Source organism: Erigeron canadensis, chromosome 3 (assembly GCF_010389155.1).
Source record: "Erigeron canadensis isolate Cc75 chromosome 3, C_canadensis_v1, whole genome shotgun sequence".
Classification (NCBI taxonomy): Eukaryota; Viridiplantae; Streptophyta; class Magnoliopsida; order Asterales; family Asteraceae; genus Erigeron; species Erigeron canadensis.
The window spans coordinates 20275578-20419756 of record NC_057763.1 but is presented as its reverse complement, the minus strand read 5'-3'; the positions used below and the strand labels follow the sequence as shown (position 1 = coordinate 20419756).

Genomic DNA, 144179 nt, shown 5'->3' with positions numbered 1-144179 from the left:
TAGTTGACCGGTCAAAGGACGATTTGTGAACCTTATCCACCTATAAAGGATTGCCAATGAGGTTTTGATAAAGAAAGGACGAAAGGTGATTGCTTTGGCAAACCACAGGGACGATCTGTGTCGTTTAGTCTAAATGAATATAATGTGAATAGTATTTTTTTTCCTTATGTGCGTTTAAAAGATCTATATTAAATTTGGCAGATTTGAAACAAAAGTGGGATTTAGTGTAATGGTTGGTCCTTTAGCCTTCAAGGGTGGTCATGGGCTTGAAATCTCTCCCCATTTTCTCCTCCTTTCTTTTTTTTTTTTAAGTTTATTTTTTATAATATGTTTTTTTTTTCATTTTTACCCATTCCTTTCACTCTTTTTTCATCTATATTTTGCATTTTTTTTTACCTTTTCCTACAATTAATGTTTTGCTCTTTTTGTAACTTATTAAAGTGTTATATATTTCAAATGTTGAATATTTTGTTTTTTATACTATTTATTTTGTTCCCTTATTTTGATTTTTTAGTTGTATTATATATTTCTTTGTATATTTTTAAACATTTGGTTTTTATACCTTTTTCACATGTAACATTTGGTTTGTTTATAACTGTTTTAATTGGTTTTCGTATTCGTTTTTGTTTATTTTTCTCTTTCTGTTTTTTGGTTTCAGACTTTTTTATTTATTTTTTAACATTTGGTTTTGAATACTTTTTGTCGTCTATATATGTGTATTTTTTTAACCCCACCCATGAACACAAACGCTCTAAAAAACCGACGCCGCCCTTGAAATTCCCAATGAACATTATATCTTTACGAGTTTTTATTGGTAACAAATATTTATATCTTACAAATTTTTCATTATAATTTTGAGATTAATTCCTCAATCTTATTTGTATTACTTTTATGTATAACATAAAGAAAATTCATAGCTAAAGTTCCTTACAGAAACATTATTAGTTGAGCTAAAAATAGCAAGGACTTTGGAAGGTTTAGTTAGACTAAGTTATTAGTTAATAAATAAATAAGGGCGTAAATGTGTTTTGGGTAAAAGATTTGAGCAATGGGTAAGAAAGTCAAATAGATAATAAAGTGTTGAAACAAGTAGGACCGTTCAAATCGCGATCTAACAACATCTAAGTGTGCGGAATCCACTCAGATTTGTCTTTGAGGATTCTGAATAAACATGAACATATAAACACGAATTGAACAAAGAATAAGAGATAAGAAACGAAATCCTTTATTATTCAGTTATCTCGATTACAATACAATGATAAATCCGTATAGAAAACATCTCAATGATTACGGATTACAATCAAGGAGATGAAAATAACAAAGAATTACATGGGCGGACACGGTGTATTGATCTCTACACCGATTCTATGAATAGCTTTCTGATTAGTCTAAAACCATTAACCCTAAATTGTAACCTAAGTCTTGTATATATTGGCTGTCGAATGGGCTGGGCTTCTATCATGTTCGTGGGCTTCGAGCTCCTTCACATGAACTGCTGCCTCGTGCTGACATCATCTCGAAAATTTTGATAATTTCCTAAAAATTTTATCCAAAACGTGTCAAAAACGCACAAAACCAGAGGAAAATTTTTCAAATGCTACCAAACTTCAAATCTCCACGAATTTTTTTTTGTGGCTTTTCTACTACCTTGTCTTGTGTGCTTCAATGTATATGTATGCACATAACTTGGAACCTATTTACTCGATCTGCTTCTTGTTATAAGATTCAAACAAGGAAGTAGACATCTTCGTGATAATGCAAACACGAACTTGTTTTAGATCGATATATCATCTTTAGCATGACGTCGGTGCGTAGCAAAGGATACTAAGGCATGACGTAAGCACGAACTTGACTATGATAATATGATTATCTTCGTCATTATGTCAGAACGAGGGAAGGTCCTCTTCGTGGTGACGTATGCACGAACTTAATCATTAATTCGTGATAACTTGTCCATGAACTCGTGTTGATGTCAATGTGAACTTGATCCACTTCGTGCTGATGTAAGCACAAAATCAAACAAAATATCATGCGAATCATAGCCAATTCGTGCTGACGTAAGCACAAGGCTAAATCCTCTTCGTGCTGACGTAAGCACGAAGATGCATGAACTTCTTCATCTTCACGAATTGAACACGAATTTGGCAAAAAAACCTCAATTCAGATCGCAATTGAAAGCAAAATCGCTACACCTGCTCTGATACCACTGTTGAAACAAGTAGGACCGTTCAAATCGCGATCTAACAACAACTAAGTGTACAGAATCCACTCAGATTTGTCTTTGAGGATTCTGAATAAACATGAACATATAAAAATGAATTGAACAAAGAATAAGAGATAAGAAACGAAATCTTTTATTATTCAGTCATCTCGATTACAATACAATGATAAATCCGTATAGAATACATCTCAATGATTACGGATTACAATCAAGGAAATGACAATAATAATGAATTACATGGGCGGACACGGTGTATAGATCTCTACACCGATCCTATGAATAGCTTTCTGATTAGTCTAAAACCATTAACCCTAAATTGTAACCTAAATCTTGTATATATAGGTTGTCGAATGGGCTGGGCTTCTATCATGTTCGTGGGCTTCGAGCTCCTTCACACGAACTGCTGCCTCGTGCTGACGTCATCACGACCTAGATGAAGCCTTCTCTTCATCATAATCAGCCCTTGGAATTGCATTGCAACGGACAATAATCTATACACGAAACGTGCATCTACATAAAGTCATAGTAAAAATGATATTGTCATACTATAAGGGGTGTAAACAAAAAAAATTCCTAATATAAGTTGTCTTCTTTATCAAAACCACCTACAACTGTGGAAAGATTAGATTACAGTCTTTTTTTATTATTATTTCCTTTAGGGGCGTAATAAATATAACTTTTTCTTAACACTAAAAAGGGTGAATCCGTCACTGGTTAACCCCTTCACATGCAAGTCACATGAAGTGCAAGTTTGTCTTTTCATCTATCTTCATCCATGTAGTCTCCCTTCTTCTTCCAACCCAAAAACTTTCATTCTTAATTTAGAACATACACTTACATTTTTTTTATTTTAATTTTTCTAAAAATCCATACAAACACACGCATTCTTAATTCTAACATTATTTTTTTGTTTTCTTATATGGATATTTATTATAATACATCCATTAAACAAATTCAAAATCAACGATAATAACAAATCTAATTAAAAAAAAACATAATCAACAACAACACCCATCGCCTTCAATCATTTACAACAAATAAGTCCTTTTATAACGGATGTATACACGATAAAATGTCATCACATAGATCGTGACAACATTTTAAAATCAATGAGGTGTTGTTCAAACAAAAAAACTAGATGGAGGTTGCTTGCATATCTTACATTCTTCACCAAGATATTGTTGGGATTTTATTAACCAAATAACATAAAATGGGTCGGGTGACCAACCCGGCTTGAGTAACAATTTAAAATTTCATAAAACCTTTTAATAAAACAACCTTATTAAATCAGAGTACGCAGTGGAAGTGTTAATAAACTATTAATCTATTTGATATCCCTTACTTAGAATCACCATGCAATGCAATATAAGTAACTTAAATAGATACAAACTAACCTCATTGCGGTAGACAAGATCCTTCATGATGTGGAAGATTCTGTTAGAATATAGAACTAAATATCTTTAAACACGAGTACGCAACGGAAGCAAATAAAACCATGTAATTAAATAATTAACCTTGAAAGAGGATTAAGGATTACCTCTTAATGTAGATGAATAAAGTGAAGAAACTTTAAAGGATTTGAAGTAAATCCCTCTACGATTGCACACTAGACACCTCTTATATCGTATGCTAGTACCTTGATCACGAATCGAACAACACTTTGTTTAAACCCTTTGCTAGCTAAGAACCGAAAATCCCAAAACCCTTTGGAGAGGGATTTCGGCCGAGAGAAAAGAGAGGGAGAGAAGGAGAGATTATTGTGTGTGAATGAATGCAAAAAACCCTTAGATTTAAGCCTCTATTTATAGGGAGATATTAGCGCATAATGACTTGGTGATCAAGTCAAATTAAGGCCTCTAATGAGCCTTCGAAAAACCGCCCCCTTGTCTAATTAGAGTCCAACCCTAATTATCTTATTTCACAATTAAACCTCATTCTAATTAATTTAAATACAATTAACCCTTTAACGTATTGTGAAGTCCCTCACTTAATGGTTTAACCCACAAATGTAGAATACGACAAGTCAAGTATGCACTAAATTGGACTAGTATTACAATAAATATAAATGCTAGAATATATATAAAGTAATATGTAACTTAAGCAGTATAAAGATAAGCAAGTAAAGTAAATGGTGAGACACAATGTAATTTTCAAGTGTATTTTATTTATTGATGTTAAATAAAATGCAAGGTTGTTGCGGAACTAAGATATTACAAAGTAAATATCTAAACAACCTTATGAATTACAGGTGATCTAATATTTGCTAAATAAACTCTTTTGATGGAAATACTTAAAGTTGTGAATTATAACTTTTTAGATCGAGAGTATTTAAGCAAAGGCACCAAATTGCAAAAGTGTGATTTGGACGAGGGAAATGACTTGGTATTTATAGGCAAAAAGAATGAATATAATATTCTTTTTGCTGTACAAATATGGTTGCATGCATTTAAGGAAACTACTTTAATTCCTTAAATGCATTGGTTAAAGTACAAGAATAAAGTCACTTGATAGTGACTTGTCTTCTAATTAACCAACCACCTTTACACGCGTGTAAGGCTTTTAACAAAGGACAAATGGATTGTCCGGGTAAAGGCATGTAAAGGCATAAAGTCAATTCCTCGTAATCAGTGTTCAGACTTGTAAGGTCTAGAACACTGTCAAGGACTCCAGTCAGAAGATCTGGTAAGTCTGCCAGTGAGCTCCGCTATATGTCAGACTTCTTTCTTCAGACTTCAGTGAGAATGTTCTTCAGTGGAAAGATCTTGACTAGAGTGAAGTCCAGTTAACCAATCTGGTGGAATCCAGATTCCTGTACAAGTAAATGGTTCACTGGTCTTCACATAATTTCTGGACAAATCTTCAGAGGGCTCCAGTAGTCTCGTATGGAGCAAGTCCAGTAAATCTGGACCTAACAATTATTTAAATTAATCATTTAGTGATCAAACTAATTAATATATTACTTTAATATATTAATTAATAATATAGAGTTACCGTGTCATTTCGTGTGACCCCGTAGGCTTTAATTATATCCGGATATACGTTCATTTTACATGATCATATACTAACAGCTCCCACTTGAGCTCGTAATAAATGAAGGTAATAACATTGGTTAGCGTCTAGCAACACGCCAATGCTCCCAGAAATATTGAAGTATAGTTTCTTAAAGTATATTTAAATGGTTGAGGCATTTATGATCCTTTTGTTTAGATACCGTGTTAAACATGAATATGGGTCAATGTCATTTCATGATTTAATGATTTTGTTTCTCATTTAATCACTACTTAAGATTACCAAATATAATCGAGACACATCTGGATTTATTTGGACATGGCCATGTAAACATCTTAAATAGTTCCAATGAGGGGCCTAGTGGTATCATTCTACAACTATCGGTTGGAGTAAAAAATCTTGTATTGACTACACGTGTCAGCCATCATACTTCACCACACTTTCTGAAAATAGCCCTTTATGTACTCCCTTATTCAGGAGAGTTAGAACTATATCAAGTAAGTGCAATTCATACATGCTGACCTGCTTGTATCTCAAGTCAAAGGATCAATAAAGTAACCATTTACGAACTTTACTTAATGACGCTGATTGATAAGTGATAAATTCGTTAGTGGGGTAGTCCGATATGCATCATATGGATACCATGTGAGTTTGGTGGGACCAGCCATTATATATTCAAAGAGTACAACCAATCACTCAGATTTGTCTTAGTTTAATTATATTCCAATATAATTAATCGACAATGGACAATTTAGAATATTAAATAAAATATTCAAGGATTAAACATGCAAATATAGGATACGATTAATATTAAATGAAATCAAACATATCAGGTACTTTATTTCATTATGAAAAATATAAGTTGTTTAACATCCCTTATCCAAATACCGAAACAACAGATTTACATAGCTAACTAATTTAAGTCCTATGCCCTCAGCATGCCTTTCAAGCTTGGGCCTAGCCAAAGCTTTTGTTAAAGGATCAGCTAAGTTAAAATCTGTGTGAACTTTGAGTAACTTGATCTCTCTTAGTTCGATATGCTCACGAACATAGTGATATCTTTTAGCATAATGTCTGACACCTTTCTGAGCTCCGGGCTCCTTGGCAATGATTAATGCACCAGTCTTATCATAGTACATATTAGTGGGTAAGTCACTCGAGGGGATCACGTCTAGCCCGCTAATGAACTTCCTTATCGAGACTGCTTCCATTGCGGCTTCTAAGGCGGCAATGTACTCAGATTCCGTTGCAGACATGGCAACTGTGGTTTGCTTCTTGCTTTTCCAATCCACAGCACCTCTGTTAAGAATGAAGACGAATCCTGACTGAGACTTCGTGTCATCTCTATCAGTTTGAAATCCAGCATCACACTATCCGGTCACTTTGAGCTCTAAGTCTGGATTTCCACCATACACCAACAACATATCTTTAGTTGTCCGTAGGTACTTCTAAATGTTCTTAACAGCAGTCTAGTGGCTTCCTACTGGATTCTATTGATATCGGCTAACGATGTTTTGCGCGAACGCCACATTGGGTCTAATGCATCTAACCGCATACATAATAGATCCCACAGCCGAAGCATAAAGAACTCTTTGCATACGCTCCACCTTATTAGGTGTAGTAGCACCCTGTTTGACAGATAAACTAAGTCCTTCTTGCATAGATGTAAACCCACGCTTAGAATTCTCCATCTTAAATCGCTTCAAGATCTTATCAATATAAGCACTTTGACTTAGTCCAATTAATCGCTTTGATCTATCTCGATAGATCTTGATTCCAAGAATAAATGTCGCTTCTCCTAAATCTTTCATGGAAAAACACTTTCCAAGATGGGATTTAACATCTTGCAATATTGGAATGTGTTTTCCTATGATCAATATGTCATCAACATATAAGACAAGGAAAGTAACATTACTCCCACTAGCTTTGTGATATACACATGGCTCATCGGGATTTTGAACGAAACCAAACCTATTGATTTCTTCATCAAACCGCTTGTTCCAACTTCTTGATGCTTGCTTTAGTCCATAAATGGACATTCCATAAATGGACCTTTGAAGCTTGCATACCTTGTTGGGATGTTTTGGATCAATAATACTTTCAGGTTGATCCATATAGACTTCTTCATTCAAGTAACCATTTAAGAAGGCAATCTTAACATCCATTTGCCATATCTCAAAGGCATAGTACGCAGCTATGGCTAAGAGAATCATAATAGCTCTAATGTCCGGAACTGGAGAAAAGCTCTTATCATAGTCAACACCAAAACGTTGAGTATAACCTTTCGCCACAAGATGAGCTTTATAGGTGTGTACATTTCCATCCATGTCCGTCTTCTTCTTGAAGATCTACTTACACCCAATAGTTTGAGTATTTTGTGGAAGATCAACCAAGCTCCAGACGTGATTGTATTTCATGGATTTCATTTCCACCTTCGTAGCTTCAAGCCATTTGTTAGATTCCGGATCTGATAATGCAGCTTTGAAATTCGGAGGCTCATCGAGATCTCCTAAAACGTTTTCTTCTACCATCAGACATAATCTGTCAGTAGGACGTCTTGTCCTTTCGGACCTACGAAGTGGAATCGCTTCATTATCATCGACTTGAGGTTCATCACTTTGAACATTCCCCCCCCCCCAAGTTGATGATTGCTAGGAGCTACAGAAGGTGACACATCTTCCTCTTGACTCTCATCAAGTTCTACAACCCTCCCACTGTTCTCTTGAGCTAATTTCTTTTCAAAGAATTCGGCATATCGAGCAACGCGAACAGTGTTTTTGACGGGATCATAGAAGTCGTAGCCCATCGTTTCCTTAGGGTATCCGACAAAGATGCACTTAGTAGTTCTAGGTTCAAGTTTGTCAGGCGTATCGCGCTTCACAAGTGCCTCACATCCCCAGGCTCTTAAGTAAGACAGATTAGGGACATCCCCATGCCATAATTCATATGGTGTCTTGTCAACCTTCTTGGTTGGAACCATATTGAGAATGCGTACAACAGTCTCTAGAGTATAATCCCAAAATGAAAATGGGAGAGTCGTAAGGCTCATCATAGATCTCACTATGTCTAGCAAGGTTCGATTTCTCCTTTCAAACACTCCATTATGTTGAGGGGTGTATGGAGGAGTAAGCTGTTGGACAATTCCACAAGCTTTTAGATAATCCTTAAACTCTTGGCTTAAGTATTCACCACCTCGATCCGAAAGAAGAATCTTGATGGTTTTTCCGAGTTGATTTTCTACTTCATTTTTAAACTCTTTGAATGTTTCAAACACTTCATATTTATGTTTAAGCAAGTAAACATAACCATAACGACTGAAATCATCCGTAAAAGTTATGAAGTAGCTAGCTCCTTTTATTGACACAGGTCTAAATGGGCCGCAAACATCGGTATGAATGAGTCCAAGAAGATCTTTAGCCCTTTCCGGTTTATGCAGAAAAGGTTTTCTTGTCATTTTGCTGGAAATACATGACGCGCATTTATCAAATGATTCATCATTTAATTGTAAGATTCCTTCACGTTGAAGTCTTTCAATGCGATTTTTGCCAATGTGTGCAAGACGACAATGCCAGAGATAGGTAGACTCCAAGTTAGTCTTGGCTCTTTTGCTAACATTATATATTGAATTATTTGAATCACAACCACACATATCAATTTCATAAATACCATCATAAGCAATAGCATCAAAATTATGAACATTATTTTTAGAAACTGAAATTCCATTATCATTAAAAACATTAATGAATTCGTTGTTTTTCAACAAAGAAACTGAAACTACACCTCTAGTAATAAATGGTGCATAATGACAATTGTCCAAAACAATAACTAAACCAGAAGGAAGAACTAAATGATATTCTCCAATAGCTTCAACAGGTGCCGGTAGACCATTGCCCACGAACAACTGCAAAGCTCCGGGCTTCAGCTTCCTCCTTTTCCTGAGTGCCTGTAATTCATTACAGATATGAGTTCCACAGCCAGTGTCATAAACCCATGATTTACGCTTAGTAAAGGAAAATAATTCAATAATGAAGATACCAGAAGTACTAGCTCCGCTAGCTTGCTTCTTCTTCACATTCAATTCGGCAAGATACTTGGGACAGTCTCTCTTCCAATGCCCGACTTCATTACAATGATGACAGGTCTGGTCTTTAGCCAGATGCTCTTTCTTAGCCGAAGGAGTTTTCTTTGGTTTGAAGGCATTTTCAACTTGCTTACCCTTGCCTTTACCATCAAACTTGCCTTTAGCTTGTTGCGATTTCTTAGCTTTCTGGATCCGACCCCCTTTTATCATTAGAACATTTGGGTCATTGGCCTTCTTTGGAGTCGTCTTCTCATATTCAATGAGCATAGCATGGAGTTCAGTGACACTCTTTTTCATAGAGTGCATGGTATAGTTTTGCACAAAGCCCTCATATTCCTTAGTAAGGGATTTGAGAATCATGCCAACTTTTACCTCTTTATGATAAGCGTACTCCATTGAATCCAATTTGTTAAAAATGCTCTTCATCTTGAGCACATGACTGCTAACCGATTTACCAGATTCAAGTTTCATGTCATGGAGTTCCACGACTAAGTCGAATAGTTCCACTCAAGCTTGTTTTTCATACAAGGATCTAAGTTCTCTGATCATATCATATAGAGTGTAATGCTAGAATTGTTTCTGAAGCTCGGGAGACATGCTCGCAAGCATCAAACAACAAACTTCATTGAATCTAGTGTATTGAACTCTTTATTCAGTTTTGTCAGCTGCTGTTGATTCAGCAGTTGGTTCGGCTGGCCATTGCCTTTCAATGACATGCATGCGTTCTTCAACTCTCAGAACAATTCGTAGTTGACGATACCAATCATTGAAATTTGATTCATTAAGCTTTTCTCTTTCAAACATTTGACGAAAAGCATTGGTGTTTGTGGAAGGATTCATTGCCATCTATAAAACAGATTAGGTTCAAAAATCAGTATTTTCGATAAGAAATCCTTAAGAAATCAATTACCCAATGTTTATAAAATAAACAATTAATTTCATTAAGGCTAGGATCCAATTGACATACAATCATTTCATCAGTTGATCTGCTAGAAATGATTGCACTCAAAAGGTAAGTGACGAGCAGTAATTGCATTACATGTGCAATTCCTAGTAAGAATGGGACTTACAAATGACACTTGATTCATCAAGTGATTTGTAGTCATGTTTTGTCCCATCTATTGCCACGGGTCAAGGTCTCACCGCTTAACTCGCTTTAAGTCGTTCAACCAAGAACGCGCAATTTTATCCACCACTGTGTATCAGTGAGTGAGATTCACCTTGCAACTGCCATTTCACCACTGTGTATCAATGAGTAAAACAACAACCACAAGTGTCCTTTACGAGTTGGATGACAAATGACTTAAGTTTATTGGGTCAATCAATTTGATGTGTGATCAAAAAGTTATGTTTGAAGATTCATGCATATCTTCTAAACATAATATGTTTATAAAACTCATTTTTATTGCCTTCAAATACAAAAGAGCTCGGTAGCTCCATTTGAACTCACAAAGAAGCGCAAGGGCAAAGGTTTGCGATCGACGCAATTAAAAATCCGCCCTTTTAGAAGGCTAACGCACTCCGACTTATACCTATCTTAATGTTTGTTCAAATGGGTAAGCCGGTGTATCTTTTGATTTTAGGGCACCAATTTTATAAACAAAATCATTATTTCAATATAATTTAGTCAAGTTTAATTTTCAAAAAACAATTTTGCACACAATATTCTTAAAGGGCAAAACTAAACTTACTAAACATAAACACGTAACAATTAGGTATTCATCCTTGGTTAGGCCACTATAGTTTAAGATTGGCTCCTCTTTCTCAAGGAAAAGGACCACATACATCAAGTAAACTTGATTGCGTAAGCCAAAATTTAATAACAAATTTATCACATAAACACATAAGATGCTGATTGGAAAATTCCAGCAGCTTCACGACCTATTTAGCCCTAAAAGATGGCCAAACTGGGATTAACACAGAACTACAAAGTTGTAGCCCTATGAGTCTAGTTTCTACAGTTCAATGTACGACTTCTAACTCCTTACGGATTAAAAGTTATGGTCGTTTTAGTGGACTGGTGTCAATTAGCAACATTAACAAATAATTATCACATTATCAAACAATTAATTATTTTAATTATCCACCTAAATAGACTAGTGATCAAGTAACTTTATCATTATAACTAAATAATAATCATGAATTAATTTCATGTAAAAACTCATGACTATTACTTCTATTTAACAATTAAAATAAAGGTAATCCATAAACGCATGCAATTAACACATTAATAATGTAATAAATCAAAACTTGCAATTAGGGTTTCCAAAAAAAAACAATTTTTTTTTATTTTCCAGATTTCGAAATTAGGGTTTATCAAAAAATTAATTTTTTATATTTTTTATTTCTTTATTTTATTACAATTAAATCAATTAATTAATAAAATAACCAAGATAATTAAATAAAATTCTCGAAAAATATGAAACCCTAACCCCCTTCGTGTTTTGATTTTTAGGTAATTAAAAATCACATGGGTGGCTCGTGAAACCACTGTTAGAATATAGAACTAAATATCTTTAGACACGAGTACGCAACGGAAGCAAATAAAACCATGTAATCAAATAATTAACCTTGGTATAGGATTAAGGATTACCTCTTAATGTAGATGAATAAAGTGAAGAAACTTTAAAGGATTTAAAGTAAATCCCTCTACGATTGCACACTAGACACCTCTTATATCGTATGCTAGTACCTTGATCATGAACCGAACAACACTTTGTTTAAACCCTTTGCTAGCTAAGAACCGAAAATCCCAAAACCCTTTGGAGAGGGATTTCGGCCGAGAGAAAAGAGAAGGAGAGATTATTGTATATAAATGAATGCAAAAACCCTTAGATTTAAGCCTCTATTTATAGGGAGATATTAGGGCATAATGACTTGGTGATCAAGTCAAATTAAGGCCTCTAATGAGCCTTCAAAAAACCGGCCCCCTTGTCTAATTAGAGTCTAACTCTAATTATTTTATTTCACAATTAAACCTCCTTCTAATTAATTTAAATACAATTTACCCTTTAACTTATTTAAATTAAAAATTTAGTGATCAAACTAATTAATATATTACTTTAATATATTAATTAATAATATAGAGTTACCGTGTCATTTCGTGTGACCCCGTTGGCTTAAATCATTTCCGGACATACGTTCATTTTACGTGATCATTTAATAACAGATTCTGGAAACAAGATTCCAAGTGTAGAAACCCTACATAAGTTCGTACAGGAACAATGTCTTAACAAGGAGCTGCTAGGCACCTTTAAGCTTACGACCACAACCAACTGAAACGCTCTAAATATCCCTAAGGTCGAATTCGACCTCTCTACTAGTGAGATAGTTGAATTCGATGTCTCTTCTAAGGGTTCTTCAATTCGTCACCTTCCAAACACAAAAGGCAAAAAACTTTTTGTTGAAACTAATTTAGGATTTAACTAAAACCCTAAATAATTAAACCTAAAACAATTTGGGGTTTTGGTTTATTTGGGAAGTGAAGTTCGACCCTCCTATAACATTCTAGGTTCGGCCCTAGGGGCCTTTGGTGGGTCGGGTCGGGCTTTCCTAACTTTAAATAACCTTTAATTAATTATAGACTATTAACTAATTAATATCCAACCCATCAACTCATTTAATTAATTAAACTCTTTTAATTAATAAGTTATTTTTCAATCAGATAAAACTAACTTTAATCAACTACTATAAATTAACGGTTGTCGGTTTATTCATTTATCCTTAATTAACTAGCGTTAATTTATAAACGAATAATTTAGTTAAAACTATTTAATTAAATGCGTGAATGATCAAATATCATTCCGTAGCTTTATGGTTAAACATTATAGATGTTCTATTGTGTATGAACCTACGGGCTCAAAGATTCAAAGACACATGGTTAGTTGGGTCTACGAAAGTTCACACAATTTCAAAAGATCTGGCTAACCACCATCTGGAACCAAAATAATCGTGGGTAGATTTAAATTAACTCTAATGATTGTCGTCGTCCGCAAACCCAGCCATCGTGGCCACCACTTTTCCATTAGTTTTTTCTAATTATGATTATGGGTTTTGTGTTTAAAGTGTCTTGAGAAGAAAAAAGAAAGAAAATTGAGATGGTTATTGGTTTTTCTAATTGTAATTTTTGTGTGTATATATATATAATATGGGAAAAGTGAGAGTGTGGTTGTCATGTATCTAATCTAAGTATGGAACCATCTCACATAGTAACATTTTAATATTTACAGTATAATAAATAAATTATTGACTTCCCATGTTTTTTATGGATTAAAAAAATTAGAATGTGAGGGGTTTTATATCTAAGTTAGGCACATGACATCCACATATTCCCAACCCTCTATAGAACTTCTAACATCTTAATATCTTAATCCATAAAAAAAAATATGATGCCTAATCATTTATACATTATACAATAAAGTATTAAAAAATTACTATATGAGAGGTTTTCTATCTAAATTTAGGTACGTAACAACCACATATCTATACTATTTATAAAAATTATAATCACATGTTGAAAGTTTAGAAAATATGAAACATGTGAATTGACCAAACTACCCTTACTGAATTAATCAGCACCAACCCTGAATATTAAATTATACCAGTAGTAGTCACTTATATTATAAAATATCTCTACTACCCCCTTTATATTATAAACATTATTACATCAATTAACTACACCATTTGACGCTGGCACCACCATCTGTCGCCGCCATCACACCACTATCATCACCGGCTTGCCACCGCATTGTGTGGGTACCATACTCGTTCACTTTTATTTATATGTGTGTATGTGTGCGTGTTTATTTTTATTTTGAATTGTTCATTTAAAAAACTCCAGCTTGTATAGATTAGGAAACAGGAAGATTGTAAAATTGGAAAAGAAAAGATGAAATGAAATGATATAAATGCCCTTCACGTGACTTTGCACGTAGGGATGGAATGAGTCGAGTCGAGTTTCAGGATATTTAGGCTTCTTTGTTTATTTGAATCGAGCTCGTATAAATATTCAAAATTAAGCTCGAGCTTGACTCGACTCATTAGTGTTCGAGCTCGAGCTCGAAGTTATTGGAATACTTGTAGAATTAACTCAGTTCAAGTTTCGTATAGAGTGATACATGTTACCAATGGAGTTTCAGCCCTCATGTGAAGTTGAGATAAGCGAGTCCAATCCTTAAGGACTCGAGTAAAACTGATGAGCATCTATTTTGTGATTATTTCCCATATCTTTAGGTCGTGTTTTATTGTCTAAATGAGTTTAGAAATGTGAACTTCTGGTACTTAATTGGCTGACATGTTATGATAAGTTCACAAGGCGTGCAAGTGAAGGCAAACGTCTCTACTCAACTTAACATGAAGCCACAAGACATTTGGACGAAGACTGGCAAGCGGAACATGAAGAATTTGAGGCCAACATGAAGCAAATGACCATGTGTTAGTATTTCGGGCATAACTTCTTCATTCAGGCTCCGTTTCTGACGTATAAGCTGTCCACGGAAAAGTGAGAGAAACTTTTGTGTTGATCATGAAGACCGACGCCGCAGGGATAGCCTCCAATGCCGCTCCTTTGCACACCAGCGCCGCTGAAAGTGCCGCCAGCTAGGGTTTTTTGTCTGAAACCTCTAAATACTAACTTAAAACCTCCCAAAAGTGTGTGAACGTACGTGAATGAACAGGAGCCGCCCCTAGGTCAAATTTGGAGCATCTTTAGGGTATTTCAAGCAGATATGAAGGCTCATAACATTAGTTGATCATCCGTGTGATCCTATATCATTTAGTTGATTCTTTCTTTACTTCTCTAGTTTTTTCACATACATTGAACCATGAATTATTCTTATATGTTTTGTGTGGATTTGAACTACTTTATGAGTAGCTAAATACTTTTGCATCTGTTTGGATAATGTGATCATGTCATGATATTTTATATTAGATTGTTGAACTGTTTCCATGCTTATCGCAGATCCATGTTTATTGAGGCAGACAAATGTAATTAGTTTTCAAATACAAAACTAGTTTGTTGACTTGTTTGGGAGGATTTGATTGGGTCTCCTTAGAGTCATTAATCTGTTTTGTGAAACAATAATCGGTTTATAATTAATGTGGTCTTCTGACTTATAACTGAGCAAGGGATGGTTAATTAATAATTTAACTCAACTGAACATGTGTTTTGCTAATTATTTTAGTTGTTCTGGCGAACGGAAGCCAGATCCGGGTGACTAGAATAATTAGTGTCTAGAGAATTTAATTCGGACCTCGACTTACATAAAAGATTAAGTCATAGTTACAAAGCCCAGATTTTAATGCATAATAGTGAATCTAACAAGAACCTGTCTATAGGGTAATGTGAGTCTAACGACAGGTCTACAAAATAGTTTGCTAAATCTAACGAGAATCCAAATGTGAGAAGAGTTGTTCAACAAATCTAAATTATTTTCCAAATGATCATGACATGTGAGCTGTTCCAAACAAATGCAACGTTTTAATTATTATTGCCTTTAATTTTTAGGTTATTATGGGTTTCCTCACTAGACCAAGCGGTTGGAAACTTTGATAGATTAATAGTTTTTCTTATTTTATTTTATATTGTGACAAATCCCCAAATCCTAGAACTACACCTAGCTACCTTCTTAGACATAGTCCTTGTGAACGATCATGTACTTACCACAACACTAGCTACATTCGATTGGGTCCACGGTCTGTTAGTGTGTTTTTAGTTAGAGGTATTTACTTGTATTTTATAAATTTCAAAACATCTTTTTGCAAACCTCAAAAGTTCAAAACGCATCAGAATTTTTGGCACCGTTGCCGGGGACTATCGACTTAGAATATAGTTAGGTTAGGGTAATTTGACTTTTTCGTGTGCGTTTACACGGAAGAGTTAGTCTTAGTCTTTTTAGCATTAGTTTATTTTCTTTTTAGTTAATATAGTTAGTTGTTCAATTCATTTTCATTATTATATTTTCCTTTTATTTATTTTGCTGGGGACTATCGAAAAATCCAAAAATATTTTGCTTTTATTTATTTAGATTAGTTTTAATTTGTGTCTTTTCTTTTTCGTCCTTTTGTTTTATCAATACATTGTGCGTTTCACGGGTTGTGCCAGTGTTTGTTTTACAGGTCTAGTGTTGTCAATGGCGACCCGAGTTGATGAATTCAAGGAGAAACGTAGAAGCAGTAGAGCCAAATATCTCGTAATAAAGTATTTTGAGTAGTATAAGGGAGACCTGGGAAGAAGCTTGGAAGAGAATGAAGAAGCTGGTTGAAGGTTACCATGAAAAAGAATTGGGAATTGATGATATTATTTTTATGGTATTACGATGGATCAGATGATGATACTCAGAAGTTCTTGGATGTTGCTAGTAGTGGTAGTTTTCTCTTTAATTCAGCAAGACAAGCTAATTCTTTATTGGAAAACAAGTTACAGGTCTCACCCATGGAATATCCAAAGCAAGATGAAGAACCCAACAAGAGCAATCATGTTGACGTGGAGAGTGTTTCCTCAACCATTGATGCAGTTCCGGTCGAAGAGGAGCAATAGAAAGGCGGGACAAGCAATATCGGAAAATCTGACACTGTTTCGAGTGAACCAGCGCTGCTGGGCTTCTCAAGGTGCAAACTGAAGCAAACCGGCGCTGCTTGAAGCCCCGACAACCCACCAATTTAATCTGGACCATCTAAACTCAAAATCAGCTTTGGAGCTAAAAGTCAACGAATGATCAAACATTTTCAACATATATGTGTGACAACCTCACATTCACTATACCATATATATATATATTTGCGTATTTCTCTTTCACTTTACGTTTGTATATTTTTTTTATAGAATTTTGAAGCTATCACTCCTTTGAACGAGAAGAAAAAGAAACTTGCAAATGATTTGAATATGTCAACGATTCAGACGATGATACCGTAAAAGTGCTTGAGGTTGTCGATGCCAATGAAGAAAACATTCGTTTGAAAGATGACCAAGTATGTATTGATAGTATTATGTATACATGTAATATAGTAACGTTTTTGGCTATTAACACATTAAATAGACATAGTATATCTAACTCTCTCTGATATCATTTTTTAGGATGATTTTTGTTTGATCAAATAATCGCACTATGACCCAACCGGAGGTGTGAGTAGGGTTGGTGGTATTTTTTGGCGATTCCCTTACGGTCAGAGGGTCCGAGAGGCCGCTTTACGCCTATAATCTAGTTTTATATTATATTAAAGTATATTATATTCCACGTATAAAGATAATTAAATACAAAGGAAAATAGAAAGAGCTAAGTTACAAAGATCGACAATATATTATCAATGTCTTTTAGTTAGTTTAATATTCAATGAATATCTACCGTAGTTTGCAAAATATAAACAAATATTAAGTTAGATCAAGTGGTTTGTGCATAATAAAAAGTCCACATAGGCAAATGATGACGTCGCAAATGAAGTACCACATAAGCATTAAAAAATATAAATCTAAATGTCAATATATCTAAAAAAATATTAAAATTATTAGAGAATGACACCTAAGAAAAAAGCTTAGTTGACACAAAAAAAGAAGTGACACCTAAGAAAAAACCTATCCTCTCTTAGTTATATAGAGAGATAGATTCTAATTTTATCAACCTTCATTAAAAGAGTTATTGTAAATACTAAAAAAAAATTCAAAAACATACGCATGTGCTTTTTTAAGGAATAGGTATATATCTAATTAACTTTCCTTCTAATGGGTAATAAGCGGTGCCCGCCCATTCTGTCTCGCCCACCTGCCAACCCATGAATTCTTCAGATTATAAGCCGCAATACACAATTTATATCTGATACACACAAAAAAAACACTATGATATTTAGAATATTAAAATTAAAATTTATATATGAACTTTACGTCCACTATACATAGAATACAAAAATTAGATTGATAACAATGAAAAAGATATAGCATAAAAAAAACAATTTTTAAAAAAAAAAATCATATTTTATAGGTGAAAGATAATTTTATATACATTAAATGAAAATAATTAATAAAAGTGCACCATACAAAATGTATAGTTAGAAAAATATTAAGCTAAATCCATGCTTTTTAACTTTAAAAAATATATATATAATATAAAATATTCCTTATGAAAATTTAAACATGTAAGTAATAAATTCGTGAACAAAAGATCCTACCGGCATTTACATTCAAATAGTCAATATAGTGTTAGGTTCAGTTTTGCTGAAAACTAGAGCGTCTCCGGTTGCATCTAGAGACAAAAAGATTTGTCTAGAAATATTTGAAGTCCAGTGGTCAGTGTACAGTTAATGCCACTGAAGACTTCACTTCAGTTGAGATCCAACCAAAACCTGAAGACATTCCAGTTGAAGTCGAAGACAACAAGTGGAAGAAAGAGAATAACCATGGCAGCGAAGCCAAGTAGACATTCTACCCAGACCAAGACCGGAGAGCAATAGTATAAAGTACTTACAAAGCTTTACACTGATTATGAGGAAAACCTTTTTGCTTTATGTACCATTATCCGGACAATAACAATTGTCTATGATTAAAGTACAAAAGTGCATAAAGCAGGTTGGATAAAGTGATTTTATGTCTTACTTTATCAAGCATTTTGAAGGAATTCAATACACTTCCTTAAATGCTCTCAACCTTATTTTTACGGCTAAAGTTAACATCGCAATGTCAACTTTGCCTATAAATAGGGGTCTTTGCACAAACAAGAAAAAAACTTTGCATATTTAGACATTTGCATTCTTGGTGAACTTGTACAATATTGAATATTCTCTTAATCACAAAACAAAGAACATTTCACAACTTTAAGTGTTTTGATTGACAAGATAACTTTCAAGTATAGATCAATTGTATTTCATGGGTTATAATATTACATCTTTGTATTATCTTGGTTCCGCAACAACATTGTAATTTATATAATATTAATAGATAAATTACGCTTAAAATTACATATTGTCTCACCAATTTACTTTACAAGTATTTACTTATTGCATTTTCTTTTTACTTATTATATTGTCACATTAATAAGTTATCTTTCCAGTAACTTGGTATACATTCATTGCACTGGCAGTTGTCTAGTTCTTTGAACATATTCAAAGTCAACTTTTTTTTTTAAACGGCAAAGATAATATATATTAATATAAATGGAAAACTAGTAAGGAACTAGTCGCCCGAAGAATACAATTATAAGACCGGTCTAGAGTAATTTCACAAGACAACTAAAACTCAAGACTCTCCTTGAAACATTAACTGCAAGGAGCCAAACTCTATAGACCAGATTCAAATACAACTCACCATCGACATAGAAATGAATTCAACAGTACCATCTCTTAAGTTGGGACTTACATATAGTTATTTTAATATTAGTAAACTTACCATTAAAAATTAACTTATTAAACAAAAAACATTTTCCCATCAAAATTTATTCTATAACTAAACCAATTGGACAAATATATATTCATACTACCAAATCCATTCTAAAAATAAAATGAAATATATTATTTTATAAAAATATATAAACTTTAACTACTAAATATTATATAATCCGCAACTTCTATTCAAAAGTGTAAAAATTCACTAATAGAATTAGTACAAGTTACCCACCAAATTTCTATTTACCCAAATCACTTTCCCACCAACCTACACACACACACACACAAAACACACACACACACACACACACACACACATATATATATATATATATATATTTTAATAAATTTGTGAGGTTTTTCATATTTCATATTTACTTTTCATTTGATAGAGTCATTCTCTCTCAAGCACTAAAAGGTTATATTTATTTACAATGTTGTTATCTATAATTGATTATCAATAAATTGCTGCCAAAGGTCACAGAATGTGAAGAAGCAATGATAAATGAAATTCAATGGGGGCCTCGTGTAACTTCTACAACCATAAATGAAGCTGTTATTATGGACTCAAATGACAAAACTGTGGAACTTTTTAACAAGATCGATGAATGTAAATGATTAATGATGCTGCTTTGAAAAATAAGAGAAATTATCACAAATCATCCCTATGGTTTGCTCGATTCACATTTTCGTCCTTGTACTTTTTTTTATCACTAAGTGTCCCTGAGATTTTCATTTTTATTGTAAATCGTCCTTGACTCTAACATCTGTTAATTTCTCTCGGTCAAGCCCCTCATGTGCATTTGCACATGAGGGTATTTTAGGCAACCCCCTCTCTTTCTTGAACTTTGTCAATTATCATCTTCACCAATCACACCTCCCTGATCTTTATAAACATCATCGACTAAAATCAAGCTACATCATCTTATTTACTCAAATAAGTAACTTCTCTTTCTCTCTCTCTCTCTCTGAAAAAGTACAATATCATCAGAAATTCTTGGCAATTTTATTGCCCCACCGCTCCTTATTTTACCGTTGGAATTGACCACCCATTCCACCATCCACCACAGTCAGCCACCACCGCCAGCCACCACTTCCGCTACTACCCCCTGCCACCGTAAACCCAGTTGAGATGAGAACCACCAAAACCAACACCGAGAAACCCTTTCCTCTAATAAACCACCACCACTTCGGCCACCATCATCACTGCCACGTTTTTCCGGCAAACACCTCCATATTTTTTCGGCGCCCACCTCTACCTACAAATATTGTCTACGAGTCTACCACCGCAACATCGTGTGTCTTTGGTTAAATCTTTCACTCTTTTACTCTTATTTGTTGTATTTGGTTTCCTATAATTACAAACTAGTTGGTTAAAAATAAAATAAAATATATAAAATTGAGTTTGGGGGGTGCTTGCTGTAAATAATTGAATATCTCAATGAATCTCATTAACCATAAACAAGGAATATATATACAGGAGGACCCTAACTAACCGTGAGATATAATAGGAAATACAATAATTACCATTTACAATTATAATCTATTCTATATATATACATGTCTAATAGTCCCCCGCAGTCGCAGTGGCAGTAGAACGAACACAAAGACTGGACTTGAATCGATTAAATAGCTGTTTAGGAAGGCCTTTAGTAAAGATGTCTGCATATTGGTAATCAGCTGGAATGTGTAATACTCGTATAGCACCAATACGAACCTTTTCTCGAACAAAATGTATATCAATCTCCACATGTTTAGTACGCTTATGTTGCACAGGATTACAGGAGAGATAAATGGCAGACACATTATCACAGAAAATGAGAGTGGCCTTACGAGTGGGAAGGTGAAACTCAAGAAGAAGATTGCAAAGCCAACATGTTTCAGCAGTGGCATTTGCCACTCCTCGGTATTCTGCCTCGGCACTAGATCTCGAAACGGTGTGTTGTCGTTTAGAAGACCAGGAGATCAAATTGTCACCCAAGAAAACACAATACCCCGACGTGGAACGCCGAGAATCTGGACACCCTCCCCAGTCAGCGTCAGAATACGCAGTCAATCGAAGCGACTTGGAGGGACGAATATGGAGAACATTATCTCAGGTGCCTTTAAGGTAGCGCAAAATTCGCTTTGAGTATTGGAAATGAGGTTCCCTTGGAGCGTGCATATAGAGGCAGACCAGTTGTACCGCATACGATATGTCGGGTCTCGTAAAAGTAAGGTATTGTAAAGCTCCAGCGAGACTGCTATACAAGGTGGCATCAGATAAAAGAGCACCGGTTTGGGCACTAAGTTTAGAATCAGTGTCGCAAGGGGTGCTACATGGTTTGCAATGGGACATATTTGCACGTGCAAGAATGTCGTGCACATAGGATTCTTGAGAAAGTTGAATGCCATCTGAGGTGCGGGTGACATGAATGCCAAGAAAATGATGTAAATTGCCCAAATCAGTCATTGCAAACTCAGTTGAAAGTAACTTGAGAATCTGTGATAGAAACCCGGTGTCGGACGCGGTGAGCAGAATATCATCAACATAGAGTAGTAAGTAAGCAATGCGTGTACCCTTCCGATAGACAAACAAGGATGTGTCACAATGAGTAGGCAAAAAACCGCACTTAGTAATAAATGTGGCAAAGCGATGATACCAAACCCGCGGGGCCTGTTTAAGGCCATACAAAGATTCCTGCAACCGGCATACAAAAGATGGACGAGTTTTGTCAACAAAGCCAGGAGGTTGATGCATATACACTGTTTCATTGAGGTCACCATGCAGAAAGGCGTTTTTCACATCAAGTTGATGAATAGGCCATTGTCGAGACACCGCAATGCTAATAACTGTCCGTATTGTAGCTGGCTTAACCACTGGACTGAAAGTCTCAAAACAGTCGACACCAACCTGTTGTGACTTGCCATTGACAACTAAGCGAGCCTTATACCTTTGTAACCTGCCATCCGCATGAAACTTATGGCAATACAGCCACATACACCGAATAATATGAGCATTAGAAGGTCTAGGAACCAACTCCCAAGTTTTATTTTCCATTAAAGCCCTATATTCATCATCCATGGCCTGTTTCCAATTTGGATCAGTCAACGCGGAGGTGTAAGATTTAGGCAATGGCAAAATATTGGGTGGAACAGTGGTGTGCAAGTTCATTGGAACTTTTGGTTTAGTGATACCCACTTTTAGGCGAGTAGTCATGGGATGTACATTAACCGGTTGGGGAGGCGATGGTTGGGTGTGGGCCGATGGTGGTGGCAAGGGGGTCTATTCCAGAATGGTTGGGGATGGAGGTAAGGTGTTACGTTGTGGTGAGACAGGAGGCGAGTTGGTTGGAGATGATGTAGGTAAATGGTAAGAGGGTGTGGAGTGGACTGGTGTTGTTGTAAAGGAGCGGGGGTGAGTGAAAATGGTGTTGGAAAGGTCATTTTCGAAGGGAGAGTAGTCAACTGGTGATTGGGATTGTGAAAATGGGAATGTGGTTTCATCAAATGTGACATGGCGAGAGAAGATGGTTTTACCAGTTTGGAGATTTAGGCATTTGTATCCGCGGTAGTCAGCGAGGTACCCGAGAAAGACACAAAGAGAAGACCGGGGTGCAAGTTTATACGGTCGAGTGGAAGATTCGTTCGGGAAGCATGCGCATCCAAATACACAAAGGTGGTCATATTCTGGATGGCGAAGATACAAGGCAGAAGTTGGTGTTTGGTTATTTAAGAGCTTGGTGGGTAGAATATTATGAAGATAAACAGCCGTGTGGACTGCCTCAACCCAATATCGAGGAGGTATAGAGGCATGAGTTAGAATGGAGAGCATGATTTCATTGATGCGACGAATCATTCTTTCGGCTCTACCATTCTGTTGGGGAGTGTGTGGGCAAGAACAACGGAATTGTAAACCATTGGAGGATGCAATGGTTTTAAATTGGTTATTATCAAACTCACCACCGTTGTCACATTAGAAGGATTTAATAGGCAAATGAAATTGTGTTTTAATATAGGTGAAGAATTTGGTGAATTTGTCTATAGTTTCAGATTTATATTTAAGGGGAAACACCCATGTGTAATTTGTATAATCATCAATCAATATCATGTAATATTTATAGCCAGTGTTCGATATAATAGGTGATGTCCACAAGTCACAATGCACAATATCAAAAGGTAAAAGGGTAACAGAAGTGGAGATGGAAAATGGTAAACGTTTATGTTTGGCAATTTGACAAGAGTTGCAAAATAAACGAGGTGTCTTATTACAAGAAATGAATTTATTTGAAGCTAAAAAATCAATGACAGAAACTCCCGGGTGGCCAAGTCGATGATGCCATGAGTCGAGAGCATAAGCAGCAAAAACAGAGGGTGTGGCAGGAGTTGGAGCGGTCACAGGATAAAGATGACTGTCGCTGTCGTGACGACTCAAAAGCTTCTTAGTTTTGAAATCCTTCACAGAGAAACCAAAAGGATCAAATTCCACGGATACATTGTTGTCAGTAGTAAACTTTCGAACAGATATAAGATTTTTAATGACATTTGGTGCATAAAGAACATGGTTTAAATAGAGATTATTTTGATGGTTTGGGTAGTATACGTGTCCTGATCCAAGAATTGGCATTTGATGACCATTTCCGACTAGAATAGAATTAATGGAATTAAAAGTTGGAGAGTTTGAACATATACCTTGTTCTCGAGTTAGATGATCTGTGGCGCCTGAGTCCATATTCCACTCGGGTTCATCTTGAGTAACAGTTTGAGCTTGAAAGGCCTGGCCGATTTCAGTAGGCTCGAGTCGGTCAAAATCCGTAATATGGGCCTGGGCAGACCTGTGGACGCTGGCCTGCTGTTTGTTTCCAATTTGGCGAGAAGTAGGTGAAGCTTGTTGCGTCCATGGAAACTGTTGCCACGGGGCAGCCCAGCCCGATTGAGTTGGATATGGACACGGTGGCGGAGCCCAGCCATAGCTCGAGCCACCATTAGGAGCCCGCCACGGGGGAGAAACCCAAGGTGGATTAGGACTCCAAGATCTGGTATTGTTGTAGGAGCCAGATGGGTTGTTATTGTTGCGAGTGTAGTTTTGGCATGATGAACCATCTCGTTGCCATGAAACATTATTGGGACGGCGCTGATTGGGACGATTCAAGCCACGAGAGTCACGTTCAAGCCGAGGAGCAGGTGGGTCGGAGTGTGGCTGTTGAGATATATCAGGGACAGTAGTGGCTACAACAGGAGGCTGGCGGGCTTGTTGATGACGTTCTTCGGCATCAAGTAAGTTGATCGCCTCGTCCCATGGTGGGAGATCTTTATGCAATTGAGCAGCAACCACGTCGTATTCAGGTGGAAGACCACTAACAAGTTGAATGATGAGGCGATTATCAGACACCGGTTGATCGACATCGGCTAGTTGAGTCGAAATGTCTCGAAGCTTTTGACAATAGTCTTGGAGAGATGGCATAGATTTTAGGGTCAGACTTGTGAAAGCTTTTTCAAGGGCAGCGGCTCTGGGACCTTTGTTATTGAGGAAAATCTTTTTCAGACGATGCCATGCTTCAAGAGCAGTGTGTAAAAACGTGTTTCAGCACGTTCCCGGATCGATTAACACGAGATCTAACAATCATAGATGTGCGGAATCCGTCTATGATCGTCTTTAGGGTTAATTAATGATTATCATGATAAACACACACGAAGATAATAAGAACAGGAGATAAACACAAAAATACTATCATTAATCATATGATTACAAGATGAATCCGTATGAACAACATCTACAATGATTACGGATTACAATCATTGAGACGAATCGTGATAGTTTGGGCGGTATCTCGAGGTATAGATCTCTACCTCGAGAACCTAGTGAATGACTCTATGTTGCAACTAAATCATCAACCTAAATTCGTGACCTAAGACTTATATTTATAGGCTGAACAAACGGACTGGGCTGTCAAATTCGTACAAACGGGCTGGGCCTTACTAACTTAATAGTTCTTACGAACTTAATCTTTTTAAGACATATATGTACGAAGTTAATAGTTCTTACGAACTTAAACTTCGTAAGCATAATTGTACGAATTTCTCAGCCTTTTAGAATTATTGCATCGGACAACAAATTGTGCACTTTATGTGCTCTAACAAACTCCCTCTTGGCCGGTGCAATCAATTCTTCACAAACCGATATTAGTTATAGAAAGTCTAAATGAATAGCCTCCCCCTTAACTTGAGATATCGGATCTTCAATGTTGAGACTCGATCTTCTGAAACTGCAATCTGATCTTCAACCTGCAAAATCTCTATATCTTCATGAAAACTAACCAACCCAACACTTCTCGCTATAGTTCTCCCCCTCAGTAGTAGCACCTCCAAATTAAACATCAGCAATCTTCCACCCTAGGATTTATTGCCGGAGACTCTGCTCATCTCGCTTAATTGGCATGTAATGGCGGAGTTGAATTTCCAACAATAACCATCAAATCAATCAGCTCTCACAAAAATAAGAAACTCTGTAGCTTGAATTACAAACTGTAGTAATATGAATCCTGTCTCAACTAGCAGTGTCTGACTCTGTCTTGCATCTTCACAACTCTACCAATCACCCGAAGCCTTTCTAATCAGATATCCTCTTCAGTTGTATACGCTACCATACATAAAGATCTTTATCTTCGTGACTGCTCCTCTCAGTCACCTGATATCATCTCTATGTCTTGGAATATAGATAAGATTCAATCTTCAAATACTCAACAACAAGTAACCAGCTTCATTGCACCAACATTTCAACAGTTCAAACCGCTATATCAAAAAGATCAACTTCTAATAATACTCCAATAATAACATGATGATCTTCAAACTCGAACATTATAATACTTTAATCACCATCAACCGTTAAACTGAATGAATGAACAGAATAACCTTTGATCTTCAATGAATGTCGAGTAGTTCATATTTTTGCTTAGAAATACTGAGGACTGAAAGTTTTATCCCCCCCATTTCTCTGCAAAAATCTTGAACTTCAGCCTGTCTTAGGTATCTCCTATCCTGTATGAGGTTCCAAATGGCCTAGAGCATATAACAACTGCAAACTCTTTGCCGGTAACAGGGTACACCATTTTCCCTCCAAATTTTCTGGGAAAAACACCTTTACGTGAAACATTGGTATTCACGTAAATTAGGAAAAATTTGATGATTGTCGAAATTTTGTGCCGAAACCGTGCCAAATATGCGCGAAAACGGACCAAAATTTTTTGACCATTACCAAATTTTGAATCTCGCATAAAAATCCACTTCTAAGACCATAGAAGAAATTAAATTTTACTCGAGAAATTAATATGCGCGAACTTATACTAAGACAACTCTTTTTGTATTTTTTTATGACTTTATCTATGTACGACTTACACTACAAGGACACACAAAAAATAACTTTAAGTTCTTTGAGAGAAACTACTCGGCATTCTTCATACCATTGAGTTGAAATAACAACTCAAGACGAGGTCCATCAAAAGCTTTAGTGTATAGATCAGCAAGATTATCATCAGTAATAACCTTTTCTAAATGAATAAGCTTTTTCTCAAAACAGTCACGTATGAAATGATACTTTATATCTATGTGCTTGGTGACTTTAAAGTTTTTCGGATTCTTGGTAATATCTATGGCAGATTTATTATCAATACAAATGGGAGTATTGGAGATATTCATACCATAATCGCGCAGTTGTTGCTGTATCCAAAGCACCTGAGAACAGCAATATCCAGCAACAATGTACTCTGCTTCACAGGATGACTGTGCAACAGATGTCTGCTTTTTGCACTGCCACGGTACAATTCTCCCCCCTAAAAGCTGACATCCACCTGATGTTGATTTCCTATCCGAGTTGTCACCACCATAATCCGAATCAGTATAAGCTACGAAGTCAAAAGAACCATACATGAGATACCAAAGACCTAGACGAGGCTTGGCTTTCACATAACGAAGGATTCTTTTTGCAGCTTTCAAGTGAGAGTCTTTCAGATTAGCCTGATATCTAGCACACATAGAAACAGCAAAGGTAATATCTGGACGTGAGGCTGTCAGATACATCAAGGATCCAATGATAGCTCGATATTGAGTGGCATCGACGGATGGATCATTAGGCTTATCAGGACACAACCCATGATTAGTTTTAATGGGAGTAACAGCATCCTTAGCATCAGACATGCGAAACCGAGTAAGCAAATCGTTGACATACTTGGTCTGATGTATAAAGAAGCCATCTTTCAGTTGATCCACCTGTAGTCCAAGGAAGAAGGTTAATTCCCCCATAGCACTCATCTCAAACTTAGCCTTCATGCTCTGTTCAAATTCCTTGCACATTTTGTCATCAGATGAACCAAAAATGATGACATCGACATAAACTTGTACAAGCAAGTAGTCCTTCCCTTTCCATTTAATAAACAACGTGCTGTCTATAGAACCTCTGGTAAAACCACTTTCCTTCAAATGTGTTGACAATTTTTCATACCACGATCGAGGAGCCTGATGTAAACCATATAAAGCCTTATCGAGACGATATACTTTATTAGGAAAGTCTGGATCCTCAAACCCGGCAGGTTGTTCTACATACACTTCTTCTTTAATATCACCATACAAGAAGGCACTCTTTACATCAAGCTGATACACCTTAATACCTTTATAACTAGCATATGCCAGAAATAATCGAATAGCTTCAAGTCTAGCTACAGGTGCAAATGTCTCATCGTAATCGAAACCTTCTTGTTGCTCAAATCCTCTAACCACCAATCGAGCCTTATTTCGAGTGACTACACCTCTGTCATCTCGTTTACAATGAAAAACCCAACGCGTTGTTAAAGGAGATTCACCCGGAGGTAAGTCAACTAATTTCCATACCTCAAGCTTTCGAAACTGAGCCAATTCTTCTCGCATCGCCTCAACCCATGACAGTTCCTTAAGAGCCATTCCAATATTCTTAGGCTCAAACTGAGAGATAAAGCAGTAATACAAGTACCAAGTAATTGCCCCAGTATCCTTAACTTCAGCAAACATACACGACGGTTGCTTAGATTGATTCCTCATGCGAACAGAGGCAGAAGCATCACCAATGATTTGCTTGACTGGATGATCCTTGTTGACTCTGGTGTGAGGAACCTTATCGACAAAAAGATCATCTCCCAAATTCGTCTGCACATGTTGCTCTGGAGTTTTGTAATCTGGAGTGTTAGGCTCCTCCTGAGTTTCACCTTCCGTGTCATCAGTATCATAGAAAGGAGAATCAGGTAGAGGTACATGCAAAGGATCAGTAGGAACTATAGGAGCAGGCTCTAAGGGTGAATCTGCTACTTTTGTCCCACTAGATTCTCCAGATTCAGAGGTAGGCGCAACTATTGGTGAGGAAACAGAAGAAGAACCAGAAACCGGTCCACCATCCAGAGGATCATGAAGAGTAACGACATCCTCCACTGTTGGAACACCTGCAAAAGAAACAGGACCACAAAAAGAAGTGAAGACACCATCATAATCAAAATTATTAGCAGGAGCAAGGTGTACAGCAGGTTTATGACTGACAATTACAACATTTGTACCAAGATCTACTTTGCCAGTCTTCTGATTGTACACACGCCTAATCGGTGTACTTGGAACATAACCCAAAAAGAAACCCTCCTCAGATTTAGGTTCAAATTTCCCTTGAGGAAGAGTTTTAAGAAAAGTGCACGGAACACCGAAAGGCTCAACATTCTGTAAATTGGGCTTTTTGTTGTGCAATAGTTCATAACTAGTCTTTTTAAACCGTTTAACTGTCAAAACCCGATTCAGAATGTGACAAGTTGTATTCACTGACTCTCCCCAGAAAGTAATAGGAAGCCCTGAATCAGCAAGCATCATCCTGGCTGTCTCAATTAACGTCTTGTTCTTCCGTTCAGCCACTCCATTCTGTTGTGGCTCATATGGTGCACTGTACTGATGTTGAATTCCTTTGGTCAAGCAAAATACAGTAATAGTATTATTCTTGAACTCAGTACCATTGTCACTCCTGATTCTCTTAACTTTGACTCCATGGACATTTTCAACTTGCTTGACAAAATCCATAAATCGTTCGGCAGTCTCATCCTTGGTCTTCAGAAAAAATACCCATGAGTACCTCGAGTAATCATCAGTGATCACCAAACAGTAAGACATCCCTCCAATGCTTCTTTTGTTCACAGGACCAAAGAGATCCATATGAAGTAATTCGAATGGTTTGGAAATAGAGTTGAGTACTTTGGATTTATGCGGATTCTTATGTTGCTTCCCTTTCAAACACGGTACACACTTATCTTCCATCCCAAACTTCTTAACAGGCACACCATCAACTAACCCAAGACTGATAAGTTCATTCATCTTCTGAAAGTTGATATGTCCCATTCTACGATGCCATAGGAGAGATTCAGACTCATTTGCCTTGCTCAACAACCACAGGGGCTCCTTTGGATTATCAACACCTAAAATTAAACCATAGATGTCTCTCTTCCTAGGAGCTTTGAGCATAATCCATTCTTCTGGAATAACAAAACCCGGCTTCAAGATGTATGCCTCCTTTTCTGTGAAATGAACATTGTTGCCCTTATCACAGATCTGTGAGACACTCCTTAGATTGTGAGTAAGTTGTTCCACATAGTTAACTCTTTCTAGAGTTAGTTGTCCATTGACGACATCTCCTTGACCAGTGATGTTGCCGCCCTTGGAACCAGTAAAACTAACATACGACCCATTTATACCAGTATAATTGGACAAGAGCTTCTTGTCCCCTGTCATGTGCTTGGAGCATCCACTGTCAAGGTACCACAAATGAATAGGTTTCCTAGGAACTCCCTGCACATAAAATGAGAAATATTAGTTATCATTGGGGACCCAAACCTTCATAGGTTTGGGTCGTCCCTTCTCATCCTTGAGAATCAGTTCAGTCCAATATCCATTGCTAGAAGCCGTGGGTGTGACTTGATTCTCAACTTGTCTTCTCACTGGAGAAGACGTCTGACCGCTCGTTGGAGAAGGTCTTGGGGAATGTAGGCCAAAAGAGGGTCTAACACTCGAGTGAAGTCGGTTATAAAATGAATTACGACTTGGAGATGTTTGTGACCGACTCGAACTCCCACTGAGGGTAGTGAATCTTTGTCCCATAGGAGAAGAACCTTTTGGTGGAGATTCACGTCTTTGAGGTATAGTAAACGGTTTTGTGGAAGATTGAACTTCTTTAGTCTTATAAACCTGTTTATCATTACCCAACCCCCTTTTTCCTTCCGAGGTGAAAACCTTTGAAGGAGAACCCAATCTCCGAGGACGATTAGGACATACACTGTAAACATGACCTTTTTCATGACAAGCAAAGCAAGAGAGGACCTTAGATTTTTTCTTTGTATCTACCTTATTATTGGTACTTATAGATTCACTATTGTCCACTGATTTACTTGTTTTACTAGGATCCTTATGGTCGCGTTTGGTCGGTGATATCCTAGACTTACTTGGGGAGTTTTTTTGAGCAGGCATTAAGATATGCTTCAAAGCCTTAGTTGCTTCGACATTAACAACTAATTCATCTTCAGATTGACTATCCCTAGACTGCTTAGGTAAAGGAGTTTGACGCAACTGACTTAATCGCTTCATATCCTTAATATCAACATCCCAGACTTTATCAATCCTCTTAGGGTCAATAGATGATAACGGAAATTCTAACTCAGTGTAGACCCTACTACTCTTACAAAGTGTAAAGTGAGTAATACTGTCTTTTTGACCATAAGAAGTGGACGCATCTAGGACGACACCTTTCAATTTCTCTTCCTTGGTAGGTTGAGAAGAAACTCCTTTAGACGCTGCTGTCTCCTCAGTCAAAGTAGGCTTAGGAGACGAGTCTTTTGATTTACCAACATCAACACTAGGTTGAAGTAGGACTTCAGGGATATTAGGTTCTACAGGAGTATAATTATTGTTGAAAGGAGGATGCATGCTATTGTAAGAAACCTTAGCAGAGTCAGAACTCTTAGATGGAGAGTCCTCAAACTTTTTCATGTGCATCAAAAGCTCATCATGTCTAGCTGAATCAACCTTAGCTTGTAAGTCCACTATTTCTATTCTAGCATCAGCCAGTTCTTTCTCAATAGTAGAACACTTCTTAGCTAATAATGCATAAGCTTCACCACCTACTCTTTCTACAGCCACAACATGTTTAACTTTGTCTTTCATAGCATTAATGTCAGACTCTAAAGATTTAATCCTATCCTTTAAAAAATTTTCTCTATCAGTGACAGTTAAATCTTTTTTAATCAATTTATCTCTTTCTTCATGAGCAGCATTAACAACAAATTCTAAATGCTTAATTAGTTCATTCTTTTGTTCAATTTCATCAAACATTCGATTAACAATTTTGCAAACATGAACAATAGTACGAAGAGAGTAAGATACCTGTTGATCTGCTTCTTTGCAGTCTGCCATGTACGCGACAAAGTCATTCACACTCATGCCTGCTGGAATTTCATACTCCTTCATCTGCTCTTCAATCGTCTTTTCAACCTTTTAAGTAGCAGAATCGTCTTTGTTCTCAGCAGCATTCACCTCTCCAGAATCTTTCGTATCAGCAACCTCAACCTCTTCATCAGACTCAGAATCAGTGTCATATACCTGAGTAGAAGATTCCAAGTTCGAGCTTTGAGCATTTTCATACAGATGCTCATCACTGTGGTAAACTAAGGTGTCCAAGAAATCCTCAACAGAATCTGCTATTTGAGCCATGTCATCAACTATTTCGGCCAAATAAGCATTATTAGTCTCATCCTGTGGAAGATTCCAGACATAAGAACCATCAGGTTGAGCAGCTACGATAGCCTTGTCATTGCTATTTCCAGTAGTATCTTCAGTCAACAAGAGAGCTCTACTTGCATTCGGATTAAAAGAACGATTACCACCTCTATCTTGACGAGTAGGGGTAACGTTGACATCTCTCTTTGGTCATTGACATTCTTTGGCAAAATGTCCAAAGCCATCGCAATTATAGCACTTAACCTTTGACTTGTCAAAGCCCTGAGTACCCCCAATAAGCTGTCGACCTGTTCGTTGCATAAACCGTTGCACTCTCCTGGTGATCATCGCCAAATTCCATTTCAGATCCATTTCTTCAACATCATCTGGATCTATTTAGTCATAATCTTTATCAATGAGTGCTGGATCCGTGATCCTCCCAGCAACAAAAGCTTCATGTGCAGCACACATTGCGGCAAAAACATTCATCCTTCCCTCAGCAGATTTCATATCCATAGGCATAGACTTGTAACCAGCAGAAGTAGATGAAATGTTACCAAACGACATATTTCCTGGCTTGGCATTCTCATTTGTCTTTCGAGCCTTGAAACCAGCATCAGAAGCCATGAAACCTGCAGAATCATCTCCATTCATAACACAATTAGGACCCTCTTTCGTGCCAGAAGAACCAACCCCAGAAAAGAATGCATTAATATCAGCTGTAGGATTTTTCATAGTGGCATGATAAAGAGATGGATCTTGTGTGAAGTTGTCTTGGAGATCCTTAGCCTTATCCTTCATTTCTCTGTTTCTTAATGTGGATATAACACCATCTATACGAAGAGATGCATAATCAGCTCTTTCTTGCAATCCATGACGAAATTCTTTATAAGCTTTCGGCAAACCATCCAAGAATTTATCCACTATCTCAGTAGGAGTATACTTAAGATCAAAATAGGCTAACTCAGCAAGAAGATGTTGAAATCTCAAGATAAGATCCTCAACTAGTTCGTTCTTGGTAGCATTAAAGCAATCAAATTGTTTCTTAAGCATCTTAACTCTATTATGCTTCAATAATGGATCACCTTCACAGTGAGCTTCAATAGCATCGAACAATTGCTTTGAAGTCTTGTACTCCTGTTTAGGAAACAGGTGCACTAATTCTTGAGGAATGCACATCCTAAGAGTAGAAAGAGCCTTAACTTCAACAGCATACAAGGATTTTTCTTCACCTTTTAACTCTCCTACCTTGTAATTAGTTGTAACACCGTTTACAGTAAGAGTTGGCCATTCATATCCTTCAGTGATCATAATCCACATGTTCAAATCTTCCCGTTGAATATAATCTTCAAATCGACCTCTCCACGCCCAGAAGTCAGCCAATGAAACTAACTTCGGTGGAGAATTAGTACGTCCAACGAGATGATCATGATAGACAAGAGAATTCAGGTATTCAGCAACAGCAGCGTTGGTTGACGAGGAAGCCATTTTGTAAATTTCTGCACTGAACGAAGATAGAATATAAATTCGTTTGAATGAGAGAAACGAAGATAGGATTAACTTCGTTTGCAGGAAGGAAACGAAGATAGAATTATCTTCGTTTGAAGGAAAGAAACGAAGATAAGGCTAAATCCGTAAGGTGAGAGTAAACGAAGATAACTTGAAATTCGTTTGAAGGAACTTAACGAAAATAAAGCTAAAAACGTTGGAAGAACTCGAAACGAAAATGAGGTTAAGTTCGTTTTCTAAATTCGTTTGAGAAAACGAAATTAGCGACAGTAAGGGTATCGGGAGGTTGATTTTCAGAGAAAAGAATCAAACAAAACGATCTCGAACCTTCGATAAGAAATTGATTGGCTCTGATACCACTTGTGAGTCCCTCGATAGCTACAGATCGCTCTCGAGATCGTCTATGATTATGTCGTGAGTGCGGAATCCTCACGAGATAACTAGTTTGATTAGTAAAATGGTATATCGCTAATTATCAATTAAATAATCAGCCGTATTATGCTATATTCGTTTCTATATGGTATAGAACGAACCTAGGTGTCTGGTGTACGTGTATGTCGAATGTTATCAATTATTTTAGGGTATTCATTCGTATATATATGTTTCAGATCGAACTGGGCTTGCTGGGCTTTGTTCTTACGAACTTAGCTGCCCAGCCCATGTAACGAAGTTAATCTTCGTTTGTACCAAACGAAGTTTATCTTCGTTTTCAGACGATGCCATGCTTCAAGAGCAGTGTGTAAAAACGTGTTTCAGCACGTTCCCGGATCGATTAACACGAGATCTAACAATCATAGATGTGCGGAATCCGTCTATGATCGTCTTTAGGGTTAATTAATGATTATCATGATAAACACACACGAAGATAATAAGAACAGGAGATAAACACAAAAATACTATCATTAATCATATGATTACAAGATGAATCCGTATGAACAACATCTACAATGATTACGGATTACAATCATTGAGACGAATCGTGATAGTTTGGGCGGTATCTCGAGGTATAGATCTCTACCTCGAGAACCTAGTGAATGACTCTATGTTGCAACTAAATCATCAACCTAAATTCGTGACCTAAGACTTATATTTATAGGCTGAACAAACGGACTGGGCTGTCAAATTTGTACAAACGGGCTGGGCCTTACTAACTTAATAGTTCTTACGAACTTAATCTTCGTAAGACATATATGTACGAAGTTAATAGTTCTTGCGAACTTAAACTTCGTAAGCATAATTGTACGAATTTCTCAGCCTTTTAGAATTATTGCATCGGACAACAAATTGTGCACTTTATGTGCTCTAACACAGTGGACTCGGTTTCAAGAATGCGAACCATAAGCTCATCAGAAACAGTGGAATATATCCATTGTAAGACTATAGCATCGATCTCAAGCCAAGAGGCTCGACGTGGATCATTGACCTCCGGTGGAAGAGTTCCATGGATATGGTCCATAACCTTATACCCACGAGCATTCAACTGAAAAAGCTTGACCCACGAAGAGTAAGTCACTTTGCGACCGTCTAGGACTCGAACTTTGTTTTGAATGTTGGTGACAGTATATACGGGGTGGAGAGAATGAGAAACGGGGGTTTCACCCTTGCCGTTCTTATTGTCAGAGCTGTTTTCAGGATCAGAAACAAGGTTTTCATCCTTGTCGGCCATGGAAAAAATGAAGAGGCCGTAGCCTTTAGGAAGAAGAAAAGAGGTTTGTTAGAATAAGGGGCCGTACCCTTTAGGAAGAAGAAAAGAGGTTTGTTAGGGTTGAGCAATTTGCTCTGATACCATGTAAATAATTGAATATCTCAATGAATCTCATTAACCATAAACAAGGAATATATATACATGAGGACCTTAACTAACCGTGAGATATAATAGGAATACAATAATTACCATTTACAATTATAATCTATTCTATATATATATATATATACACGTCTAATACTTGCTTACGTCCCTGCTACAACCACTACTATACCCCTTCTACTATTTTTACTAGTACTTGTTACTATTATTATAAGGAGGTAGAGGTTTTTTGTTAATGACAAATGAATGATGTGATGAATTGTATTGGATCAGAGGATCAATTGGATCTATCCTTTCCCCATGGCTTTGGGTATTTTTGTTTTCAGAGTTTATGATGATGATGATGATGTTTGGTTCATGAATGAATGGTCATAAGTTTAAGCCAATTGTATAAGTATTGTTGATAAATACTGGGATATATTTAGATATAGACGATATATATATATATATGTTTAAGAGAAGAAACAATTGTCATAAATAGTCTATATGATTGGTAAAAAGACGATTCTACCCTCATGTGATTTGCACGTGACAAGTTTAACGGAGCAAAAATGACGTCTGTTAGGGTCAAAGACGATTTACAATGAAAATGAACAGCCCAAGGACACTTAGTGATAAAAAAAAGTACAGGGATGAAAATGCGAATCGAACAAACCACATGGACGACTTGTGATAATTTCTCAAAAAATAAAGATAAGATAGTTAATGACGCTGGCAATTTCATGGTTAAACCTACTATAAAAGTCGTCAATTAATTTGTTGGAACATTTATCGTTCATTGTTTTTCTACTAGCGTATGTTAGGCTTTGCGACATTTCATGTTTTGTCTTTCTAATAAAAGTTAGATATTCAGACTTTTATTAATTCACTCTATCTTTATAGACAAACTTGAACATGTTTTAAGTACTTTAAATATACTTTCACTTTTGTTAATTTATTGGAATACTTGTAGTATTTTTGTTTATTTATTGTTCTAACCCGGTCAACGACCATGTATTGTTCTAGTTTTCAAGGTGCCGATGAAGCCCAAATCGCTAGTAAGTGAAAAATCAATCAAGTTGAAGCTATGTGAAGTCCCTCACTCGATGGTTTAACCCACAAGTGTAAAATAACAAGTCAAGTATACACTAGATTGTACTAGTATTGCTTTGAATATAAATTCAAGAATATAAATAAAGCAATAAAGACTTAAGCAATAAATAAAGTAAACAAGTATGTAAGTGGTGGCACACAAATGTAATTTTCAAGTGTATTTTATTTATTGATGTTAAATAAAGTACAAGGTTATTGCGGAACCTAGATAATACAAAAGTAAGTATCTAAACAACCTATGAATTACAAGTGATCTATATTTGCTAAATAAATTCCTTGATCGAAATACTTAAAGTTGTGAAGTATAACTCTCGAGAGTATTTAGGCAAATACACCAAACTGCAAAACTGATTTGGACGAGGGAAATGACTTGGTATTTATAGGCAAAAAGAATTAGTATTTAACTCTTTTTGCCGTACAAATAAGGTTTCATGCATTTAAGGAATATAATATTTATTCCTTAAAAGCATTGGTTAAAGTACATGAATAAAGTCAATTTAATGTGACTTGTAATACTTTAACCAACCGCCTTTACACGCGTGTAAGAACTTTTAACAAAGGACAAATGGATTGTCCGGATAAAAGCGTGCAAAGGCAAATAAGTCAATTCCTCGTAATCAGTATAAAGTGTTGTAAGTACTTTACACTGAGATGTTTCAGTCTTTGATCAGGCAGAATCTTCTCTGAGCTTTACTTCTGAGATGATTCTCTTTCTTCAGTTTTCAGTCTTTGACTTCAGAGTGAATGCTTTCAGATTGGCTGATCTTGAATTCTGAAGTAAAGCTTCAGTAAACTAATTCTGAATGGTTTCAGAATTATGTACAAGTATCTTCACTAAAGTTCAGCTATTTTTGAAAAAATCATACTTAGTCGATTTTCGATCTAACAAATTCCCCCTATTTGTTCTGAAATAGTGCATGCATCTCAAACTTCTATTTATACATGTTTGTAAATCTGAAATGCAAGTTTTGTTTAAGTTGTAAAAGGTTTTCTAAGGACATCTTATAGATCATTGATGTCTCAGAACTTTACTTGTGTTTTTCTAACTTAAACCTATCATCTACTTGTTGAGTACAACTTGTAACATATATACAGTACAGAAATTGAGAGTTTGTTACAAGTACATAAATTTCAAAATATTTACAAGTGCATGATATTTTGAAAAGTAAACTACTTCTTTGCAGGCCTCGAACCAGAAGGTACATCGGTAGCTTTCCTCTTCAGTGGAGAATGATCTTTCTTGACAACCATGCACCAATAAGATGAGACTTAGGCTTTGATTTCAGTATTTGGATCATCTCCCTATGCTCAGAAATCCCAAATTTGTGAGCTAAGACTTGATTATACCCTTCTGCTGCTCCCCCTTCTCTTTTAACAACCAAATCAAACAATCTCAATCCATCCTCTTTTATCACATCAACATCAATTATTTTGGCTGGATTGGATCTATGCTTCATGTAGTTCTCATACTGATCCTTTTCATGCTTGTGTTGGATCTGAGCCACATCTTCATAGATTGGTTTAAATGTTGAGAGATCAGCCTCACAAGCATGTTTTCTTGATTATCTAGGTCCAGTCACTTTGGGCTTTGTGGGTGGCCTTGCCAGTTCTTTTTCAGCCTTCAGAACTCCAGCCAGAATTTCTTTCTTTTTGATTACCATCTCTTTTTCCCTGTTTTTCACCAAGTCTTCAATAGACAACTTAAAAGTGAGATGGTCCAACTTTTGTTCAAATGGAGAGTACTTTATCCCATATTCCTAATCACCCATTTCTAACACAACTTTCTGCACTCTTGGATCATTTTTGATCTTCTGATATCTTTCAAGTGTAAGACCAAGCGCTGCAGCATCTATATGATCAAGGGACCCCATAGACAAGTGTTGGGCCCTTTCTCTTTCCTTGTTTTCCCTCCACATAATGTATTGATTAGGGACTTGCTTCTGCAAAGCCTCTAATTTCTTGCCATCAACTTTAGTATCATGCAAGGGATAACCGTATTCATCCACATTCTCACCAACCACAAGTCCAGAACCTTTAGAACCTTTGGACTTGGGTTCTTCAACCATCTGGGCCTTGCCCTTATCCTTCTTCTTCTCAATTTCCTTCTCAGAGTGTCGTTCCCCCTGAACTTGTGCACTGGAACTTGCTTCAATCTCAACACATTTCTTTGTTGCGTCAATTATTTCTTGAGTGCTAGAGATCAAGTCAATAGGCACATTTCCCCCTTTGGGGACCTCTGCAGGCATCTTCGAGTAAAGTTCAATAGCATGTTGCATGCCTTTAAGAAGTTCCCAACTCTGCTGTTGAAGGCAATCAGAAATGCCTTTGCTCATAGTGGAGAACTGAGCCCTTAACCTGAATGAAGAGTTAAGGTTCAGACTTTCTTGTTCAGAGATATCTTTCAACGGCTTCCTATCTTCTTCAGAAAACGAAGCAGGAGGAGGTTGAACAACATTTGACTCTTTCTTGAGCAAGGTAAGAATTTCATCAAATTGTTTGCTCTCGTTCTGAACAGATTTTCCAAGGCTGGACACAGAATTTTTAACGTCATTAACAGCTTGGTCCACCTTCTCATTTGTATCCTTTATTAGTTCAGCAACCAGAATTCTGACCTTCTCAGTTACTGAAACTAAAATCTGAGAGATCAGACTTCAGTTTCTCAAACACATCACCACCAATGGAAGAACCAAGGGCCTTTTCATCCACACTTGGCTTCTTCGCTAATTAAGGATGTTCATGTTTTATTAAAAGGATTTTAATTAAAACGATTTTGGAATAATTTAGGGTTTGAAATTCGACCTCCCGGAAGTTGAATTTGACTTTCATATATAATTAGGGTTTTCGAATTTGGAAACCCTTTACAAGGGAAGTTGAGTTCAACTAGAATTAATTAAATTGAGTTTTAAATATTTACGCTTTAAACCCTAAGTTTTGAATAAACTAATTTGAAATCCTTTCAAGTTATAAACATCCATTTTAGATACAAAGAGTTGTATAGTTAATAAAATTCCAACCGAAAGTGACACCCGATATTCAAGTACAAGATGGTCTATTTAGCAAGAAGAGGAAGCATGAGGAAGCTTTTGCTACTTTCCTACAACGATGAATGCTTGGATATTTCGGCTAGCATGGTTAAAAAGCAACGGGTGGAACCTTGGGAGTTAGGAGTAGATTATCGGCAAGTTACTGAGTCGGAGGCATTTCATGACCAAAGTGAAGAATACTCACTCCTCAAGTTTAGACTGCCCGTCAGTGTGGGGAGTCTATCATTCCGCCGACTCAAAACGAAGTGAATTTTATATTCACCCATTCAGGTAAGCCTTCTAAACCCTTGTTTGATTTTACATTTTTACTTGAAAGGAATTGGCAAGTCCTGAAGATTGCATGTTTAAAAAATTAAGAAACAAAAAGAAAGCTCGGAATCTGATGCCGACAAAAGGAGCGCCGCTCCTGGTTTCTAATCAGCAACCAGCGCCGCTTAGCACTGCAGCCAGCGCCGCTGGTGGGGGTGTTCGTGGTTTGGTCTTTACCCGGTTAAACCGTGAACTGAACCGTTTAAAAAACCGAAAAAACCAAACCATTTTTGAATTAGGTTTTGGGTTTGGTTTGTAGCCGAAACCGAATTATATATTTGGTTTTTGGTTTGGTTATGGGTTTATGATAATGAATTTGGTTAAACCGAAAAAACCGAATAACTTATATTCTTTTTATGTATTATCAAAAATATTTAATACATATATATTTTTTTGTATGGATAGTTATTAATGTATTTTTTACTTTTGTTTTCTATTTGTTTATTATATTAATTTCTTCTGAAATTAAAATAATTCAATTAACAAATAATGTAAGACTTGATAAAAAAAATTTAATAAGGATAACAAATAAGAGTTTAGTTGTTTCAGTTATATTACTTATTTATCCATATTGTACTTGAAGTCTAAATTTACTATTTCGGTGAAAATTGAAATTATTTTGGTTGAAACACAACCTAGACAAACAAAAATAGTGAATTTGTGTTTTTCATATTTGGTTTTTTCGGTTTTAAACTGAAACCGAACCAAATTCTAATTTGGTTTTTGGTTTGGTTTTTTCATTTTGAATTAGGTTTTGGTTCGGTTTTGGTTTTGAAATACAAAAATAAAAAAACCAAAAAACTCGAACCAAATAAACCAAATAACCGAAAACCGAACCGATGAACACCCCTAGCCGCTGGCAGCCTCGTTTTAGACACAGTCGCACTCTAATTTTGTTTTGACCCCGGAATGGAAGTTTAATCAGATCCAAATCATCTTTCTACAACAAACGGAGCGTGAAACATGTAAGCATTCTAACTTATTTGATTTATTGTTTACTTAAATGCTTTCCTTTGGTTTATTTGCAGGAGTGCCAAAGCCGCTAAATGTTTTCAAAATGATTATGGCACGAAAGAAGGAGCTGGATAAGAATGATATGGCTCTTACCATGGAGGAATGCGAGGACACGGGACAAGAACATTTGCAACCCGAGTCGGGTTATCTAAGGAGCTTTCTTAATCTTGTTTATTTTGATCTTAATTACAATTTAGTTGCATTATGTTAAGTAATCTTAGGGCTAATAATAATTTCATGCACTATTGTTTATTCTTTGAACTAGCCCACGACCCCTTAGCTCCCGACCCTTTTGAATGGATGAACATGAGCTTTGAATTGACTTACTTGAAAATAGTGTGTCATAACAACATTTTCAAAGTTTTATATGTTAGGATGAAATGTTGGATTCTTAAGATGAGTTTTGTAAATAATGATTTGAACATCTTAAAAATGAATTTTGATAAGGTGAATTACATTGGTTGGGTAATGGTTAAGATGACATTCACTTATTATTCGCCTTATTTGCGTAAACCGCCCGACAGAGTGTGGGGGCGTTTAAGACCCCGCCATGATAAGTTTGGTGAATGAGTCCGGCTCAAGAGTCGGTAAATTTAGTGCTTCTTGGGAAGAAACCCATGTTTGCGTTTTAGTTTTTCATGCATTAGGTTATTTTGTTTAATAATAAATTGCTTCTTGTTCTATATAAATGTAAGTAGTAGATTATTCAAGTTTCCTTGGCCAAGATTCTTTAAGTTCACTAATTAGTTTATGAAAAGTCGATCGGTCTATAATCGACTAAGAATACTTGTCTTTTTATGAGTCGGGTGGTTGAACAAGCAAGTAATCGTGTTTTTCATTTTAGTTTAATTTATTTGTTTTAGTGTGTGTTTGTTATTTTCCATTTTGATATTTTGATTTAGATGTGCAGACGACAGGTTAATCATGAGCTTTGTAGATCATTGCAATTGGTGAGGAGATGAACATCAAGGAACAAGGCTACACGATCTCAAAGAGGTGTAGTGACGGTTTGGAGAAGAATCAGATCGAGAAACAACAATCAAGATGGAGGAAAAATGGTTCACATGGAGTATTCGATGATGTCTTGGTCATTTAGCCATAACTTCTTCATCCGATGTCCGTTTTCGATGAATGACCAGGCCACGGAACCGGGAAAGAGAGGGCTACATTTTTTTAATTTGTGTAGATTTCGTCATTCAGGACCCACCAGCGCCACTCAAGCCTTTACCAGCGCCGCTCAGATGCCCGGTGGCCATTCGAACTTCAAATTAAACCTTGTAAACACATTCCTAAACCCTCTCAATCGCCCAACCCTTATCAAGAGCCGCTCAAATCTCTGTTAGCACAGCTAGATCACCGGGAAAAAAAAACTGAAAAACCCAAAAATAAAATATCCCAAAAAAGAAAAGGAGATAGTGTAACTTCAATGGATTGCCACCAAAGGAGGGGACCCGAGCTTTACAAAGGATCTTTCATAGTCAACCGAGCATTTGCCATCTCCAACTACTTAAATCTGGGAAGTTTTGTAACTCTTATCTTTTCATTTTTGTACATTATTTATATTATGGTATGCATGTGTGGATGGTGAAATATAACTAAATCTGAGCATTTATCTAAATTACAGTAAAAAATTAAACAAAAAGATGGTGGATCTCACTGGTTAAAGCTTTATGCATTTAACTTGAAGGTCATGAGTTCTAGTCCCATTATTAACATATTAGTGAGATTTTTAACCATGTATAGTAAGGTTCGATAGGCTCGAGTAGCTCGTTCAGCTTGGCTCGTTTAGATCGAAATAGTTAAACGATCTTTTCAACGAGCCGATCCCAAAAATAAAATTTTTAGCTCGGCTCGTGTAACTAATCGAGCTCGTTTTCTTGTTCGAGTTCGAATCGAATTCGAAAATGTTAAACTCAAACTCGGTTTAAACGACCTCGAGTAGTTCGTGAACAGCTTGAGTCGGTTTAAACTCGAACTCGGTTGTACGTAAGAGGGTTAATGGATTTAATGACGAGCAGGGGCGGATCTAATGTATTAGTAAGTAGGTGCTAGGACCTACCTTAGTTTTGGAAAGATCTTTAGAGCTTATATGGTAAGTATTGTAGTCAGGACCAACCTTATACGTGAAATGAATATGAACTAAGCTTTTTGATGAACATAGTACTTTTTAATTTAACCATTGAATAATTGTTGAACCTAAAATAAAGATTTCATGGTTTAATGGAGGTTTTTGGTAAAGAAATGTTGTGAAGAAGATGACACATGAAACAAGACCAAGAATCTGACATTTCGTTTATCATATTTTCTTTTACACCCCTTTAAGTTTAATTAAAAGTTTATTTTAAGTTCTTGTCTCTTTGACTTTAGAATAATTTCATTTAAACTCATTTTTAATTATATTTGATACTCGTAATAAATAATTGAACAAGAATCTAATAAAATGTTACATAACCCACAACTTTTTAAAATAATAATATGCATAATATATTCTTTTTAAGTTTATACAAAAGTTTTGAATAGTCAATTTTAAAAAATTTATACAAAAGTTTGAATAATATTTTGAATAGCATTTTACATAGCATGTAACTAAACTTTTAAACCTCTTACATAAAAAAAAAATACATATGTCAAAAAAAAAAATTTCGCTACATAAAGATTTAAGAAATGCGTACTTTATGACAAACAAATTTAATTTTATCGTTAGTGTTAGTGCCGACCCGACCCGCTTAATTAACGTATATATATTTTTTCGATTTACATAAGTCAAAAATTAGGATCTATCTAATTTAAAATTCTGGATTCGCTACACTGATGACGAATGTAAAACTACAAAAGAATGATTATGGTCAAAACTTGAGAGTAAAATAAAAATTGCTAATAATACAAGGGACGATTTTACACTTTGCACAGGAATGAAATACGTAAAATGATGGCAACCCAAATTTGACCCGAACAGGGAAATCACCAAAGGGCAAAATAGTACAATAACAAATATCATAAAATCCCAAAGCCTTTGTTGTTTTGATAAACGAGAACCATCAACCTAACAAAAAAGAAAAAAATAAAAGGATAAAATCCCCCCCATCGAAATACACAAAAAAAACGAAATTTCCATCCTTATTTGACCGCCTTTTTCATTATTATTATTATCTCTCTAATAATAATCTAAACAATAATAACAAGTCCGTGTGTTGTGCTGTGGTGGTGTGATTTCCAGACGCGTCTTCCATGGCTACCCAACCATCAGGTTTTCCTTTGTATTATTATTGTTATTGTATAATCCATCTAAAATCTTGTTATTTTTTTAGGCTTATGTGTCTGTGAGTGTATATATATATATATATATATATATTTATATAGTAAAATCAAGTATAAGAATTGGTAAGAATAAAAAGTAACTTTTGGATAATTGTTATACTTGATTTCTAGATTTAGAAATTCATGCAAAGTTCGTTGCTTTTTTAAGAACCCTAATAATTGTGTTGAAGATATTTAATTGGGATCAGATTTATTTGACTTATTATAATCACTTTAGGTTCTTTATTTATCAGATCAAAAATTTTTAATTTAAGCTAGGGTTTTGTTAATTATTTATCTTTCTTTTTTGTTTCTTGAAAACTTTTGATAAATTGTTGTATTTTTTTAAATTATAATTGTAAATTTGCTTGATTTTTGTTGGTTATGGTTATGGAAAATTATATAGGAAATGGTCCACCTCCAAAACCATGGGAACGAGCCGGTTCGGCATCTGGTCCTACTCCATTTAAACCGGCATCTGGTGGTAGTACAAGTGATGTAGTCGAAGCATCTGGAACAGCTAAACCAGGCGAAATTGTTACTTCAAACGACACAACGTCGGCTATAAACAGAAATAATCTTGGCAGACCTGTGCCTGCGAGGCCGTGGGAGCAGCAACAGACGTATGGAACCACATTAGGAGGTAACTACTCTTTCATTTTTGCATAAGATACGGGCAAGTTGCATACAAAAAGTAAACGACTTTCATCAACTTTCTAGGTTGTAGGCTCGGTCTCATAGAAGTAGATTAAGCCGGCTAGTAGTGGATCACTGACCCACTAAAGTTAGAGTCGATACCACGCTATCACTGTCTACTGAAAAAGTAATTCTTTTTTACTGCTTAAAAATGATGACATGGTAGCTGATGTCGTCGGTCACGTTGAGCAGGTTGATTGTTTCTTTTTAACGTGGCTACTGAAAAGGTTAATCTAGAAGATAGCCTAAAGTTTTTATTATTTGATGATATTTATTGGGACAAAGAAAATTGCTTATCGGTTATAAAAAGTTAGAAACTTGTGTATTTTGTATATGCAGCTTGCCTTCTGTATATTCATATGGTAATCCTCTAGCTCTATTACAATATTGTTGGCTCAAGTATTTTTTTCATGTTAATCTAAACCATTCAACATTGATTTGTTTTGTGTCTCAGGTGCCGGTTATGGTTCCACTTTGGGTTACAATTCTGGCTATGGGGCCGGAGGTTATGGTTCATACGGTGGAATGGGATCTCTTAATAGTGGTGGTCTTTATGGAAATAGTATGTATAGAGGAGGTTATGGTGGCCTTTACGGAGGCGGTAGCAGCATGTATGGCGGAGGAATGTATAATAGTTATGGCGGAATGGGTGGGATGGGGATGGGGATGGGAATGGGAATGGGCATGGGTGGCATGGGTATGGGCGGGCCGGGTGGTCCGTACGGTGATGATGATCCAAATAATCCATTTGGCCCCCCTTCACAGCCTCCAGGGTTTTGGATTTCTTTGATGCGTGTGGTAAATCTGCTTGTAACTTTTTGATACATAAGATTACTTGCATCCTTTTTTAGGCTTAAAGCTTTCTGTTCATTTTTCATATTCCCAAACAATAAATAAAATATATCCTTGAACTCACAAGAGTTGCAAGTGTCAATCGATACCATTGACCCAAGGGGTTATTTGGTTGTCACTCTGTTTATCAAAGTCTAATGAACCTAGCACCACATTAGTTGTGATTTCTATTACTTATCTCTACATGTCTCCAGATGCAAGGATTTGTAACATTCTTTGGCCGAGTTGCTATGCTGATAGACCAAAACGCTCAAGCCTTTCACATGTTCATGTCGGCTCTTCTTCAGGTATATTAAAATTTTATTTTAGTTTATAAATATTTATTATGCTCTTGTGTGTGATTATTGCTAGAGGTGGCAATTCTATCACATTACCCATCAATCAGTTGATATATCTTATGATTATTTCTTGTGGGTTATGTAAAATAATAGCTAAAAGTAAACAAAGAAGGCTACAAAATGGGTTAAAATTTGTATGTCAGAAAAGTTGACAGCATTACCCTGCCAAAAGATATATGTCTTGAACTGTTGCTCAAAACCTTGCTATTGTTTTTACCTCTAGTGGTTGAGTAGAATTCTTGCATGTGTACATACTTACCATCTTATTTTGATACTGCTTTGCAGTTGTTCGATCGGTCAGGATTGTTATATGGAGAGTTAGCTAGATTTGTATTTCGAATCTTGGGTGTTCGAACAAAGCCTAACAAGATTCAACCCCCTGGACCTAATGGACCCTATGGTCCTCAAAATCAAATCGAGGGACCTAAAGGTGCACCTGCTGGCGCCTGGGATGGCGTTTGGGGAAACAATGCAAATAATTAATCTTCATAATCACAATGAACAAACAAACAAACAGAAGAAGTGAATCAATGAAACAACTGAGAATGTCAGCAGTCTGTATGGAATCAAGGACTACAGATGAAAGTCGTGCTGATCGGCTGTATAGATAAGGTATTCTCTGTATTTGGAGATGTCTTTGCATGAAATAATCTTATTTCTTATCTCTACCCTTGTAGTTATTATGTAGTATTGAATGATGTTGCCCTGACATGAGGTTTGGAGTCGTTTAAGGTAAATTTAAGGTTATTTAACTTTATTGTAAGTGTAAAATTTTCCAATTGCATGTTCTACGCGATATTAAATCATTGTTGAAGTCTATGATTTTTCAATTTCATGTTGTATCAAATGAATTTGTTGTTGCTTTTTAAAACCATTTGTGCCGTGATCAAGTTTTCTTCAAGATTACCGAGACACTCCTGAGAGGGCGAATGGCTGATTATATCTTGATCAATTACTAAGGATGTATCTATCGATGATATGGGGAATTAACATGTGATGTTGAACCTAACAATTTCTTTGGGGCATCTTAAAGGAAGTTTGGGTTAATTATCAAATCTTGTATGAAAAACAATTCTAAGATAATGTGAATACTTGATTCTGGAGTCTTTTCTTAAAGCAATAAGAGGTTTCAATCTGGAAGAGATGTAATGGCCAAAATGACTATACAATTGCTAAAATTAGAATAAAAAGAAAGGATTATGGCATCTGAGTGTAACCAACTATGACGTAATGGTTATGTAATGTAGGGACTTTTTAAATTGGCTATCTGATGTGAGTACTTTTTATTTTTGTTATTTCAATGTATTTTACCGGGTAACCTCCTTGGAGCTGGTTATGCCATGTCACGGCCACGTAGGATGCCACGTGTCTTGTTCAAAGTCAGAACCAATCAAGCTTCACCATCTTCCTTTATGAAATTAACGGGAACAACCATTTCATTTAATCAAATTCTTCATTTTATAATTTTTTATCAATAAAGCCATCAAATAATCGAACTCAAACCACCATTAAACAACTAAACTCAAACCCATATCATCAATTATGTTTCCCAAAATATCATCAAACAAATCAAACTCAACCCCAAATCAATAAATGTTTAGGTATGGGTTTCATCAGGATTTTTTTATCTATTAATTAGTGATCTGGGTTATGATGATGTTGAAATAGTTGGGTATTGGTAATGCCGAAATCTGTTGGTGGTCGCCGATATCTGCTGGATGCTCGCCGGAATCTGCTGATAGTTGTCGGAATCTACTGCTTCTGCCGCTTCCAGAACTTGTTATTTTTTGGAATTTGTGTATATGTGTAAATTGTGTGCATAGATACAGTGAGGGTAACTCCCATGTCAGACATGCCAAGAGTTGTAAGATCGGCCAGATTTGGTGACTTGCAAAATTCCATGTCAAATCATCTTGATAACCATATCAATGGATACCCGAAAAACCAATGGATCGCTCTTCTTTCCTTTTCTTTATTTCTTATTCTTCGTCTTTCTTTCTTTTCTTGTTGACTCTAGGGTTTTATCTTGTTAGCTCTAAATGTATCATGTATGTATGTATGGCTTTAAATTTGTGTAAAGAACTAGGTACTAGAAGACGAAGAAGGTGAAATTGAAGGATATGAAAAGAATGGATTTCTTTTAATTATTTCTGATTATATGATTTAAGGTGAAATTAAAGGATATGAAAAGAATGGATTTCTTTTAATTATTTCTGATTATATGATTATCTAATATAGAAATATGGATATGAAAATGGAAATGGATATTTAGGTTGATTATATAGTGATGATGAGTATTTTGTTGATTATTGGAGGAATTATGAATCTGGAAAGAAATAAGAACAAAGAACAAAAATTAAATAAAAAAAATATTATAAATTGTCACGTAGACAGTCAATTAAAGAAAAAAAAAATTAAAATAAATTTTATTACCGGCTAATGGTACAACCAATCAATCGTTTCATTGAAAAAACAAAAATAAAAGGTACTTACATCAAATAGTCAATTTAAAATGTCAATATATTACATAACCATTAGGTCATAGTTGGTTACATTCGGATGTCATAATCCCTAAAAAGAATTATCAATCAACTGCAATCCAGGCCATTCAACCTTGCGTAGCCCAAATGATACACTGGAAGGCATTAACTATGTGCCCTTGCGTAGCCCAAATGATACATAGGAGGGCATTAACTATGCGCCATGGTTCATACTGATATACTTTGTCAAAGGTGTTGGCTATATAATCTTCAAAGAAATTATCTTGCCTTACATCCGGCGTTAACGACTTTTTATTTCTTACCACTTCTCATTCTATAAAGTTGAGTGACTTTAAATTGGGTGATCTCCTTAAGTTCTGAATGTTACTACTTTAACCTGTTTTCCTTTGGAATGAATGGTCCAATTTTCATATAGAACCAAAACAATAACAATACCCAACCCTATCAAAAGTGAGATGTAGACATTCATGCACCTATCCGAAAGTAGAGAGCAAAAGTGTTTGTCACAAGAAAAGGAGGAAAAAGTGCCATATAGACTCGATGTTTTCCATATAATTGTAACAAATAACATGCACAAAGTAATCAATTCTTACCTCCACACAAGTATAACTTAAATCAGTATAACAAACAAACACTTGACTGAATTGAGCAATTTCTCTGAAAACAATGAATGGATCAAATTGACCTGTATCTTCTTCCATTGAACAATTGGAAGTTCCAAAAAAGATATCATCTAAAGAAATGCTTAGGCATAATACACATGACTTCTTCAAGTCTTATTTCCACATCCCATCTTGCAATCTTGAATACTGTGATCGCCAATGAACTAACTTGTTGACATCTCGTGATGTAAATAACTGAGAGACGTTTGCATCCGTTTCTTAAAGCTAGCAACCCTCTATCACAAAGGCCCCGGCACCCATGTACATGAAGCTTCTCTAAATTATTACAATACAACCCGATTGACTCCCAACCCATGAGCCCGATCTCTGTACATAAAGATAGGTTCCACTCTTGGAGCAACGGGCACCCTTTTGAGATTTGCAGTATTGTTTCATCACTAATAGTTCTGCATACCCGGAAGTTAAGAATTCTAAGATTAGTACCAAGCCCGCCACCAATTGCTCTTAAACCATCGCCCTGTATGGACCAACAAAGAGACGAAACATTCAGATACTCGAGACCCCCTCCACTTAAAATTCCCATGACACCTTCAGGTTCAATTTTGCAAGAATCAGCTTCTAAACAGGCCAAGGTTTGTGAACACCCTTCAAAGCCAACTCCTTTGATTTTCTCACAGTGAGTTATCTTAATTGCTCGAATCTTACGACAATAGCTTGTGATAATGGAAATTCCAGAGTCAGTTACAAGGGTGCACCACTCGAGATTCACATCTTTTAGAGATAAGCATGATTTAGCTAAGAGTTCCAATCCATTATCGCTTATACTGCACCGATAAAGACTAACTAATGACAGATTTGGACAGCCTATAGCAACCGAACAAATTCCATTATCAGTAACTTTGAAGCAACAATCAAGATAGAGAGTGCGTAATTTCAACCCATTATCTTGCAGTCGGATTAAACCCGAATCTACAAGATTTATACACCCAGATAAAGATAGCGCCTCTAACTGTGTAAAACGATTAATCAACTTATCAAGAATGAAAGAATCAATGTCCACGCTAGCTTCAGATAATGAGTGATTTAATCGAGAGAACGAACATCCAAATTCCAAAGACTTACGACTTGAATTTTGGATATGAAGCAAGCGATGACACGTTAGACCAAAAGATTCCCGATCACCACTAGAATCAAATTTTTGAAAAATGAAAGATAAACAATCATCAGGAAGATGCATGATGAAACACTGCCCCTCTTTATAATCACCCACTTCCATTAGTATCTATCTACAGGCTGTAAAGCTCGAATCTTTATAACAATTTGCTTATAGTCTGAGTTAGATACAGTAGATGATTCAGTATCATGTAGTGTATGTGCATTCACATATCCATATCCGATATGAACACCACACTGCCGACATAACAACTTTGTCTTTGAACCACGCCCGTGCAAACAAATAGGCAAACAAGATGCCTCGTCTAATTGAGTGAATCGACTAAGATCAATGGATTCAAAAGATATCGAACCTTTTCTAATGGATTTACGGTATTTAGAGTCTATGTCAGACGTAATACGATTTGAGGATGCTAAATTCAAAGGGTATCCACATGAACCGCAACTGTTTCAATCAAATAAAATAAAATAAAAAAATATTAGCATCCTAACTACAATGATTACCAGTTATTCAGTTAATTTTACACTGAGCCTAAAATTCATATATAATATGTAATCACAGATTAATTTTATCTTAACACCACTTTTAACGCCAACATATTCGCAGGCGTATTCCATCCAACACGCCGAGCCTTTGGCGCTCGCCGCCGTCGTGGTCGGCGTGATGTTTTTTTATTTCAAATGGAAGGGTATATGTATATGTATCTAATATAAATGATGATGTGACACTAACAAACTGAGTACTCGGTGTGATGGTTACAGGTAAAAGTGGTTCAGTGTGTTGCCGACACTTTTCAGTGTGATAGTTAAACATGGTCTAGTGAAAAAAAACTCAATTACAAAACTACAAATCAAATCAATAATGAATGCATAAATATGTGAGAATGGATTAAAAAGGCAAAAAAAAAATATATATATATATATATACAGGTAATGGAAACTCACAACATCTATAACTGAAAGTGGAATGAAGAAATAAGAAAAGGGCTAACCTGTATGAAACATCTGAAGTGTGGGACATCACATCACATCACATGTGGATTTCATGCGATTTCGGGCGATCTGGATTCTTAATTGCAGATTCAAGAGGATCTTTTTTCTATTTTTTTTTTTTTATTTTTATTATTAGAGACAGAAGATATATGTAGATTGGAATTAACGGCCCGCACAATGCAGGTATCAGGTATGACTTTCCTGCTTGATAACTTACTTGAGTTAATTTGGTCACGTCATTTCTTCCAGAAGATACAACCGAACCAGATTGGTCAAACTCGAATACCCAAAAATCAGAAAAAATCCGAACAGCCGGACCAAACTTGGGTCGGACGAACCGGTGAAACCAGATGATCGAAATGTTGTTTTGATATCGTACCTTACGTTGGAAATAACCTACTGTTTTGTCGTTTATATTCAAAAACTAGACCGACTTTGGCTATGACAATAGAACCCGAAAACCATAAAGTTGGAAAAGTTTGGGAAAATTACACTTTTGGTTCCTGAACTTGGCATGTTTTTCACTAAACTTCAAAAACTGCAAATTATACACTGAACTTGTCACTTTTTTCACTTTTGGTCACTGCGCCCAGTTTCGTTAGTTTTGCTCCGTTAAGTTGTCCAGATTCGTTAGTTTTTTTTTTCACTTTTCGTCCTTCCCATTATTCCATAACTAAAATCGATAATCGACAAACTTCAGTGATTAAAAGTGTAATTTACCTACTTTTTTTATATATACCTTATTCGTCCAATTTTAAATGTTATTATTTTGTTTTTTTCTTAGTATTTTTACTTTTAACTTTGACTCTAAACATTTTTATTTGTAATATATAGTAGTTGGTGTAAATTAAATCAATGAAAAGTATATTCAAAAATTAGTTCATTATTATATGTTTTATAACAAATTTATATAACACAGACAAAAATATTTACGGTTAAATCATAAGGCGTTATAGACTATCAGAAAAACCTACAACACGTTACTTTAGATAAACATTACAATATCTTATTTTTATTTTCGTTTATTAATAATTAATAAAATGAATTAAGAAAAACTATATAAGAAGACTCAAAATTCAAACATAGTCACTAAATAAATCTATCTTTATAAATAAACATTTCAATAACAATTATTTCATCGTCGTTAAAAATAAAAAACAATTATTTCACCTAATTAAACTACTTTATAACCAATAGATAGTAAACTGTAAACATAAAAAAAATGTTTCAAAACATAATAAATGAATATATATTTTCACTAATCGGCCAAAACAATATATAAGATGTAAAGTTGGACCGATTATCGATTTTATTTATGGAATAATGGGAAGGACGAAAAGTGTAAAAAAAAAAATTAACGAATCTGGGCAAGTTAACGGATAAAAACTAACAATATTGACGCAGTGACCAAAAGTGAAAAAATGTGTCAAGTTCAGTGTATAATTTGCAATTTTTGAAGTTTAGTGATTAAAAGTAAAAAATGTGTCAAGTTCAGGGACCAAAAATGTAATTTTCCCGAAAAGTTAAGACAAAAAGCCGGACCGAGTATGTTCGGGTGGTTTCAGGTTCGGGTGTTTTTATTCATTTTTCACGGTGCTTGCTCATCCATACAAGTTACAATTGGGCCATTACGGTTAATCACATCTAATTCAAGCATCCATTACACAATGAGAAATAAAATAAAAAACATTATATACACAAGGTAATACACTAAGCTAGATTGAAACTGTTTTTTCCTACGACATCTATATTGAAATTTACAAACTCTACAATACATCATATAATACACTCATCTATACTATCTATTAAAGGAGATTCGACCATGACCTCACAAAATGGTGTTGTCAAAAATTTAGGCTTACGTTAGTATAAAGTGTAGATTTGATGACATCATAATTTGGTTAGGGACTTAGTTAGAAGCGTAGTTTGGTATTAACTAGATAAATTAGGAAGTGTGTTATATTATGGGATAATATGAAAAATTTAGGCTTACGTTAGTATAAAGTGTAAATTTGATGACATCATAATTTGGTTAGGGACTTAGTTAGAAGCGTAGTTTGGTATTAACTAGATAAATTAGGAAGTGTGTTATATTATGGGGTAATATGCCAGCTTTTTAGGAAAGTCAACTTCACTTTTTTCTTCCTTCCTCATTACGCCTCTTTCAATCTACATATCAACAATTCAAATTTTCACTTTCTTTACCTTTTCTACATATACTTCTGATCCATTTTTATTTTCATAAAAACTTGTGCTCTCCTTTCTATATATCCCATATCCATATCTATTCTTCTAAGGTTGTTAATTAATGGTTCATGTTATATATATATATATATATCTATATCTATACTTCCTGGTATGGTTTCTCTTCAATCTCTTTTTTATATATACATACATACATTTATTTGATATATGTAGTGATAATTCGTTTCTTTTATCAGAGTTTCTTAGGGGTTTTTTTACAATCAACAATAGAGGGGCAATATCACAACATCAGCAACTCAAGTATTTTATGATTTTTCAATTGCATGGGTGAGGGTTTTAGAAGATATATGAGGTGTTTTATCGTTATTTCTAATTTGGTTTTTTGATTTAGGGTTTTTGAAACTACAGGATTTTGATGAAGACGATTCTCAAAAGGTAAGTTCTTAAAGTTTTTTTATTTTTAAATTTCTGTTGGACTAATTAGAGTATCTTTGGTAAATTAAATTCATATTTCGTTTGCATATTAAGTGTTTGATAAAATGTCTCAATGAATACTTGGATTTTGGTTGTGATGGTGTTTTATGGCAGTATAACTCCGGCGGCATTTTCCCAGAAAAATATCATCAAGTTCGAAAGTTTAGCTAAATATATTAAGTTATGGCAGTGAAATAGTTGGGATGTTGACCCATGGTGTAACTGGATCTGGTGAGTAGTTTGGGATGGACCCATGGTGTAACATGTTTTACTCACTTTTGTGGTTTTTAAAATGTTTTGATATGTTTCTTTATATGGTTATTTGCTAAATAACCAAATACTGCAGCAATGCGGCTTTTGGTCTAAGTATAATCAGTGTTAGATCCAAATAGAAAGAAAGTGGTTGATGATATGTCTGATTTTTGTGTAACATGTTTTACTCACTTTTTTGGCTTTTAAAATGTTTTGATATGTTTCTTTATATGATTATTTGCCAAATAACCAAATACTGCAGCAATGCGGCTTCTGGTCTAAGTGTAATCAGTGTAGATCCAAATAGAAAGAAAGTGGTTGATGATATGTCTGATTTTTGTGTATATAGGGATATTTGAGTGTTGAAGTAATAGATGCATTTTAAAGGAATATTACATAGTCTGTTCACTTTGTTCTCCGGTATGCAGGATTTATTGATCAAAGTTATAGAGGGGCTTGGCTGCAAAAAAAAGAGACCAGCTGAAGAAAAAGAAAAGTTTTGGTGAGTGCCTCTTAGTTCCTTTTTAGCTTTGTAAGTAAGTTCTTCTATTGTAATTAGATAAAAGAACAGTAACAATCACATTTATAAATAGGCTGATTTAGGTTTGTTTATCTTGTCTTCTCACATGTGTGAACTAAAGAATTTAATTTTTAATTTCCCAATGTTTGTTTCCAGATATTATGATATTAAGACATATTGTCATTTAAATTTCTAGAAATGTTGGCTGAGTTATCAAGATTCGAGAAAGATGCATGTTTATGATCAATATGTGGACTTCTATAGCAGAGACATAGGACTATGCTTCAACACGGTAAAATATTTCATGAATCATTCCAAAATATTATAATCTTTTCTAGAACATGCTTTGTTTTTGGCTATAGGATGCAACCAGGTTACCTACTTTTTTAAAAATAAGTTAGATGCACTATATGTTCATTGTACTATTCAAAAAAGCTTGGCAATGTAGCCAGCCAAATTCACTATGTCATTTTTGCAATCTTTAAGAAAGATATTGCTTTGGAAACTAAAATGTAGTTCTTGATCTCTTTTGCTCAATTTTAAGACAAATCTGATTGTGAAGAATTTTATGCAAGAACACATTGGAGTGTTATTAACTTGTGAGAATCGATTGACAAGAAACACATTGGAGTTCAAGTTTACTCTTAGGAGTTTGGTAGTAGTTTTTCGGAGTTGTTTGATATAAAGTTGAATTGTTTGATATAAAGTTATGTAGGTCGTGATAACCTGGAATTATTAACCATTTTCCATGTTCAATGAGGACTAAGCATGATGACGATGCTTGGATTTTAATGGTAAGTGTGTTTATAATGTATTATTATATGTGTTATTAAAAAAAAATTATATGTGTTATTAAAACATGTGTTAATATAGTTATCAGGTTACAACTTTTTAGGATTTTTCTCTTAATATTCGTATGCAAAGTGAGATATTGATGAAATGTGTTATTGTAAATAGGATTCTAATAGGTGTTTTGGCTTTATAGATTTGATTTATGGGGGTAAATATAAAAGTATAGGAAATGATGTTTGGTTAATACTATTTTGGAAGGAAAAGAGAGTAAAGACTTTAAGCAGGTGGCATTATATAAGTAGAATAGATCAATTTATTTATGTTTATTATAGTATGGTCATTGTCAAATGAATATTTATGTACAACTATATTATACATTTGTTGTGTTAAAACTTATATATTTGAACATTGAAACAAGTGTTAGTTATAATATGATAGAGAGTTGAGGTAGCAAGTTATATATAAATTTGACCTACATTATCAATATATAAGTTTAAATTCTAAAGAACTTTAAGCCTAGAAATTATGAAGTTTGGTTAATACGTAAATTTTAACATTTTTGTCAAATGACATACTGTACATTAACAATAATTATGATTTCGAATGTTGTAGATCGGGTTTCCAATTTCGGGAGCAAGATGTGGAAAACCAAAGAAAATTGTGAAGGTTTGTTAGGTGATGTTCCTTATTTTATTTTTGTTGTTGTTGTTGCCTTGATGGAATACATTTGTTTATACTACTAAAGGATGAGTAACAACATGGAATTGTGAAATAAAATTAAAAGCTTAGAACAGTTTTTTCAAAACTTTTACTTGGGATGATTTTAAAAATAACTCAAAAATAGCTTACAAAAACAGGTATAAGCTTATACTGACCTTTTAATAAATTGGGTTTGTATTCTGATTAGTAAAAAAAAAGAGATTTTATATGGAATATAAGTTTTGATGTGTGAAGAATATAAGTTTCTATCTATCTTAGTTTTTTGTGCAGGATGGATCATTATCTTCCAACTGTTTGATATAATGTTCGATTGTTCTGTGCAAAAGAGGTAATTTTTAAAGTTTCATATCATCTTTAATCGATATTGAAAAAAAAAGTAAGAAAAAGTCAGATTTTTTAAATGTTGGGTTTTGGTTTTAGGAGTTTTTGTATCTGGGTTTTATAGAGCCGAATCTTTGATGTTTAAATCATACCAGGTACGAGATATGCTCCTAGAAAAAGTTGGAGATTTGAAGTGGTAGATGTCACAGACGCAAATATGAAAGGATTAAAGGTTAGATGTATCTCATTAAAGTAGGGTTATATTGAGATATCCATCAAGTTTGAGTAATTCATATGCATAATTAGTTTGCTTTTGTTGGCAAGAAGCAAGTGCTGCAATATCCAGTGGTGAATGTCAACGGAAAACTGAAATTTAAGAGTAAAGTTCATAGAGTGCAGATCTACTTCATTCTGTGATGGATAATAATAAAAATGTATTTCTTCTTCTTTGACTCATAAGCTCTTCATTTTCCCAAACATCGACTTATAAAAAGGTGTTTTCATAACCTATTTGAAAAGCTTGTGTTTAGCTATGCTATTAATGTGTAGTTTAATCCATTTATCCATTTCGTCAGGTTAATAAATAAATGGTTAGAAGTTGCCATCACTAATCACTGTTTGTTAAATTTAATCAAAATTGTTACAGCTTAATGGCTTTTGTATCTAATAACTCATGCGCGAAAGAAGCAGCTTTGAGCAAATCCAAAGTTTTCAAGGTATAAATAAGGTGTTTACTTTTGTAACTATAATGATAGGTTCCATGTAACTAATATTTCTTCCGAACATGTCGAATTTTTACACAACATTATATGGACAATATCAAATGGGTAAGATTCCATTATCAATATATATTTCTGGCAACACCCCATACTTGCTTAATATATGTTCATTAATATATGGTTGCTGACAATGAATATGGTAACAGTGTAAAAAGTGAGATTCATATGAGCTCGGGGGACATAAATGGGTGGGTAAGCCGGATTGATGCAAGTAAAACAAGACATATTGCTTCTGGTTGTCGCAAGAAACTTTTTGCTTAGATTCTAACAAGTTTTCGTGGGTTAAGCATGATTTACAAAAACAATGAGTATTTTTATGAATCATGAGTAGTAACTCATTCTTTTGAATGAGTGCTCTCGGGCAATGCTTATACCTGATGGGTCAAATGGGTAAAAGAGAAAGCTTAGCTTAATATAGGTAGGATTAACTGATCAAAAGGCATTCAAAAAGTAAACAATACTGATACATAAAACTTCTAAATTAAATAGTCAAGATGAACTTATTTTTTTGACCCCTAACCCACCTACTTATATATGATGACGTGTGATTTTGGCAGTTAGAGCATAGGCTGGTTCTACCCCACCAAAAGCATTGTTAATGGTTTAAGTGGGCTGCAAACTTGGAGCCTCTTGTCAAGACGAGTGCATATGAGAGAGGATCGTATATATGCTTTGATCCAAACACATGGGAAATTATACGCAAGGTTGAAGCATACATCTGATTAGTGTTCATATTTTGTATGGCTTTCAAATATCTAACTCATTTTCGTACTCTTCTGCAGGGTAATATTGTTGTCTACTATGATATGTTGGAAAAAGACAATTTATTCATCAACATTGACAAAAGTTCCTTTGGCAGCTCATTAGTTGTGGCAGTCAGGTGTCATGTTTATGGTTAGTTTCGTGTTGTCTAAGCAGCTGTAATATCATATTACAAGTCTTGGAAGTTAATAGTTAAATACAAGTCTTGCTTGAGACCAGATTGTAGATGTAAATGATGTAGCAATGAGGTCTTCTAATGTGATGTAATATTGTAGATGGTTTATCCAGCTTAGTTAACAAGAGGTGATATTGAACTGTTTATTTTAATCTTTATAAAATTTATTATAGCCCATTTACTTGTAATGGGTTAATTTAGAATGTGTTCATCTTTGATTAGTTAAAAGCTGCTCAATTCTGGTGGTAGCTGTTTTCTTTAACTTTGTTGTGTTTATGGATTTAACTTGTATGTTTTTTTTTTATGTATAGCCAAAAAAAACTACTATTATTGACATGAATTGCATTGAGGTACATGAATTTTTTCACCAAGGCCTTTCCATTGTCAAACATTGGCACAATTAGCTTTGTGGTTGAGTACAAAATATAGCTTAGTTGGGGTATATAAGATTCTACTTGGCTCCAGATTGAGGAAGAAGATGATATCTTAGTCTATATTTAATGTTCATATCTTAGTCTGTAGAACATTTACAAAAAAAAAAAAAAAACATGGTTGTTTGTGTTTAATGTTTATCAATATAAATTTAACTATATAGACCATCTCAATAAATGACTTGTGAAGGGAGTATGAACAACACAAAGATAATGTATTACTTGGATGAAATAAAAAACATCCCAAAAAAACATTTATTTTATAAAAAGCCTATCAATAATCTGTGTTTCTACACGGGTCTAAAACTAGTAAAGTATAAAGAAAAAGTCTACCATGATCTTTCATCTATCATAAAGCAACCATCCAACCACCAAATAGGCTTTGACAACAAATAACACTTATAAATCTGGTGTGGTTTATTAGATTTAGGTTACAATTGTTAGAAATTCTGGACTAGTAACATATTTTAACTCATCAATGATAATTACATTCACGTTATCATATATCACTTATCAATAACAAGTATTATGAAACTTTTATTTCTATAAAAATTATCACAGCCTCCTAAGTGAGTGCTATCCCTTGTAAGGAGCATGACCTCAACTCTTATAATTTTTGTCCTAGGTATGTTTGGCAAAAGTATTTGTAGTTAGTACTGTAGCTTGTAGCGGTAGCTTTTAGTTGGAGCTGTAAGCTGTAGCTTTTAGTTGGAGCTATAAGTTGTAGCTCTTATTTTTTAAAAGTGTTTGGTATAGTAGCTGTAGCAGCAACTTTAAGAGACATTTGTGTAACTTTTAAAGAGTAAAAGCTCCATCGAAAAACTAAAGTTCCTCAAATGCTACTTCAACCAGCGTTTCATTTTGGTGCTTTTTCTTTCATATAAAAGCTAAAGCTAGTTGCATCCAAACAAAGCTTTTAATATTTTAAGAGCTTTTAGTTTAAAATAAAAAACTAAAGCTCCTGAAAAACTCTTAATTAGCTTGTGCCAAACATAGACGAGTATACGTATAGTGTTTGATGTGATTGTATTTTACCTATCTCTTAACTCATTAAAGTATAATAAATTCAAAATACCCAACAAAAGCCTTCCAAAACAACATGTTTCAGAAATTTAGGTCGCGTTTGTTTCACAAAATTTGATGGAATATGATGGAATTGGAATTGAATTCCATTCCTTAGTGCGTTTGGATGTTCAAAGAAGGAGGAATCTCATTCCGTAGGAATGTAAACATTCCATCATTTGATGGAATCTTCATTCCTTGGGCATGGAGGAAGGAATTGCATTCCTTCTGTCACTTGAATTCTCAAAAAATCAAAAACATTCCGTCAAAAACATTCCTTCAGATTCTAATTCCTTCGAAAGATTCCATTCCTTCCAAAAACATTCTGTGAACCAAACACGCCCTAGCGGTAGGTATAAACATGAGTCAATTGGCGTCAAACTCAAAAACTAAACATAAAAATTTGGTTTTTAAAATCCAAAGACCATTGGTTTTGGTTACTTTTGATACGTTTTCACATTTTGTTATTGTACTAATCTATGGAATCAAAAATATAAACTTTAATTTTTTAAAAACAACAATATGATAAGGAAACTCAAGACACAAAATTAGTTATACTTTTAAATAATACTATCTTTTGGTTTTGGTACAGCGTTAAGTAATATTGTACTAGTAGTAAAACTAAAAGGAATTAGTACTTTAGTTTGTAAACAACTTTACACGAGTTGTCATAATGTGTATCAAACTTTAATCATATGCATTGTATGTAATGAACTTTCAAATCATGTGCCTTGTATGTATCCGATCAATCAAAAACCTACAAGTGACAACTTATATGGCTGTCACGTATACACGGATACATACAATGCACAACATTTGAAAATTCATTATATACAATGCACATGAATAAAATTTCACACACTATAACAATTCATGTAAAGTTATTTACATTATAAAATACTAATCTCAAAACTAAAATTTTAGAAAGAGAAATAGAAATTGGTACGCGAGCGACCAAACTATGTGTTCAAGACAGGGTACTATAGTAGACATAGTAACTAAACTTTGAGGGGTATAAAGTAAAATCAGAAAACCCTACAAGACGAGAAAAAGGATGAAATCGTAGCCGTCGATATATGCAGGGTTTTTAGGTATTTGAAGAGGCCTCAAAATTCACTTAACGCTGCCGCTGAAATTTCTATACTCTCTGTTCAGCCATGGTAATGCCCACCATCTCTCTTCCTACTTCCCTCTATTATTATATTTAATATTGTGATTGTTATTATTATATTTAATTACATCATATATACAAATAAACATACTGAAAATTATGAAAATGATATATTTGTATGTGTAAATTAGTTTGATAGATACAACTATGCTATTTGGCACCTTGACTACTGTTGCCTTTTTTGGCAGCAACCATGATTTCACATTATTGCCCGAGGTCTTTGTGGAAACAGTCTCTCTTACGCTGCATATGCAGGGTTGTTGCATATACAATGTGGCCTAGTTATATGTTTATATATATATATATATATATATATATATATATAAACGAGACCCGGGTTCGAAGTAAACGTCTTTAGATTGTCAGGGAATAAGTCTAGGAAATGATTGTGCCAAATGCGAGACTTTTCCCGAGTAGTATGTGTTTTTGGCTAGTTGATTTGAATTTGTTTTTTTGTTATTGTTGGTATGTATAATTGTATGTACAATGCTTCACATTCACTTTTACGCTAACTAGTTGTCATTCTATATATTGATCCGTTATAACTACAAATCGATTATATATGTGCATTGATGTAACTTGGATAAATTAGTTTCCATGCTAAGTTTGTTTGCCAATTGTTGTATGTAATAAGGCATTTGTCAAAGCCCAGAAGTCGAGATCCTACTTCAAACGATTTCAGGTCAAGTTTAAGAGAAGAAGAGGTATTTTATCTTGGTTCTTTGTTTCGTTTTCTGTTTTTTTTTCTCTCATGTTTTTCGAGTTTCTTGGGTAGCTTATTATTTATTTGGTTTCTTTTGTTTGCTTGTTGCAGAGGGTAAGACCGATTATCGGGCAAGGGTCCGTATGATCAATCAGGATAAAAATAAGTACAATACCCCCAAATACCGCTATGTTGTGCGCTTTGTATCCTTTTGGTTTATCTATAACCCTGTTTATTCTATTGCTCGTATAGTTTTAGGCTTTCAGATATATCTATTGGCTGTATGATCAACTGGTTTTACATTTTGTTATTTAAGTTCTACTTTATACTTTATTTTTTTAAATTAGAACATGAGAAAATATTTTTTGATTTGGATTGTTGCCTGTTTTAAAATTTACTATTCGTTATCAGCAAACATCAAGGTTGAGCGCCTGCTGCTCGTAGCATATCATAAATTTGTTCCCTTAATTATTGTAATAGACCAACAAAGATATAATTGCACAAATCGTGTCTGCAAGCATTGCTGGGGATATGGTTCTTGCATCGGCGTATGCTCATGAGCTGCCTCAGTATGGTCTCAAAGTTGGGCTCACAAATTATGCTGCTGGTATATTTGTGTCCTAAATGTTACTCATAATCACATTTCCGCTGTTGTATAAAAGCTTGCCAACCTTTTTTATTTGAAACGTAGCATACTGTACTGGACTTCTATTGGCTCGCCGGGTCTTGAAGACACTTGAAATGGATGAGGAATACCAGGGCAATGTTGAGGTGTGTTATTCGCCCTGAATTACTTGCAAGTTAAATTCATTTCGAGTTATTGCAATTGAGAAATTATTATTGTAGGCGACTGGGGAAGATTACTCTGTTGAGCCAGCAGAAAGCAGGAGACCTTTCCGTGCTCTTTTGGATGTTGGTCTTATTAGAACAACCACTGGAAATCGTGTTTTTGGTGCTCTTAAGGTACATGGTTCTCTTTTTACTATTTTATGTTAAGAATCTTGATTGGATTTGAGTAACACATAAGCATGTAAATTTTTTGCGGTGGCTATTTTTATCTATCTTCTAATGAATCGGTTGCTTACAATTTTTTGAAGGCTCTTGATTATTTTTCTAATAATGATGCTTCTTTGTAATTAATGCATTTTAAAATCTATAATGAGTAAGACGTTACTGATATGAGTAATGGACCAACCCAATTTTACCCTCCCTGACTGACCCACCCATCTTTCAAATTCTAGCAAATATGTATTTTGAAACTACAGGTTATGACAACGGCTAAGCATCTACTAAACGTGTTTTTTGATTCAGGGAGCTTTGGATGGTGGCATTGACATCCCCCACAGTGATAAGAGGTTTGCTGGATTCAACAAGGATGGTAAGCAACTTGACGCTGAGGTTCACCGAAAATACATATACGGTGGGCATGTTGCTTCCTACATGAGAGTAAGTCTTGCTTAATCGATAATTATCAACCAAGGCAAATATGGTTGTCCGAAATTAATTGAGTTATTGTATGATATACAGACTTTAATGGAGGATGAGCCTGAGAAGTATCAGACACACTTTTCTGAGTACATAAAAGCTGGAGTTGAACCTGATAACATTGAAGAGGTATACAAAAAGGTGCATGCCGCAATCCGTGCTGACCCGACTCCAAAGAAAAATGAGAAGCAGCCTCCTAAAGAGCATAAAAGGTAACATGATTTTCTCGTGTTTCTGAATATGAAGTAACTTAATCACCAAAAATCTAGATGCCATGATACGTGTAAGATGCTCTATAACTATACATCGGGTAATTCTAAGCACACATCAAATAGCAAACTCAAGTTATCTAGTTATTAAAGGAGGGAATACGTCTATTTTATGATGCATATCATCAGAAGCGACAATTTGAACCTTGTACATATGAACGAGCCTGTCTGAACTGGCTAACAAAGAAACTGGTTAAATGATGCTGAAAGTTCCCTAAAGCTGAGTGTGTTTGGTAGGAGATGGATAAGGAGAAATTGAAATGATTTCATTTCCCTCGTTTGGTTGGTCTGAAAAAAGAACCGGGAGAAATGTTTTTTCTCAGAGCAATGCTTCTTTTGCATTTTCATTTCACTCCATTTTGGAAATGGTTTTTATGAAATAAAATTCTCCCTGTCAAGCACATGTTTCCCCAAAAGCCCAAATTAAAAAAACAGTTCAAAACCCTAGACTCTCCCAATCGTTTGTTTGATGTTCCCTTAATCCCATCCTCTTCCATCATCCTCCTTATCCTACTGCCATCCACAGTCTTCTTATTTGATTTTCAACCTTCGTGACTAGCTTTTTGGCCCAGAAATGCTTTCAACCACACACCCACCCCCATTCCCCATGTATTTCCAACTGCTACTGGTCAACTTTGCTTCTTTTTGAATGTCTCACCATATGAAATCTGCCTTTAACTTTGAAATTGCTAACAGTAGTGTAAAATGACTGGTTTGGTTGGAATATGATTGCAATGTTTTCATGTTTTCATGGTTTGATGTTTATTTTAGTATACTTTTGTTAGGAAAACTCATTTTCGTTTCTCTGGCTTTGTTTTGTTACCAAACATTGAAAATGATTTCTTTTAGATTTCTCGGGTAATCTCTTTGTAAATACCGAACAATGGAGTTCATTAGATTTCTCCACCAATTTCATTATTCTGATTCATTTCATAATTTCTCTGAATTTCTCCCTACCAAATGCACCCTAGAGGTTTTGCCATCGTATTTGACCTTGATTATTTGCAAAAAAAACTCGTGAACTAAGCAAAAGGATATCTGGTCTGACCATTTAAAGCCTTACTGATAGAAATCATTTAATTTCAATGTATCTTACTCTTTTTATATGTTCAAAATTGTAGCCATATTAATACCTTGAGTATTGTTTTAGGTATAACCTGAAGAAGTTGACATATGACGAGAGGAAACAGAAGCTTATTGAGAGGTTGAATGCGTTGAATGCGGCTGCTGGAAGAGGAGACGATGATGATGATGACGAGGATGATGAATGAGAGTCAAGACATGTATGATGTTGAATTGTTTGGAAAGAGAACAACTGTAGTGTCTTCATTTTTACATGAATTGTTTTCTAGAATCAGTGACGAGTTATATTCGGACATAATTATAAAGAGATTTCTATATAGTTCAGGAGTTGTTTTTTATTCGTTTAAAGAGATGCTTTTTTCTTTTATATTGCCTGAAAATACTTGCATGTTTTGTATGGTGCAATTAGGCAGGGTCGTTCACCTTTCAATGACTTCGATGAAGATGTAGATGGGTGACATTTCTCACAACCCCAACTTATTGCGTGTTTTGGGTATTACAATTGACAACAATTGAGCTAAATCGGAAAATGACACGTTCAATGACATTCTATTTGAGTTGAGAGGCATCCTGATAGTAAATAGCCAACGTCCTTTATACATGGTAAAACTTTGACCTGTTTTAGTGCCAAAAGTTGTCCATTTCTCAAGTTTGAACCCTATTCTACTTGCATATTTCATATATCCATTATCCAGCCCTATAGACGCATCATTTTTTGTGTAACAAGATGTGCTACACACAAAATAGATATAACATTACACATAATTTTCTTAACCCATTCCATTGAATTGCAAAAACTTTTAATATTGGTGGTATGGACGCCAAATTTGATGGGTCAACAGAATTTATGTTAAGCGTCAGTTCCATATAAACCGGGCTAATCTTATTGTCATAGCTATGAAAAAATCGTGCCGGGTCTAAATGTTTTCCTTCAAACTTTTGTAGCTTGTCTATAAAATTTAGTACCTCATATAGTGAAACCCAAACCTCAACTCAAGGGCAGGCTGGAAGTAGGGTTCATTCTAAAATATAATTAGTGTCATTAAACTATATTGGTGTTAGGTAGTTAAGAAGTGGAAATGAACAATTATGTCATATACAGGTCATATGATTGATACATTAGGATTTTTTTTAAATAATATGACATATTTTTATCAAGTCACAACTCAGATTTGATTCGTATTTTAATCAAAATTGATTTGGTAGGTGTTGATATAAGTTTTTATTATAAATATATATGCAGTCCCTTTTGCAATACTTGAAAAGTCTCTCATGGCCAAATATTATTACAACACCCTCTGTCACTAGATATGCAGTCACATCAAGTGATTGTATAGTAAGTAAGCAACACCCGTCTAAGTAACACCCGTATTTTACCGTGTATGGGGAGGTTAAGATGTAGACAGTCTTACCCTTACTTGTAGAGACTGGTTATAGGTTCTATCTAAGGTTGAAAAAGACCTTCACCTTTGCAAGGAGTAACGACCTAACCCTTGACTTATGTCTCCACAGGAAAGAGTGTTAACCACTTGATCTTGTATGTCAAGAGATTGTATCTGGTAACATATCTTGAGATTATAACTTTGTAGTGAAAATGTAGAAAGAATTAGGTAATTGATTAACTATCCTAATTACAAGTGATTATATATCCAACACGTTTAGAAAACTTGTTAGAACCAAATAAATGTATTAGCCAATTAAAACTTTAATGCATTGGTCAATGATTGCTGTAGATGTACCTTCTGATAAAGTGTGATGTTCTAAAACGTGTGTACATTGATGTTGAAGAGGCATTGCACACTGTTTGCTAAATTATAATGAAACAAGAAAGTTTTACGCATAGCGGGTTGGAAATTAGTGAAACAAATGACCAAGGAATTACAAATCATGGGATACTGAATGACATATATAACGAGTGCATTTAAACAGTAAATGTTGATACAAGGCAATAGTCCATTTTTCATTTGAAGGTGTCTGTTACAGGAGCATTATATATCATTCCCTTCCTTTATCCAATCAATGAAATTGCTGAGATTTTTGTTTGAGGAGTTTCCAGCTTGCAGACTGCCCATTGCTTTTACTTGCATATTCAAGGCACTTTGTTTGGCTATGTTGTTGCTGAGCAGTTTCTCCAACTTACTCTTTATTTCTTCTCGTGTGACAATGCCAACGTCATCTTTGTTTAAAGGAAGACCGGTTTTCCAGATATCACATACGTAAGTTGTGTTAAGAAACTGATCAGCAAAGTATGGCCAACACAAGAAAGGAACACCGTTGCTAACGCCTTCCATGGTAGAGTTCCAACCACAATGACTAATGAAACAAGCCACTGAAGGATGGGTTAGGACCTCTTGTTGAGGTGCCCAACTTACTATTTTTCCACGGGTGCCTATTTTTTCCATGTACCCACTTGGATAGACATAGTCGGTATTGCCATTTACACCAGGTCGTATGACCCATAAGAAAGGCTTGTTGGTGAGTTCTAACCCAAACGCCAACTCATCAAACTGGGCTTGGTTAAAAATTGTGAAACTCCCAAATGCCACATAGATAACCGAGCAGACTGGCTGATGATCTAGCCATGTCAGGCAAGATGAATCTTCATTCCAGTAATGCCCTGCTTGCTTTGTCAATCTATTGGTCGCTAAAAGCGGCCCTACTGGCAACATCTTTGGAAATAGGGTAAATGCCCCATGCTCTAATTCCACGGTTGAGTTGCAAATTATGCGGTCTGCTGCTTCTGCAGCTTCTTTGCCATCAAGAATTATCTTACGAAAGACAACTTCGTTAGTGCCTGTGTCACCAACACACACCCATGTAAATTTTGCAGGGTCCATAAGCGGCATGGTAGTTGACAGCTGAACCATTTCATCTTTCAAAGGTACACCTGAAATGAAGACTTAGCTGCATAAGGCTAACTTCTAGATCTACAATAAGTTAGTCACAAGTTTTTTTCTCACTTATCTTACCATTACTGTCGATAACCTCATCATCCAACAGCTTCTGAACGCTCATGATCAAGGCCAAAAATGCAGCTGCTCCAGAGCAAAAGGTTGCCAGTCGAATGCCCATCTTCTGTGCTACTCTTGAAACCCATCCCATGCAATAATCAGTAATAATACAGGTCACTTTTTCATCTTCATTTTTGTTAATACTTTGAATCATCTCTTCTAGTTTGGCGGGCATGACCTGGTAGGTTGATTCGGTCAACCTCTTGATGTCATTCCTGTCCTCCCACGGTTCCATCCCATCTGGGATTGAAACCATTTGCATCAAATCACTTGGATCATTTTCAGACCAGGTACTCACAACCCGTTTGTGATCAAATTCTGTGTTAATAAATGTGACTTTGATACCATTACTGGTCAAGCGTCGTGCCAACTCCATGAGAGGAATCACATGACCTTGTGCCGGGTAAGGTATCGCAAGTACATGGAAAATTTTCATGTTTTTTCCTCTTTGGAGTTTCTTAAGACTACTATATATGTTTTGCACATAACACTCTGTCACTCTGTCTCTATTTATATACCATAGAAAGGTATATGAATGAGTTTTCAAAGGGTGTGCAGTGATGGTCCTACATAGTTTTGTTATTAACGCAGTAGCTGGTATTGATGAAATCTATTTGTCACGTGTCCAGTTCTCCAGTATTACGTCCATGGTAATGCAATAAGTATGTACAAGAGCTCGGGTGTAAAATCACCATGTTAACACCACTAAACTTGTTTAAGGTAATCAAGAGTGTTCAAATTAGAACCTAGTACTTGCACGCTGCCTAATAATGTTAGACCATTGCATAATGTAACCTAATGCTTTACCATAAACGTATATGTTATTCAGCGACGGCTCTAGCCAATCGGGGGGTCTTCCCAAATCCTGAGGTCTAAAGCCCTTGTTTTACTTAGTTATATAGTTGAGAACCTAGCTAATTGACTTTATGCCGAAATAGTCGTATATAAAAATAGAGTATTTATATTAGTACCACCACTTTTGATGAATTTACCACAATGTATAAATTTCACAACTGACTGTACAAATCAGTAATACATGATTGTGGTAGATATATTAATAGTGTTTGTACAAATATCACTTCCCGAATTTACTACAATGTATAAATTTTACAACTGACGATACAAGTTAGTAATACATGATTGTGGTACATCTGTTAATAGTGGTTGTACAAATATCACTTCCCATAAAAATATGTTAAAAGTCATATGATCCCTTTACAAATGATACAACTTCCTTTCTTTTTTTTTAACAAGTTCAGCTCAGCGTTATTGACTCTTCGTATACTCAAACTTCAAATCGCATCTTTTTTTTTAACTCTCAATGTCCATGTTATTGGCTGGCCAAATCTTCTCATCAGCAAATAGATAAACAATTTCACTATATTCCTGATTTAATATTTCGCCTTTCAATTCTATCTTTGTCTGTGTAACTGTGTTCCAAAAATGGGGACGACACAATAATATATATGGAATATAGCAAATTAGCAATATATAATAATCGTTTTTTTTTTCCATGTTCATAGTTCTTTATTATATTACATCCTTTTGTCATTGAAAGAAAACTTCTTATTAGTCTAAAACAAAGGCACAAAGCTATCAGTGGCCCTGCCTATAAAGACATATATACGAGTAACCTATTACGACAGGTGAAAACAAAGACTTTATTAACTAATTATTATTATTTTTTAACACGTTTGGACTCAATGCCATTACCTAGATATTCATATACGTTCAAAGATTACTCTAGTGAAATTAAACTAGAATGGTTTACGTGTTTTTTCTTTTGATTCACCGATAGTGAGTGCAGAGACGGAGCCAGAAATTTCTCTAAGAGGGGGCAATTTTAAAAGTCGTTTGTCATATACTCATACTTATAAGAGTCGTATCCGATAATTTTAAAAAAAATGGACCCTAACTCGAGAATAGAGTATGGACCCTCAAAATAATTTTGTACCCCACACCGAGTGTAACGTTCATATTTAAAAGTACCAGTTTTTTTAATAAATAAAAATCACATGTGTCGGACTAGGTCTTATTAAATGAAAACATATCCAATTATAATGCAAAAACCAAAAAATATATTTTTATGAAATACTCGTAATTAGCTTGTATTATATACTTCCTACATAACGATTATGATTATTATACATTGTTGTTTGTGATAAAGATATATAATACTTTTAATGAAAATAGTTTTTCTGCAAACTACATTATTTATGTACTACAAATATATACCCAAACAAAAGAAAAACTTTTTTTCTTCAACCCCTTTTTCATTCTTTCTATTAAAAATCAAAATTAACAAAAGGTTTTTATTGTTCCAATTGAGAGATCTATCTCAAAATTAATGCTTCGGTAACCAATGATTTCAAAAGAATAAGCTTATAATAACAAAGCTTAAGAAAGGATCACTCCTTCCCAATCTTTAGTGAAGGTTAGCCGCCCTAAGGAAAGCCTTGCTGGGAGAACCTTCCTGAGGAGAGCCTTCCTGAGGAGAGTTTGGGAGACCCTTGCTGGGGAGAGCCTTGCTTAATGAGAGACTTAGGCTTTCCTGGGTTCCACTCTGGAAGCCTTACCTTCCTTACTTTCTAGCCTTCCCACGGTAGGAAGCCTAACCTTCCTTGTCTAGCCTTCCCATGTAGGAAGGCTTACCTTCCTTACTTGTCTAGCCTTCTTAGGTAGGAAGCCTTACCTTCCTTATTTGTCTAGCCTTCCCAGGTAGGAAGCCTTACCTTCCTTATCTAGCCTTCCACTCTAAGGTTGGAAGTCTTACCTTCCTTACTTGTCTAGCATTCCACTCTAAGGTTGGAAGCCTTGCCTTCCTTACTTGTCTAGCCTTCCACTATAAGGTTGGAAGCCTTTCCTTCCTTACTTGTCTAGCCTTCCCAGGTAGGAAGCTTTACCTTCCTTACTTGTCTAGCCTTCCCAGGTAGGAAGCCTTACCTTCCTTGTCTAGCCTTCCCATGTAGGAAGCCTTACCTTCCTTACTTTTCTAGCCTTCCACTCTAAGGTTGGAAGCCTTGCCTTCCTTACTTGTCTAGCCTTTCACTCTAAGGTTGGAAGCCTTTCCTTCTTTACTTGTCCAGCCTTCCACTCTAAGGCTTGCCCAAGCCTTTCTACCCTAAGCCTTGCCAAAGGAAGGAAGGAAGGAAGGAAGGAAGGAGGGAAGGAAGGAATAAGGAAGGAAGGAGGTTAGGAGGGAAGGAAAGAAGGAAGGAAAGAGGGAAGGAGGGAAGGAAGCAAGGGAAGAGAGCTTACTCCCTTCTCTCTCTAAGCTTTGACTGCCCTCTCTCTCTTGATTTCCAAAGAGGCTTTGACTCTCTCTAGGAAGCCTTGGCTAGGCCCCACTTCTAAGGTTGAAAGCCTTGCCTCTTGTCTAGCCGTCCCAAGACTTCTTTGTCTTTATTTTAGCCCTTTGCCTTAAGCCTTTCCAAGGATTTTCCACCTTAGGCCTTTCCAAGGTTCTTCCACCAAGCCTTTCCAAGGTTTTTCATAAATATATATTTATTTGTATATATTTATTTATTTTTATTATATCCGAAATATAAAAATTTGGTTAGCTTAGTTCGGGTGTAAATTGGACCACACCTCATTAACACGTGTAATGAAACTTAATTTACCGTTACATGTTAATTAGAACAAATCAATAACTTGCAAGCATTAACTATGCAGGTTGAGTTGAATGACGAGAATGACTCGTGGAAATGGGAGTTGCAGGGGTCTCAAGAGTTTGCTGTTTGCTACGTGCGACGTTTCATTGATCTTCAGATCTTGCCTTTTGGTCTTGAATTTGTATGGTGTAAAGTCGTGCCAAAGAAATTAAATATCTTTGTGTGGCGTTTATGTAGAGATAATAAGATACCTACTCGATTTAATTTGAGTACACGTAGGGTTCATATTCACTCACATGGATGCCCCTTCTGTTCTATAGGTGTTGATATAGTATCACATCTATTTGCTGGTTGTACTTTTGCCGAGGAGTTAAGTTTACACTTGAGTTCGTGGTTGTAGCTTCCCATTCCTCAAGCTAATCCTGCGGATGTCGAGTCATGGATTACATCTCTTAATATGTCGACGAGTGCTAAAGAAGTGGTCAGAGCTATTTGTTTCGTGTGGTGGTGGTCGATGTGGAAACACCGGAACAATGTCTTTTTCAAATCAACTCGACCGAGTATGCACGAGGTGTTTAGTTCGATTGTGTCGTTATCTTATTTTTGGTTGTCAAACCGATGTAAGTCTTTTAATTCTTCGTGATCTACTTGGATTACTAGTCCAAGTCTTTTAATGTAATCTTTCGGCATCTTGCCGAAGGTCTTTCATTTATTTCCTTTTAATAAAATATAAAAGTTGACAAATAAAAAAAAATCATTTATTTACTTATATAAAACTTTGAAAGTGTATCATTCACACGTACGGCGTGCTTGAGCTCCCACCCTGCACCAGAGTGTTATTAGGTGTGGAAACGTACTTACGTGAACATATTTGTGAGGTGACTAGAAATTATATTACAATTCCTATCCACACTTTTAGCTAACGTGAACAAATTAATACACTTTTGTGTGTAAAATTATGTTGAATTAAAAGTGTGCAGAAATCTATTTATACTAAAACTTGTGATACTTTAAAAGTTCACACTTTCTAGTGTGGATATATTTAATTTGTCAATAAAGTTCACACTAAAGTGTGAACTTTTAGAATAACACAATTTTTATCGTGGATAATTTTCTACAAACTTTTAGTTCAACATATAATTTTACACACATAAAAACGTGAATAAATTTAAAATTTATAACTAGAAGTGTGGATAGTTAGTAATATAATTTGTAGCGGTTATAGGGCCCAAATGACACGTTAGGTGTTCTGTGTTAATAATGATATAGTCTACATATTATTATTTAATCATATCTGTTTGGGCCTTCATATTAAAGTCAAATTTGATTTATATAATTGCTACTTGATCAACGGTGTTCATCATATATTCAATTCAGATTCCATTCGTATACATCAGCACTGCTGATAACTTAATTTGTTCAAGTTTTGTTCTTAATTGGTTGTATAGCGGGTCCTCGATTCCATTGTTGTAAATGAACCACTTCATCTATCCTTAAGGTACACCTAAAACAAAATCTTTATTTCGTATATATAGGTTGACGAGATGTCTAAAAAGTGAATCGCAATCTTAACTATTGTATTTAAATTACGGATATATGTTGGAGTCTAACTGCTTTTTTTTTTTTTTTTTAATCGTGGCCAGTTCCAACAATTTCCCTGTCCACCCTCAAGCCATTTGCACAAAACAAGATTCCAACTTAAAGCCTCTTTTGACGATTCTCGATAACTCGACAAATATATTAAATTTCAGGGTCGTATAGGTGTCTGGTATCCCGACCAGACTTTTGATAATCCAACCAGACTATTTGCAGCGACTGTCGCTGCAAATAGTCATAGCACATTAAGTCGCTGCAAATAGTCAAAAGATGCTTGTACACGTTCTGCCACAAGCAAAAGTAATTCAACACTTCAATTGACAACTCAATTTGAGTTAAAAGAACTATGACGTGTAAGACCTTAAATATCAAAGGCAAAAGATGCTTGTACACGTCCTGCCACAAGCAACAGTAATTCAACACTTCAATTGACGACTCAATTTGAGTTCAAAGAACACGCGTGATACTGTGCTCATCTGACAACACGTTTTCATTATCATTCACGAGATGACCCCTTTCCCTTGTAAACTAAAACAACGCGAAAAACTTTAATGTGAAGAGTTGATATATTCGAAAGAATGGATATTAGAAAGAATGGATGTGGACGGGTTCTATATATTAAAAAATGGGGCCCACTCAACCTTTTGTAGTGACCCTCGCTGCTAATTCCTTAGTCAAAGGTCAAAGCAATTATGGCGGTTGTTGGTGGATTGCTGACGTGACATGACTATTTGCAGCACATAGTCCTGGTCGAGATACCAAAAATAAATGGTCGGGATACGGGTTGCGGTCATATAACCTCCAAGCCTATTCAGAAATGGCTCTAAAAGGATTTACCTATTAGGTACGAATCAATTGTTAGAATGAGCAAGTCTTTTAGGAATATACGAATATTATTTCTAGTAGTTACTTTGCCCCGTCAATTGATTTGATTTTAAATTGTCATTGGGTTATCTTTAACTATAGTTGATGAATCTATGATTTTAGTCTTCTATCTTTTTTGAACGGCTATTCTTTCCCATTATATAACTGGTTTATATGTTTTTTTTCGAGCATCCAGTCGGTATGCGACATCAGGGAAATCTCACCGTATAATGGTGAAGCCTTGCACGTACCCTAGACAACAAGATGTTGACCATGGGCCGTTACAAGTATTCGGAAGAAAAAACCTCAAGACTTGTCATCCCTAAAGATCGAACTCAAAGCCTTGGGTAAGGTAAAACCTAGGATGCCTTTGACTAGTTAGACTAGTCATTATCAATCCATTTAATCAAAACTTTATAATTTATTATAAAAACTCAAAACATATTGAAACAAAATTACCAGACATATCTTTTGAAACCGCTCATCCATCCACTATAAGACTAGTATACATATATCTGTTGATCTATTTATTAATCAAAGAACCAAAAATGACACATACTCGTATACATTAACATATCTCAACTACTTTATAAAAATTATTATACTCTCTCCCCTAACACTTTTCAACACTCTCTCTCATAAAATTGTCCATATGCAAAATAACCATTCTACCCTTAATGAATGAATGAATTATTTATTTTTTATTCATTAATTCAAATATATGTACTTAAAATACATATAATACCCTAAATGAAATATTTTATACATAAACTCATCAACTCCTAAATAACTACACTAACCACACCGTCACCACCCGTCACACCACCACTACCAACCACCGCCACCACTGCTACCAACACCACACCGCCGCCGATGTTAGATAGGCATCGGCGGATGTGCGGGTAAAATGCTAGTTGGGATTAATAATTCAAAGGGTTTATATAGACAACCTCCGATGTGCGGGTAAAATGCTAGTTTTGATTAATAATTCAAAGGGTTTATATAGACAACCTCCGATGTTATGTCTTCGATTTGTTAGAATGCATGTTTCAATATGTTAAATTCGTTAGTAGTAAACATATTGCAGATTTCCATTTGTTAGATAGGCATATGTTATGTACCAGTACCAGTTTAGTATCAATTTCTCGAAATTTTTGTTCATCGCTGTGGACCGGTTGCACAAAGACATCTTCAAAGCGATTCATCTAGCACCTCTTACATGTGACCACTGGAATATAAAAGGGAGTAAAAGATGTTATCTTTTATTTATATAATTCCAAGACAAAACACTTGCAGGTTGATGTCGACAATTATTATGTTAAGATTCGTCTGAAATACAAGGGCCAAACCAATCAATAAACCCCGAAAGATTGTTGAAAAAGTAACATTTCGCATAGAACAGGTTACTCGGGCAGTGGAAGTAGATAGACAAAGTCACACCTAAAGAACAAACACACTCTCAAGAAATCAAGGAAGGACATGTACATTTCCAGCTCCAAGCTTCACCGACAGGACACACACGAGACTTCCATTTGTTTTCGATCATAACCTTTGGTTGTCACCATGCGGAATGCAGCTGCCGATTTCTGCAAGAACATACTGTGCATACTGTTTAAGAAGACAGCAGACTAAAAATCAAGTTCTCTCTCTAGTAGGTCAATTAACCACAAGTAAAAGGTGACGTGGTGAAACATATATATTTGCAGAACAAAGAAACCATATATAACAAAAGAGAAAACATAGTATGTGAGGGGTTCTACACCCAATAACCTTTGGTTGTCACCATGCGGAATGCAGTTTTCTGCAAGAACATACTGTGCATACTGTTTAAGAACAGCAGACTGAAAAAATCAAGTTATCTCTCTAGTACGTCAATTAATTACCAGTAAAAGGTGACGTGGTGAAACATATATATTTGCAAAACAAAGAAACCAAATATAACAAAAGAGAAAACATAGTATGTGGCTGTTAAACACTCCAGCTTGGGTGTAGAACCCCTCACATACTAATTTTTTAATATATATATATATATATAAATGCTTGGCCCCATGTTTTTATGGATTAAAAAAACAAGATGTGAGGGGTTCTACACCCAAGCTTAGGTGTCTAACAGCCACATAAAACATAACCTCATAACAAAAGTAGCAACTCGACTTATATCCTGTTTTCATAGCACTATTTTAGCGATTTCCAATATCACAAAGAAACTATGAAACTAATACGATAGTCGAGAGATAAAGGTAATAGAATCATAGGATCAATGTGCCTAGTTGCATACGACAAGTTCACATGTATGGGCTAGTGATTAAAGTAATCAGAGGTTACCTTCCTTGAATCAAACAGAAAAAACTCAGCATGCTAATCAAATTTGTTGAAGTTTACAAAACGTAAAAACAAAAAGTATTTAGTCAACATTCATAAAAAAAGAAAAGATCACGAAGAATTATACGAGTAGTTTGAAGAACTTTCTGTAACTTGATCAAGTATAACTAGGGTAACATTTGACAAAACCTTCAGATTTAAAGGAACCATTTCTGTTCTATTTTTCCATTAATGTTCTTTAGGTAATATAATCTACTACAGGAAAAAGCACTAGAACAAAATGAAGAAATACACTTCAGATTTTTGCATCTAGATCCGCAAGAATAACTATATAAAAAATAGAAAACATAAATCCTACAATGCACAACCCGACATTTGCATAGAGATCACTGTTACCATAAGCTATACATCAGAAAAAAAACAATCAAGACAACAAAGTTTATATTACCTTTACACTTCTTCCGGGACACTGTACCAATTGTGAGTAGCCCATAACGACGATCATTTACTATTTCTCAATCTTTCAATCCTTTAACGTGCTTTACCTATTGAAAATAGAGGTACCAATAAACGTAGAGATCTGAAATAATCCGATAACTGCAACAAGAGCGTATGATGCAATCCAAATAGCAGCCGCGTAAAGTGAGGTTAGGACACCAGGGTAAGCCATAAAAATCAGGAAAGCATCACAATAATCCTGAAACAACAATAAACACATTTATGGGAAGTCATGTACTAATCATTAAACTCAGAAAAGACCACAACATATTCCTTCACATAATGTACACTTGTAAAGAATAAAAATATAAAATTGATTAAAATCTTCCGATTTAACCCAAATTATTTCGTACAAGATCATCATTTTCTTTTAATCTTTTAATCATTCTTTGTACAACTACAACCATTTCCAATCCGGGTTTGGACCTGACTTTAAAACATCTGGGATAGCCAGGAAAAAGTCAAGGAAACGGCCACAATACCAGGTGATCATACCCAAAAAGGCGTGACTTTCTCGAGTAGTCGAACCAGGATCCCTCTTTGTTTATCCAATTTTTATTCACCAACCAACAAGAAGTAAACATGCTACCCAGATACATAATATATCTTTATGGATGAATATAGTACACACATTTTTTACATACATTATCAGATAAACCTCCTACATAGAAACACAATCAAACAACAAACTTATCACTAAACCCTTAAACCATTAATACTATCCAAAAAAGCACTAAACTTTATGCAACAAATATGTAATCTTGAAAACCCTTGTAAAGAATAAAAATATAAAATTGATTAAAAAATCTTCCGATTTAACGTTATTTCATGCAAGATCATCATTTTCTTTTAATCTTTCTTTGTATAACTACAACCATTTCCAATCCGGGTTTGAACCTGACTACTGGGATCGCCAGGGAAAAAGTCAAGGAAACGGACACAATACAGGGTGATCAGACTCAAAGAGTCAAAGGTTTGACTTTCTCGAATAGTCGAACAAGGATCCCTCTTCGTTTACCCAATTTTTATCAACCAACCAACAAGAAGTAATACACTAGCCAAATACATAATCTTTCTTCATAGATGAATATAGTATACACATTTTCTACGTACATTATCAGATAAACCTCCTACATAGAAACACAATTATACACACAAAAAAACAAACAAACTAATCACTAAACCCTTAAACCATTAATACTATCCAAAAAAGCACTAAACTTTAAGCAACAAATCTATAATCTTGAAAGCCCTTGTACAAAAATCATGAAATAACAGAAAAAAACGAGTTCAAAAGTATATGATCAAAAGGGGGATTACCTTAGAATGAAGATTATTGATTGATTGAAAACAAAAGGGGAGAATGGTTATGAAGGGTTTTACTAAAATTATTGATTTTGATCAGCAAGAAAGATTTCGTCTGGATTAAAGGAAAGGATCAATTGATTGGTTCCCCTGTGGTGTTGTCCTTGTGGAGGGCCATTCACTTTTAGAAACCTCTTTTCTTTCTTCCTTACTTGTGAGATGTTTTTTCCTTTTCTTTTTGTCCTTTTGTCAACTCTCTTTCTAAAGAAATGTTTGGTTCTTGGGTTTGGACTTTTGGTTGAAGGGATATATAATTTGATTATTTGATTTACATCCAATATTTAGTCTTGGTCCTATTCGTTCATCTATGATCTTCAAATAGATTTTGACCACACTTACAAATACAAAGTACTAATATTGGTCTAATATCTATTTTTTTTATTATTATTATTTTTAAGTTAATTTCAATTTAGACATGTTAGAGACAATTTTAATAAGCGATTTGTTGGACCTTTAACCCCCTTCTCATGGATAATACCTTAAGATGAGAAACCCAAGACTCGAACCTAAGACTTTAGGAAAAACTCACCTCCAGGACCCACATAGGAGATTTAAAAGATATAATATCTTGCCTTTGTTATTTTATACACTATTTTATTATCTTATGATTACTTATATGGCTTTATTCGAGATCTCGGATAAGGTACACTATTTATTAATGAGAAATGATTAATCCTTCTAACCATAGCCTAATAATCCTTCTAACTATAAGATGATGACATGTAAAAAAATCAGGGGGCAAGATTAGAAAAAAGAATTAGTTGATACCACATGTCATCTTCTTAATGTATTAGGAAGATTATTAGGCTATTTAGTTATAAGGATTTATCATTTTCCTTTATCAATATCTTCAATCGTTTCGGTTAGATCAAATTTTCACATCTATAATTTTGGATATTTAATTTTTGACTTTGCTTTATACTAGATTTTAGGACCGTGTTAAATACACGGACTTACAATTGTATCAATATTAGATGTTAGTTTATTATGATTTAAAATTTAGTTTATAACTTTTAGTAGTAAAAAGTTGATCTATATTAATTATAAAACTTTGAGTTTTATAGTGAAATATTTTTTAAAATATGTTGATCGAAGCTGATTAATGTGACATACATAACGATACTCGGATATTACAAAATCATAATATGTCCATCAAAGTGGTAGATTGTGATATACTTAGCCGATATTTGAATATTAAAAAATCATAATAAGTCACTATCATTTTATTTGATTTATTGTTACAGAAGATGATATTATATTCTTAATTACACTTTTATAAAATATTTTTTATTTTTAAATGAAACATATTCTAAATATTTTAATTAGAATATGACAATGTTATATATGTTGCCTATAAAGATTACTTTTTTACATGTTTTATTTTTTGTATATGTATTGTAACAATTAGTAAAAAAAATTCAAAAAAAGAAAAATAATACAATTACTTTTAAAATTGTGATATATTTACATTTAATTTTATTTATGTTTTAGTAATTAATTTTATATTTATATGATAGTATGTATAGTTATGATATATAATAGCTATTATTCTATTGAACATGAATTATCTATTATTCTTTTGGATATTTATTAGCTATCATACTTTATCTATTATATTGGGATTAATGGTTAAAAAGTGTAAATTAAAGTCAAAGTTGAAAACAAAAGTCAACTTTAAAAAATCGAGATTTGTGATTGATTAATAAGTTTTTAGCGCAGCTGCTTTTTAGTATATTAAAAAAAAAATTCCTAGAAAAAAAATTAGAAATTAAATTTTAATTAATTAAATGATGAAAATTTAAAACAAAATCTCAAGTTGATAACTACAAATTATAATAATTATAAATTAAGTTTTTAGTGAGGGTAAAAAGTGTAAATTATTGATGGTAAATAAAAAAGGGTAAATTAGTGAGAATTTTTTCTACAAATATTAATATAAAAATAATATACTAATATATTTGGATAATGATTATTAGAATTTTTGATTTATTACTAAATTAATAATGACATAATCAATTTCCAATTTGATAAAATCGAAAGCTATGATTGGTTAATAAAATTCTCTATCTCCAAGCGATGATGTGACATATCTCTTTGCTCGCCACATCATCTTTTTCCTACGTGTCGTTTATACATTGTTATTCTCTTAAACGTTGACATATAAGCTATCACTTATGAATATTGTGTTTATGTTATAAGATGGAGAGAAGAATTGAGAGAGGAGAAGAGGTAATCGTATTAATGAGGGATTACATTATGCCTTATATTTATAGGCAAACATATAGAACATTCTAGAGATTTACAAGGGCTATATTATGGAAGGTGAATATCCATCATAATATAAAATCATAATACTCCCCCTTTGATATTCATGCTTTATTATACGCAAATATAATGTTTGTTGCCTCATTAAAAACCTTACCAAGAAAAACCCAGTGGGATAAAAACTCGGTGAAGGGAAAAAGAGTGCAGCGCGTATAATATTCCCCCTCATTTGAATATCCATCTTTGAATTATCGAATGTCAATCTTGTATATAAACGACTCAATAATCTGCCAAATTATTGCTCGATGAGGTTTGATGAAGATTGATTGTGTCATCGTCTTGTTGATCATATGTTGAAATTGACTCTAAAGTCACTTGAGCTTGATCTATATACACCACGTTATCTTCAAATAACACTATTGAATATTTCTTGCTAATATCGCGAACACATTCTTCTTGGGTATTTTCATCATTGATCTTTGACCATGATCATCTTCATAGCTTTATGATGTAGTTGTTGATGATTGCTTGTAACACCCCAATAATTTTAAGATAAATAAATTAACCCCTTTTTGTAGTTTTGACATTAAAATAATTTCCCAGTATTTTATTTTTGGATATGGGGTTTATTTAGTTGGAACTTTAGCGGATAGCGGGTAAAATACCCTCAAAAATGGAAGTGGGTCGTGGCACCCATAGAATGTGCCAGCCACACACACCCATCTAATTCTTATTCCAATATTCTTCTTCTTCTTCTTTCACATGCAATCCACCCCTATTTCCTTCAAAATCAAGGTCAAAATACTTTCAAATTCAAGACTAGATATCACCCTAACAATCATCCCCATCAATTTATCTCCATTCAAGAGTTTGAAAGTTAGCGTTTTGGTGGTTCTAGGTGGTGGCCGAAATTAATTAAGAAAAGGGAAAAATTGGTGAATTGAAAACCTAAGCTATTATCTTCTATTGTGAGATATTGATTCCTATTTGATTATTTCATTTGTTATTGAGAATTAGGGTTTATGGATGAACCATTTTGGGGTTTTTGCTAGAATTTGAATTATGGTAGTTTTTCCCCAATTCCTTAGTTAACCTAGCTGTCATTGAGTTATATGATGCATTTGATTATGAAATTTATAGGGTTATGTGATGATTTGAGTTTATGAGAAAATATGAGTTTTTGCTGTTAATGGAATATGGATGAAAATGGTAGGTTGAACTACCTAATGTTAATCTTGAGAATGGAAGTAACTCAATGACAAATGGGTTGGGTTTTGGGTTTGGAAAGGCTAGTGAATGAGAATTTGGTATTTTGAGCAACTAGATGAAATGGCCACATGATGGTGGTAAAATGAGATTTTTAGCAAAATGATAGATAATTGAGATTGATGAGTTAGAAAGATTGAGCTTTGTTAAGTGAAACTTGATTTTAAGCCAACTCAAGGAAATTGAGTTTGGGTGAATAGGAATGCTAGTGAATCGTTAGTTTGGCTAAGTGAGTTAGCCAAGATTGTGAATAAAGTCTTATGTGCATATTGTATTGAATTGATAGGTTGAAAGCTTTGCACTTGTTGTTGCATTGTTGATTGTTGTTAGTCGCGGAAAAGGTGAGTACTCTTGCATACTCTTATATGTGTGTTGGGTCGATTACCATATGATGGTGGATTCCATGTGTGGTAATCGATTTGGCGTTAGGGCCTTATTAAGGCCGGGGCCTAAGAACCCCATAGTTGATATGAGATAAAGGCCTAAGAACCTCTTGAGATTATTGTTTAGCGTATATGGATCCATGTATGTTTTGTTAGCGCAAAAGTGAGTATGCAAGTGATGATATGACGGTATCATTGGCTACATGCGATAGTCTTTTGTGTTTTTGCCCTCATTCGTATATATATTTGTATGCATGTTTATTCACTAAGCATTCGCTTACTTTTTAGTTGTTTACCATTTTTATAGGTAGTTCCGGAAGAAGGAACTAGTTGTTGATCTAAAGCTTGAAGTATTAGAAGTAAAGATTTTGCAAGACTTGGAGGTATTTAGGTCATTCATGGATGAATGACAATCTTGTGGTTTAGAGGCTTAGTCATCCCTCTCCTTATGGCTCTTGGTACATTTTGTTTTGATGGTCATTCTATTGTCAAATTTCTGTAAATGGTCAAGTGTGGTTCCATGAATTTGCAAAACTTGTACTTTGACTTAAAAAGCGTCAAAATGGGTAAGATGACCCGTTTACTTGTAGAAACTTGGTTTGTATAAATGGATGGTATGGAGACTTTTGGAAATGTAGTGTTAGTTGATTTATGTCAAAACTAAGTTGCTAATCAGTTGTCGGAAGCTCGGTTTTGAGAAAAAGGGGTCGAAAGTTGTTCAATGTGTCAAAAGTACGAAACCTGAAGAGGACGGCTCTTGTAGACGGCCTCTGCAGGATACAAGAGCCATGCTCCTCTGTAATTTTTACACTTTTTTTTCCGAGGCTTCGTTTGACCTTTCCGGGACCTGAAACTCATACAATAGACTTATATTAACTATCTAAGAAGGTTCAATTTGTCATTTTTCAAATTTGAGAACTTTAATTTTTGGCAAAAATTGGCTGTATTTTTCTAAGTATAATTTAACAAATTTGCGTTTCTTTTCTTTTATGTTCATACTTTTGGGACTAAATTGAGTCGAGGCGTTTCATTGCTAAACCTCCACCAAATTCTCCGTGACAGTGCTTTAGGCGGATGAGACAAATATCTAGAATCAACATATCCAATCATCTTTGCAAGTGAACTTTGATCAATTAATCTCATATCTCATGTATCGAAGTATGTCTTCAGTTTCATCCAGCGTTAGCTTGTTGATTCGTAGTCATGTATTGCTAACACATTTATAGAAAAATGCAATATCAGGGATATGTAGTACTATCAATAGTACTGAAAAAATATATCAACATCCCATTTGTGGTTCGAAAACTGATAATAGCTTAACGAGTAAGTCTTGCCAATATTGAAGCTCTTTGACCTTTCGTCAATATACTTTCATAAACAGACAAAAGTCTCATTCAATTTATGCTCGATCTTTCGAGATAATACAACACTAAGTTGTATTATATCCATCTCATCATGAGATTCAATTATATAAATTTTGACATCCACTCATTAATTACTTATAAATCTCCCCCTTGGATGTCTAATTTGCAAAATTATGCCTCGTTAAAACATAATGATATCAATATGTAACTGATGATATTTCATGTGGGCAATTTTGCCATACACATATCTTGTTCCTCCATATAATGACATAGTAATATCAAAACCAATATCGTTCATAAGGACCATTAGTTTATATGTTGATCATCAGAAATATGATTCATGCTCCAAGCATTTTATATTTATGTAAAACTTTAAGCCATTTTCGGGCTCTAATGATAGCAAGGAGATACAAATAGCTATTTGTATATCGCGGTATTCAAATCTACCGATTATATGATCAACCGTGGGAGAAATACATTAGGTCTTTGAGAAATACATTCTTATGCATGGATTTTATGTCCATAATTTCGTGCACGATAAGAGGCTTTAAATATTTGGTAGCATTACTTATCTCGCTATTTTAGCCATTGTATCTCAGTTGTTTTTTTTTGCACCTCATAGCATATATGCTCTTAAGAATTGCACACATAGTATTTAGCGCGTCATAGTATACATATTTGTTGTCGACATCAATCTTATTTTGATTCCACGCTTTTGATTCAATTCAATGTTTGACATGATATATGTTGGTAATAGATCTATTCATTATTCAAATATCATCGGTTCTTCATGAACCATCATGTCTATTGTCTCTTTAAGACACATGTCTCGGTCTTTTCACCTCGATATGACCATCACATTTATTGCTCCTTTCTACTTTTAGTTTCGAGGCTTTTTATTTGGAATCGATATACCATTTTGCATGCGTGACATAGACTTAAATAAGTCATCATTTATGAGATACGATCACCATTGGAGCATTACAAAAACAATGTATATGGCTTTATTTGATTTAGTGAGCGTGTAAGTCAATTGTCAAACTCAAGTGAATCAATCACCATATGAACCTTATGTTCATATTAGTAAGCTCACACAATAATCCTAATAAATTGTTTGATCTCTCCCCCTGAATATATTCCTCTTTTGAGATACATCTTTTTGCATTGTCATAGGATATATATTATATCCAAGATAACGGGGAGGAACTATTTTATTTTGTTGGCATGATGCAAGAACACATTGTATAATGACTTTGCCCAAACATATAATTCAGAGTTTTGCTCTCATAATCATTTAATTTGCAATAGATGCTTAATAAGCGCTTTAAGATTCACCACCATTTACGAATACTCACTATCTTATTAGCTAAGCCACTTTTGACGCAAACTTCATGTTGCGCTATTCATGATATATGACCATTTAGACAATGCATCGCTTTTAAATAATTAAATGGTATATTAGATGTATAGGCCACATACATCCTCTTGTATCATCTTTAGATATTTAAGGGAATGAGTCCCCACTTGGCTAGCAATTGGTGAATAATTGATATTTTCTGAGAGATTATTAACTCATTACTTTGAAGAATCTACAGATTCTCTTTTGCATCATAATGACTCGGAATGGTCAACCGGTCATGCCAAAACAATAATAATGAAATCATGGCTCATAACTTCTAGTTATGACCATATGTGATTCAAGTGCATTTTGCATTGTATAGTTTATATACAACGATGATACCAAAGTGTATCATTTACTCTTAAATGTTGTTCCTTTTGATCAAATTATATTAGCTATCGAAGTAGCTCTTTAGGAACCAACAATATGTCAATAATATGACAATCTTGAATACATTTATAAATATCTTTGAAGTGAAAAAAGACATAATGTAGATAGTCGTTTTTCTTTAGTCACTAATAATTTGCTCCCTCGTTGTGACAACTCGTGTTCAGAATAGAAACACTATGATTAGTGAACTCTCATGTTCATTTGATCATATAGAAGTCGATCATTGCTAGTGTTATCTCGTGCTCTTAAAAGAAACATCTTGATATTTGAATTTCCATGACCATGACACATATTGAGCATTCCGATTGCATGTAATTGCATTCATTTTAATGAATGGAGACAACACCATTAGATGGCTTTAAAAAATTTCTATAAATTTGATATTTAATGAGCATCCATGCGAAGTTGTACTCGCTTATATTTTACAAATTTTGCAACTTCACGTGCAACAAATTATAGCGAGACTTTAAAAAAAATCACATGTTTGTGATTTTCATAAGTTTTTATGACCGTTGTCACGAATTTTGATGTGCTCTAATATTGAGCTATTTATACTGGATCTTCGTGATTATATCACACCAAATTGTTGATCCTTTTTCTTCAAGAAAATGAAATTGTTTCAAGTGGAAGTTTGCATATGCCAATTCATCATAATATTTTATGTCAATTTTTCGACATAATCACATGGACATTGATAATCAAACCAAACTTTGATCCAACAAAATCAAAAGTTGCACAATAAGTTGTAGTCATGATTCCCAACGAAAAATCATTAAGAACTTTTGAACTACATGACGTAGTTTAATCAATAACTTAGTGTTATTTTCATTTGCATATCAGCAAAAAGATCATCAAAGAACTTCATGTTCTTTAGTAAATACGAACTACAAGTAGTAGTACTCAATGGCATATACATATTATTCTCTACAGAGAATTTTGAAACAACTTCATATAAAATAAACATAACTCTAGTTATGATATTTCATTCAAATATTTGACATAATTGTATGGTATTCGATAACCATGTTGCATAATAAACTGGTGTTATTAGCAAATCATAATTCTATCATACAAATCAGTAACTCCTGATTATGATTTTTGATCCAACAAAATCAAAAATAATTGTAGTCCATTGCACGATAATTATTAGTTACGATTCTCCACAAAGAATCATTAAGAGCTTTTGATTTATAATAGTTGTCAACTTACCATTGAGAATTCTCATAATTGCAATGGGTATTTCACCCTTAAATATTCAAGCGTTGACATGCTTCCAACGAGTCTTCTATCGTTATATATTCGCTTTTGAAATCCTCATGGATCGAGGTGATGTCGGAGAAAAATCATTGATTTTGCATGCTCTTTCAAAGTGGTCTTATCACCAACTTTAATTGTGTCTCCAAGATTATTTGGAGATTGATGGATTCGATATATCAACAATAATTATTTTCAACTTTGCAAGATTTTTCATTGTAACTACAAATCAAGAGAATATGTAGTCACTTGTAGCTCTTGCATAATAAATCTTAGTTTATTAGTCTTATATTGAATTCAATTGTCATTGTAAATAATTGTTGTTATTTACTTAATGAGCTACAATTATTTATGCTTTGAATAAATTCAAAGAGTAGCAAAGAACTACATGCTCTTTTAACATGACTTTGATCATGTTATTTTTGATTCGATAAAAAAAGATGAAACTTTTAAGTTTTTTATGCATAACCATAGTTATAATTCACCTTAGTGAATAACGAAAAAGAATTCATGAGAAAACATTTAAGTTTCTTTTAAATAACGAGAAAAACACTTAGTTCTTTTTATTGCATAACTAATGTTATGTAAACATAAATTGCTTCAAGCAATCTTAATAATTGAAGAACCATAAGTTCTTTAAATAACCATTTATTATTTTATGCATAACTGATGTTATGTAGTCGTTTATCACGCTTTAAGAAGCATTTGTTCTTTTATCTATTTATTATATACGAGTAATAGGAAATCTTGGTTCAAGTACTCAAACATTAAGCTATTCAAAGTTTCAAACTATTTATTAATAAGGTCGTACTAAAAAATATGCATATAGAATTGAGAGGTCTATTTAACCAAATTCCAACTTCAGATAGAAACACAAGGTTTGTTGTAAAACAAGTCGAGCTCACATAAATGATAATGGGTATTCTATATCAAAAGTTTAGATAAAGTTTGACCTTATAAACCATGAAATTGATCATATGTGTCTAACCGTATGATCATAATCAAGTAGTTCGGAAAAAAAAAAAAAACATTTTCATCGGTGTTAAGTTTGTAAAAGAAATCCAGCCATCAATCTCAGAACATCATTTAATTAAGAATTTAAAAAATAAAAATAAAAAACCATCAATTTAGTTAAAGCTGGACAGAAACAAATATTTTGTGTTCTCCCAATATGCGGCCGAGCAAAAGTATTCTTTAACATAAAAATAAAGATTGAATCTATCTCAAAGAATTTCACCTCAAACTTTACCGTCGAATTCAAATAAAAATACCAACAAAGTGTTGATTGGTTGATGTGTATTTTCTAGTCTTAAATTTATAAACACGAAATACCTAGCTACTGACTACTACACACTTGCGGGCAGTGTACCCATTCGTATGCAATATAGTGACTTGGTAAGTACGAGGTCGAACACAAGGACTTATTAAGCAATTATTACAATAAAGTGATTCAGATTAAAAGGGGGTTTTGTGGCCGAATTGCCACTTTGCAAGAGTTAGTAAGAAAAGTCAGTAATCCCGTAGGATTAATCGCAAGAGAATATCTGTTGTTGAATTTCGAACAATAATTTAAAAGGACACCCACTTGGATCAACTCACATGCCAATCATCGGATCTAAACATTACTTTCATTTGTTGAACGACTCAAAAGATAGACAAGACGAACTTCCGTTATACTTGACACTTTAATTGCTCCAAATATAGTTATCGCTTCCGCATTTAATTTCTATTCAAAACAATTAAGCCTTAAGATCCTGAGTTAATTTTTACGATTTAACCTATAAAAGCTTTCTTCCGAACTGCTTATTCACCTAATTAGATTCCTCTATCATAAGTGTTTACACATTCAAAATGAATTTAATCGTTTAAAATCTTTATCGTTAGTTTCTTCCGAACTCCAACGACTTTAGGCTAATTATAGACCGATCAACCTTTTCATAAACCAATTGACAATGACATAGATTTCTTCCGAACTTCTAATTACGATTATCAATCAATAAATATAAAAGATGAAAACAATATTTAAACTCAAATAAATATGGATCTTCGATTAAACGTAAAAACCTTGTTCAATGTTTGCAAGTAACATTCACAACGACCCTATGACATGTTCACTACCCAAGCAGGTGCAAATAAGATTTAGCCACTCATATTAAAATAAGAATAACAAATCAAATATGAAAAATTCATTGTTACCGAATACAAGAAATCGAGAGCAACGAACAAATTAAACCCAATCGTGTTTTAGATCTTCAAAGATGACGATTCGGGTGAAAAACCTCCTTCAAGAGCTTCAAAAACGACTGAGATATGACTTAGGGTTTCTAAGTTATGAAAAAGTTCCTTTAAAATTCGTCCAAAAGAGTTTTTATATAAAGTCCACGCGTAACTGCCGTTATAGACTTGTAACTCCCGTTACACGGGTTAACTTTCATTCTTTGCGGATTTCGTCCTTCAGCTACTAATGGGAGTTAAGAATTTGTAACTCCCATTAAGACCCAGCTTGTAACTCCCGTTAGGACAAATGTAACTGTAGTTACAGTGGCCATGTTATTTCCTTGATCTTCTTCACGACCATTAGATGTATTGTAACTGGAGTTAAGCTTCTTTCATCAAGATTTCTTAATTTTAACCTCCTTTTTCACTATATCTTCGACCCAATTCATCCACGAACTCCACGATGTATTTTCTTAAGTTGTTTTTGGTCATTTTTCTCCATGAACCTGCTATCGACCTGAAACCACTCATACATACCATAAAGCATCGAAATATAGGTACGAATGACTATAAATGTAGCATAAATGGCCCAAAACAATGTGGGAAATATGTATAAAATGAGTCACATCATTGGTTGAACTATTTCAAAACTTGGAACAATCAACATTATTTTTTTTTTTTATTAATTAATTTGTACTTCAAATGATACTTATCCAAATCAAACCATTTGTCGAGCTAAAGATGATCGTAATCAAGTTTAGCTACCGTTGACGGTCAATTCAGATAAATTATTCAAATATACGTATGTATAACACAAATAATAGAATCATGAACAAAACATATATTTTCTTTTTAGGAATGAGAGTCACCCAAATCCAACTACTTGTCGAGATAAACAAGGCCGTAACCAAGTTCAAGCACTGTTAGTAGCGAATCCGGACCATCATAATTCAAAAGAAAAAACTTGTTTCATTCAATAATTATAATAAATTTTAATAAAAACAAATATATTTTATAAGATGATATGATATGTCATTCTTTTGATCTTTAAAAAAAAACTTTGTTTAATATGAAATCCTTTAAAAAGTTCACGTGAAGTTTTACAGGCTTCGAACAGGAAACCTTTAGTTCACAAAAGAGGCATTCAACCCGATTAGCCTAAAGAAGCGTTTGTTTATTTTTGCAAACAAACAATAATAAACTTCATTAGTATTCGAGTAAGCCTTTGACCACGTTTGATTTTTTTCAAATAATATCAAATCATGTAATGTTGCTACATAAGTTATGAATTTTTGAATTTTAAATACGTATTTGTTTTTTCCTATAATCATATTATAACTCGACCTCCAGCTAACTAATATATAATTAAGAAAATAATACATTTATATATTATCTTCCTGTTAGGGGTATAATTGAGCCAAGTCGAGCCGACATAGTGTCAAGCTCGAGCTCGACTCGATTGGTAAAACTTGACTCGAACTCGACCAAGCCTTTATTTTCAAGTTCGAGCTCGAGCAAGCCTTATGTGTTGATACTTTCAAGCTCGACTCGGCTCGAATCGATTAAGAATTAAATTAAGTTTCAAATCAAATTAGTCTTATAAGCTCGACAAATTTAAGCTCGAATCGATTAAGTTTGACTTGGTAGGAAAGTAATTATGTAAAAATATATAATATTTAAGGGTAAAATTGTATATAAGCACGAGCTCGATTAAGCTCTTGAGCATTTCGAGTATGATATATTGAGGCTTGAGCTCTACTCGAAAGTCTACTCGAGTAACTCGAGCTCGGCTCAACTAAAACTGAGTCGATTTCGAGTAATTTGCGAGTTGATTTCGGGTAGCTCGCTAACTGCATCGTCTCATTTACACCCCTACATTCCTGCTCAACTTTCATCTAATAAAATATACTCATACCAAATGATAAGAATGATTCATAATAATAATAATAATAATAATAATAGTAATAATAATAATAATAATAATATAATAATAATAATAATAATAATAATAATAATATAATAATAATAATAATAATAATAATAATAATCTACCATGCTAATCAAAATGGAAGATCTCATTTCGAATTTTAGTTTGGAAACTTCCCTAGTTGAAATGGGTATTCGGATATACATTAGACCACTTATTGAGAATGATGAAAACTGTTGGTTATTTTGTTGAAAGGTGTGAATTAAAAGCGAATGATGAAAGGTCTAACATAAATTGTTTGACTAGATCCACGTTAGAGAGCGGCTAGCAAAATAGATCTTCAATTTAAGTCACTCGATGAGAAAACTCTCACAGGCACAACATACGTGAAAATTAAATATAGGTGATCACCCCAAATATGTTTAAGGTATAGCTCAAACATGAGAACTCTTGTGAGGAAACATGTATATATACTTGCCTGTAATATTACTCCGAGTTGAAATTTTAGTCTAAATATACGAATGATTACAAGTATTTAGAATTGAAATACATGATATATCTTCTTATATATTAATATAATGATAAGATATGTTTTTATAAGTCCATAGCAATAATATTAATTTTAGCTAAAGTTCTATTCTAAATTTATATATTTTTATTTTCTTTTAAAATACTTTTACTTTCATTAATATTAAGGAACATGTGTAACAACGCCCCATGATACATTTTCCATATGGTTCGTATTCTTTTAAAATTAATAATTTGTAAATACGTGATACATCTTCTTATATATCCACGATAAGGTATGTCTTACTTTCGAATGAGAATACTATATATTGTGTGTAGGTGTAATTGTTTTTACTAATAGATATAATAACCATATCCAAAATCATCGTGGGTTATATGTTCAAGGTTACAAGAACCTCACAAGAAGTTATGATCGTTAGATTTTCTTTTATATTGAGCTTTTGTTAAACTATTTGTTAGAAATTTAGCTCAGTTCGTGCAACGCACGGGTTATATCTTAATATTATTACATTGAGCTTGTTTATTGGCTTGTTTCATTTAGGATCTTCATATTATGCAAGATCTTGAACATGCTTACTACTTGCTTAGTATATGTTAGCCAACATTATCTTGACTTGGTCGACAAAGTATATATTGTTGCGAGTCAAAGGAATGTTAAACATCTAACTTAAGGAATATGTACATACTTTGGTACATGCACAAACTTAAGAAGTTTGTTCTAAGTACATACCCTTTAAACCTTTCAAAAGAAAAAAATAACATACCCTTTAAACTTATTTCGCTATATGGATCATCTACTCTATTTAATTATTTATTTATTTATTTTATTTTTTTTGCAGAATGCATTGCAATTTACACTTCGTTGAGACTGGGGCTTTCTCCGAGCTAAGTAGAAATTTAGTAGGATATACACAATCTATTGCACATATGCAGTCCGATTTTGCATTCTCTTCTTTAACTTGCTTATCTTATTTTGAACTTCACTGCATACACTTAATTGAGATCCAGACTTTCGCTCAATCAGATGGAAAGTAAAATACATATTGGGAAGTCCCTGTCAATGAGTTTTCTCTAGCATTTAGCTGGTTTCCTTCAGAACTGTAGTGAGACTTCTACCACAGTCATGCCCTCGGATTGACTATGCTGGTGACGTGGTCGATCTCTACCGGACGACGAAGAGGCAATGCATGTTGTTAAAAATATATATATATATATATATATATATATACTCCACCGGCAAGCAAATTGCAATATGCAGCTTATCCTTGCACCTGAAATTTCACATCACTATAGGCTTACTAATTATCAACAACTTTTTAACTTTTACCTTTTAGTTTAGCTGATACACATTCAGTTCTTACATATCAATTATTTTAAAAGCACATATATTAAAATTTATGAATATTTTTATCTTTTGAAAAAAGAGGTGTTACAGTTTCTACATATTCTGTTTTATTTGTTGATTGATACAACTATTTTCAAACAAATGCCTCTTTGTAAAGTGACATGCCCATGAAATTAGCTTGATCCATGTGGTGAGACGTGTGCTATATAGACCTGGACTTGTGCATTTGTAATTTAAGAAATCCCAGATGGCGTGGCAGAAAGACGTTCGGATGATAATGATTTGATAACATGGCTAAGCTCCCAAAGTACCGTTGCAAATGTACCACTTAGATTTGGATCCGTAGCATACGACTGATAATTCAGGATAGCGGCGAGCATTTGTTTTGGGTACAAAATGTTACGGGTTCAAAATCCTATCATCCCTAATTATTAGTGCTTCTTTGAGTGGTAACGAGGGATTTTTTGACATCAATTAACGTTGGACATATCATATAGAATCTTTTATTGTTATGATGATACCTTAAACTTTTCAGCTAAAATTATGTATATATATATAATATATAATATACTGGTTGAAATCCGCTTGAGTGCATTGAATATCACAAAACCATATAGTATCTTTTTATAAATAAGAAATGAGTAATACTAGCTTTGGTCAATATTCATCAATCTAGGTAACAGGTTTTTATGGCTAGAAAAATTCAAAATTAGTTAACGTAAGCAGTGGTGGCCCAATCAAATTGAAGGCCTAAATCAAGTACTTACTATTGGGGCCTTTTTCAAGTAACACAACTATTGATATTCTAAATAGAGTTTATTTCAAATACTAATTTAAAATAATAAATCACTTTTAAATCGATAGAATTGTTATTTCATTTAATCTTTCGCATAAAAAATTTGTATCCGCCGAAACAACTATCACCTAATTGATAAAACTTAAGTTCTAATTCTCATTACTACATAGTTACATGCATAACTAGAAAAATATGAGGCTTTCAGATACTTGGGGCCTAAAGCCTTTGCTTCATTTGCTTTACCTTTGAGCCACTACTGAACGTAGGGTACCAATATTGATCATAAACATTTTAACGGAAGGTAATCTAGTCTCCCCCTTTCAAACTAATGAGATTGAAGCTGAACTATAAGCAAAACATGAAATACGACTATCTTCTATTTTTGAAGTGGTCCAGAAGAGGTTTAACATCATCATGCTCTTACAATTGCAACAAAGAGAGCCATTATGTCACGGTGGTTACGCCTCCGCCTTAACCCATCAAGTTTTTTCTACAATATAAAATGAAAACTACTTATTGTTTCGTTGGAAATTGAAAATATTTTGTAAGACATCGTATGATACTAAAACAATCCTTTGATGTAGTATATATGATGGACATGAACATCAGAACATGGTACATAGGTTGTTGTTGTTAAAGGTAAGATTATAAGGCCTCTGCCAACGCTCCTTCCTCCCCCTCTTCCTTGCTCTCTTCTACTCTTCTTGGGTTGACAACAATCTCTTCCAAGCCTCTTCCTTCCCCTCGTCATCCTTGGTCCGCTGAGGGAAGACGAGAGAAAAGCAAATTATGTGGGGTCCGGTTCACTTCCAAACAAAAAAAAACCTTTTTGGTTTAAATAATTTTTTTTTCTTTGTTGGGTGAGAAAGAGATGAGGAAGAGGTAAGATTGGTAGTGAGTGAGGAAGATTTGATTTAGGAGAGAGAAAAACTGATGTGACAGTGAGAAAGAAGGAAGAAGAGCTTTAGGGTTGGCAGAGGCCTAACTATAATTACAAAAATTTATTTAATAGAAAACACTGACTTATAATTTAGTCCGCTAGTTTTAATCTTTATTTTAAATACCTAGTTAGCAGTTAATCCTGTATAGAGTAACATGTTATTGTTTAAATGACCAATGTAGTGTATGGAGTAATAGGTTATCGTTTAAATGACCAATTCAGCACGAAGCTCTTATTCCAAATCCAACCTGTCCATCTGTAAACAATGAATAATTGGTAATACCTACTTGTTTCAAAGCATCTATATCAAAAAGACAAGATAATTAAAATTCTATGATCGACGTCCGTCCATGCTAACTGAAATAAGCCCAATTAACATCCACTAGTTTGTTAACAAATAAATTATATAATTACTACTACAAATTGTAGAAATTGAATTTTATACTATGTCAATATTATGGGGATTTTTCGTAAACACAAAATAACAAACATTTAAGAATGCATGTGCGTGGTTCCCAGCGATCCGGAGGCGATCAGGGCGTGGTTTGCTTACGTTGTTGTCCCACCAATACACCCCAATAAACCTAGGTGTTGGTAGGTTGAAATATCAAATAAGGCGTCCATATATTGATTGACCCTACCTTTTTGTTGGGCCTCATATATTTGTTATTATTATAGTCCCGTATAGCATTAGATCATACAACTTCATTAGTAATTGGATTAATTAAATAAAACTTGTCAATGGAAGATACTTCCATCACAGTGCCAATGGAAGATACTTCCATCACAGTGTTCATGTGGCGATAGAGAAAACGAAAATAATGTTAGACAATATTTTCCAAGTAGAAAAACAACTAAGTTTTGTTGAAATAATAAACTAAAAAAGGGTAATTAGATGAAAACCCTTTGATTTCATGTATCATTTGGTACCCACTAATCACATGGACACTAGTATGCCTGGGGGATTAGTGGGTACCAAATAATACATAATAACAAAACTAATCCCCCATCCAGACTAGTGTGCATGTGATTCTCAACCACTTAATAATCTCCTGATTACTTGCCTTAAGCAATGGGGGATTATAGATTTTAAACACAACCATTTCTAACTTTTTTTTTTTTATTATTATTTTCAAAATTATGATAACAAAACTAGTATAGTAGTTTTTCAACTTGGAAAATATTGTCTAATATTGGTTTCATTTTCTCTATCGTGACATGAACACCGTGATAAAGTATCTTTTGATAGTACTAAGTATGTTTTGATATTTTTTTTGTAAACCCAAAATATTTACTTAGAATAGGATAGGAAGGTGATAATACTAATAAGGATAATGATAAATCAACCTAATTAGTGTACCTAAAGATGTGCCTAATTGTAAGATGGTGACATGTGGAAAAATCAGAGGGCAAGATTAGGAAAGAGAATTAGTGGAATCCACATGTCAAATTTTTAAGGTCTTAAGCATATCTTTAGGCACGCCAATTAGGTTGATTAATCATTTTCCTACAAATAATAACAAAAATTTTTTTTATTTTAAAAGGTAATAACAAACATTTAGTAGAAGAAAGATAAGAGATTGAGTGTGGGAGAAGCAAATGACTACTAAACTTAACCCGTCTTTGAGTCTTTCTATGTTTGTTTGTTAACTTAACAGCTAGCAGTGAGTCAAATTGATGAGTCTTTGATATTTTCAACACACCACCACTTTATTAATATTTCACTTTCCTCTTTCGTTTCAGTACCCGCCAATAACCCACCCACTCACCCACCAAAATGCCTTGGCTCTTCTTCTAACTCCCCTTTCTCCGATTCGCCGCCCCTTATCCCCACCTGTAAGTAACTGTTTCTTTCTCATTTCTATTTTCAGATCTGCCCCCTATTCTATCTTTCTTTATTATTTTTAGCTCTCTAATTCTGAACTAGTTTGTTTTTCTATCTGTATAAAAAATTAGGTTAATCTATAATTCATTTGATTCTTTTCATATATATATATATATATATATCTTTGATTGTGTGTCATGTTGCTATTATTATTATTTGTTTTATATGTAATTTAGGGTAATTAGGGTTAGGGTTATGAAGATGCAAAGTTTATCTTTTTTATTTTATTTTATTTACTTTTAATGCTTGACCAACAATGGTGTACCTCAAGTTAACAACTTGAGCTTAAATTAAGATTGAGATTAGACTTATGTGTTTTTTCTTGTTTGTAACGATTTATGACTTATAACAATGAGTGAAAACTAGGCAAGTTTTCGTCTTGAAAATGATATCACCATGAGACGAACCTTTAATTAAACGGGGATCAGACCATCGGTTCTATCCATATTTCGTACCAAGGATCCGGTGCTACAATACCCTTTTGTTTTTATCAAATCTAATAACTGACTTCCTGCTTATACCAAGGAGTATTTGTTATTGAAAAATAGGAGGTCAGTTGGAAGCAGTTAAATTTGACCAGACATCTAAAATATGATGTAATGATGACGACACATTAGAGACTTTAAAGCTTATATGCGTTTTTTTGGAAGGTTGATGAAAAGGATAGAGGTAGCCATGAGTCGAATGAATGCACTCTTAGTGTACTCGACTAGACTTGTTTCTAGGTCTAAGTGGTAGTATGATATATCTACATCATACATATAGGTGGATATATAATGTGAATGAGATCAGTGTGCTGACTGTTTGTCAAAATAAATTAAACGATTTAGAAATGATTTATCGAAAGTGGATAATGCATGTCTTTGAAAAGAGCTAAGATGAGATGAGGGATAGACATGATTCCACATTAGCTCCTTTTCTTATTTTCTATCATTGATATCTTTTGTTACCATTTTGTATCATCTTTGGTTAAGCTCTCATCAATGTTGGTGAACCCGGACTCGGCTCGGCTGAGGGGGGAGTTAGGAGTTTTTGGCGACTTGGGAGTAATCGCCAATCGGATTGGGATTTTTATACATAATAATAGTATTTTTTGAAATTTTATGTAATATAAAATTAAACATAAACTAGAAACTTCCAAGTTATACATTATTTAACAAAGTAATCATAGTTGATTAATTGTAAAAAAAAGTTCTTGTAAAAAAAAGAATGTAGAGTTGACCAATCATGACCCAATTTGAGTCGAGTTTGACCCTTTTGACCTGGTTTGACCAAGTTTGACCCGAGTTTGACCAGTTGACGGTTTTTAATCCGAATCGGGCTGAGTCGACTCTCCGGATCCTCCGAGCTACGAGTCGTGGCTGAATAGTCGGCCATTTTTACAACACTGGCTTTCGCTGACGTAGAGTACTCCAGTTGGGATAAATTGTTTACAGTCTTTTGAGGCTGGCAGAATCACAAGTGTGATTTCTCTTATATCTTCTTTATATTTGATTAGTGGTCATATGAGATTATGATCTCCATGTCCAGCAGATCCCCAATTTTTATGTTAAGTAGTATGATTTTGTTCATATTTTTACTTGCATTTATTAATTGTCATTTTCACTGAATCTTATCTTGCCATTGTTCATGGTTTTGGTTTGTTTGAAGGGTTTTCAGTGTTTCAGTCTAACATGGAAAGTATTCAATCTGTTGCTATACTCTTAGAGTCTACAACCTCTAAGATACAACAACTCCAGAGAGCTTTTGCTGAGCTGGAAAGCCACCGAGCTTTAACCCTTAACCTAAAATGGAAACAAATTGAGGATCATTTTCATGGTCTAGAGAAGTCCTTGAAGAAGCGTTTTATTGAGCTGGAAGACCAAGAAAGGCAATTTGAAGCCAAAACAATGCAATCCAGAAAATTGCTGGAGAGTCGTCAAGCAGCTGTAATGGCTAAAGAAGAAGCTTCATTGGGTAAACTTCAAGAGAAGCGAGATGTTGCTGTTGCTGCAATTGCGAGTGTCCTTGGGAAACGCAAAAGCGGAATGACTGGATTCGATTCTGTTGTGGAAGAGAAACCACCTGATGATATGGCTTCTGAATGTCAGATATATAATATAAAAAAGTTATCTGATAGTGACATAAAGGCTTTATCAAATCCCGCGCTTGCTAAGTTATGTGAGGAGAATGATGCACTAGGGCTGCACAAATTCATATCAGATAACCGAAAAAACCTTGCTTCCATCAAGGAGGAGATTCCAATTGCATTGAAGGCTGCAGCTAATCCTGGTTCTCTGGTTTTAGATTCGCTTAATGGTTTTTACGCATTGGAAGATGGGAAAAAAGATTCAAATCTTTTAGGTCAAAGACGTACATGTATCATGTTGATGGAGTGTCTTAGCATTTTGTTAACAAATCTTGAAGAGAAGTCTCTTTCCAAGGTTATATCTAAAGATATAAAGGAACGGGCAAAGGCTATTGCTGAGGAGTGGAAACCTAAATTAGATGATCTTGATTTAGATGCTAGTAACGGAAACTCATTGGAGGCTCATGCTTTCTTGCAACTTGTTGCTACCTTTGGTATTGATTCTGACTTTGTTCAAGAAGATTTATCGAAGTTGATACCAATGGTGTCTCGTCGTCACCAGACAGCTGATCTTTGCCGCTCCCTTGGGTTGTCAGAGAAGATGCCAGGTTAGTTTTTTCTTTTATGTAGAGGTGGAGAATGGGTTGGTTGTGTAACCGGTCTGAACATGTTTTTTTTTTTCTTTTTCTTTAATCGTTTGGAAGGTAGCCCAAACATTAAAAGGTATCATGTCAAGCATGACCACGGAATCTGTATTATTTCAACTTTAGGAATTTTATGCATCTACAATACAGTTTTTGGTGACTTTCGAACTATTGGACCTGTTCCTTCTGAAACATTTGTTTTTTAAAACCATCTGTCTGACTCATTAGAGATTTAAGTTACTCAAGGTGACCCATTCCTAAGTACCTGGTTTGAATTGCCAACTATACTTTTCACTCTGCTGACACGGCCAATGCATGTCACATTTGTTATCTAATGAAGATCACAACATTTCCGGTTCAGGGATGACTGTTGAAATCTGCAACACTATCTTTTTTTGGCAATTCTAAAGATAGGCTTATTTGTTTGTTGCCATCATTGCTAATTAGTGGTGTGGCTCTGGTGCCACTGATCTTGGTCCCATGATATTATATTGTTTTATTACTATGTCAGTAATGACTTTCAAGCAAATATTCTGTCGTCAGAATTACTACCCTTCATGATATCAGTGCATTTAGTTCTGGGTGTCACTGACGTATTCAAGACTTAGTTGTAAGTATAAAGTGGAAACTCATGTAGTCTACCTCTTTCTTTTTCTTCTTGACAGATGTGATTGATGTGTTGGTGAATAGTGGAAGGCATATCGATGCTGTTAACTTAGCATTTGCTTTCGAGCTTACGCAGCAGTTTTCTCCAGTTTCATTGTTGAAAATGTACTTAATGGAGGCAAGGAGAGTCCCTTCACCAATCAAATCAGGAAATCTGTCTCCTACTGCGCAGGTTTTCCCTCGTTCTTTCCACTACTTATTACTTAATTATGTTCTAAAAGTCCCTGTGATTGCTGACAGATAAGACACTAATTGCCGGACTAAGCATGTTACGTTTTCTTGTAAATGTACAAAAATAGGGGTAATCAAGCACAGAGAGTAGATACCAAACAGGCATACTGATAGAATTAATAAGATAAGTCGTATGTAGTTGTAAGTCAGCTTCTGATTTTCTGTAAACCAGTTACCTTGACCCCAGCACAGTGAGAAATTGTTATGCATATAAATGCAAATAGGATAATTCTCTGCCGAAGGAATAAATAATAAGATGTTTTATGAATTACATTTTCTTTTAAACACTAAATATTTTTGCGTCATCTAAATAGAGATTAAATTGAATAAAACTCTAATAGTAATTGCATTTGAAAGTATATTGTGCAAGTTACGCTGAAAATCAAAATTGTAGTTATGAACTATTGTATTTTTATCAGAAAATAACTATTTAGGATTGGTTGGTTCATTAAGAGATTGGTAATGGGTATAGGTTTTGAGTAGGTTTGATTAAATAATTGGAATATCTTGTCTTTCAAATAATATTTTTTTTAAGTCTAGTATGTTTTAATGTAAGAAGGAAAATTAAATTAGAGAAAAGATACATATATAATGAGAGAGATAGACACATGTTGAGTTAATAATAATAAAAAAAGAGGTGGGAAGTCAGAAAACCCACAAGGAGTAGTGACTTTCATAAATCATGAGTTTTTATTGGTGTGAGTTCAATGGTTCATATCCATAGTCACAAATCATGAGCTTTAATATGGTACAAAGTAGTTTTGTAATTTGTTTTCTTTATTCCACACTGAAATGAAGCATGCGACTTTATAATGCATGGGTTGGTAAGTATGTGAAAGGTAGGCATTGGCATTTCCTGTTTTGGTACTTGCTATCAGGGGTTACAAGATGCGCGGGTTGGTTAAATACGTCAATATGTGTCTATGAATGCAAACATCTTTTGATATTTTTATTTAAAAAGTTATGAATGTGTTATATTGTTGAACTTTGTAATTAGTCTTTCTAAGAAAGAGATATTAACAGTTTTATACGTATAAACACATTTCAGATGACTGTAAACCCGCTTGACCCATTCTGACATGGTTTTCGTTTTTCTCAAGTCATTTAGCTTAATTCTTGTGACTCGTTAGAGACGGAATGTAACTCAATCAGCCTATTGTCTGAATAAATGGGTCAAAATTGCCACATCTTCTCACTATGACAAATATGATAATATGCATACTATGCAAACCACTTCAAGTTTATATGTTGACTTCTCTAATTCTAGAATGATGTCACTGAGAGAGAACTATCTGCGTTAAAAGCCGTCATCAAGTGTATTGAAGAGCACAAGCTTGAAAGTCAGTACCCATTGGCCTCACTTCAAAAAAGGATCCTTCAGCTTGAGAAAGCAAAGGCTGACAAAAAGCGAGCCACAGAAGTTGCAAAACCGCAGCCTAAAAGACCCCGAGCAAACGGCATAGCAGGATACGCACCCCGAAACTCTAACATTGCCGCAGCTGATAAGAACTACTACCCTAGAATGACAGATAGGTTTGCACCGCCAACACAGTACATGTATGACAACAGACCCTATGCTTACCCTGGTCCAGCTGATAACCACATTCCCACTTACATGGGAACCCCGGCTTACAACATGATTCCTAACCATGGCCACTATTTCGCAACCGGATACCAGTACCAGGCTCCTTATCTGCACTAAACTTGTAGGCGACGGTAAGAAACTTTGATCCTGAACTTATTTTAACTTCTAGGAGTTAACCCTGTTGAATTAATCAGTTGTTTTAATGTAATATGGAAAAAACTTGTGAAAATGGATGAAAAAAAATGTTTTTAGAATATGCGTACCTAGTTCTAAACTTTGTTGTATTAGCTGATACTGGAAATGTAATCCTCTAATATATGTACTTCTGTTGTTAGTTGTGTGATTGTGATTGTCTGGTGTATCTAGTTACATATGCTATGTGTATAATCTGTTCTCTCCTGCCCAAGGAATGTGCAGATTGACTTTGGAGGTCCATTGTCATTGTTGGCCTAGAAATCAAACCATTGTTTTTGGCTTCCTTGCATAAGTCCTGAAGTTAAGATTGTACTTGGGTTTTAAAGGACATGAACACCTTTATATTAACTTCGGTGATCTTAAAACCCTTTTTTATACCTTTTTCTTTCTTTCTTTCTTTCTTCTTTTGTTTTAAATTTAAGAATTCTGATAATGGTTGGAAATTTTAAATGGTTTTTGATTTGAGATAATATCGTCATGATTTATATATAGGTGATGTTATTCACACCAAATATTTTACTTCATGCACCAATATATATATATTTTAAACTGTGGGTAAATTATACTTTCAATCATGGAATCCATATGAAATTACACTTCCGGTCAACCCCGGGTGTTCACTGGATTTGGTTTAGGGTTGTCTTTCGGTTCGGTTTCGGTTATTTTGGTTTAGGGTTGTCTTTCGGTTCGGTTTCGGTTATTTTGTACACGACTAATGGGAAGGATGAAAATTAAAGACTTTGGATGTGGTGAGTGGTGACCAAAAGTAAAAAGAATTGGATAGTTTAATGTGTGATTATTTTGTACACGACTAATGGGAAGGATGAAAATTAAAGACTTTGGATGTGGTGAGTGGTGAGTGGTGACCAAAAGTAAAAAGAATTGGATAGTTTAATGTGTTTTTTTTGCAATTATTTGAGTTTAGTTATTAAAAGAGCAAAAATTGTCAACTTTTGAGACAAAGTGTAGAGTTAATTACACTTTTAGTCCCTGTCGTGTGTCAAATTATTGTTTTCGTTCTTACCTTTCATAACTTATTGTTTTAGTCCAAAAAAAGTTTGCCCTATCAATGGTTTTAGTCCAAACTCTGAATGGATGTTAAATATGAGGTCACGTGACCTGCACACCATGGATATATTAATCTTTTTATTAATATAGGAACAAAAACGTAATTGATCTAAACTTTGTTTTATTTTCATTTTCCTATTACAATCATCAACGTCATCATGTACAATCAACTACGAAATTCCTTTTTCCATACAACCATATATAAAAATTCCAAGATCTTCATTTTTATATAATTCCATCATCAAAACTTTTTTTTTTTTTTATGCTGAATAAAAACTTTGAACACATGCGCAGTAATATACAAAACCGAAAGGATCACTTTCTTACAAAACTGAAATTCCCAAAACTAAATAATATACAGATATTAACGCACAGAATCAAAAGTTAGCAAATATTAATGCATAGCAAAATTGTTAAAAAAAAGTTAGTATCTGGATACTTAGCTGTCCTTGAGCATTAGCTCAATGGTTGAAAGACCATCCCTCATACATAAGGTCTTGTATTCAAGCCTTGGGAAGGACATAAGGAAGTCCCTTTATGAGGGTTTGGCTTGGGTTTACCCAGGTTCAAGTCTAAAGGGGCAGTGTTTACTCATATTAATCGTCGTGCCTTCAGGCGGATTAGTAAGGGGTTTTCCCCAATTGGTTATTTAAAATAGGCATTTCTACTTCGAGGGAGCTCTCTAGCGCGGATCCGGTTAAGACAATGTATGCTAGATCTCTTGCTGTCGAATCGCGACACGAAGTTTTCAACGAAATTTACCTTTCAAAAAAATAAAATAAAATCTGGATACTTAGCCCAACAACCCCAAGAAAGCTTCTAAGCTTTTGTTATCTGCCAATATCTCTTGAAAGACTTTGTACAATTCACGATTCCACGCTTTTGTCCATATGTGGCCATAATCTCTCAAAAGAAACCGCCATCATCGCAATATATAGATCTATTTATACATAGGAAACCCATATCACTAGATTTGTAAACCACCGCCGCTGCGGGTTGTTTTTCGCCATTTGTGTGCTTATTTGAGCAACATAACACCACCAAGTGTGTGAAATCCCAGAACGAGGGTTGTGGTATTGAGGAATAAGGTTAGGGTTTGTAGAGAGGAAGATGAAAAGGGGGAAATGGGATAGTTTGACAGATAATCATCATAATTTGTTCTTGTTTTTTTCGTAGGGTCTTATAAGTATTTTTGTGATAGGTTTGATTTGATTGTAAATTTAGAAATAGAAATGAAAAAGCAAAAAGATGGAAATGATATGCTGACAGCAGACATACATGATGATGATGATGATGATGAAAAACTTTATAGATATTTACGGTTTTGGTCCTTTGAAAATGAAAAGACTGAGATAACCCTCACGTGCAGATCACGTGAGGGGAAAATAAACTTCCGTTTGGGATTTGGACCAAAAACGTTAACGAAACAAAGTTTTTTTGGACCAAAACGTTAATATATGAAAGATAGGGATGAAAACTTTAATTTTTAACTCTCGACGGGACCAAAAGTGTAATGAACTCTTTTGTTATTTATTCCCTACATATCAACACGGTAAATCGTTGCATCATCATAGATAAGTTATAAGTAGTTTGGAATCCAAAATTTACCTTTGTTCATTAACCCTTCCCGGATGTTGGTATCGCTTGTCCCTTAAAAATCTTACATGCTCTTCAATCATGACCTCAGAAAAGACATAGCCTGACCTAACAAACAGTTCAAATGTTGACTCATCAATATAAATCACGTGATCTCACACAGTAGAGCAAATACAAGATAATTTTCAGCATTGAGAAGATTTAGAGTTAATCCATAATATAAGATATCCATTAAATACCCAATTATCTCTTTAACAACATAGTTGGACGTTGGTCGACGACATAGCTTGACCTTTTAATGGCATACTCTCAGTGAGGTTTAGGTAACTAGATTAAATCAATGCGTTGCATAGTAATAATTATTATTATAGTAAAAATCTGTTATGGATAAATAACGTATTTTCCAAATCTAAAATTATAAGATTACAATATTATAGAAAAAATAATTTAAATGTAAACTTATTTATTAAAGATAGTTAAATCATAAATGAATATATTTTAATACTAATTAATAGATTTATTTTTAAATAATTTTAATTATTCAATCAGATATCAAGAAATCAAATCAAAGAATAAAATATACAAAATATAATTTATATATTAATCATCAACATAAGTTAAATTTTCTAATGTATAAAAATAAAAGTGAAAGGGTTATATAAATTAATGGACTGGTTTTTTTAATAGATTTAAATCATTAAATTATATATCAAGAAATGAAATCAAAAAAATAAAATATATAAAAAATATACTTCATAAATTAATCATCTAACATAAGTTAAATTCAAATGTATAAAGGAAAACTGAAAGAGTTAATTTCAAAAAATGAATTTTATAATTGACATAAGTTTTTTTCAATCCTTTAACGATCTTAGCAGTTAAAGTTTCGAGTAGAGTCTAGATGTGTTTAGTTGTAGAATTCTAGATTTGTATCTTTTGTATTTGGCCACTAGTACCTTCCTAGTCGACTTTATAATCAATAATATTCTGCTGCTCCAAAACAAATTTCAAAAAATGAATAATTTATTTACATAGTATCTTAAGAAAGATAGTCATTCCCTCGTTCCTTTAGTCTTTACATATGTTTACAAATTGCAAATTAAGTTTTTAAGTCTTAAGAGATATATATGTTTAAAAAGAATAAAAGTAGTAATAATAATAAAAAGAGATCTAGTTTCATAGTATACGAAATTTGCATATTTAATGATAATCATCGGCGTAATTAAATCTATCTATATAACTAAGAGAGTATATGTTTTTGCTCACTTGGCATTAGTAAAAGCATGTCATATAGGATTTTGTATGATTTGTCATTTTGCTATTAATTTCCTAATTTTTAGTTGTTATGTGTTTATCTATGTCATTTATATTATTTCCAATCATTAATCCTAATAATTATTAATTAATAATAAATAAATTCTTATCAAACATGTCGTTAGAATTACAACTTCAAAATAAGTTATGCAAATTTTGTAAATCTCTAGTTATTAAAAGACTTGTGCAAATTTTGCAAATTTTTAGGTATTCATAGACTTAAACTTACGATTGTGATGATTTTTTATTATTAGTTACTTTTAACATTGAATTAGGCCGGTGCTTATAGCAAGTCTTCACTTGCGTCTTCAATGCCTAAGGACGCAGACGACAATAAACACCCATCGTCCTTCGTCCAACGTCTTAGCATTTGTTCTTGTGGAAGAAGTTGGGGGACGCCAATATATTTTATTTTTATATATATGTGGGGTATATATGTGTGTATTTGTGTGTGTGAGATAAATTATAAAATAATTGATGATGTTTAAAGAAGTTCCAAGAAGATTTTCTTTATAAACAGTGAATGTCCTGAGTAGAGTCCTGGGTGATGTGATGCTGAGTTGGCAAACAAGAAGCTCCAAGAAGCGACCCCCTATAAGCACAGACCTTAGTAGCTTTTATTGATAAGAACAACATTGATAAGTTTAAAAAATTATAAAGAAAGTCATACAAGTACTCTTTATTTATACTAATAATAATAATAATAATAATAATAATAATAATAATAATAATAATAATAATAATAGAAAGGCTATAATATAGTTGATTTCATTATTAAAGATTTTTGCTCCTTTTTTATGTTGTAGTGTTTCAAATTATATAATCTAATAAGAGCTTTGTTCATTTACATCCTTAATTTTTCATGGATCTCAAGGGCTTAATCTTAGCCCTTGCATGGATCATTCTCATCAATGGTGGTGATTACATTTACCCCTAATTAAAAATAAAACACGGAGGGGTATATTCGTAATTTACACTAAATAAAATAAGATTCTATCTTTCATTTATCTTCTTTTCTTTTTCTCCTGATCAAAACACACACACACACACACACACACAAACACACTCTCTATTTCTTCTACTCCTTGGACAGTAACCACCACCATCACCAACATATCTGACCGCTGTCGCCGCCACCACCACCACCACCACTAAAATCTGGATCTTCATCTCAAACCACTAGCAACAACAAATAAAAAATGATGTTTTAGATATTATTAGAGTGATATTTTATGTAGTTTATGTTTTTAATATAAAAAATAAACAAACCATTTTTATCCATGATTTGTAGTCTTTTTCTCTTATTTTTGTTTTTTCATATGATAAGAAGTTGTATTATTGGTTGTTGTTGTTTAAAATTTTTATAATGAGTTTTGCCCACAAAGTGTTTGATGAAATGTCTAAGCCAAAGTGTATGTACTAAATCAAATTTCGAATTTGAAAGTGTATGCTAAAAATCATTTTTGATTTTATATATGATTTGTTTAAGGAAGCCATTTGCTTTAACTAAAATAAAATCATATATGATTTTGTATATGTTTTCCCCAATACATACTTAAAATCATTCTTATGGATAATTCAAAAATGATTTTGTATAAGTATGAATAAAATCAAAAATGATTTTGTATGGATAATTCACACTATGTTTAAAATCATATATGATTTCAAACGGTTATATTTTTATGCAACTTATTTTGGTTTTGACTCGATGTAATATACAAAATCATAAATGAGTTTCTAAAGTTTTCCTCTAATGTATGTGTAAAATCATTTTTGATTTTGCATAGGTTTTCTAAATGATGCATAAAATCATTTTTGATTTCGTATTGTTTTTTTATGAATGAGATGGAAGTTACCTAAATGTCCTACACGAAATCATATATGATTTGGTATACTTGGTTGACTAATTACGACGAAAATTATATATGATTTTGAATAGGATTAATGATATCGAACTCATTTTTTTTGTCTATATTTATAAATAAAATCATATATGATTTTGTATATGTTTTCCCCAATGCATACGTAAAATCATTTTTGATTTTTAATATCACAGTTCATGCTTTAAATCATTTTTTATTTTATATGAGTTTCTTTGTATGTAACTCATTTTAAATCTATGTTTTACTTTTTGTTTTTTGTGTTTCTTTTTTATTTTTACAGTCTCTTAAAACTAAAGTGCGGTGGTAGTGTTGAGTATATATCCTCAACAGTTGACCTAATTAAGAAAATACATAATGGTTGTGCTAAAAGCCCAAAATAAATAAGCCTAATCTTTTATTAAGAAAATATATACAAAATCATTTTTGATTTAAATACTAAACTAAATAAGCCGTTAGGCTAACCCTACGACTTCAAGCCATAAACCCTTAAGCGTACCGTATGCACCCGTCCCCCTCCTGTAGGCTTTAGCATTTTAGGGTTGAGCATTTAGGGTTTTATAATGTAACTTTACCCTCGGGTTTAAGATGTAGCTTAGGGTTTTTTTTTTTTTTGGATAAAGGAAAATGTATTATAAATGCAATAAACATTTACAAAGTAATGCCCCCACGGGCCCCCCAGAATAAGATAAAGGGGACCCAGGGGGCAGGAAATGAATCAACTGAGTTACTGGACAGGCCCAGAAACCCAATAAATAATCAAACTAGCAATCTAAACAATAAGAGTATAAAACAGTGCTAGTATAACTATCAGTGCTAGTCGTCCACCTTCATGAAACGACCAAAACCATCATCCGACTCAACATCTTCTTCAGCATACATATCATCATCATCCCCAGCAGCATGTGTAGCATGAAAATAAGGCTCAACCGAGGGAATACTAACATCATCAGTGTTAATCTGGCATAGTACATCATACTGGTTCCTAGTCTCAACAACAGGACCAGGTGGAGTAAGTATAGAATCATGCTCTGTCTGAGCCTGTGTACCTGAGTAAGTATCTGGAACTGTATCTGTTTGAATCTCGAGTGGTCTCTGTGGAACTGGAGCAGTAGGGAACCTGACTGGAGCTGAAGAATCTGTAGTGGCAGGAGTGGGAGCAGTTGGGGCCTTACCCTTAGGGTCATTTGTCTTTTTAGGGACATAGATGACCTTGGGTTTGGGCATAGAGAAAGATGGGGCTTTCTTGGGCCTCCTCTTTCGTCTCTTGGGCTTTTGAAACCCATCCTGATCCTGGGCCTCTACTGGAGTAGTCTGCTGGGCCCCTGTTGGGCCAACCTTGGTCCCTGATGGACCTACCTGTGATGCTGGAACTGCAGAAGCCATACGGGCTTCCATATCTTTCTGTGTCCTTGGTCTCACACTGCAATCATCAAATTTATGCCCGAAAATCTTACAATGTGAACACCTAGGAGGTAGCCAATGATACTCAAGTCTGAACCGTCTCACAGAATCTAGAATCTCAGCCTCAGCAAACATAGGAATATCTCTCAATGAGTCAAACTCAACCAAAACTCTAGCAAATACTGCCTTGCCTTTCTTATTTTCACACATTTCAGCAGTATATCTATCAACAGCAATAGGGACACCAATAGAACTGACCAAGTGACTGAGAATATCATAATTCCACATAATAGCTGGCAAATCATAAATGTTAACCCAGAGGGAAACCTTATTGAGTACTGGTTTATCAAACCAGATTTCAGGCTCCCATTTCCTTAGCATTATAAGAATATCATTAAACAACCACGGTCCATTCTCAAACACATGCAACTGACCCTGATCAGACTTGAACTTAAACAAAAAGAAATCCTGGTCATTCAATATCACATCCTCCAAACCAAACTTTTTCCATAAACGATTTGCATGAAATTGCACAAAAGGGAAAGCAGGACGTTTACCAATGAAATGACCAACTAGAGTATTATTCCAACATTCACTTTGTTGCATTAAGAGATCACGTGGAATAACAGCTCTAGAAATACCTGAATCAGTAACAACCGGTGGGATGAATCGCAATTTACCTTTCTTGCTGATGTTAGCTGCATCCTGAAAAATAGAAGCATAGGTGCGCGGCAGCTGAACCTTAGGACTGTCAGGGTGTCCACCAAGATCATTAGGAGAAACATCATGTAAAGGGGCCTCATCAGTAGCAGGATGAATGTCATTTGCATGACATGCAGCCGGCTGAAAATAAGTAGCATCAGGAGGAAATAAAGGAGGGTCCAGCATGGGAGGTACAGTAGAATCACCAACCTTTGCATGCAATCCATGCAAAAGTTGCTCTAAAGTCGAACGTAGGCTACCATCATACGAGTCGTTCAAATCTCTACCATTATCAACACTTGTAGCGACATTTTTATCCCATGAATCAGCCACTTTTTCAATGGTGGCCGCAACTGAAGATGTTTCAATGTTATCACATGGTTTGTCATTTACAAGTGTATCACCGAAATGACTATCTATATCCTCCAAGAGTGTAACCCGCGGTTGTGTGCAAGAAACCGAGCCCTCATGAGCTTCAAGTGGGCCCTCACAGTTTGGTATAGCCGGAACAGTAGCCGGCGATGGTGATTTCACGGTGGGTGAATCGAAGTTAGGGTTTTCGATCAAATGTTCAACCAAAAGCCTATTCAATTCAACCACCTTAACGGTGGTGAGGGTGACTGAGCAGCGGCGGTTGTTGATTGAATTAGGGTTTCAGCCGCCCCCTTTTGTGGATTGATCGATTGAGCAACTGGAGAAGAGGGAGAGGCAGCCCCCGCCCCGTTTTTGGTTCCACCAACCTTCATTTGTCTAGTAGTGGCCGGAATAGGTGGTGGCAAGGTGGCGGTCGACGGCGGTTGTGAGGTGGACGGCGGCGGCATGGTGGTTGAAGCATTCAAATCGGAAATTGAAGCAGAATTTGATGAATTAATTGATTTTGATGATGATCTAAGGTTGTATAATGATTGTACATAACGTTTATTGGCTTCAAAATCTTGAATATATGATTGATCATGCTTTTTTAGTTCTTCCAAGATTTCTTCTTCACTTCTTTTTTCTTTTTTCCCTTTCTTTTTTCTTCACTTATATGATTGTACATAACGTTTTTGGTTCCAGCAACCTTCAATTGTCCAGTAGCTCGGCTAACCCTACGACTTCAAACCCTAAACCCTTAAGCGTACCGTATGCACCCGTCCCCCTCTTGTAGGCTTTAGCATTTTAGGGTTAAGCATTTAGGGTTTTAGAATGTAACTTTCCCCTCGGGTTTTACTTTGTAGCTTAGGGAAAGGGTTTGAAATCGTAGGGTTAGCCGTTAGGCTAACCCTACGACTTCAAACCATAAACCCTTAAGCGTACCGTATGCACCCGTCCCCCTCCTGTAGGCTTTAGCATTTTAGGGTTGAGCATTTAGGGTTTTAGAATGTAACTTTTCCATCGGGTTTCACTTTGAAGCTTAGGGTTTAGGGTTTGAAGTCGTAGGGTTAGCCGTTAGGCTAACCCTATGACTTCAAACCATAAACCCTTAAGCGTACCGTATGCACCTGTCCCCCTCCTGTAGGCTTTAACATTTTAGGGTTTAGCATTTAGGGTTTAGATTTTTCCCGGGTTTTTATATTGTAGCTTAGGGTTTAGGGTTTGAAGTGTTGTAGGGTTAGCCGTTAGGCTAACCCTACCAAATTTGATTATGTGTGTTTGTGACTATATGTCTATAATCAAATTTGATTATGTGTTGATATTTTAGTGATTTCTATTTTTGCAACTTTATGTCTAGGATCGAATTTGATTATATATAGAGATTTTAGAGATTTGATTTTGTAACTTTGTTTGGACAATCAAATTTGATTTTGTATTGAGTTTATAGTTAATTTGATTTTGTGACTATATGTCTAGAATTAAATTTGAGTATATGTATTGATATTTTGATTTTGTAACTTTGATTTTGTGACTATATGCCTACAATCAAATTTGATCATGTGCTGATATTTTTTGGGATTTCAGTTTTTACAACTTTATGTATAGAATCAAAGTTGATTATGTATAGAGAATTTAGACAAAACAAATGAGTTCCATATCAAGAAACCTATTCAATATCAAATTTAATTTTATGCATATGGTGTCAAAGTTATACAAAATCAAATTTGATTTTATGCATACATTTAAACAAAACAAATTTAGCTCATACCAAACAACCTACACAAAATCAAAATTGATTTTACGCATACGGTTTTAAAAACCTATACAAAATCAAATTTGATTTTGAATAGGTTTAATGATTCCGAACTCATTTCTTTTGTCTAGATGTATGAATAAAATCAAATATGATTTCGTATGGGTATTTCACACTATATGCTTAAAATCATTTTTGATTTTTAAATGGGTTTCTTAGTATATAACTCATTTTGTTTTATCTCCATGTGCTATACAAAATCATATATGATTTTGTATAGCTTTTCCCCAATGTATGCGTAAAATCATTTTTGATTTTCAATAGTTGATTTTGAATAGGTTTTCAGACTTTATGAGTAAAATCAAAAATGATTTTGAATAAATTTCTTTTTAAGGAAGCCATTTGGTTGACTCAATGTGCTACACAAAATCATATATGATTTTGTATACGAGTATTTTCTTGACAATGTATGCGTAAAATCATATATGATATTATATACGCTTTTCACACTATATGCATAAAATCAAAATTGATTTTAAATAGGTTTATTTGTATATAACTCATTTGCCTTGTCTTAAAATACATAAAATCATATATGATTTTCGATAAATTTTTCATAGTGTATGCTTAAAATCAACTTTGATTTTGAATAAGTTTATTTGTACGGAAGCATATACAAAATCATATATGATTTTGAATATGTTTAATGATACTGAACTCACTTTTTTTTTATCTAGATGAATGAATAAAATCATATATGATTTTGTATAGGGTTTTGACACTCTATGCGTAAAATCATTTTTGATTTTAAATGGTTTTCTTTGTATGGAACTCATTTGGTTTTGTCTCAATGTGTTATAAAAAATCATATATGATTTTGTATAGGTTTTCTCCAATGTATGCGTAAAATCATTTTTGATTTTGAATAGGTTTTGTCACAATGTATGCGTAAAATCATTTTTGATTTTGAATAATTCATTATATATAAGATTTCCACACTGTAAGAGTAAAATCAAATATGATTCTAGGCATAAGAACACAAGTAACTAAAACCTCAATACAAAATCAAATTTGATTGTACAAAACAAAGTTACAAAACACAAATCTATAGAATCTATATACAAAATCAAATATGATTTTACACATACAGTTACAAAAACAGAAATTTCTATAATCTCTATACATAATAAACTATGATTATGAACATACAAGTAAACAATAACAGATAACAAATCGAATTTGATGTTAGTCATACATTTTCACAAAACAAATGTAGTTTATATCCACAAACCTATACATCAATTTAATACAGAATCATAAAGTTGATTAAATCATATTATCAAACATTGATTTAGACATTTCATCAAACACCTTGTGCAATACTCAATCAAATGTGATTTGATATTAAATCATATATAAGAAACTTTGGTTCAGACATTTCATCAAACACCTTGTATGCAATATTGTACCAAACAACAAAGTCAATTGAATAATTAATAAAATTTAACAAGTTCAAATGTTAGAATAAATCTAATTACATATTATCAAATTACATTTGATTATCACCTGAGAAAATTCGATTTTACATAACAAAAAGTGGTAATGTTCGTATTCAATACATCCTTCAATGATATTAACTTCTCAAGATCCATTGATGATGAATGATGAAGATGATGATGACAACGGAAATGATGGCTGTGCCATTTCGATTGGAACACGACGACGACCTAAATACGATGAGGGTAGTGGTGGTGGTGGTGATTTCCCAAGAGGGGGAGTGAGAGAGAAAGAGAGATCTCTGTGTGTGTGTTTGGAACTAGAAAGGAAAAAAGTGGGATAATGTGTCAAATGATGAAAATACCCTTCTGTGTTTTTTTTTTAAATTTTAATGAGTCGTAGATCTATTTTGATCCAAGGGCTGAAATTTAGTCTTTGAGTTTCACCAAAATTTGTGTTTTCACATGAATACAACTCAATCTAATAATAATACAGTAATATTATTAGCGAACTTATGTACGGCTCTATGACTCTACAAATAAGTATACAAATCATTCCACAGCTAAGATGGTATTTAAGAGAGGCTATCAAGTTATTTGATTGCTTTATGCCTTTATAGATGGTCGTTGTTTACATGGATATTAAGTTTAAGTTTAAATATTTATATTTTAATTTTATCATTTACAAAATAATAATCATAACGGATCCCCATTTATTCGTGGGGGAACCCGTTACCCGACGGTTAGTTACTAAATGGGGACCTGTCGGGTTCGGGTCCGGGTTTGGGACAGGGATTTTTAATCGGGTACGGGTCTGGAATTAGCAAAACCCGGACCATACCTGGCCCGTTGTCATCCCTAGTCAAGACTACGACCCGGAAGACCCTTCTTTGGACTCGGAGTACTGGACACAAGAAACTCCCATGGAGCAACGGATCGAGAACTTGCATGCGATCAAAAGTAGAGAAACCCACAACATGCTCATGGTGGATTTAGTGAATCATGAATCAAGTATGGATGACCCGTTCGGGACAAGATGAATTTATGCCCGACCTTAATGAATACGTTAGCGATCATGAGGCTTAGTGTTTTATATTTATGTAATGGAACTTAATTTGTATTTTGTATGTATGAACTTTTTTATGTGTTTAATATGTAGTTTATACAATAATAATAATAATAATAATAATAATTAATTAATTAATTATTACTTGATGACACATGACAAAAGACCCCAACTAACCCAAGATGCCTCACACCCTATTTTTTGAGAATGCCTACCAGGATGACATAGAGCTATGTGGCCAAAGACCCCCTCCATGAGAAGGCCTCGTACCATTTAGTCTCAATATGTTACAGAACTGTGTAGTTTTGTAATTTGTTTTCCTTATTCCACACTGAAATGAAGCTTGCGACTTTATAATGCGCGGGTTGGTAAATATGTGAAGGTAGGCATTGTAATTTCCTGTTTTGGTACTTGTATTAGGGGTTGCAAGATGCACGGGTTGATTAAATACGCCAAAATGTGTCTATCTTAAATTCTTAATGCAGACATCTTTTGATGTTTGATTTTATATGTTCTGAATGTGTTATATATATTATTGACCTTAATTTGTAATTAGTCCTTCTAATAAAGAGAACAGTTTTATACGTATAAACACATTTCAGATGACTTTCAAGCCAATTGACCCATTTTGACATGATTTTCGTTTTTCTCAAGTCATTTTGCTTAACCCATGGGACTAGTTAGGCCTCTGCTTATAAGGACCGGAGTCTTGGAGAGTCCTGACTGCCACGTCAGCAGGACTCCCTCCAGGACTCTCTTCTTCAGGACTTCTTTTATCATTTTCTTTTAAATACATTTAACCAAACTATATCTTTAACAAAAAAACACACACATTTATATATAAAAAAACACATTAAATTAAAAAAAAAAGCACACACATTTCCCAACATTTCTCGAATGCAAAGTGAGACGTTAAATACTAGGCCCTGTATTGCTCATGAACGGCATCATAAATATGCTTCTCGTCGGCGCCGCTTTGTCGTCCTTCATCATTAAATCTTTTAAACACAACCCCAAAATTCTTACACCCAACTTTGATTTTGTTCCATTTTCCATGAAGTTGACTCACGTTACGATGACCATCTTTTAAAGCCTTGTTAAACAATCGAAACACTTAAAGTTGTGAAGTGTTCCTTTTTACAATTGAGAGAATATTGCAAAAGTACACCAAGAATATTGCAAAAGTCTGAATATGCAAAGTTATATTCTTGTTGTGCAAAGACCTCTATTTATAGACAAAGTTGGCATTGGGAATCCAACTTTGTCGTATAGATATGGTTGACAACATTTAAGGAAACTAAGTGAGTTCCTTTGAAATGTTTGATAAGGTAAGTCAAGACATTACTTTATATAACCTGCTTTATGCACTTTTGTACTTTAATCATAGACAAATGATATTGTCTGTATAAAGCTGCATAAAGCAAAAAGGTCTTCCTCGTAAACAGTGTAAAGCATTGTAAAGGCTTTAAACTGATATTCTCCAGTTTCAATCTGTGTAGAATGCCAACTGGGCTTCGCTGCCATTGTCATTCTCTATCTTCCATTTGTTGTCTTTGACGTCAATTGGAATGTCTTCGGTTCTCATCAGATCTCAATTGGAGGAAGTCTTCAGTTGCATTAACTATACGTTGCAACTGGACTTCAATATATTTCTGGACAAATCTTCTGGTCTCCAGATGCAACTGGAGACTGGCCAGTTTGGACAAAACTGGTTCTAACACGTTTGACTATTCCCCTTGATCGCGTCTTCGGTAGCATGCACCCAACACCTAGTCAAAATCACACATTTGTCTTCAGTCCATTTCCTCTTTTCTGCAACCTCCTTTCCTTTTTTTGTCATTTACTTCGGCGGTTCGACTACCTCTACTTCATCGTCCACATGAGTGGCAGAAGCAACACTAGTACCTGCCCGTTGATTGTCCGCGTCATCTACCACATTAGTCAGCTGTGGTGGTGGTGCGACTGCTGCTGTAGCTTGTTGAAACATTTGTGCCGCCTGCAATTGTTGCAATAAAAGAAGGTTGTTTGCGTTGTTTATACCGTCAATCGGGTTATAACCCACTTGATTATAAAACTAAGTCGAAAACGGGTTCACATGGAGTGGAGGCATCGATGGCGACGACATATAGTTGAGTGGGAATTGAGAGTTGGTAAATTGAACTTGTGGGCTAGACGACGACATCGCCGGTGATGGTGGTGTAGGAAAGTCGAGAAGGTTTTGAAGCATGTCGTCTCCAACATTTTGATTGGTTCTGTTTGTTTTTCTTAGACATGGTGGCTGTGGAAGAAAAATAATTGGAGAAGGAGAAGAAGTTATTTTAGAGGTTGGTTGTGGAAGAACAAAAAAATGAAATGGGGGTCGCCTGTGTGGAAGAAAAGAAGAGGAGAAGAAATAGATTGGAGATATAGCCGTTAATTTCAAAATGAGAAGAAGACAAAAAAAATTTTTAAACCGTTGCTACATGGCCCACAAAGGAGCGTTCGTGGGAGTCCCTGGGAGGACTAAATGTGAGGACGCACTACTTTGGACGCTCGCCGGCAATAACGTCCGTCGTCTTCACTACTTTGGACGCTCGCAAGACGGCCTTATAAGCAGAGGCCTTAGAGACGGAATGTAACTCAATCAGCCTCTTGTCTAAATATATGGGTCAAAATTGCCACATCTTCTCACTATGACAAATATTATAATATGCATACTATGCAAACCACTTCAAGTTTATATGTTGAACTTCTCTAAATCTAGAATGGTGTCCCTGAGAGAGAACTATATGCGTTAAAAGCCGTCGTCAAGGGTATCGAATAGCACAAGCTTGAAAGTAAGTACCCATTGGCCTCAATTCAAAAAAGGATCCTTCAGCTTGAGAAAGCAAAGGCTGACAAAAAACTAGCCACAGAAGTTGCAAAACCCCAGCCCAAAAGACCCAGAGCAAACGACATAGCAGGATACATCCCGAAACTCTAACTTTGCCGTTGCTGACAAGAACTACTACCCTAGAATGATAGATAGGTTTGTACCCTATGCCTATCCTTGTACTGATAACCACATTCCCATTTACATGGGCACCCCGACTTACAACATATATGATTCCTAACCATGGCCACTATTACACAACCGGATACCAGTACCACGCTCTTTATATGCACTAAACTTGTAGGCGATAGTACGCAACTTTGATCCTAAACTTTTTTTTACGAGTTTTTCATCTTTGGAAAACAGATGAAAATTTGGATAACACGTTCAAAACTAGAAAATAAATTTCATTTTTTATTTTAGAAAGCATGTTTTAATCTTTCACCTTGATTTTATAAAAGTTTTACTATTTATTAGAATTAAAATATGTTCGTGGACACCAGGGCCCTCTTTGGGGTTCTAGGGGAGAGGATGTTGGATGGGAGACCTGGGATCGAATCTCAATACCCCATGGTCTTAGAAATTTACCTCCTCAGACACGTGTGGGCCGTGTTATCGCACCCTTGGTCTTCAGCAGTGCCTTCGGGTTCCAACCGCTAGCATACTGCCCACTGGGATGAGTTCGAACCACCAACAAACTAACACGCCGTTCTAAATAAAAAATATGTTCTTGGATTGTTGCAAAGACAAATAGATACAGAAACGGGTAACTGATTAAAGTAATTAACATGATCTTAGGGTCCACCCGTTTTTTATTCTCGAGCCGGGTCCTGAATTTTATGTTTTCAAAGACGGCTCTGAATATGTGGAGCTTAAACGTAGTGGTATCCACTATGTAAAAAAAAAACATAGCCCATATATCTCAGCCCTTGACTGTGATAGGGTTTGACTTGTTTCTCAAATTATCAAGACCAACACTAACATGTACTTCCCACAGATTACCAATTGGTGTTGTATTGATATCAATAGCCCAAATCACACAAAGTAATTATATCATATATCCTCGGGATTGAAGAATACTTGAGGCTTGGAGGTACAACTAAGAAGATCGTCAAAAGAATAGTTTTTGTAACATGTTGGTGCTTATGGCGGGCAAGAAATAACAAAAGATTCAACGAAGAAACGATAAGAGAGGAGAAGGTGATTCAAGAGATCAAGTCTATTATTTTTGGTTTAAAAATAGAGCAAGAAATTGTACAGTTAGTTTAGAAGATTGGAATAGATTTGAGATATGTAAATAAAGGATGGTGTAATTTGGTGACCGACCCACATTTGTGGGTTTTGGTTCTCTGTGAATGAAGTTAAATTTTCAAAAAAAAAAAATATATATATATCATATATCCATGTATACAATGTTATCTGTTAATTTAGACGATTTTTAAAAAAAAAATGCTTAGAAGAACCCATTTGAAATAATGTGTATGACAAAATTACCTATAAACATTCACCCTATCGTTGAAAATTCCCTCTGTTAGATATACCGAGCCTATGGTTTTAGCTACCTGCCGTCTAGTATAGTAATTGTGACCTCGTTCATGGTCAAGGATTCATCTTGTTTGCTAGATGATAGCGAGCCAGGATATTTCGGTTGTGGCATGCTGGCTTCAGTGTTACCGCTCAACATTAACATCACTTTCGACATACTTGGTCTATCTTCTGCGTGTTCTTGAACACATAACAAACCTATTTGTATGCATCTTAATACTTGTGAAAATTCAGCCCTTATGGATGCATCGAGTAATTCCAAAGGGTGGCCTTCGTTCCATGATCTCCATGTCTGGAAAATATTGTTTTTTAGTACAAAAAATGGTACATGTAAAAACTAACGCAAATGCTCACTGCGTGTTAGTACTTACACGTTGGAAGAGATTATGTTGGTCACTTGCATAGTAGAGCCCTCTGTTCTTTTGACCAGTCACTATCTCGAGAACCAAAACCCCAAAACTAAAAACGTCCGACTTTGTTGATAAAATGCCATCCATTGCATATTCTGGTGCTATATAACCACTGCAAAAGATGGAGAAAATAATGTTTAGGAAACAAACTGTAACACGTCTAAAAATCCATCTTGAAGTAAAGAGGCTGGTATAGTACTTACTATGTTCCGACCACTTTCTTTGTTTTTGTTGCAGTTTGATCTCCCCAAAAAATTCGAGCCATCCCAAAATCAGATATTTTCGGGTTCATTTCCTTATCAAGAAAAATATTACTTGCTTTAATATCTCTATGAATGATTCTAAGCCTCGAATCTTGATGAAGATAAAGAAGCCCTCGAGCAATCCCACATATAATATTGAATCGTATTTGCCAATTCAGTTGTGCACTTTTTTGTTTATCTAAATTAAAAATTAAGAGTTATGTTACATGCCAACTATAAAATCAATTTGCAAATTCATAAGGAAAATACCCAAAACCGTGAAGAAACTCACCAAAAAGAAACGCATTGAGACTTTTGTTTTCCATGTACTCATAGACCAACAACTTTTCTTTGACCTCGATACAACAACCAAGTAATCGAACGAGGTTTCTATGTTGAAGTTTTGCGATTAATATGACCTCGTTTCTAAGTTCTTCAATTCCTTGGCCGGAAGTTTTTGAGAGCCTTTTTACAGCTACAACTTCGCCTTCCTTTAAAATACCCTGATTTTATAAAAACCAACAATGTCACTGGTATTTTCTTGACCCCTATATCTAATATCATCTTTTAAATGTTTGTAGAGTAAGATATATATTACCTTATAAACGCATCCAAACCCTCCTTTCCCGAGTTTATGTGTGTCAGAGAAGTAGTTTGTTGCTTTAGCTAATGTCGTAAATTTAAAGGAACGTAATTCAAGTTCTTGAGTTGTTTCACCAGCATAATCCTTCTTGCTTACTGACATATTCCCTTCCTTCATCAAGAAATCTTGGCTTCTTTCATGTGGACCTAATTTAGATTATAACAACCAACTAGTTTAACTGTGATAATTCAAAGTGTCAACTATATTTTTATAATCCAAAGCTGTTTTTATCAAACTCGGGAATTCTTGTGGTAAAAACATTTTGAGCTATGAAGAATAAAAAGAGTGATTTTACTCGTTTACTTTAACAATACTGAGTACAATTAACTAAGTTATTGAGTCAAAATTACCTCTTTTATCTATCATGGAGCCCTTTAAGTGTTCCATTTTCTTCCTCCTTAAGTAAAACAGGAGGAGTAATAATATTACTGCAAAACTGCCTGCTGTAATGGCCACAGTTTTAGCAACATTGTTCCTTGAACGGCCACTTTTAGAAGGACTGCTGGTGCCGATGATGTGTCTGCAAAATGCATAGTATATACTCATATTGATTATTAATGTTCGCCATATTATCATTTCCAATAAAAATTTTCACGCCTTTTGGTAGAAGATCATCCTAAACATATTGATGCTTTAGTTAATAGGCCGCCTGAACTAGTTTAGCTAATTAAGCATGTAAAACGAGCATTACTTATATGTACGTTTTTCTATGGTAAGGTATGACAAAGACATCATTAATAGGTAATTAGTACAAAATTAGTTTAAGACGTTGAGATTAGCAAATTATACGTACCGGCATCAGATTTTACAACTCTAACGTAAAGATCTTGTCCACTTCCTTCAGATTCAACATACTGTCTCATGTCCAAAAGATCCACAGCCCAAATCACACAACCCGACCCACTACCAGTAATATTCATATTAGCATAAGCAGTACAAGAACAATTCCTTTTACACATCTCACGACACTCGTCCAAATTCATTGTCTTATTAACAAACGCTTTGCTACTCTCTGGCAACTTTGTGTTATTCAAAGCCAAAAATCCATCGGACCAGCAATCCAACTTGGTGGCCCGAACACACCCATCCTTCCCTTCTTGTAGATCCCAAGCTATTTGGTCTTTCGGTCTGAATCCTTTCATACATTTACAATTAGAAATAGAGTTTGCATCACATATACCAAAATTCCCACATTCGCTATAATTATCACATCTGTCACGTGGAGCGTACCAGTATTCGCTCCACGTGCCAGTTGTTTCAACCCACGTTAAACGTCTAATCTTACCTGAAGACTCCATAAACAATCTTGAAAAAACCGACCTATCCTTCAACACAAATGTATATGTAATCTCATCCAAGTTGTTAACAAACTCGTACTCCACCGGGGTGTTTTCCATCCGGGGTGCTCCACCTCCACTAAACCTTCTTCCATTCCACGATCCACTTCTATATATTACTTCCCTTTCCTCCTTATACAAAAAAAACTCGGGGAAACCATCAATATTCATCTTAACTGTATAATCACCACTACCCGGGTCAATATCTGATTTCCATGATTGCAAAAACCGGTTCACCCCATCTTTACGAGTCCAACCAAGTTGCATCCCAGGCAAAAGCGTGTCTGTAGGATAATCAAACCCTTGCCAAATAAAATAACTCTCATTATTCTCGGGTCGTAAAACAAAATTACCATCATCAAGAAGTTGTGCAACTGTATTTACAACCGAAACCGATTGGTTAGATGACCAAACAGGGGTTACTGTTTCATTAGATAGTATAACTACGTTTCCGTCATCGCCTATAGCTAACATTGTACTATTTGATGATGATGAAGTAATGGGGTTGTCTCTATTAGCTACCCAAACGTATACTTTCGGTTCAACATTCTTGTACCAAATAGCTATATATAAATTACCATCGTTGGCTGGATTGATAAAACCGAGCTCATAAACGTCACCGTTAGATACCAGAGTTTGGTTTATGGTTAGTGGGTTAGATGATGTGAGTGTATCAATGGCTAATGAGAATGATGGCAAGAAGATTAAAGAGACGATGATGGCGATAATGATATTGAAGTACTTCATGTTCGAAAGAGCTAGCTAGAAATCGATCAGTTGGGGTTTTGAGACTTTAGTTAGATTGTTTTATTTTAATTTTCCATCTGATTTTGGTTCCATTGATGATCATGCATCGAATATAATATAATTACATAGTTTTTGGTCGGAAGGTCTTTAAGATTTTGTTTCTATAATTATATAGTTAAGGGGATTAATTTTAAGAGTTTGAGAGATAAATATCTTAAATTATTTTATTACGAATATGTGTAAAACCTTGTAACTTGCTATCATCGTTCCATTTTTAGTGTCTATTTTGATTTTGATTTTTTCTTTCTTTTAACACTAATGTTAATATTTTTGTATGTATTTTATAACTAGATTATAACCCGCGTGAACCGTAAGGGAACCGTATAAAATAGTATATTTATACATATAAAAAACTGACATAATGAAAAAAAAACATTAAAAGTATAAAAATTTGGAAGAATAAAATATATATATACCTTTCTACATTTTCATTTGCTTTCAAAATACTATAAATCAGACATTTTATTTTTCTTTTGATTACCTTCAAGTATATATATAACATACTTATAATTTTTTTTGTAAATATCTTGTATTTTAGTATTAGAAAGTAAATATATATTCGTCAATCATCGGAGCAAATAACAGCAAGTAATATATATATATATATAAAATTTATATAACACGACATCATGATTTCAGTGAGAACTTCCAAATTAACTCAATATATGTTATTTTAGAATATCAATCCCCAAAGTATAAAAATTCTCATATGTGAATATCTCTCTTTGACATGAGCTCACGATTATGAAGGCTTAAGAAAAAGAACGAACTATCGAATTGTTAAAAATACAAACAGATGGACATTATTATTATTCTGAAAAAGAAATTGATAAATAAAAAATTAGCTAGATAAAAACGTGTAATCATTATTGTGTTTTAGATTAAACAAATAATCTAAAGTTGGAGGATTAATATCATCTTTTTTTTAAAAAAAATTTAATCAAAGATGATGTAAGCAATTAGATTTAATGGTGGAAAATAAAGATGAAAATTTAATGGAGGGTAAAAATTACTTATATCATTGAAAAATACAATATGAGACTCATAGTATAATTTATAATAGTAGACCGAAAAACACAATGAAACTTATACAATATGACGGTGGCGATGGCGACCAGTTGTAATGACGAGAAATGGTAGTAATGGTGGCGAATGTTGGTGGTGGCAGGAGTGTCAATTTATGTAAAAGAAAGTGATGTAAAACTAATCGATGTAAACCGGAGATACTTTAAAAGATAAGAGATTCATAGTATCATTTAATCACTAAGACGATATTGATAATTTTTAATTCAAAAATGTAAATTTTCAATAGATAGTGTAATTTTCATAAGATAGAGTATAGGTAACTAGGTAAGTACGAGCAAGTTAAACGAGGATGTGGTTAATATTACCGCGCAGTTAAAAAAATCAAGGAACTTTAATATTAATACTCCGTAATATTATTCAAAGAGAAATTTACACGAGTTATTTGACTTATTTCTGCGTTTTACATTTCATTTAGAAAAAATATAAAAAAAGTGATGCTTATATACAAGCAAAGCTACAAATCATATTTCTGAATCAAAATTGGTGAAATAAAATTGGCGCCAAAAATGAGGATCGCCGAAATTTCATCGCCGGATGTCCGGCAAACACCGTCACCGGATCCAATTTCCGAACTACTCTGCAAGTTAGAAGCATCAACAACAGAAATCGAACGGATCTCACCGGGATCTCCGTTACCGGAATCCTTAAACCCTAACCTCCGTCACGGACTGACTCAATTAGCGTCCCTCGCGCCGTTGCAGAACTCCGTTAAGCTTCAGATATGGAAGCTGAGTTACCGATTATGGAACGCGTGTGTCGATTTATCGAATTTCGTCCGATCATCATCGAGTAAAATTACCGAAGAACACGCGAAACTCCGGCAAGTATCGGCGGACCTTCTGTTTCTAGCTGCTGACGTGTCAGGTATACCGTCTCCGTATTTTAAATGCGCTTCGTTTTATTATAAAACTGGTATGATATGGCATGAGCTTCGCAAGTATGATTTAGCTAGTAATTGTTATGAGAAAGCGACTGATTTGACGAATAAAGTCGAGATTAGCGATGTGACGGATCGTGATGAGCGTAGGTTAGTTTTGGATTTACATATCGCTAGAGCGAAAACATGTTGGGAGGTATTGGATTATACTTTAGCTGTTAATTTGTTAAATAGGTCGAAGAGATTGTTGTTTGGAAATGCTGAGAGTTATATAGTGTTAGGGAATCAGTATATGGGTTTTGGAAAGTTAGTTTTGTCGAAAAATGAAGTGTCAGGTGTGAACGAGGCGTTGAAGTTAATGAGTGAAGCTTTGGAGTTGTGTGAGAAAGGGTTAAGGAATGTGAAAAGGAAAGAGGAAACGTTAGGTTTGAAGGAGTTGAGAATGAAGACGTTGAGATTCATGGCGGCGTCACATTTGCAGAGGGATGAGTTTGAGAGTGTTTTGAAGTGTGTGAGAGTTTTGAGAGATGGTGAGAAAGGTGAAGATCATCCTAGTTCGAGTGTTTTGGCAATGAAGGCTTGGTTAGGGTTAGGAAAGTTTGGAGAAGCAGAAAAGGAATTGAAGAGTATGGTGGTAAATAAGGGGATTCCAGAGGGTGTTTGGGTATCTGCAATGGAGTCGTACTTACAGGCCGTGGGCAATTCTGGGGCGGAGACTACAATGGGGGTGTTTTTGGGACTTTTGGGGAGGTGTGACGTCAGTGCTGGTGCAGCGATTAGGGTTGTTCAGAGAATGTTAGGTGAATCTTTAAGTGGAGAGGGAGCTAGGGCAAGTGCTAAATTGGTTGCTGAGTTTGTATCCAATGACAAGGTTGTTTCTCTGTTTTCTGGAGAGCTGGTTGCAAAAGAGAGGTCTGGCATGCATGCTCTTCTTTGGCACCGGTAAGTCATTATCTTTCACTCTGTGCTCATCGAGAAACAGGTTATGTTGCTGGTCGTCTAGGTCTAAGCACGACCAGTGGATTCACATCTAGTTTTTTGGGAGAAAGAACAGAAAAACTCATTTCGTAATAAGATTTTGAACAAAGTAATGTGATGTTTTGTAGATTGTGGCTAAATTGCCTACTGCACTTCTGTAGCAGTAATTTTTGCAACTTGCATGCCATTGTACACTGAGATGCAATTTATATCTGTGTTATCTAATATCATTTTTAGTATGCAACATTGGCTTGTTTCCTATGTTGAAATTGATGTGGATTAGCAGTCAGTATCAGTTTCATGTTTGCCATTACTATCATATCACCCTATCCAAAGCATGCTATGGGATTGTAAATCATATGAATTGAACAAGTTTCTGTGCAAAGAAAGATGTGGTTGTTGGTAAAACATGTACACAGCTGATATGATACCACTAATCACTGCTATATAACTATGGTACTGCAGTGCAGCAGATCATTTCAGGTCCAAGGATTATGAGGTCAGTGCAGAAATGTTTGAGAAGTCTCTACTTTATGTTCCTCATGACATAGAGAACAGATCTCTTCGGGCGAAGGGCTATAGAGTATTGTGCCTTTGTCATCTAGGCATCTCCCAACTGGATAGAGCTCAGGAATACATAGATGAGGCTGCTAAGGTACAGTAAGTCCACTGCAAGAACTTTTTAATGTTATAAGAAAGAAAAGTACTTAATTGTCTTTCCATGATAGTTTTTATTAAACTTATTTGTATTTCACAATTGCAGCTGGAACCTAATATTGTTTGTGCTTTCCTGAAGGTATGTCCTGTGTGCTCTGCCTTAACGAAAGTCAAAAGGCAAATTTGGATTCAAGATGATCAAAGTTATATTCCCTAAAAATATATTTCATAATTAGATTTCAAGCACAAATTCAATTGTCATGCTTCAAACTTTTTGGGGTATTCCCACATAACTGCAACCAAACTTTGTGGATATTTCATTTAAATCGCATGTTGCCTATTGTCATTTTTACAAGTAGTTTGATGGTTCTTGAACAGGCCTACATTATTTCATTATCTTTTATTTTCTGAAACGAATTGTAAATGTATGAAAACGATCGAAACATTTTCCTTGAATCGTACTCAACTGAAAAGTTTCAGTTGGTGCTTCACTTATCTGCAAAAAGTAGCTAATTAAATTGATAGTTTTATGCATATTCACTATTCAAATTCTGCAGTTCAAGATCTATTTGCTAAACAAGGATCATAATGGTGCCATTACTCAAGTACAAGCAATGCCAACCTGCACTGACTTCACTCCAGACTTCCTCTCATTATCTGCCCATGAAGCCATTGCTTGCCGTGCTCTTCCTGTTGCTGTTGACTCTTTATCCCATCTTTTGGGCTTCTTTTCCTTGGGAAAACCAATGCCAACTACAGAAGTCGTAGTTTTTCGAACCCTTATCACAATCCTCATTCAAGAACATCAAAACGAAACTGAAGTCCTCAAATACATGAAAAGGGCCCATGCACGTTTAAATGATATTGGACCTGAAAGGTTTTTTGGTACAGGCGAAGTTGGAAAAAGGGAAAGAAACTGGTTTGCTTTGAATTTGTGGAATATTGGACTGAAAAGTGGTCAGGAAGCAAAATACGACTTATCTGCGGAACTTTTTAAAATGTGTGCGGAATATTATGGTGTAAGAACTGAAGGACAATTGGAGGGAAACAATTTGATGGTATGCAAGTCACTGATATTAGCAGTGTCTGCCATGTTAGCTGGTGAAAGGCTAAGTAACAACTCATTGCTGGAGAATGAAGTTAAACAAGCCATTGAGTTGCTAGAAAGAGCCGAAAAGGTACTACTCTTGACTTAAGAAAAATATTTTTATTAACCCCGTAACATTAGATAACTTGTATTCTTGTTTTAAGATCTTATACGACAGAAATTTAAAAGTTGGTTATTTCTAGCCACTTAGCAATGTGGGTCAAGTTGGGTTGTGTTTTACTTACAACAAAAGGTGTTAGTTGTAAGCAAACAGGTTGAATGGGTTAAACAATTCGAAAGTCCCCTGGACTGTTTCAGTAACGTACACTACTTCCTAAATTGATTCATTACGATAACTTAGAGTATTATGGTAATAATGTAGTTTTAAAGGCAGTTTTTATAGCCACATTGAACACAGTAACCATATAAACATAAAGTTAGAATATTTTGAGAAAAACTTCTTTACTGGTCGATGAACATCTCATGTCCTGTTTTGATCAATTACCCAAATTTTTCCATATCTACAGTAACTTCTTTGCTGGTCAGCTGGACATCTAATGTCTTGTTTTAATCACTTACCCAACCTTTCTGACCTGTCCATTTTGCCATATCTACACTTCTGCAGTAACTTGATTTGTTATTTCTTTACTTTGTGCAGATACTAATGTCTGGCTCTACAAAAACCAATGTAGATGACGATCAAACCAACACGATTGAACCCCAGTTCTATTTCATATACACATTAAGTGCATACGATCTATACGCAAGACAAAATGACACCGAATCAAAGCAACTTCTCTTGATAAAGAACTACGCCAACTCCAAATACTGCAACCCAAATCACCTCCTTCAAATTGGTCTCAATGCATCAGAAGGACCGTGGCCAAACACTGAAGTAGCTACATTTTGTCTTACTACTTGTATTTCTTCCCTCCTTTCTTCTTCTTCTCCAGATTATCAGACAGTTGCTCTAATTCTCCGGAAACTAGTTAATATCACCAGTGTTCATAAAGGCAATGTGCATGATGATGACAACGGTGATGATGGACTCTATGGGATGTACAAGAAAGCATACAGGATCATGGTGGGACTGAGGGTAGGCGAGTATCCAGTTGAGGAAGGGAAATGGCTTGCTATGACAGCATGGAACCGAGCAGCTTTGCCGGTAAGGTTGGGGCAAGAAGTGGAGGCAAAGAAATGGATGGATTTGGGGATGGAGTTGGCGGGCAGGGTTGCAGGCATGGATACATACAAGTCGTGTATGGAGGACTTTGTTTCCGGGGTTGAAAAGAAAGTCGAGACTCAGGGTTCTTTTATTGTTGGAAGCTAAAGGTATCTCTTGTAATGAAGGTTTATACATAGATAATATTTTTCTAGTACTATAATGATACAGGTTTATACGGTTAATACTCCATAATAGATAACTGTATTGGACTTGACTCTCCCGACCTGTTGTTAGCTGTAAATGTTAACTACATTGCTCTAAAATGACAATTCTAATTTCTTAATTTGGTTCTAGTTGACATGAATAGTTTATGCTAATTTTGGGATTGGACCTTTACAAATTGTGCCAAAGAGTAACCTCTCAAGGGATGGTGAAGTTGACTCCTGCATCATTCTTGGATTAATATATTACTATTATGTTATCATTATTATCACTTATAATATATAATGATTACTAACTCTCTCATGGTTGTAATCTCAGTTATCTCGGCCGATATATCCCCGATATATCGCTTATCGGTGGTCGACCGAGATGATATATTCCCGATAAATCCGATATGTCTCCGATATATCCCTGATATATCGCTTATCGGTGGTCGACCGAGACGATACCGAAAAGCGATATTTACAACCTTGAACTCTCTCGAAAGAGATGGAAAATTCACATATTTTAGTAGTACTCCGTATATAAGATTTTAATTTGAATCTATTTATTAACCCCACAACAATAGATTCAAGGTTGATTTTGATCTTCATAAATTCTTAGTTATGTGTTATTTAGAAGACATTTTGGAAGAAAGATTTTATATCTATTTCAAATTATGAAATGCAATATTTTAAGACGGGACTCCATAAACAACAACAACAACAACAACAACAACAGGGCTCAATCCCTGCGCGGGGTATGAGGGAGGTAAGCTGTAGACAGTCTTACCTCTACACAAAATTAGAGAGACTGCTTCCATAGGGACCTCCGGGACTTCATAAAGATAACTTATATAACACATAAGTTACATAACACATATTTTGATAACAAAGTCTACGAACAGATAATGCACACGTTGTTGTATAATAAATAATACGAGTGAAATTTATCAACTAACTTTTAAAATAAAAATAGGGATTAGTTTCTTGGAATGTAAAAAACTTTGAACGAATGTCTATAGTAGGAAATAACTAAAGTTGTGTGTATTGTATGTAAACAACTCGAAATAATGTTTATTGTATGTAAGAATTTTTTTTCAACCAATTAAAATTTGACAAATGACACCTGTATATGGTTGCCACGTATGTTTTCTTACATATAATAAACATTTTTTCGAGTTGTTTACGTACAATACATATAACTTTAGTTTTTTCTTACTATAGATATTCGGTCAAAGATAGTTACATTTCAAAAAGTAATCCCATAAAAATATGCATACATAATTCTATTACAACAGTAAATGACAAAAAATATCTTATCCAATCCATCCAAACCAAATATATTATGGATAGGGGAGAATCTATCCAGCCACAAACGACCAATGACAATTTAACATGTATATAGAAGAATCTTTTTGAGAACCACAGAATAATGAGCTAAAGATATCTGGTTTGCCAAGTCACTATGTTTCTCCTCCTTCTATAACCATTTGGCCAGAGTTGTATAGAACAGAGGCTAAAGAGAAAAAAAAACTAAAAGAGAGATAACTGAATTGATCAAAATGGCAACATCAGCCTCAACCATGGCTAGCCAACTAAAGAGCAGCTTTGCAACTTCATTCACAAGAGGGCTTGTTACTCCCAAGGGCCTTTCTGGTTCACCATTTAGAGTCTTGCCTTCTTCTGGCAAATCCACCTTCACCATCAAGGCTGTTCAAAGTGAAAAGGTCCTTTTTCTTTTCTCAGTTATGACTTTTATCATATGTCTTTATATAGGTCCCTAACTAAAGACAAGTATACTAGCTGAATCCAATTTGGCAACTTAGGAAAAACATCTTTTTAAGTATATAGGTCATGTCCTCATCCAAATAATATTAACCTCATATATATAGTTCTGCTTATATACTCGTTACTTAAGACTTTAAGTGATATATGCATGCTAATTGTCCCCAAATAATGAGTAAACAATCTTAGGTATTAAAAGTCCAAAAGCATTAATAGCCTAATATTACTTACGACAATCGGACAATGGGTAAACAACTAATGTTATGATATGCTATGCAGCCCACTTATCAAGTGGTTCAACCCATCAACGGTGACCCATTCATAGGAAGCCTTGAGACTCCAGTGACATCAAGCCCATTGATTGCATGGTACCTTTCAAACCTTCCTGGATACCGCACTGCAGTGAACCCATTGTTACGCGGTATCGAGGTCGGTCTAGCTCACGGGTTCTTTTTAGTGGGCCCATTTGTCAAAGCAGGCCCATTGAGGAACACTGAGTATGCAGGTGCAGCTGGATCACTAGCAGCTGGTGGATTGGTGGTGATTCTAAGTATTTGCTTGACAATGTACGGAATTGCATCTTTTAAAGAGGGTGAGCCATCAATCGCACCATCATTAACCTTGACCGGGAGAAAGAAGCAGCCTGACCAGCTTCAAACGGCTGATGGTTGGGCTAAGTTCACTGGTGGGTTCTTCTTTGGCGGAATCTCGGGTGTAACTTGGGCTTATTTTCTTCTATATGTACTTGACCTTCCTTACTATGTTAAGTAAGTGTGTAACCATAATTTCGGCCTCTTGGGATTGTTAGAAATGGCAAGTTGTATATTAAGTGGATGATGGTCTTTTTGAAAAATTGTCTATGATGTTTGATATATTTGAGTTTTCATTGAATTTCTTATGGTCATACTATGCTTCTAACTCGACCAATTCTCGACTCAGAGTGATATTAACCCGTTACCACGGGTTCTGTTGGTATTTGGTTGACTTTCGACAGTTCAACACACTGCAACTTAATAATGCATATAATAAACATGTATTCTACAAGTTTAAATTGATTACTTACCCAAATTAGCTTTTCGTCTTCCCTGATAGATAGAACTGTTGTGTACATGACCCTAGCAACTTTTGTAATTAAGTTACTACTTACTACAAATCCACCAAAATGTGATAGTTATGATGGTTTGGCGAATAAGGAGTTATCGCATATTTGTCTTTTAAAGTGATTATCATAATATACAAAAACTAGAACCAGATAATCTGAATAGTTTGTTGCAATAGATGACGCAAAAAGTTAAAGTAATGAATTTCTTAGCAGCAATTACTAAATTTTCATCCATTAAAGTGCAGTTTAAGTCATGCGCACGTTTATATCTTTATGTTCTGCATTTGCTATTGTATGGATGCCACAACAAAGTCAAAAAATATTTTTAATCTCTTTGAAAGACAACTTGAAGTCAAAAATATGCTCATCCATTGATGAGTAACAATCAACAAAATACATCTCAAAATGTTAGTTTGCCCGGCAACCTTGACCTGGTGTTCCTTTACCCCAAGGACTGGCCAATGGATAAGCAATGAGCCGCTACTCTTAAAGAGGGCCATGTTCGAACCAGATATTTAACAAACCTCTCCTTTTGCGGACCCATAACACTTGTGCGCATGGGAAACGATATCTAAATACAATTTTGGATTGGTAGACACTAAATTAAGCTTGAAGTACTTGTTAAGAACAATTTTACGATTCAAGTATGGATTTTGATCAATTCCTTTATCAACTTTTATTTGGCCTCAATTTGATTTATAGCGTTGCACAAGCCTATCCGTTATACGAGTATTAACAACGTTTTTAAAAAAATATGTGTATAAAATAGTATAGTAGTACCATGTGGTGTAAAAGGAGGAAAGAATGAGAACCAAGGAGGCCCTATCTTTATTTAATGATTCAAAAACAAACACAACAACAACATAAGGTTTAAGTAGTTCTTGTCTGTTTTCTTTCTTCCTTTCTTTCTTTATCTACATTCCACTTCATATTTCGTTGGCGCCAAATAAATCCGTAATCCTGAAAATGGCATCAGCCATGATCCTTCAATCCAACAACGCTACTCCCCTGTCCTTCGTCCGAGGCCCAACGTTAGTCAAGTCTAAGAATTACAATCACATCCTTCAGCAAGCAAGGAACAGATCAATCGCATTCACATGCAAATCTAGAAACGATGACGATGATGTTGACAATGTATGTTTAGTTTTTGAATATTTCTTACTTGGTATGTTTTCCATTACTTTTATAGTATTTACTAATAGTAGTAATTACGTAATTGTTAATGATCTTAGGATGGTTATTTGTTGGATGCACCTGTTTCTGCTGGAGATGGCTTCTCGTTTAGCGGAGGTTTATTATAACTTTGTTGTCACAACTAGTAATTCATGATGTGCGGTTTGATTATATATAATGTGTGTGTTTTATACAGGAAAGTATTCCGATGGACCGAATCCAGCTGATGAATGGTTTAAGCAAGGCAAATATGTATGTATAAATATACACATGTTTCTCTCTATTCAGTCATCCATTCATTCAATCATTAGCTAATATTAGATTTAGTGATGTATTTCTACCCTTGTTTAATTTCCTGTAAAGTGCAAATTTTATTCGGGTTCAATTTTCTCTTGGTTTTTGCCTTTTGGTATATAACCTATCATATTGATCACCAAGACAATGTCTTTTCGAATTTAGTCAGTATTTTAATTGTTTTTGACATCTTTAATTATCAGATGAAAGCACATCCTGTTTATGGCGCCGGTGAAAAGGCCAAGGATCCAATATTTGGTCTTACAATGGGTGGCAGTTCTCAAGCCTCCACAGATGTCTTTAGGTACACTCTGAATTATTCTTCTTCTAACTGGTCCTCCATCCATCCACTGACAAATCAACTTTCAGATGTCAATAGATGTTGCAAACACTCGTTGTTTCCAAATATTTTTTTTGGTCATTTGACATGAATTATTTCTAGCTATTAACACTAACGGGTGATGATCATTTACATCATTCGGGTTAAACTCAACCTTTTAATTGAACTTCTTGATGAGTTAAATGTCACTGTTTTCATAGGATGGATGATTGAAAATGATAGTGAGTTAGGTGATTATTTTGCAGTAATTGAAGGTGGACTATTTGCAGGGCTTACCTATTGAAACATGCTCTCTATATATAATTTTTGCACTAGATGGTTTTGCGTAGAAAGTGGAAATGTCGATAAACCTTCTGTTATATTAATTCATGGATTTCCTTCACAAGTGAGTTCTGTTTGTGGATTCTAAATAGGATATGCAGACTGCAAGAGTACTTCTAATTATTTCATTTGTTGTTTTTTAGGCTTATTCATACCGCAAGGTACTGCCACTGCTATCCAAGGATTATCATGCTATCGCTTTTGATTGGCTAGGTTTACATCAAATTCGTTTATTTCTTTCCACTTACTCTTGCAATTTGATGATACACGATATAAATACTTTTCTTTTGTTTCTTATTCTTGGGGTGGATATTTGAAGTTATAATGCTTATATGTCTATAGTCTTGATGCCATCTTTTTTTATTATTATTCTTACAGGATTTGGATATTCAGATAAGCCCCAACCCAAATATGGATTTGATTATACCTTAGATGGTAATTGCTCTTCCACCGAATATGAATTTATTTCTCTATTTAGATATCTTTTCTGAAATTCAAGATTTAAAGAAAAAAAAAACAGAGAATAAAAAGTTTCATATTGTGTAGCATTTGTCGGTATGCAGAATTTACATCGGCTTTAGAATCTGTTATTGATGAACTTTGCGTTAAAAAGGTTTCACTCGTTGTTCAGGTATTGTCTTTCTATCCATTTCAACTTCCTAATTTGTCAGAAAAGACATCTGCAGATAGTAACAGCTAATAAATCACATTCTTAACCTGCAGGGGTATTTTGCACCCATTGTTGTTAAATATGCAAGCAATCATCAGGAGAAGTTGAATGATCTCATACTGCTTAATCCTCCGGTATACACTTTCTCATCTTTCTAGATATGTTTTGTTATGCTTTATTCTGCATATCGTATCAGTTATATAAACATAAGACTTAATTTATTCAAATAAACACCATATCAAGTAGAGGTGCCACTTTAGACACTTATGTGAGTTGAAATTACTAGATTTAACTGAAATGGAAACCAGCAAATAGGTTGAAATTCGCCAAAGTGTTCAAGATACACAACACCTCAGATGATAGTAGTTACTCGTATATTAATAGATTATTGCTGCAAAAATATAGTTATCCTCATGGCATATAACATATTGGTTATTTGTAATACTCAAATAGAAAGAGAGACAAAATCGTTTGTAATTTTCCAGTTTGACCCGTACTAACTAAAAAGATATATGTTGTGACGTGAACCTCTTTTGACCGGATCTCTAATGTTCCAACCCGGCCATGTGGCCATCTCTGCTATAGTGCTGCTATATAGTATAATACATATATGTTGCTGAACCTTATATCTTTTCATGTTCATAGATACCCCTTACCTTTTTAAAGACTGGATAAATAGTCATTTTTGTCAATGTACACAATGTGTTTAAAATTCCTACTGAAATGTGAAATCATGTCTTTATAAAGTTGTTGCCTGAAGACATTATCAGAATCTAATCGCTAATTTTCTCGTAAATTTTGGTTCAATGACTAAAGCTAACAGCCAAGCATGCAAATCTGCCTTCAACATTGTCCATATTCAGCAACTTTTTGTTGGGTGAAATATTCTCCCAGGTATAATACACATTGACCCATGTACATATCATGTTATATTTTGTACTGCATTTACCTCTAGAATATTAAAAGATTTCATTTGTCAATGCGTATATGCTGATCTCTGAACTTGACATCCCACCAACCAGGATCCTTTAAGGGCCAGTGATAAAGCCTTGACAAGCTGTGGGCCTTACAAAATGAAAGAAGACGATGCTATGGTGTATAGGAGACCATATCTTACATCTGGTTCCTCTGGATTTGCTTTAAATGCAATCAGTCGTGCAATGAAGAAGGAACTTAAGGTATAGTACTGTTCTTTGTCTCGTTTACTGTTTTATTATCATGTTGCTGGAGGTGGAAAAATGAGCAGATCGTGCTGGTAACTGGTCAAAATGAATTCAGTAACAATAAAAAGGTTCTTGCATTTCGAGAAGCAAAGGATCTCCTAAAAGTCTTAAAAACTCGATTCAATTCATCCATAGAAGAACTAACAACCCTAATGATATATTAAAATTAATCCTATAGCTTGATTAGCAAGCTGTTATAAATAAAGGCAGCAAAATAATGTTAAAAATGCCCTCTAGAATCTAAATACTTTATATGGATATCCTGTAGAATATAGGTCCTATCATTGGGTTAACAAGTTGACCCATATGACCTGTTCCTTGTAATTCTATGTTTGTTTTGTTTTATTCATAGACCTGCTATAGATAAAACCTCTTAGGAATTGAGCTATTCATAAGTAAAAGGTTGGTTTTGCCACCTCTGGGTAAATTTTCATTAAACAAACAGATATGTGTAGGGAAACAATCTCTTATCAATGTTTTGAGTTAGTCTTCATTTCTTTGGTGTATTAATTATGGGGCAGAATTATGTTGAAGAAATGAGAAAGATCCTGATGGGTGATGATTGGAAAGTGAAAACATCGGTATGTTGGGGACAAAGAGACCGCTGGCTAGAGTTTGATGGGGTTGAAGATTTCTGCAAGGCTGCAAATCTTCGGCTAGTTGAACTTCCAATGGTACTAAAACTTGTCATGAGGACTTTACCTTCTACATATATTAGAGGTGCAAAATGGATGGGTCGGAAGAGTTGGATAACAGGTCAAAACGTTTTATTTTTGTTTGGTGTCTGACTGAAACACATTTTGGTCAAAGTTTTAATGTTCCTTTCCTAAATAGAAAAATATTGTGTCAAACATGATTACAAAACTTATAGCACATGGAAAGGAATACATTTACTTGAGAAAAGATTTATGCAGGACTTTATGCAGGCCGACTTCCAAACCCATAACCTGGATCGACCCATTCATAAGTATATGGGCCAGGATTGCTACCTCCTTAAATTATATTTGCAGCATCCAATATTTCTGGGTAACACATACTATATGTGGCGACATTTTGCTTTGCAGGCAGGACATCATGTACAGGAGGATACTGGTGAAGAACTGGGAACGATTATTGCTGGGCTTGTTAGCAGAAAGGTTCGAATTTGATTGTGTGATCCTATAACATTATCCAAATTATAAGTTGAATTCGTAAACAAATCTCTTTTTTCATACGAGTATATAATCGAAAACATAAGGATGGTATATATATATATATATATATATTTATAATTAATCATTGTTATTTGTGAACTACATATGAATTTGAGAAAATCATGTATATTGACTATTTGTAAAATTATTGTAAGTAAAGGTAATTTGTGGTCATTGCATATATGTATATATATAATATATATATATATATATATATATATTAGTCTCTGTCAATGTTGGTTGTATGGATCAACCCAACAGTCATCTTCTTGAACTGCTTTTCGCCATCTTCTCTTAAATGTTTCTAGTTCGTTAAATGATTGTTTTCGAACCTGCAGAATCAAAAAATAACATTTATATTTGAATCGTTATCTTATAGATTCATTTATGTCTTTCTAGTCAATATGCATCAATAAGATTTTTGTTTAAAGTAAAGTTGATATTAGTAACAACTTTGGCTTCTCATAAAAAAAAATGTATTAGTGTTAACTTTTAATTCCCCTTATCTGAAAAGTTCCCATCAGTTTTCATTGTCAAAATTGAACCATTTTATGTTAAAACTGAAATAACTAGTTAATTGCTTTTGATTCCATTTTGCACGAGACTTTTTTCTCTATAACGAAAATTCTCGTACCTTGAAACTTATTGTGATAACTTTCTAAAATATGTTTATTCTTAACAACTGCATACGAATGAGTCACATTCAAAAAACTGTTATGAAAACTTGGTACACGTTCCTGAAATTTGTAGTCATAATAGAAAAACATTATGCTGAATAAGTGGTCAGTTGGTGGAGTGTTTTTTTTTTTCCGTTCTATTTTCCTTCAGAATTAAATAAATATATCATATAGTCATGCTATTAAAAAAGTTTGTCTACATAATCACATGTTAAGTTTGTTGTAAAAATTAATTTCATGTTAAAAGTTTGTTGTAAAGAAACTTCAGTTTAGGATTACATAACTTGTTGTTAGAAAGCAACATCAATCAGATTCTGCCTGAAAGTATATTGTTACGAAACAAAAAGATTAATCTCGTGTTTTACTAGCTTGTGTTTAAACCATAATGATCAGAATATCAGATTAATACAATCATCATAGTATTAATCAAAAGCTAAAAATTATAAGTTATTTATGAGAATAAGTTGTGCAGAAATACATGTACCTCAGTTCTTATATCAATGTGACTGGTTTCCAATGACACTGCATCCTGTGAAGGCTGTTTTGATGATTCACTATTTGTCTACAATAAAATAAGAATTTTAAATCATTGATCAGTCCACATGATAACATGTGCACTCATTCCTTTCTTCATACTTATGCTCCCAAATCTAACCATGTGCATCAGTCAACTATCATGTTACAAACGTGTGATATACTTTATAAACCATTTTACTTCAACAGAAATAACATGATTCATCAAAAATCGCATATTGATAGTAAAAGATTGTGTGTATTTTAGGCTAACAGAAGAAAAATTTAGTAAAAAGGACTAGAAGTCAAAGGTGACATAAAGTAGTTCAGTATGTATTGTAATTTGTTAAGAAACGAACCTTGTTTTCAGATCCCCCGAGTGTAGGAAGACCATAGTGAACAACATACTCAGAGTCAATAATCCCAATATATTGCGTTCGATTCCCTTGTGCACAATAGCCTAATTGCATGTCCAATCCCCATGCGTGAATCAAGTCATTCTGTCACATATAGAAATATCTTAATTAATAATATCGAGGTGCTTTGTGTGATGCTTAAAATTTTTTATCGACACTCATTATGCGTGTGTATGTGTGGTTACCTGAATCATATACCATACACAACGCCATGCTTCTTTTGAGAATACGGGAGCCATCATCTCAACCCACCTAAAGTAACACATTGAAAATAGTTTCATAAATAAGAAAATGAATCTAAGTTTTGTCTGGATGAAGCTTTGACCATCTTACCCTGTGCAAGGAGGATCTGTACTGTTTCTATAACAATGCTTTTTTGAGCGACTCATTCTTTCGATCCTTCTGTTACCAGGATATGGAAAAAGTCAAAATATATACCAGCTAACAGATTTCAAACCTGATCTGAATTGTTTGAAACTTTGAGAAACTAAAAATGACCCATGTGATACTTGCAATACAATACCACTAGCGCAAGAAGGTTTGATCCGAAAAGTGTAATGTACCCAAATTGCTTTCACTATTTACCTGTGTAACGTTGATCCTATTTCTCGTGTTGTCATTTCATGATGCACCTCTGACTTCTCAGGATCAAGTGCAGGCTGTGATATATGAAGTCCTTCTTTTCTAAGAATGGCTATGTATCTGCATTGTTAAAATCATAAAAATGATCACACTTGTTTGTTGTTTACTGATAATCTTAGGATACAAAAAGTGTACAGACAAATGCGAAACCTTCCAGCATCAAAATTTTGGACACCAAGATCTTCATCCCAGAGAAAAATGTAAGCATACTCTGAGACAACATCTGGGTGCAAGAACCTCTTAGCAAACCACCTGAACCATCCATTGAAAACAAACTGTAATTACAATTGTATAGTACAAGAACTCCACTAAAGTAAAGAACTACATAAAAGAAAGAAATTTACCACTTTGTTTGACTAATAGCAGAAAGATGTATGGCACGACTGCTCCATTCTAAATCCTTCCAGTCATCCACAATTCCGTCATAATGGAAGAGCATGATCACAAAATCGTCTGCTGGGAACTATATTAAACAATGTCAGATGAATCTGTTTATAGCACTATCTTGCCCTTAGGATTAGAGAAAAATTACCTTTTTGATCATTTCATTAACATTTGCTTTTTGCTTCTTTCCAACTGCCATAGCCAATAAATTCATCGGTGATTTGGGGTTTTTCTGGTAAATGATGTGAAACTAGTTATAATTAAAACTATTTCCCCTCAACGTTCAAATTTAAAAGAAAATTAGCGCGCACCCTCTTTTTACGGGGTCCCCATAATGGCCGCATCTCTAGATCAGATGTTTTGACTACAATTCCTTTTGGTAATGCTTCACTCCCATCTTGACTGCAATAATTCTTCAAGAAACATTTTATAGTACAATCAATTTTGAGCTTATTTTATAGATCAAGAAACTTATAGAACATCCGAATGAGCGTCAAACCTCACAAACATTTGTTGGCATAGCTTGTTTGGCATCAACCTTTCGTAGCTCAGGAATCCTCTGAACCAAGATGCCCCGTAAGTTGTGAAACTATTTAAATCATACCGAACAAGTAAATAAACGTAACTTGACAATCAAATGGGGTCAGGTGATGCCTTACGCCAATAACCAAGGGTCCTCTGGATACAAAACACGTTATCTAAGGCAACTACTCTAGAGTATGAACAAATATTTGGAAAGTTTTGTGTACCTGTTTATGCTTTACAATGATGATTGCGCTAGCTATAAAGAAAGCCGCAGAGACTAGTATAACCCCAAAAAAAGTGCCACAAAGTAACGATTTTGATCTCCTTTTTGACAAACTCATCTAGCACATAAAAAAGAACAACTTGAGTAGATTAGTTCAATCTATAACGGTAGCAAAAAAAGGCATCAACTTTAGCTAAAAAGGCACTAACGGGATTGGAAAATAAAAATATCAACAGTCCAAAATGAAAACATATAGTAATAAACTTACGGAAGTGTCCTTCATGTGATCAGCTTACTGCAGAACCTCAAAGTAGATAAATTTTTAAAAGTTGAGATGGATTCCAAGATCAAAAAACAGTATGCAGAATCTTGTTTAATTATTATTATCAAGTATATACATATATAAAAAAAAAAAGATAGTGGCAGAAAGAATGAATTTAAGTGGAAGGAAAGTTTGACTTTTAATAGTAGTAAAAAAGAAAGAGGGAAGTGGAAGATGAACAAAAGAGAGTCAAGAGACGACCTTTGCTTAGAATTATTAAAAGTAATTGCGATTGTACCGGCAAAATTCAATGTACACCGTTAGTACGTTACCCGCCTAGTCTATATTTTGCTTCTTTTTTACTTATTTCCTATTTTGGACTAATTAGATCTACACAAAATAAAACAAATTATTTATAGGATAATAATGAGTGTTTTTTACTTATTTCCTGTTTTGGACTAAATAGATCTATAAAAACTATACAATATTTACAGATTAATAATAATAATAATATATGTATATGTACTAGCCAATTAACCCGGGTTCAACCCGGGTTTATAAATAAAACTTTTGTAATATTAACTTATGTCGATATTTAAGAACTATGAGATAGTTCAACCATATTCATAATCTCAAAATAGTATATCTTATATTTCGAATGTATATTTAGCTTATTAACCTGCATAATATTTAGATAATTTAAAAATCTATTATGATAAAACAATTTATATGATGAAAATTTTAAAGACTATGTATAAAATATTAGAGTTTTCAAAGGAAATAAAAACTTATTTTATCTTTTTTATAGAAAAGAGCATCATAAATAACAATAATAAAAATTATAAAAACTTAAAAGAATGAATGTGCTTATAATATCATAAGAAAATTAAACAAAAAAAACTTAACTTTAAAAAGAATTTAGAGATGACAATTAAGCTATTTTAAATTTTTTTTTAAATGATGATTTTATAACAATTGTTTTATTATTTAATATAGACAGGCTGGTTGATAATATTAAGACAAAAATAGATGGTGATATTATATTTAAAAATTGACATATAGTCGTTTAAAAAAAATTAGATAATTACATTTTAATTTACATTGGACTTAAGCTAAAAATAAAATATATCATAAATCTATTAAAAAATAATTTAAACTTTTTATAGAATTATGTTATAAATGAAAAAAATAAAAAAGATATAATTGATAGAAATAAATATAATAATCACAACTAAGCACTATTTAAAAAATCATGATATCATTCGAATTTTATTTTATTTATATAAGAGATTTTTTTTTAGACTACATAAGACCATTAAAACCCCAATATTTTTGAAGAATGGATTATTGAAAACAAGTGTATAATTAAACAAATAAAATATGATATTGATCAATAAATAAAATAAAGTTGATACACAAATATTTATAAAACAAAGTATATACATTGATGTATGAAAAAACCATGATACACAACACTTTTCAGCTTAGGGGGAATGATTATTTCATTCTTTAATTTAATAATTATTTTTGGAATCAATATCTATTTATAGAATAGTGATGATATATCTTTATAAAAATTCTTGTGTCAATCCTCTTAATGATATATATTATATTAAATTTGGACTCGTTTCAAATCCAATAAACAACTGAACATACCAGTTATAAAACCATATGAATGTATATTGTATATCTAAAGTTATAAAGCCATATGAATGTATATTGTATATCTAATGGTGCAATCTTAGATAAATTTCTTTTTCTAGTTTAGAAGGCAATGGACCTTTGTCCAAGCAAAGTTTCATTTGCTTTGTTGAAAAACTTACACCACATTCTAAAATAGATTTCTCGAAAGATATCAATTTTTATAAATTAATTGACATTGCATGTCACACTTCTACTTATAAAGCGAGTCCAGTTTAACATGGTTTTGCAAAACGAACCGGTTTGACCGACTTTGGCTATTTGACAAACAAGTAAATCAATCATAATTTTTCTTTGGTTCCCAAAACACATGATACGTATAAGAAGTCTTAAATAAACCTTTATTATGAAAACCAAGTTTTCAATGTGTCTCTGCTCAATGGGCTCCATAAAAAACCACTAATACTTTACCATGTTTGAAAAGTGTTCCCACCCCTAAGAATAAAAGTATAAACAATATATCGACCAAAATCAAGCTAAACGACCAATAAAACCTACGTTAGTCGCATATTTGCTTGTTAAAACCTACTAGCCTTGAAAAAGACCAAATTTATGTCGCATGCAAAGCTATGCGTCGCATATTCGCTTGAAAACCATCAAGTACCCCAAAGGGCTAAATTTGTGTCACATATGTGGTGTTTGTTGAGCATCATTTCATTTTGCAAGACGTTTCGATCATCAAACGATATTAACACACCAAGCCCTTTTCCAGAAATCAAGGAGACATATAAATAACCCCAATTGACCATTCAATGACATTAATTGATACAAAAATCATAGGAATACGTTTTAGGTTATTGGGATCACCAAATAACGTCAATAATTGCATTAATATTAATTGATTGCACTTTAAGGACTATGACCAGAAATGAACGTCAATATATGATTACAGTTACATCAAAATGAGTTGTGGTAAATGTGTCACAACTGTAAGGATTTCAATGTACCAAAATTTGCACCGGTTACACCAAAATGACACCAAAACCAAAGGGATTGCACAAAACGAGAAGCTAGGGCTTGAAGGTTACAAAGATGAAATGAAAAACTAAAATGACATGAGGTTAGGGTTACATAACCTCAACTAAACCTGATTATGCTTTTAAAATATGATATCCAAGGCCCTAAACTTGCTAAATGATCAATATCTCAACAAGAAGGATAACATCAAATAATCAATAACCTGCACACACATACGTTACATTAATCATCAAGCAAAGGATATAATTAACACCCCTAGTATCCTAACCATATTTTTTGGTATCCCAACCAAAAAGTGTGGGCCCCATGTCTATAATGGTATATATGATAGAGTGAAAAGCGGGCCCCCTGTCATTAATAATCTGATCGGGTTACCAAAATCATGGTCGGGATACCATGCGCCATAATTAATCACTTAACAATTTATGCAATTAATGTCATAATAATCACTTAGCAATTTATGCAATTAACTTTTGTCACGAAAGTTTTTTTTCCACATAACTTATGGTTTTTAAACTTTTGCCGCTAGAGTTTCATCCTAGCTACTTTTTTATGCATAACTTCGAGTTTTTTGACTTTATCCACCAAAGTTTCATAACTTTTGGCACGGAAATTTGGTTCTCAGCTTAATGTTTTTTAACTTTTATCACGAGAGTTTTGTTTTTCTCTAATGGTGGTTTTAATTATGTGTTTAAATTTATAAAATGTCGTACAAGTAACTATCTTAAACCACACACTTATGAGCAGAGAACCCGGTCAACGTAGTATGGTCTAGTGATAAGCTACAGGATCGTTCGCATGGACGCTTTACACTACCTAATCTAATAATACGTATAATTTTAGTGGTTGTGGGGTTGTCACGATTTCCTATTATACTAATGCAATAAAAAGTAAATAAAAGCCGCAACCGCTTATTCAGTGAGAGGCTCAGTCTGAAAATAGTTTGAGAAAGCAAATAACAGTAATAAAATTAAAATATTTGTTTGGCATCTCCGATCTCATGGTATGATCAAATACTATCCTACTTGTTTGTTAGACTGTTGGAAACTTAATCACGGCTCAGATTCTCGTTAGATCCACTTTGCCTAATTACTAGTGTTGTAGTTAGACTCACACTAACCTATAAATAAATTCTCGTTAGATTCATTGTTTAAGCATTAATGACCTAAAGTTTGTGTTACTAATTCATCTTTTAGTTACCCCGCTCTTAAGCCATGACCAGATAATAATTCTCTCCGGTGACCACAGTGCTCGTTTCCAAGTCACTGGATCGCGTTTGACATTGTTAAGCATCATATTTTATTCATCTTAATTATTATGGTTTTGGATCCCTCGGTTACAAGTAAATCACCTTTTACATCTAGTTATAGACCGACTAGTGTTTTCCATCCTAGCATATTAGTCCTAGTGTATGATCATAGGTTGTCATCAGAATTAAACTTAACATATTCGGATATAGAACCGATAATAATATGAAAGACTAGTAAAACATGGATCTACGATAAATAGTAAACACATTCCAACAGATTCTAACCATCAAAGTAAAACAATAAACGTCTACATGATCACATTGATCCAAACAAGTATTCAGCCTACTTGCCTAGCATTATTAAAAGAATAACAAAGTCTTAAAAGATGAAAGACATTGTTTATCAAAAGAAAGTAAAATAAAAGACTAGATCTAGACCGCAGATGAAGATCGGAAGGCGTTAGAAGCTCCAAAACCTTATGAAAATCTGTAACTACGAA

General features: G+C 34.4%; 11 protein-coding genes and 2 long non-coding RNA genes across 18 annotated transcripts; 7 read left to right on the top strand and 6 right to left on the bottom strand.

The window, feature by feature from the left end:
* Positions 1 to 44239: 44239 nt before the first annotated feature.
* Positions 44240 to 47208, top strand: LOC122591289 (peroxisomal membrane protein 13). Its single transcript, XM_043763530.1, has 5 exons — positions 44240 to 44442; positions 44899 to 45135; positions 45643 to 45986; positions 46235 to 46327; positions 46664 to 47208. Exons 1-5 carry the CDS (start codon positions 44424 to 44426, stop codon positions 46859 to 46861), a joined length of 891 nt encoding a protein of 296 aa, XP_043619465.1. The 5' UTR covers positions 44240 to 44423; the 3' UTR covers positions 46862 to 47208.
* Positions 47209 to 49449: 2241 nt separating this feature from the next.
* On the bottom strand, positions 49450 to 50778 carry LOC122593225 (F-box/LRR-repeat protein 12). Its single transcript, XM_043765607.1, has one exon. The coding sequence runs from the start codon at positions 50776 to 50778 to the stop codon at positions 49609 to 49611; it is 1170 nt and encodes a 389-aa protein (XP_043621542.1). The 3' UTR covers positions 49450 to 49608.
* Positions 50778 to 52062, bottom strand: LOC122593226 (uncharacterized protein At4g08330, chloroplastic). The gene is made up of 2 exons (XM_043765608.1): positions 51668 to 52062; positions 50778 to 51120 (listed from the first exon to the last, which is right to left on the bottom strand). Exons 1-2 carry the CDS (start codon positions 51694 to 51696, stop codon positions 50778 to 50780), a joined length of 372 nt encoding a protein of 123 aa, XP_043621543.1. The 5' UTR covers positions 51697 to 52062.
* A 3724-nt stretch (positions 52063 to 55786) lies between these two features.
* On the top strand, positions 55787 to 58837 carry LOC122590442. Its single transcript, XR_006322509.1, has 8 exons — positions 55787 to 55913; positions 56524 to 56586; positions 56902 to 56959; positions 57108 to 57184; positions 57280 to 57386; positions 57599 to 57668; positions 58289 to 58435; positions 58514 to 58837. It is a non-coding gene; the product is annotated as an uncharacterized LOC122590442 (long non-coding RNA).
* A 2387-nt stretch (positions 58838 to 61224) lies between these two features.
* Positions 61225 to 65239, top strand: LOC122593733 (60S ribosomal protein L5). Its single transcript, XM_043766178.1, has 9 exons — positions 61225 to 61321; positions 61967 to 62036; positions 62147 to 62238; positions 62516 to 62642; positions 62727 to 62806; positions 62882 to 62998; positions 63347 to 63481; positions 63563 to 63732; positions 64940 to 65239. The coding sequence occupies exons 1-9, from the start codon at positions 61319 to 61321 to the stop codon at positions 65058 to 65060; spliced, it is 915 nt and encodes a 304-aa protein (XP_043622113.1). The 5' UTR covers positions 61225 to 61318; the 3' UTR covers positions 65061 to 65239.
* Positions 65240 to 66765: 1526 nt separating this feature from the next.
* Positions 66766 to 68319, bottom strand: LOC122594425 (UDP-glycosyltransferase 83A1-like). The gene is made up of 2 exons (XM_043766881.1): positions 67842 to 68319; positions 66766 to 67759 (listed from the first exon to the last, which is right to left on the bottom strand). The coding sequence occupies exons 1-2, from the start codon at positions 68317 to 68319 to the stop codon at positions 66861 to 66863; spliced, it is 1377 nt and encodes a 458-aa protein (XP_043622816.1). The 3' UTR covers positions 66766 to 66860.
* A 6876-nt stretch (positions 68320 to 75195) lies between these two features.
* Positions 75196 to 78364, bottom strand: LOC122593135. 2 transcript variants are annotated; one of them, XR_006322798.1, is made up of 3 exons: positions 78095 to 78364; positions 76725 to 76973; positions 75196 to 75562 (listed from the first exon to the last, which is right to left on the bottom strand). It is a non-coding gene; the product is annotated as an uncharacterized LOC122593135 (long non-coding RNA). The 2 variants fall into 2 exon arrangements; XR_006322797.1 differs by having other exon boundaries at positions 75196 to 75553; positions 78095 to 78363.
* Positions 78365 to 95919: 17555 nt separating this feature from the next.
* Positions 95920 to 101635, top strand: LOC122592520 (FRIGIDA-like protein 3). 2 transcript variants are annotated; one of them, XM_043764770.1, is made up of 4 exons: positions 95920 to 96049; positions 97758 to 98774; positions 99476 to 99648; positions 100975 to 101635. In XM_043764770.1, the coding sequence occupies exons 2-4, from the start codon at positions 97772 to 97774 to the stop codon at positions 101407 to 101409; spliced, it is 1611 nt and encodes a 536-aa protein (XP_043620705.1). In that variant the 5' UTR covers positions 95920 to 96049; positions 97758 to 97771; the 3' UTR covers positions 101410 to 101635. The 2 variants fall into 2 exon arrangements, with proteins under 2 accessions (XP_043620705.1, XP_043620704.1); XM_043764769.1 differs by having other exon boundaries at positions 97749 to 98774.
* Positions 101636 to 118529: 16894 nt separating this feature from the next.
* LOC122591647 (receptor-like serine/threonine-protein kinase SD1-8) lies at positions 118530 to 122822 on the bottom strand. Its single transcript, XM_043763904.1, has 8 exons — positions 122813 to 122822; positions 122326 to 122375; positions 120605 to 121844; positions 119767 to 119957; positions 119461 to 119671; positions 119130 to 119367; positions 118888 to 119038; positions 118530 to 118808 (listed from the first exon to the last, which is right to left on the bottom strand). The coding sequence occupies exons 1-8, from the start codon at positions 122820 to 122822 to the stop codon at positions 118530 to 118532; spliced, it is 2370 nt and encodes a 789-aa protein (XP_043619839.1).
* A 725-nt stretch (positions 122823 to 123547) lies between these two features.
* On the top strand, positions 123548 to 128128 carry LOC122593986 (TPR repeat-containing protein ZIP4). Its single transcript, XM_043766458.1, has 5 exons — positions 123548 to 124860; positions 125362 to 125551; positions 125660 to 125692; positions 126111 to 126731; positions 127299 to 128128. The coding sequence occupies exons 1-5, from the start codon at positions 123548 to 123550 to the stop codon at positions 127968 to 127970; spliced, it is 2829 nt and encodes a 942-aa protein (XP_043622393.1). The 3' UTR covers positions 127971 to 128128.
* Positions 128129 to 129485: 1357 nt separating this feature from the next.
* On the top strand, positions 129486 to 130646 carry LOC122590850 (photosystem I reaction center subunit XI, chloroplastic). The gene is made up of 2 exons (XM_043763026.1): positions 129486 to 129735; positions 130073 to 130646. Exons 1-2 carry the CDS (start codon positions 129571 to 129573, stop codon positions 130562 to 130564), a joined length of 657 nt encoding a protein of 218 aa, XP_043618961.1. The 5' UTR covers positions 129486 to 129570; the 3' UTR covers positions 130565 to 130646.
* Positions 130647 to 131730: 1084 nt separating this feature from the next.
* On the top strand, positions 131731 to 136283 carry LOC122590874 (cis-3-alkyl-4-alkyloxetan-2-one decarboxylase). Its single transcript, XM_043763054.1, has 13 exons — positions 131731 to 132029; positions 132128 to 132185; positions 132265 to 132320; positions 132566 to 132666; positions 133018 to 133087; positions 133167 to 133236; positions 133402 to 133458; positions 133587 to 133654; positions 133747 to 133827; positions 134510 to 134587; positions 134716 to 134871; positions 135438 to 135590; positions 135981 to 136283. Exons 1-13 carry the CDS (start codon positions 131862 to 131864, stop codon positions 136062 to 136064), a joined length of 1200 nt encoding a protein of 399 aa, XP_043618989.1. The 5' UTR covers positions 131731 to 131861; the 3' UTR covers positions 136065 to 136283.
* Positions 135715 to 139938, bottom strand: LOC122590872. Of its 4 annotated transcripts, none has more exons than XM_043763050.1 (13): positions 139758 to 139938; positions 139491 to 139607; positions 139241 to 139330; positions 139053 to 139154; positions 138890 to 138973; positions 138702 to 138820; positions 138508 to 138609; positions 138301 to 138417; positions 138049 to 138117; positions 137901 to 137967; positions 137659 to 137799; positions 137271 to 137348; positions 135715 to 136441 (listed from the first exon to the last, which is right to left on the bottom strand). In XM_043763050.1, exons 1-13 carry the CDS (start codon positions 139770 to 139772, stop codon positions 136340 to 136342), a joined length of 1203 nt encoding a protein of 400 aa, XP_043618985.1. In that variant the 5' UTR covers positions 139773 to 139938; the 3' UTR covers positions 135715 to 136339. The 4 variants fall into 4 exon arrangements, with proteins under 4 accessions (XP_043618985.1, XP_043618986.1, XP_043618988.1 ...); XM_043763051.1 differs by having other exon boundaries at positions 139241 to 139300; XM_043763053.1 differs by lacking the exon at positions 139758 to 139938 and having other exon boundaries at positions 139053 to 139143; positions 139241 to 139300; positions 139491 to 139583.
* Between the last annotated feature and the right edge of the window lie 4241 nt (positions 139939 to 144179).

Excerpts from the sequence above, each read along its gene's own strand:
- LOC122591289 (XM_043763530.1), top strand. Across the intron at positions 45,136-45,642 it reads GTATGGAACCACATTAGGAG|GTGCCGGTTATGGTTCCACT; the intron begins GTAACTACTCTT and ends TTTGTGTCTCAG. Across the intron at positions 45,987-46,234 it reads GGATTTCTTTGATGCGTGTG|ATGCAAGGATTTGTAACATT; the intron begins GTAAATCTGCTT and ends ACATGTCTCCAG.
- LOC122593225 (XM_043765607.1), bottom strand. The coding sequence starts at position 50,778 with ATGGAAGTGGGTGATTATAAAGAGGGGCAGTGTTTCATCATGCATCTT.
- LOC122593226 (XM_043765608.1), bottom strand. The coding sequence starts at position 51,696 with ATGTCCCACACTTCAGATGTTTCATACAG. Across the intron at positions 51,121-51,667 it reads ACTTCAGATGTTTCATACAG|TTGCGGTTCATGTGGATACC; the intron begins GTTAGCCCTTTT and ends TGATTGAAACAG.
- LOC122592520 (XM_043764770.1), top strand. The coding sequence starts at position 97,772 with ATGGAAAGTATTCAATCTGTTGCTATACTCTTAGAGTCTACAACCTCT. Across the intron at positions 98,775-99,475 it reads GTTGTCAGAGAAGATGCCAG|ATGTGATTGATGTGTTGGTG; the intron begins GTTAGTTTTTTC and ends TCTTCTTGACAG. Across the intron at positions 99,649-100,974 it reads ATCTGTCTCCTACTGCGCAG|AATGATGTCACTGAGAGAGA; the intron begins GTTTTCCCTCGT and ends CTCTAATTCTAG.
- LOC122591647 (XM_043763904.1), bottom strand. Across the intron at positions 119,672-119,766 it reads GGTTTGGATGCGTTTATAAG|GGTATTTTAAAGGAAGGCGA; the intron begins GTAATATATATC and ends TTATAAAATCAG. Across the intron at positions 119,368-119,460 it reads TCTCAATGCGTTTCTTTTTG|ATAAACAAAAAAGTGCACAA; the intron begins GTGAGTTTCTTC and ends TTTTTAATTTAG.
- LOC122590874 (XM_043763054.1), top strand. The coding sequence starts at position 131,862 with ATGGCATCAGCCATGATCCTTCAATCCAACAACGCTACTCCCCTGTCC. Across the intron at positions 133,237-133,401 it reads TATCGCTTTTGATTGGCTAG|GATTTGGATATTCAGATAAG; the intron begins GTTTACATCAAA and ends TTATTCTTACAG. Across the intron at positions 133,459-133,586 it reads ATTTGATTATACCTTAGATG|AATTTACATCGGCTTTAGAA; the intron begins GTAATTGCTCTT and ends GTCGGTATGCAG.
- LOC122593986 (XM_043766458.1), top strand. The coding sequence starts at position 123,548 with ATGAGGATCGCCGAAATTTCATCGCCGGATGTCCGGCAAACACCGTCA. Across the intron at positions 124,861-125,361 it reads CATGCTCTTCTTTGGCACCG|TGCAGCAGATCATTTCAGGT; the intron begins GTAAGTCATTAT and ends ATGGTACTGCAG. Across the intron at positions 125,693-126,110 it reads TTGTTTGTGCTTTCCTGAAG|TTCAAGATCTATTTGCTAAA; the intron begins GTATGTCCTGTG and ends CAAATTCTGCAG.
- LOC122590872 (XM_043763050.1), bottom strand. Across the intron at positions 138,821-138,889 it reads TTAATGAAATGATCAAAAAG|TTCCCAGCAGACGATTTTGT; the intron begins GTAATTTTTCTC and ends TGTTTAATATAG. Across the intron at positions 137,349-137,658 it reads TCGGGGGATCTGAAAACAAG|ACAAATAGTGAATCATCAAA; the intron begins GTTCGTTTCTTA and ends ATTTTATTGTAG.
- LOC122594425 (XM_043766881.1), bottom strand. The coding sequence starts at position 68,319 with ATGAAAATTTTCCATGTACTTGCGATACCTTACCCGGCACAAGGTCAT. Across the intron at positions 67,760-67,841 it reads TGAGGTTATCGACAGTAATG|GTGTACCTTTGAAAGATGAA; the intron begins GTAAGATAAGTG and ends TCTTCATTTCAG.
- LOC122590850 (XM_043763026.1), top strand. The coding sequence starts at position 129,571 with ATGGCAACATCAGCCTCAACCATGGCTAGCCAACTAAAGAGCAGCTTT. Across the intron at positions 129,736-130,072 it reads AGGCTGTTCAAAGTGAAAAG|CCCACTTATCAAGTGGTTCA; the intron begins GTCCTTTTTCTT and ends TATGCTATGCAG.
- LOC122593733 (XM_043766178.1), top strand. Across the intron at positions 62,239-62,515 it reads ACCGCTATGTTGTGCGCTTT|ACCAACAAAGATATAATTGC; the intron begins GTATCCTTTTGG and ends TTATTGTAATAG. Across the intron at positions 63,733-64,939 it reads CCTCCTAAAGAGCATAAAAG|GTATAACCTGAAGAAGTTGA; the intron begins GTAACATGATTT and ends GTATTGTTTTAG.